This window comes from Trichosurus vulpecula, chromosome 2 (genome assembly GCF_011100635.1).
Source record: "Trichosurus vulpecula isolate mTriVul1 chromosome 2, mTriVul1.pri, whole genome shotgun sequence".
Classification (NCBI taxonomy): domain Eukaryota; kingdom Metazoa; phylum Chordata; class Mammalia; order Diprotodontia; family Phalangeridae; genus Trichosurus; species Trichosurus vulpecula.
In genome coordinates, this window is record NC_050574.1 from 302,848,590 (window position 1) to 302,992,768 (window position 144,179).

At 40.2% G+C, this 144,179-nt stretch overlaps 1 pseudogene; it reads left to right on the forward strand.

Annotated features, from left to right (window-relative positions):
* Positions 1-6,022: 6,022 nt before the first annotated feature.
* Positions 6,023-101,054, forward strand: LOC118837062 (annotated as a pseudogene).
* The last annotated feature ends 43,125 nt before the right edge of the window (positions 101,055-144,179 follow it).

Sequence of the window (144,179 nt, forward strand, 5' to 3'; positions counted from 1 at the left end):
TTGCATCATAGAAAGAAATTAGAAGGTGAAAAGGATCTTTTAAGTCATCTGGGACACCTCCTCACATTTTACATAAAGGGAAACTGAGGAAACCTTCTCCATCCTGTATTGTACTTAGCTGTTTTTGTATCACATTCCACTCTTACTCCAAAATGTAAGTTCTTAAAAGATAGAGACTGTTTTTGTCTTTATATTTCTGGTAACCACCATTATTCATTGCATATAATCTGTGCTTAAGAAATATTGATTTGACTTCTAGGGAGGTTAAGTAACTTGCCCAAGGTCACACAGTGAGAAGAAGTTGATGTAAGAGCCCCAACTAGAATTTCAGTTCAGGGTTTTTCCATTTCCCTCTTTTCAGCCTTCCTACCTCCACCAAATATGAGTTGCTCTGGGCTCCCAATAGCAGAGTCACTAAGAGATTTTTGACTTACTGGTTTGAGAACTTGCCGAGCCCTTTTCAGGGCTGCTCATCCACCTTTGGTGTCTACCTGGCACTCCATTCTCACCTGTGGCTCCAAGAAGCTGTAGCATCACAGAGATCACACAATAGTCACACCCCAGTAAACTGTCCTTGCAAATGGGCTAAACCAAGGTTGAGGGTAGCCAACAGTCCTCAAACTCATCAGGTGAGTTAGAGGGCTTTCTATCCCAACAAGTGAAGACTGTGCCATGGGCGGATGAGAACAATTTATTCCAACAGCCAAGAAGACGGCTGATGCAGGTGCTATGTAGCACAGAGCTTGGTCAGACATCAAAGACATCAAGGTCATCTGCTATATCACAGGCCATTGCCAGTCATCTTGACTTTTGTCTTGCCAGTGGACTTTGATGACTCTGGAAGAGAGAGTGAGGTTGATGACTTTATTCAACTCTTCCTCACTTTAATTCAATTCACACATGAGTCATGACATTTCCCTGTGATGTCACTGGTTCTCTTCGAAAACGAAGAACAAACGACAACCACATTTTAAGAGGATCTAAACGCCAGGCAATGTTTAGCCAAAAGAATGAATTGTTATTGGTAGGCTTTTAAGACTTAGTGAGAAGTTGATAGAAGACATTTGGAGATAAAGATTCTTCCTGATCCTTCTCAAATCATACCTCCAAGCAAAATCAGATCTACCTCCAATTGAAGCTGACCCTACACAGCAATACAAATACATGTAAACTCATTTATATTTGATTCGGGTAGCCTTTATTAAGCACTATGTGCAAATTATTGTGCTACTACGAGATGACAAAGAGTAAAATGACCTGCCCTCAAGGAGCTTATAGTCTAATGAGAGAGATATTGAAGTATACAAGTAACTGTGATGCGAGATAAAATTGATGGGAGTAAAGGTGAGATACAACTGTTTTAGAGACAGAAAATTCTTCCCTAGGGGTATCAGTGAAGGTTTAATAGAAGAGATGGTACCTGGACCAGACTTTGAAGGAAAAGATGGATTTGAACAGGTAGAAATATAGAAGTACATTCCAGGCATGGAAATGTTCTGCAAGATTGCACTAAGATGGAAAAAAACACAGGAGATAAGAAAAATCTAATAATCCAGTGTGACTAGGAATAATGTAGAGTAGGTAAAGGGCGTGACTTATGGAGTACCTTATCTCTACTGAGCCAGAATGTCAAAGGTTATGTGCACATCTTGGCCTAGGCCTCAAAGAAACCTGTGAATATTCACATGCATGCCTTTATTCAATGCACATATATTGAGTGGCTTCTACATGCAAAACATTACTTTAGGCTAGAGGAACTCCAAAAATAAAGAAGCTATAGTCCCTGCCCCCAAAGAGCTCATTTTCGTTTTCTCCTATCTGTAACCAACAAATGGCATTGCTAGCCATTATCTTGGACCTGTTCAAATGGAAAAATGAAATGTGTCCAGGTCGCACGTTCACCCCAACAACTGGTAGTGTGGATTCCCCCCCTCCTCGCCACAGAGAGGGAGCACCAGGGAAGTGTCAAACTCTCCATGGTTCTCAGAAAGTAAGCGATCTACTAATTGCAATCTCAGCCTTTCATATGGGGGCTTCTTGTTGTCGTGGAGCCACTTCAGTCATGTTGCACTCTTCATGACCCTATCTGGAATTTTCTTGGCAAAGATACTGGCGTGATTTATCATTTCCTTCTCCAGCTGATTTTACCGATGAGCAAACTGAGGCAAACAGGGTTAAGTGACTTGCCCAGAGTCACATAGCTAGTAAGTGTCTGAGGCTGGATTTGAACTCAAGTCTTTCTGACTCCAGGCCCAGCACTCTACTATGTCACCTAACTCATTAATTTAAGAGGGTGAGGTTAATATGGATTTACCCAGTGAAAATTAGTTCTTGAGCTTCCCCCCACCCAGACTCCTCCTCTCCCTTGAATTACCTTATTTCACTAAGCCTTTGTCACATGGCTTTGGAATAAAGGAGACCGCCTCACACAAATACATACAAAACATGAGTAACTCTACACAAACATACACACACACACATATTCTATTGAGAGGGTATAATACTGTATATATTTTACACAATAAAATGCTAGCTATATATAGATATATATATAGATATAGATATACAGCAGAGAGAGTATTTTATTGAATATATATACACACACACACATACACACATAGGTTTTATGCTTTGCATTGAATAAATAATAGGGATAAAATAATACATAAAAAAGTCTACTTTGTGGCTACGTACCTCTGGCTGCTACTAGATTCAAATTGTCCCCATCTAATACATAAGCAACATGAATTAATTGGTCGTTTAATTGATTGATTGATTAATAAGCATTTATTAAGAGATTGCTATGTGACCAGCACGGGCTAAGTGCTGGCAATACAGGTAGAAAAAGTGAGACAGTCTCTGCCCTCAAGAGGCTCACACTCTAATTGGACACAAAAACGTCCAGCTCTAGGGTGGATGGAAAGGTCTAGAAGTCCTGTGGTACAGTAGTAGAGCCAACATAAAGTCTCAAAGCTCTAAGAATCTTAGGTCATAGGAGCACAGATTTAGAGCTGGAAGGAACCTTAGAGGCCACAATTCCTTCGTTTTACAGATGAGGAAATCGAGGCATAGAAAAGTTAAGCAACTTGCCCAGAGTCATTAGGTTGCACCAGTAGGTCGGAGGACAGTATTTGAGGGTGTGTGGGGGGGGGTGGGGGTGGGGGATTCTGTCGAGTACAGAGGCAGAGTAGATGGTAAAGCCTGGAGGACTTTAGGACACAGTGCCAGGGCAGATGGTCAAGCCTGGTGGTCCTCCATCTCACTGGAAGGAATAGAGTTGGTAACTATTATCTCCTTCAAGTAGTGTGAGCAATCAAGGAAGCCACTAAGGTCTGGGCAGCTTGGGGCCAGGGAAGGGGGTAAAGAGAAAGCAAACCCCTCCTTCATACCCAGACAGCCTAAGTTCTAGAAGAGAGAATATGTTTATAACTTCCAGACAGTAGGCATTAAAGCGCAGGAAACACGAAACAGGTCATAGCTGATTTCTGATCAATGGTCTTATAGGCCAGTCATTAGATGAAGGACTTAGGGGCTCTGAGTCTTGGCTCCTCACAGAAGGGACACAGCCTTGGGACCTGGTGAAGATGGATAGAAACTAATAAACTTTGAGCAGCCCCTCCCCCTCCCACCTCCCCCTGCCACTCTCACTTCTCCCCCTTCCCCCCCCCCAAAAGCATTGAAGACAGTGACTGGTGAGTAAGCAAGAGCCCCACCAGCGCCCTTCTAATCTTGGGTGGGACAGAGTGAATCACACAGGATGAGCCAGCAAGGATCGGACTGATAAATTGCAAATGTCCTATTATCTCCCCTATCCCAACAGGAAAAAAAACACAAAACCAAAAACCAAAAAAAACCCCCAAAACCCAAAACAACTTGCTGGCCACTTCCACACTTCCTGATTACTGCCAAGGCTACTTCTGAAGGTCTCACCTCCTCACTTTGCCTCCCCCACATCCAGATCTTTTTCCTGCTTCTACATCACCTCTCACGTCTGTTCTCTTCTCTCTGGTCACACAGCCAATGCGTCTAGTTCAAGGCCTCATTATCTCTTGCCTGAACTTTTGTGATGACCTCCTAACTGCTCTCCTTGCTTTAAGTGCTGCCCACTACATAGCTGCCAAAGAGACTTTCCTAAAGTTCAGGTATGATTGTTACTCCCCTACTCGATAACCTTCAGTGTCTCCCTATTGAGTCTAGACTCAAATATTATTTTATCTTTACCTCATTCTTTTTAAATTTCTATTTTGGCATAATTTTTATGATGAATAGAATTATTAGCAGAGTAATGCATGTCTATAATTTATGAATAGTAAATATTTGGGGATCTAAGCTCAAATCTTTTTTTTTTTTTTTTTTTTTTTTACTAATAGAAGTGCATGATTTTAAAAGTTTAGAGGGGGCAGCTATGTGGTGCAGTGGATAGAGCACTGACCCTGGAGGCCAGGGGGAATCTGAGTTCAAATTCAGCCTCAGACACTCGACATTTACTAGCTTTGTGACCCTGGGCAAGTCACTTAACCCCAATTGCCTTCCAAAAAAATTAAGAATAAAAGTAAAAGTTTAGAGACTATTGCTTCACAGTTTTTTTTTTTAAAAAAAGGGCTTCCCTCACAACCCCAGGGAGGAAGGTCATGCAAATAGTATTCCCTTTATTTTACAGATGAAGAAACAGACTGAGAGATCAAACAGTTTGTCCATCATCTGATAACTTAGCTAGTCGGTGACAAAGCTTGGTCTCAAATCCAGGTTTTTTGATTCTAAATTTAATGTCCCAGCCTCTCCGATCTATACACAATAAATCACAAAATGTTACATTTGAAAGTGTCCTCAGAGATTACCCAGTCTACCGACTTTCATTTTACAGATGAGAAAAGATGAGGCCCAAAGACCTGCCCAGGGTCACAGAGCTGGTGAGTAGCAGATATGGAACTAGAACCCAGGGCTTAAATCCGAAGTTTACATTATGCCACACTGCCCCCAAGTGACCAGTGCGGATCTTGACACGACAAACCCAAGAGGTAGACTTTTCTATTAAATGAAGGGGTTGGGATCAATGGTCCCCTCCATCTTTAAATCCAGGGATTATGTAAGACTATGACCTGGACAGGATAGGCCCTTCGCTTCTCCCTTCCAAGATCCTCCATTGTCTTCTCTCTTCACTTTCCATTCCACATAAATCTACACTCCAGTGTGGACCTCCCCAAGGGCGCGCTGAGTGGAGGGTGGCCATTCTTGTAGCCAGGGCCAGCCAATGAAAACCGGGAGAAGCCAGAGGTCATCCCAGCATAGCCTGCCAGCCAATGGGAGCAGCTCAAACGGAGGCCCATCATTCCTTTGGAGAGCCGGGTGGAAGCAGCACCTTTAAATGCAAAGAGTGTCCTTTGCCTTTTTGCTAGCACTCTTTCATCTGTGTGAATAAAAAGGGAGTCCAGCCAGCCTGGTCCTCAGTACCCCCTCCTCTCCCTCCCCTTCCCCTGGCCAAATGAAAGCATGAATAAATTAGGCTATTCTTAGTAGGGAGTGAAAAGAAGCCTTTAAAAAAAATTGTCAGTATCTATTTCCAAAACCCAAACAATAAAGTTATGCTGGCATTTTTTTTTCTTTCTCCAAAAGCAGCAATGGGAATGTGCAGGCCACTTAGTACATGTGAGGATTCTCCTGGGCCTCAGTTGCCCAAAGGGACACAACAGGTTGGAGCCAGGTGATTTCTGCTCTCCACTTGGTTTGAGGTTGGGGTGGGGGTGGGGAGAAGCTCATCTCAAGGACTGGAGAAAACCAGGGAGAGAGAAAATGGGGGGGGGGGAGAGTGGGGGTGGAATGCCAGTGCTTTCTCCTCTCTCTCTCTCTCTCTCTCTCTCTCTCTCTCTCTCTCTCTCTCTCTCTCTCTCTCTCTCCCCCCACCCCTTCTCTCTGTCTCTCTGTCTCTCCCCCCAACCCCTTTGCCCTTCCCCCACAGCTCTCCCTCCTTCACATCCCCCAGCTTCTGGCACAAGACCTATTAACCAGGCTTAGAAATGGCCCAATGCTCGGTGCTGGGAACAGCTGCTCCCGAACTCCCGATCCTAGCGAGCCTCTTAATTCCATTTGGTTTCACAGTTACCGGGGCAGTTCTCCTGCAGGCAGACTTGTGATTAAGGCAAAGAAAAATCTGTTCATTAGCCTCATAAAGACTTCCAGAGACTGTTCAGCCACTAATCAGCTAACTATTAGCAGCACGCTGGATTCTGGGACATTAATATACGGGCCACGGAAGGGCCGTGGCCTCCATATGGGTCAGCGCGGTTGCTCCCGTGTTTCGGAATTATCCCCCATTAGGCACCCAGCCTTTTCTCTAAAGGGAAAGCCCAGAGAGGAGAAGCGACTCCGTGTGACAAAACACACCAGGATACACCAAAACCCCCAAATGTTTATTTCTTTTCTGCCCGCCTTCCCCCTCCACCCCACCAACACCAGCACCACCCCCAAAACTTTTTTTTTTTTTTTTACTACATCAGTACTTTTCAATGGGAGCAGGAGCCTAGGAACGGGGTTGTTTGAGGACAAGGAAATGAGCCACTTGCTGTGATGAATGTTCTTGAAAAGCAATTTATTTTTTCACGGGTAGCTCACTGAGTTTGGGAACAAAGGAGCTTTGGCTGCCTATCAAATATTAACAGAGGCTAACTGTTTTTCTATATTTCTCTTTCCTGAACACGCAGGCTCACACCCATCCATAAGTATGGCAGAACTGACATCTAACTTGAGGGCTCTGATGTTGCCCCCCACTCCCACCCAAGCCCTAACCCCCTAAGGATGAAATGGTAGCTGTTCTCCTGGAGGGTGTCTGGCCCTTGCTCTGCTCCATTCACTCATTTGCTTTCTCACAGCGACTCCACTGCCCAAACACATTTTTCCCCCTCTTCTGGTGGAAGGGTGAAAAAAAGTGGGTTCCCAGACATTCAGGGATTGAGGGTCAATATGTCAAATTCTTGTCTTCCTAATGAAAGCACCAGTGATGAATTCTGCCCTCAGATCCCCAAATCCACCCAGTGAAGAGAGGGGTCCTTCTCCCTTACTGACAGGGACAATCCTTGGAAAATTCGGAAGGAGGTAATGTTTGTCATCTGTCTTCATCTTTCATTTCTTCAACCTTGTTCTCCCTTTTAGGCCAACTCTGTCATGTCACGATCTAAATAGATCTGGCTGCCTAACAATGAAGCATATTCTACTTCCCATATATACTATCCCTGACCAGAAGGTAGGAGATGCCCTGATTTTTGTTTTTTGTTTTCGTCATTTTTCTTTCTTTCTTTTTTTTCAGGCTGTTTGTTAACCCCAATTTTATTTTGATAGGAAAGGTTTTTAGATTTGGGGTGGGGGGAAGGGCTGTTTGGACTATAGATCCCCAGCTCTTTAGCCTCCACTGTCAACTATAAAATGTAAACTGAATTCCCACAAAATTTTCTAACAGTTGAGTTTAGGGTTCTTTATTCACAGAAATTTTAAACTCGACTTCTGCTGACCCAGTTAATTCACTTCCTGATGGCTGCCCCCCCTGGGTGGATAAAAAAAGAGAGAGAGAGAAAGAGACTAGATCAAAGGTAAGTCATAAAAGCAGGCAAAGAAATCAAATCCTCCTAGCTATGGCCAGGTGAGAGATCTCATTCTGAATGCATCTTGAGCACAAGATTGAATGGTGGGGTGGGGAAGGGGAGAGAGATTATCCAGGGCTGATCCTAAGGCAGAACAGTGTCATCTAGTGAAGTGGTCTTTTCTATATCTTTTCTCCCTCTGTTTTATCCCATTTCCACTGCCATCTTTGCCTGCTAACTACCTTCACTTCTACCTTTGGGTACCCAATGAACTCTTGCTATTTTCCTTCTCTCTATCAAAACTTAATTTCAGGAAAAGTTATATTTTTAGTTATTTATGGCTCATTAGAAATATAAGTGACTGAGGTATCTCTCCTAGGGCATCTGAACTCTAATCCTAGCTTCTGGGTGTGGTATGAAAGGCTACATCCCCTGGCTAATGAATTTTGTCATCATTCAGTGATTTGGGGGGATGCAGTGGTACCTTCCCTAGATCTCTGAAATTGGGCAGCACAGTTAGCCACCTGCTGAAAACATTTGTTAAGTATGTATCATGTACAGTGTATTATGATAGGAACTAAAAGGGCATGAAATCAGACATAATTCCCACTCTCAAGGAGCCTGTGATCTAGATTATAGGGGTGGGGAACCTGAGGCCTCAAGGCCACAAGTGGCCTTCTAGGTCCTTGGGTGTGGCTTTTTGACTAAGTCCAAGTTTTACAGAACAAATCCTTTTATTAAGGGGATTTGTTCTGTGAAGTTTGGATTCAGTCAAAGGGCTGCACTTGATGACCTAGAAGGCCACATGAGGCCTTGAGACCGCAGGTTCCCCATTTCTGGAGGAACAGAGAACCAATCTAAATCAAGAGGGAAAATAAAAAGGTAGATAGATAGATAGAGAGATAGATAGATAGACAGACAGATAAGTGAATGAATGAATGAATGAATAAATAGAACCAACAGAAAGGATAATATCAGAGTTACCTGAATCTGAAGAGATTCCATGAATCCTTTTTTTTTTCCCTGAGATTCCATGAATGAGTATCTCTGGGATCAAAAGAGCAGCATAGAATCTCCTGAACTACCATCAGCACAATGGGCTACCTTGGTGATACTGGACTAATCCCCATCACCAGTCATGTCAGAAAAGAATTTTCAGTCTAGATTTGAGTATAAATCCAATGAGATTCTGAAGATGCTCGGTAGGTCCTATGTAGAAGTGTAACTCAGAACACCTTTCACAGACTGATGTATGGATGTTGCCTTGTGGTTTGTTAGCTCAATATGCTGGAGCTTCTGTACTCATGAGGCTTCGGGCTCATGTTTGGCAGCTTGTGTGAGCCAATTATTTTTGTTCTGGTCAATGAACACATACTGTACCGTGAATCTTGTACAGATAACTCAATAATACTCTGGTCACAAAAGAAAACAGCTGAGTGTGGATGTCTCAGAGAACCCCATCCCTGCTATTTGGTGCCCACCTCAAAGGTTATGAACCCCTGACAGCAGATCAGGAACATGCATTGAAAAAACATAGGACAGCTTTATTATTGTGAAGTGCCCACCTAATCTTCTTCACAAAGATTCATTCTTTCCTAAAACCCCCAAGGTGCCCTCAGTAATGTTCCTCTATTCCTCATTCCTTGAATCCAGCCACATATTCTTTGAGGTCATCTCACCTCAAACATATGGAAAACAGGTGTGTTCTTTTTAGTCATTTCATAGTTTAAAATAATATCTGCTTACATTTATATAGCCCTTCACAGTTTCAAAGTATTTCTATATCCACTAGGAGAGGACAGCATGATATAGTAAAGAGAATTTGGGATTTGTAGTCACAGGACCAGAGTTCGTGTCCTAATCCTTCTGCTTATTGCCTTTGTGAACCTGGGCAGGTAATTTAACTTCTATGTGCCTCAGTTTCCTCATTTTTAAAATGAGAATGTTAGACTAGATTGGAGGCATACTGGTAAGTGTATAACAACTGGCTCTGAAAAGATTGTGTGCATGGTGCATTGGATTTGAACTCAGGTTATGCTAACTCTTGGTGCAACCTAGCTGCCCTCAATACCTGTGCATGCTCTGAATTTGGGGCAGTATCTTTTGATTTTACATCATCCTGCATTTCCAGAAGAAGGCCCACCAACCTTGGATTGCTACTCAACAGTTGGGCCACCATTTGCCAGGGCCTGTTATAATGACATGAATTTATAACCTACCCAGCCATATTGTGGTTTCCTCCAGCTCCATTTAATGGTCCATGAGTAGGAGCAGAGAAAGCATATGGCGGGAGTCAGCTAGGTGGCAGGATAGAACACTGGGCCTGAAATGAGGAAAAATCTAAGCTCAAATCCTGCTTTAAAAACTTACTTAAAAACCTTTGTGACCCTGGGCAAGTAATTTAATCTCTGTTTGCCTCACTTTCCTTATTTGTAATTGTAATAGCAGCTACCTCCCAGGGTTTTTGTGAGGGTCAAATGAGATAAGAATTGTAATGTCATTAGCACATTGTAGGTGCTATCTAGATGTTAGCTAGTTAGCTATTATCCAGGGCTAAGGTTTGGCAAGAAAATAATAGAACAAGAGAGCTAGAGATTCTGGAGCAGAGAATAGTGTAGAATTGAAATGAATAAATACAGTTTTGAGATTGGAGAGAGAGGAAGCCAGAGCAGGGGTCATTTCCTGAGAGAGCTCTAAAGGGTAGAGAGATTTAAAGGTCTTGATGAAGTCATGGGATAGGTTTAGGAGGAGTGAAGTATAAGAAGAAGTAGAATGATAAGTGGTAATGATAACATAGAGAATGTCAGAGTTTTTAATTAGGGCAATGAAACACTGATGGGTATTAACACAGTAACTGATGAGGCTGAGACCTAAGCCTTGAGCTGTCTTCTGCCTCTTAGGTCAATGCTCCTTCTCCCACATCCTACTGCCTTTAGCCTTGCTCTGATGTCACCAGTATAATTCAGATTCAGAAATGCAGAACCCAGATTAAAATGCAGGCATGAGCAATGACTGAGGGATGTTCCTCCTGGAGGGGAACCCCATTTATTCTGAAAATTAGGACACTCATTAGGGATAAATGACAAACTTGCAACCCCCAAGGAAAAAAGGAGAAGGATCCAAAAGAGTATGAACCAGAAGCCTGTCCAGGTCTAGAATCAAGGTTTCTTAGAGACAAAACCCAAGAGGCTGAGACAAAAGTATGAAGTAGGACCAGCAGAAGAAATTTTTAATTGGTGAAGTCTGCTGGACCAGTAAGCCACTAGGCATGGCACAAACATAATTCATGCAACTTGGTATGTGCTCTCTGCCCCTGCCCTGGCTCTGATGCCTTAGCATGGTCATAGAGCATGTGCTCTCTCTTCAGCTTGGTTACTGACACTGTGGGCTCAGACAAGTTATTTCACCCTCCTTTTACTAAAGAAGAGACCAGCCTGCTTTGTTTAAAGTCTGTAAAGGGGGTGTGCTTGCTGCTTCGAGGGGACAAGTTATCTTTAACCAGGGGCAATCATAGGCTCCTAGAATTGCAGAGCTGGGAGAGACCTTTTGAGACCCCAGACCTCAAACAGACCACACAGTTTCTGTTTGAATTTCCACCCTGCCTCATCCCCTGCCACATGTACACCAGGAACATAAAGTTTTTGAAAAAGTGGAAAGAATCCTAGATTTCAAGTCAGAAATCCTGGGTTCAAATCCTGCCGTTGCCACTAAATTACCTTGGATAAGTCACTCAATATCACTGTTCTAAGCCTCCATTTCCTTATTTGTAAAATGAAGCAGATCAGGCCTGGGGTTGGGAAGACCTGAGTTCAAATGCTACCTCAGAAACTTATTAGCTGCGTGACCCTGGGCAAGTCAGTCAGCTCTGTTTGTTTCAGTTTCTTCATCTGTAAAATGAGCTGGAGAAGGAAATGGCAAACCATTCTAGTACCTTTGCCAAGAAAACCCCAAATGGGGTCCTGAAGAGTTGGACACTACTTACTGAACAACAACATAAAATGAAGAGAATTGGACTAGATAGTCTCAAGATTAGATCTACGATCCTATGAGCTGAACGCAATGCATTCTCTTACTGGACAACTCGAATGTTTGAGCAGTTATTCCTCGGAGTAAGTCTGATCTATCTCCCTGGAACTTCTACATGTTAATTCTCCTTTTGTCTTCTGGAACCACACCAGGCAAGCCTTATTCCTCTTTCTCATAATGCCCCTTCAGATATTTCAAGACAGAGACCATACTTCCTACTCCTCCGTCTTCCCCCAGCTTAACATCCTTAATTCCTTCTACAGATCTGACATGATTTCCGGACCACCTTACTTTCCCCAGTTTGTATTTACTATTCCTAGATTGAAGAGAGAGACCGTTTGTTGGTAAGGTCAACAGATTCCGGAATGGCTTTCCCATTCTCAGATTCATGATTTTTGGTATCATATATCCTCAGGTCCTCATGGGAAAGCAATATGATATAGTGGATAGAGAGAGAGGAAAGAACAAGCATTTATTAAGTGCTTACTATGTGCCAGGCACTGTACTGATCCTCACAATAACCCTGAGAAGGAGATATACTATTATTATCCCCATATTATAATTGAGGAAACTGAGATAGATATAGGTTAAGTGACTTGCCCAGATTGGATTTATACTCAGGTCTCCATGACTCCAGACCCAGCACTCTTTCCATTATAACTTCTAGCATTGAAGCTAAAAGACCTGGTTTCAAGTTCTACCCCTGACAAATACTGGCTACCTCACCTTGGGCAAAACATTTGACCTTTCAGCATCTTTCTCTAAGACTCAAAGTTGCAAAGGTGACAACCTGCATTCCTAATCTGATAGTTCCATATACCAGTGAAACCATAGATCTCATCCATGGTTAGCTGGTTAGCCTTTTTCCCCCAAAGATCCTATAGAGGCGATGATGTTTTAGATAGTAAAAAGACCAGGAAATCCCTAATCCCTAGTTCATGGTATGACTTGGAGGTAGACCAATCACCAATCATGCAACTCTCTCTCTCTGTCTCTGTCTCCGTCTCTGTCTCCATCTCTGTCTCTGTCTCTGTCTCTCTCTCTCTGTCTCTCTGTCTCTCTGTCTCTCTGTCTCTCTCTCTCTCTCTCTCTCTCTCTGTCTCTCTGTCTCTCTCTCTCTCTGTCTCTGTCTCTGTCTCTCTGTCTCTCTGTCTCTCTCTCTGTCTCTCTCTGTCTCTCTCTGTCTCTCTCTCTCTCTCTCTGTCTCTCTCTCTCTCTGTCTCTATTTCTTCTCCCTCTCCTTTCCAACCTCCCTCCCCCTTTCTTAGAAACTTCATCAGGGGCTTTGCTTTAGTTTTAGAATGTTCTAATAATCTTTTTTAAACAAAGACAGAAAATGGTCAGTTGCTTTGTTTTGTTTTTTTCCCCAGGCAGGGGATTGCCTAGGTTATTTTGTCTCATTTTGTAGATTGTGTAGGTTGTCTGGGGTTGCTTCAGACCTTCTACTTTCCACTGATGGGGAGATAAAGAGTAAACTTCTGCCAAAGGAGAGATATATAGAGTGCTGTCAGATCCTTAGGCCACCACCTTAACTTCTATCTCCCCCAAATTTCACTACTGCAGTTGCTTATATGATCAGAATAAGGGTCATTGGTATTAAGGGTCAAAAACAAATACGAGGAAGCTAGTCACACATAAAGACAGTAAAAGGGTAATTACTGAGAGACTGTATAATTATGTTAAAGATCTCAGTTCAAATTTTGCTACAGACACTTGGCAGTTGCGTGACCATTTGCAAGTCTTTTTATACCTGAGGGTCTCAGTTATAAAATAGGGATCATACTACCTAAATTATCTACTTACAGGGCTGTTAGGAGAACACTTGGCAAGACTTAAGGCATTTTAACATAACCATTAACTATTATTAAATCATTAATAACAATGGTTACTTTCTCCTAAACTTTACCCAGGGACTGCCATTTGACATTAGGTTTTGATGATAAATGAATTTGAACAAATGTTTTCATCTTTCATTTGGTCAATTGTCCCCAGAATGAGAGCCAATGGGGTAAGTCTTCCTAATATATGCTTCTTAAAAACAGAAGCCTGAATAAGACCCTTCTTTAGTCTAATATTCAGGTATCTCAGGGTGCTCATACCAGCTAATATACTTGGTATAGTAAATAGAGTGCGTTGCACTTAGAGTCAGGAAGACAGTTCACATCTTGCTTCTGACATTAGCTGTAAGCATGATCACCTGAGCTCTCAGAGCTTCAGCTCCCTTCCTTATAAATTCCTTATCTGTAAAAATGAGGAGATTGGACTAAAGGGTCTCTGAGATTGCTTCCAGCTCCAGATCTATGATCCTGTGATAAAATAGGGATAATAATTACTGTATGTTGTTGTGAGGCTCAAATGAGGTGATATTTATGTGATCTGAGTCCCACAGCTCATTGGTAGGGGTCTCTCTCCTCATTGGTGGGGATCAATACCTTGTGCCTTCATGAGGAGCAGGGAAGAGTTATCAAGAGTAGAAGAAAGGAGAATGCCAGGCCTTTGAGTCTCCCATTTCTTATGGTTCTAGGGTTGCTTCAGGCTCTATAGTCATTTTGGGTAGCTCTGGTTTCCAACTTTGAGAAAGAAGATGGACAATGTCAATCCATGCATTTGATTCAATTCTCTATATATCTGAGAAATGAGCCTTTATCAGAGATACTCTCTGTGAATTTTTTCCCTTGCTTTCTGCTTTCCTTCTAATTTTGGTTGCATTGATTTTGTTTGTGTAAAACCTTTTTAATTTATTGTAATTGAAATTATTCATTTTACATTTCATAATGCTCTCTATTTTTTGATCCTAAATTCTTCCCTTATCTATAAATCTGGCAAGTAAACTATTCCATACTCCCCTAATTTGCTTATGCTGTTACCCTTTATGCCTAAATCATGTACCCATTTTGACCTTATCTTGTTATACAGTGTAAGATGTTGGTCTATACCTAGTTTCTGCCATACTATTTTCCAGTGTTCCCAGCCGTTTTTGTCAAATAGTGAATTATTGTCCCCAAAGCTTGGTTCTTTGGGTTTATCAAACTCTAGATTACTATGGTCATTTACTACTGTGTCTTATGTACTTAATTGATTCTACTGTTTCACCAGTCTATTCTTAGCCAATACCAAATTGTTTTAATGATTACCCCTTTGTAAAACAGTTTGAAATCTGATAAGACTAGGCTGCCTTCCTTCACAATTTTTTTCATTAATTCCCTTAATATTCTTGACATTTTATTCTTCCAGATGAATTTTGCTATTAGTTTTTCTAGCTCTATAAAATATTTTTTAGTAGTTTGATTGGTATGGTGCTGAATAAACAAATTAACTTAGGTAGAATTTTTATTTTTATTATATTGGCTTGGCCTACCCATGAGCAATTCATATTTTTCCAATTGTTTAGAGCTGACTTTATTTGTATAAAGCGTTTTGTAATTGTGTTCATATAGTTCCTGGGTTTGTCTTGGCAGGTAGACTCCTAAGTGTTTCATATTGTCTATGGTTATTTTAAGTGGAATTTCTTTTTCTATCTCTTGCTGCTGGACTTTGTTGGTAATATAAAGAAATACTGATCATTTATATGGGCTTTTTTTTTACATCTTACAACTTTTCTAAAGCTGTTAATTATTTCAACTAGTTTTTTAGTTGATTTTCTAATTATGCCATCATATCATCTGCAAAGAATAATAGTTTTGTTTTCTCACTGACTATTCTAATTTTTAATTCCTTTTTCTTCTCCTACTGCTATAGCGAGCATTTCTAGTACAATATTGAATAATAGTAGCGATAATGATCTTATTGGCAAGGCTTCTAGCTTATCCCCACTACAGATAATACTTGCTGATGATTTTAGATAATACTTGTCATTTTAAGGCAAGTTCCATTTATTCTTAGTCTCTCTAATGTTTTTTTTGTATTTTGTCAAAGGCTTTTTCTGCTTCTATTGAGATAATCATATGATTTCTGTTGGTTTTGTTATTGATGTGATCAATTATAGTTTTCCTAATACTGAACCTCATATATTGAATTCCTGGTATAAATCCCATCTGGTCATAGTGTATGGTCCTTGTGACATATTGCTGTAACCTCCTTGCTAGCATTTTATATAAAATTTTTGCATCAATATTCACTAGGGAAATTGGTGTATCGTTTTCTTTCTGTTTATGCTCTTCCTGGTTTAGATCTCAGCACCATATTTGTGTTTTGAAAGAAATTTGGTAAAAGGAATTCTTTGCCTATTTTCCCAAGCAGTTTATTTAGCATTGGGATCAACTAAATATTCTTTAAATGTGTGGTAGAATACACTTGTGAATCCACCTGACCGTGGGGATTTTTTGTTATGGAGTTTATTAATAGGTTCTTCAATTTCTTTTTCTAAGATGTTTGATTTCTTTTTATAATTTCTTCTGTTAATATGAGTAATTTATATTTTATAAGTATTTATCCATTTTGCTTAGATTGTCAGATTTATTGGCATATAATTGGGCAAAATAGCTTCTAATAATTGTTTTAATTTCCTATTCCTTGGTGGTAAATTCACCCTTTTCATTTTTGATACTGGTAATTTGGGTTTTTTCTTTCTTTTTTTAATCAGATTAACCAGTGGTTTATCTATTTCATTGTTTCTCCCCCATAAAACCAGCTCCTAGTTTTACTTATTAGTTCAATAGTTTTCTTACTTTCAATTTTATTATTCTCTCCTTTGATATTTAGGATTTCCAATTTGGTGTTTAATTAAGGAGTTTTAATTCATTCTTTATCTAGTTTTTTTTTAGTTGCAGGCCCAAGTCATTGATATGCTCCTTCTCTATTTTATTAATGTAATTGTTTAGAGATATAAATTTTCCCATAAGTACTGTTTTGTCTGCATCCCATAAATTTTGGCATATTGTCTCATTGTAGTTTTGTTTATTTTAAATAACAATTTTTTTTATTTTTACAAGGTGGGGCACCCTCTCATTACATATTTCATGTGCTATAGTTTCTGTGATGACAACTTCTCAGACTGGAGGATCAGTAAAGGAGGTCCTTGCCTTGGCCAACTTGGTCACTGTTCTATCTCTGTTTGGTTTTTTCTTGTGAGGTCATGTCAAAATTATTGTATATGCATCAAAGCCTCATTACTTGGATGATCCTAAAACAAGGATTACAAATTCAGTCCTTTCAGTCACTGAGCAGCAGCTGATGAAAGTCTTTACAAAGGTCAAGAATCAGCTAGAGTGATGGATAGCACAAGGCAATTACTATGTTGAATTTTAATAAGAAAGATATCAATATTTTAAAATTTTAAATAATTAACCTTTCAAATGTTGATTTATGAAAGTTTGAAGCATTTATTCTTCTGAAGTTATTAAAGCTTAAAATTTCACTAAGACTTTTAGGACATCCTCTATGTGTGTATGTGCATTATATGTACATTTTTATATATGCTATATGGAAACATATATATGTCTGTAAGCATGTATGTACACACACATATAGGCATTAAGGTTTGCTAAACTTGACCAAGTGATAAACAGATGAAATATTAAAACAGCACCAGATATGGAACAAAAAGATTTGACTTCAAATCCCAGTCTATGAAACTTTGGGCACAAGTCATATGATATTTCTGGGATCCAGTTTCCTCAAATGTGATAGGAGGAGGTTAGACTATATGATCTCTAAATCATGTGATCTTAAAAGATTTTTCCTCTACTTCTCTTACTTGATTTTCCAAATTCTTTTTGAGCTCTTCCATGGCCTGAGACCAATTCATATTTTTCTTGGAGGCTTTTGATGTAGGATCTTTGACTTTGTTGACTTCTTCTGGCATGTGTTTTGTTCTTCTTTGTCACCAAAAAAAGATTCTATAATCTGAGTCCTTTTATGCTGCTTGCTCATTTTCCCAGCCAATTATTTGACTTTTGAGCTTTTAGTCAGGGTATTACTGCTTCTAGAGTGGAGAGTGCTTTGTCCCAAGCTTCAGGGGTTTTGTGCTGCTGTTTTCAGAGCTACTTCTCTTCTGAGGTGGTATGATGCTCCTCTCCTGGCCTGTGCTCTGGTCAGTGAGTGCAAGCACTGCTTTCTGCCATGTAACTACCAGGAGGACTCCCTCTGCACAGTCACCGCAACCTCTGTCACACCAGCACTCCTCCTCCCCCAAGAACCGCCAACCAGGACCATGACCCAGATCCAAGCAGGGCAAAGCAAGAGAACTCTGCCTCTGTGACAGCAAAGCGCTCCCTGCACTCCCGCTCTGATATGCCACTTGATTCCTCCCACCGGGTGGGCCAGAGGCTCTGGAAGCAGCTGCCAGAGCTTCCTGCTGCTGCCCCCCACCATCCCCAGGGCTTGGCCAGACAATGCACTTCTCTCACCCAGATCCAGCAGTCTTCCCACTGACCTGCTCCATTGTCTTTGGTGTTTGTGGGTTGAAAAGTCTGGTAACTGCCAGAGCTCAGTGATTCAGGGCCCTGAGGCCTGCTCCACCCAGTCTACTCCTGGCCTGGTCTGTCCTGGCAAGGCCCACGCCAGCCTACACTCTGCTCCCAGTATGGTGTGATAGACCCTTGCCAGCGACCATCCAGGCCATCTTGGGCTGGACACTTGTTTCCCTCTGTTATTTTGTGGGTTCTGTAGCTCTAGAATTTGTTTAGAGTCATTTTTTATAGGTGTTTGCAGAGATTTGAGGGAGAGCTTAAGCAAGTCCCTGTTTTTATGCCACTATCTTGGCTCTGACATGACACGGATTTTCTCAGATATCCAAGCTGAAAAACTCTAAAAAGCAACAGAGGCTTAATCTGCAAGCTAATACCCTAAAAGAACCCATGAAGTGGATAATGTATTTCTTACAAGTCTTGGAGGGTAGATTCCTTCAAGAAGGGTTAATGGGTTCCAGAACAGCCAGGAGAAGAAAGTTCTTAGCGTCAGACTCATCTCCCAGGTCACACAGAGACTTGCTGCCTTCTGCAGGAGGCTTTTCTGGACCCATCTCCTCCCTGCCCCACCACACCCAGCCACCACTGCCAGTGTTTTCTCTCTGTTACCTTCTAACAATTCTGTATATTTAATGCATGTACCTATTTACTTGCATTTTATCTCCTCATACAAGAACACAAGCTCCTTGAATGCAAAAATGTTTTTTTTTTCATTTTCCTTTTTATCCCTAGCTCATGGCACAGTGCCTGGACCGTAGTAAGTGCTTAATAAATGCTTGAATGACTAATTGTGAAGACATGCCAGGATGCAGACTGAACTTCAGACAAGTATAAAGTAGGTGAAGGTCATATCACCTCTCAATTCCAAATCTTTCCTTGTTGTTATAAACAGACTTTTACATTCACATTGAAAGTTGCGTGTCATAGTCACAGGTGTCTCTCACAGTTCCCGTCATCCTAATGGAATATTGTTTATTTCCAGATGCCACAATGCAGCCAAACCAGCCTTTTCTCTACTGCTTACTCACTCACTTCAATCCATTCTTCTTCTTTCAATCCATGCCTTTGTACTGACTGTCTCAAGTATCTGTGATTCTCTTCCTCCTTACTGCTGCTTCTTTTCCTTTAAGATATAGCTCTGGGCACAGTAACCTAGTGTTTGATTAATTCAAAGATCCCAAATATTAAGAGAGGACCTCACTATCCAAAAAAAAGCCTGTTGGGAAAATTGGAAAGCAGTATGGTAGAAACTAGGTATTGACTAATATCTCACATCATATACCAAGATAAACTCCAAATGGTATATAACATACATAAAAGGTGACATCATAAACAAAAGAAAGGAGTAAGAAATTACCTTTCATATCTATGGATGGGGAAGAGTTTGTGACCAAACAAGAAACAGAGGGTGACAGAAGGTAAAATAGACAATTCAATGAAAAATTTTGCCCAAACAAAACCACTACAGCTAAAATTAGGAGATGCAGGTAGATGGGGGAAAGTCTCTGTACTAAGTGTCTTTGATAAAGGTCTAATTTCTTAGATATATAGGGAACTAATTTAAATTCGTAAAAATAAAAGCCATTCTCTAGTTAATAAATAGTCAGAGTATATGAACAGGCAGTTTTCAGAGGAAGAAATCTAGTAACCATATGAAAAAAGAATATTCTAAATCGACAATAAAGAAATGCAATTTAAACAGCTCTGCAGTTCCAGCTCACACCTATAAAATAGGCAAAATTGACAAAAATGGAAAATGTCAAATGCTGGAGGAGCTGTGGAAATGCAGTCACATTAATGCACTATTGGTAGAACTATGAAGTGGTCTGGCCATTCTGGAAAATATTTTTGAACTATGTTCCCAAATCTATTAAACTGTGTATATCCTTGACTAGGTCTATACCCTCAAGACATCAAAGAAAGAGGTAAAGGACCCATATGTACAAGTATATTGATAGCAATTATTTTTGTGGTGGCAAAGAATTGGAAACGGAGGGAGTGTCCATTAATTAGAGAACAGCTTAATGAATTATGGTATATTAATATGAGAGAAAGTAATTGTGCTGTAAAAAAGAAAAATGGTATAGGGAATGGTTTCAGGGAATCCAAGAAAGAGTTTTATGAACTTATGCAAAATGAGGTAAACTGAATCAGGAGAAAGATTTGGACAATTGCAATGATATTGTAAAGACAATAAACTTTGAAAGTCTTCAGAACTCTGGTCAACACCAAGGACCAACCACAATTTTAGAGGACTCATTACGAAACATGCAACCCACCCCCAGATAGAGAGGTGATGGGTTCATAGTATAGAATCTGAGACATGGACAATGTTACATTTTGTTCTTCTTGACTATGCGTGCTTGTAATGGGATTTTGTTTTCCTTGCTTTATTGGGGGAGAAAGGAGGAAGGCGGGAGAGAAGACAGAGTTCATTTGAATTTTTAAAAATTTTAATAAAGTTACAACTCAGGCACCATTTTCTGAATGAAACCTTTACTTATTCCCCCCAACTGCTGGTGTCTTCTTGTATTTAACAATGTCTGTATGTATGCATGCATGCATGTATATACACATGTGTGTATATACCTTTATTTACTATACATAGTATGCGTATATGCATACTATGTGTAATTGTCACTCCCATTAGAATATAAACTCATTGTGAGTAAGGGCTCTAACATTCTTTGTACTTATATTCCTATTGTCTAGCACAGTGCTTGTCACCCAGTAATGTTTAATAAATACTTATTTGTTGATTAATTAATTGATGGTAGGAATAGAGTAGGGAGTAAAGCGTAAGTGAGAGAAGAAAGATTGGGGAGAAGGATGTAGAGGGATTTAGGACAGGGAGGTCAAACACCAGAAAAGAAAAAAAATGCATCTAATGTTCCTCAAAATTGTGGAAACACTGTGGGACCTGAGGCTCATCTCCAACCTCTCTTGCATCCTAGTTTTGTGAAAATTCAGGAATTTATAATCAGTTTCCTATGAATGAAGAAGGCGAAGTGTCCTGAATAGCACTTGGGGGTAGCAACCCATACTTAAATTCTAGGCTCCCTCAAAAAATATCATTTTGTCATATATATATGTTTTTGTTACATTATATATAACAGATGTGTTACAAATAAACAGTCCTCAAAAGAAGAATTATAAGCTATTAACCTGCTGTATGAAAGAATGTTCCAAATCACTACAAATAAGACGAATACAAATTAAAACAACCACGAGGTTTCACCTCACACTCAGCAAATTGGCAAAGATAGCAAAATAAGGCAACAGTCCATTTTGGAAGTGTTTTCAAAATGCAAATGCACAAGTGTCTTGTTGGTAGATCTATGAATCGCTACAACCAATCGGAAAAGGAATTTGAAATTAGTCGGATTAAATAGCTACAGTGTCCACAGCCTTTCATCCGGCTATTCTACTGCTAGGCATATATATAGATATAGATATTTACAGCAAGGAAATCTCTGACAAGAAAGGCTCCATATTCAGTAAAATATTTGTAGCAGCCCTTTTTGTGGTAGCAAAGAATTGGAATCAAAGTAGATGTTCATCGATTAGGGATGATTAAGCAAATTTTGGTTTGTGAATGTAATGGAAGAGTAGTGTGCTGTAAGAAGCATGAAAAGATTTGATGAACTGTCGCAAAGTAAGGTAAGCAGAAGCAGGAAGTCGATACATAATTACTACAACAACGTACATGGAAACAACAACCACAAAACAAACAGAACTGGATGTTAAAGAATAATCAAGGACAAACTTGGGACTGAAGAAGAGGGATGAGAAGACATCTCCCCATCACTCCTTTGCAGAAGTCAGGGCTCGCAAGGGTGGTGCATCGCATGTAGCACCAACTTTTACTTTCTCCCACTTTCTTTTTGTTTTGTCATCATTATTGTTATTATCTAGCATTTACATGTCACTTTCAAGTTTACAAAGGGCTTTTACAAATGACAACTTATTTGATCCACACAATAACCTGGGAGATAGGGCTGTTAGCTCCATTTACAGATGAAGAAACTGAAGCAGACAGAGGTTAAGTGACTTGCCCATGGTCACACAGCTAGTAGGTGCCCTGAGGTAGAATTTGAACTCAGGTTTTCCTGATTCCAAGTTCTGTGCTCTACCTAGTATGCCATCTCAATGCCACATTCCTGTAATAAGTGCTCTCTGGGAGGGGGAAGCAAAGAAATACAAGGAGGAAATTATAAAGGACATAAAAACAAAAGATACAATTAAAATTTACTAGGTAAAGGGTACCTTTCTAAATAAATATATCTTTCCTGTTATCTCTTCCTCTTCTAGTACTGATGGAGGAATAGACTTCTCATGTTTTCTACCTAAATTATCAGTTTCCAGTCCCAACTGCCCTCATAGTAACCACTGAATAGCAGAGTCCCATTGGCTCATGTTTCTATTTTCTGATTGGATTTGTGATTTTGTGGGTATAAGGAGCTTCCTAGTGAGAAAACTTTCTTTACCGATGCAAATCTGCAATTGTTTTGCAACCTAGAGACTTAGAGGGTTGCCTTGGTCCCTGCAAGACTAAATCATCATAACCCTAGACCTAGAAAGGACTTTAAACATCTTCTAGTCCAACTCGCTCAAGTCAAGTGACTTGCCCAAATTCATACAGGTCATAAGTATCAATATTTGAACCCAGTTCCCTTGACTAGGAGCCTGTGCTCTTTCCACTGCATCACACTGCCTCTGGGTAGATTCTCATGTCTAATGCTATCCCCAATGGAACCTCATCTCCCTCTCCCTAATCTAGCCTTGGAAGCACATATCTGAAATCCCACCAAAGGTTATCCCAGGTGATGAAGCCCTTGCAGCAGATCTCCTCCCTGGAAGGGTGCACACTTGCACAATAAATACTGCCCTTCCCATAAAGACGGTATGTACTGGAGAAAGATCTTGTTCCCTTTTTGTCCTTATCTCTGAATCCCCTCATACTGTATGTGTTTTGCTTGTGTTCCTGACTTTCTCTGAGGGAGATCTCAGACTTGCATAAGCACTTGACTCACCTCCAAACCTAAGGTTTGTTCCAATGAGTTTGACTTTTCAACCTCTCTATGTCTCCCAGCAAAGATGGACCGTGTTTTTGTACTGTGGAACATGCCAGGAATAGCTTACATACAGTACTTGTGGGAGAGTTCATGAAGAAGAGACCCACAGATCTAGCCAGACATCTGCAAAGGTGCCATTAAGATGATGCACGTCTTTTTTCCATGGCGCCTTGGGCAAGCCATTGAGCTTCATTATTCATTTCTTCTGAAGGAGTATCAGGATGTATGAGGGAGAGTCATGTGTTCCTTTGGCCAGTAAACAAAGAATGGGGCACCACTCACATCTACAAGACCCAGGAATACTGAAATACAATCCCCATGATCTTTTAAAACAAGAGATGGTGGGGTATTTGCAGCCCTGTCTAGTCACATTCTTTAGGTATGCCTTTCAATCTAATGATGTTGTTACATTTTGCTCTCCTGACCCTCTTACATTAAGAAACCTCCCTCCATCTACAGGATCCCCTTCCAATGAACAACAAAATGCAAGGTAGGATAAATGACCAATTAAGACCAGCACCAAGTATGAGGCATCACAGAGTTCACTGTAGCAGAAACAAACAAGAATTCACAGTCCAGGGCCCAGAACTAAGTCAGGACTTTGGATAAAAATAAATAGATATATCAGGGGGTATGATCTTTCTGGGCTTTCTGCCTCTCTATCAGCTCCCCCCTACCCAATCTAGAGAACTCAGGGATGGAATCCTGGAAACAGGACAAGGATACCAAGACAGAAACAACTCTTTCCCTGGTCCAGGCTTAGACAGTCAAGATAGCAATCTAGGTCTAAGGACAGGAAGGCCTCAATAGATAGGAAGAATTCAAAGTACTTTTAAAGTTGTGTGTGGAGACTTCTTGGGGCAAACTAAGGCTTATGTGAATGTGAGTGACTCTACTCTTCTTTTTTTAAATTATTAATATTTATTTAATATTTTTAGTTTTCAGCATTAATTTCCACAAGATTTTGAATTACAAATTTTCTCCCCATTTCTCCCCTCACCCCACTCCAAGATGGCATATATTCTGATTGCTCCATTCTCTAGTCAGCCCCCCCTTCTGTCACCCCACTCCCCTCCATCCCCTTTTCCCTTACTTTCTTATGGGGCAAGATGGATTTCTATGTCTCTTTGCCTGTATATCTTATTTCCCATTTGCATGCAAAACCAACTTTTTGTTTTGAACATCTGCTTTTAAAACTTTGAGTTCCAAATTCTCTCCCCTCTTCCCTCCCCACCCACCCCGCCTAAGAAGGCAAGCAATTCAAGATAGGTCACATGTGTATCATTATGTAAAACCCTTCCACAATATTCATGTTGTGAAAGACTAACTATATTTGCTCCCTCCTATCCAGTCCCCCTTTATTCAATTTTCTCCCTTAACCCTGTCCATTTTTGAAAGTGTTTGCTTTTGATTGCCTCCTCTCCCTATCTGCAGTCCCTTCTATCATCCCCCCTTTTTGTCCCCTTCATCTTTCTTTCTTGTGGGGTAAGATACCCAATTGAGTGTGTATGTTATTCCCTCCTCAAGTCAAATCTGATGAGAGCAAGATTCACTCATTCCTCCTCACCTGCCCCCTCTTCCCTTCCTACAGAACTGCTTTTTCTTGCCACTTTTATGTGAGATAATTTACCCCATTCTATCTCTCCCTTTCTCCCTCTCTCAATATATTCCCCTCTCATCCCTTAATTTTATTTTATTTTTTTAGATATCATCCCTTCATATTCAACTCACCCTGTGCCCTCTGTTTCTCTATATATGTATATTCCCTTCAGCTACCCTAATGCTAAGGTCTCATGAATTACACACATCATCTTTCCATGTAGGAATGTAAACAAAACAGTTCAACTTCAGTAAGTCCCTTATGCTTTCTCTTTCTTGTTTACCTTTTCATGCTTCTCTTGATTCTTGTGTTTGAAAGTCAAATTTTCTATTCAGCTCTTGTATTTTCACTGAGAAAGCTTGAAAGTCCTCCATTTCATTGAAAATACATATTTTGCTTTGGAGCATGATACTCAGTTATGCTGGGTAGGTGATTCTTTGTTTTAATCCTAGCTCCACTGACTTCCAGAATATCATATTCCAAGCCCTTCAATCCCTTAATGTAGAAGCTGCTAGATCTTGTATTATCCTGTTTATGTTTCCACAATACTCAAATTGTTTCTTTCTGGATGCCTGCAGTATTTTCTCCTTGATCTGGGAGCTCTAGAATTTGGTGACAATATTAGGAGTTTTCTTTTGGGGATCTTTTTCAGGAGGCGACTGATGGATTCTTTCAATTTCTATTTTACCCTCTGGCTCTAGAATATCAAGGCAGTTCTCTTTGATAATTTCTTGAAAGATGATGTCTAGGCTCTTTTTTTGATCATAGGTTTCAGGTAGTCCAATAATTTTTAAATTATCTCTCCTGGATCTATTTTCCAGGTCAGTGGTTTTTCCAATGAGATATTTCACACTGTCTTCCATTTTTTCCATTCCTTTGGTTCTGTTTTATAATATCTTGATTTCTCATCAAGTCACTAGCTTCCACTTGCTCCAATATAATTTTTAAGGTAGTATTTTCTTCAGTGGTCTTTTGGAGCTCCTTTTCCGTTTGGCTAATTCTGCCTTTCAAGGCATTCTTCTCCTCATTGGCTTTTTGGAGCTCTTTTGCCATTTGAATTAGTCTATTTTTAAGGTGTTATTTTCTTTAGTATTTTTTTGGGTCATCTTTAGCAAGTCATTGACTTGTTTTTCATGGTTTTCTCGCATCACTCTCATTTCTCTTCCCAATTTTTCCTCTACTTCTCTAACTTGCTTTTCCAAATCCTTTTTGAGCACTTCCATGGCCTGAGACCAATTTGTATTTTTCTTGGAGGCTTTTGTTGTAGGCTCTTTGACTTTTTTGACTTCTTCTGGCTGTATGTTGTGGTCTTCTTTGTCAGCAAAAAAAGACTCCAAAGTGTGAGTCTGAATGTGAGACTATTTTCGCTGCCTGTTCATGTTCCCGGCCAACTACTTGACACTTGACCTTTTTGTCAGTATATGACTGCTTGTAGAGAAGAGAGTACTTTGTGCCAAGCTTGAGGGGCTGTGCTGCTATTTTCAGAGCTACTTCTATACAACAAGCTCTGCCACACCAGCGCTCCTCCTCCCCCAAGAACTGCCAACCAGGATTGTGGCCCAGATCCAGGCAGGGCAAAGCAGGCTTTGCACTCCTGCTCTCATCCACCACTTAATTCCTCCCACCAGGTGGGCCTGGGGCCAGAAGCAACTGTGCTGTAGCTCTGGAAGCAGCCTCAGAGCTGCACCACCTCTGCCACCCCTGCAGTGGTGGCCAAACCATGAACTTCTTTCATTCTGTCCCAGAAGCTTTTCCCACTAACCTTCTCTGTTGTCTTTGGCGTTTGTGGGTTGAGAAGTCTGGTAACTGCCACAGCTCACTGATTCAGGGTGCTACGCTTGTTCCACCCAACTCCTAGTCTGGTTAGTCCTGGCACAGCCCATACTGGGCTCTGCTCTACTCCGCTCCCAGCTCCATGCAATAGACCCTTCCCAGAGACCATCCAGGCTGTCCTGGGCTGAAGCTCTGCTTCTGTTTGCTATTTGGTGGGTTCTTCAGCTCTAGAATTTGTTCAGAACCATTTTTATAGGTGTTTGGAGGGGCCTGCGGGGGAGCTTATGCAAGTCCCTGCATTCCAGACACCATCTTCTGATTCCACTCTTCTGAGAACATGATACCTTCTCCCTCTTGAGAAGATCTTGGTTTGAGAGGGATTAGATCTATCAAGATCCCAGATTTTTCTTGAATGGATGTAAAAAATACAAGATTGGGACAGCAAGTCCACAACTGGTAGACATTGAAGAATTTCATTCTTTCCCTTTTGATAATTTCATCCTTTATCATCCTAAGACACCTTCACCAAGGCAATGAAACACTCGAAAAAGTAGAGCCGCTAGTTCTCACCATTCCCCTCCCCCCTCCCCCACCCATTTAGCTCTTTTCCAGCTTGTGACCAAGGAAAAGTTAAGAGTGCATAGTCTAGAGACATCACTCATGCTGTGTGTCATAGACTCAGATTTAGGCCAAAAGGGACCTTAAAAGCCAAATATCTCATTTAATATTTGAATAAAATAAGACTGAGAGAGGTTAAGTGACTTGCTGAGAGTCAAATACCTTTTAAGTGCCTGAAGCAGGATTTGAATTCAGGTCTTCCTAATTCCAAGCCCAGCTCACTATCTACTGTACCACTTAGGAGACATGGCAGCCTTCTCATCTGGTCATTGCTTGATAACTCTGAGATAACTCTGCCCTCAGCCCCATCATGTCAGAACATACTTAGGCCTAGCAAACTTGAATAAATAAATTAGTGTCATCTCATAAGTATGGGATAGAATAAACATTTTCTTAGATGAAAATTGAATGTAGTGAGGCATAGATAAAAACCAAGTCTAATCATGTTCTCCCCCAAGTAAAAGTTATTCAGTCAAACCTTACTGATTTAGGTCTAAGTTAGTGAGAAGTCTTAGTCATCGAGTGATTTTAAAGAAAGACCGTGTTGTTACTTTCAAAGGCATACATTAAAATGGACTAGTGAAGTGTCAAGGTGGGCAGCGGGGTGGTGGAGCAGATAGAGTGCAGGGCTTGGGGTCAGGAATAACTGACTCAGATCCTTACTAGCTGTGTGACCCTGGACAAGTCACTTACAACCATTTGCCTCAGTTTCCTCATTTGTAAAATGAGCTAGTGAAGAAAATGGCAAACCACTCCAGTATCTTTGAGGTTACAAAGTCAGAAACAGGACAACAACTTTGTATTGATTTCTTTTGTTTTTATATTGCCTGAATTTCCTCCCATACCTTTCCCTTTCTCTTCTTCCAGAAAGCCATCAAATATAGCCATGAATATTTTTAAATGACAAAAAAGAAAGAAAAAAAGGTCAGCAAAACCACTCAATACGCTGAAAATATGTGCTCTATTCCACCCTTATGGATCTCCCACCTCTGTGGAAGAATATTGGGGGAGGGATGTCTTCTCACAGCTTTTCTCTTGGAGCAATGCTCATTCTTCATAATTCTGCAATGTGCACTTTCAGTTGTTTTGTGATTATCCTTTCCATTTATATTATTATAGTTATTGTTTATGTTGTTTTAATGACTCTGCTTCCTTCACTCTGCATCAGTCCGTACAAGTCTTTCCATTCTTCTCTATATTCATCACTACTGGTGATTAATAATTACTATTATTGCTTACCCTAAACATGTGTTTAATAAGCCTTTTCTTCATAACAGCAGTGCAAAAGCAAACTTCAACCTTCCCCTGTTTGAACGATTCCAAATTCTATACTAGCAACATTGGAATGAATGAGATATTACTGTTTCAGCACTACTTAGTCTAAAAATCCATTATAATTGAACCTTTAAATATAGTCTTTCTTCAAGTTATCATGTTGGCCACTGGGCAAAAGCCTGACAGGATGGGCTTTTACAAATTTTCATTTCCAAATATATCATCTAGCACTCGATCTATGACACTCTCTGAAGAACGGGGTGAGGAAAATGTTTTGAAATGTATCAGAAACAGTCCTCATGTCAAGGTTCTATCCTTGGAGGCATCTTAATTGAAGGTTAAGGCTGAAATCTGGTGTCTTTCCCCAGCGAGCACCATTATGATGAGACGTCTCTTCACCTCACCTTTCCTATCTGCAATGCTCCCTCTCACCTGTACACTTCACTCTTGCTGTTCCTGCTATGTTTCAAGTTCTTCTCAAAAGGATGAGGCGATATCAGAACAATCACCACATCAGAGTTGCAGCCTAGGCTATATATGAATAGCCTCATCATCACAGACTCAGCCCACCTCAAACAGAAATACCAAGCATAGCTACAGTGTATAAAAAACCTGGGAGAGAGAAATGTGGACATAAAATCTGCTCCATGGCTGTCTCCCCACTAGTCAGCACATTAATTAGAACGTGTTTAGAGATATGCCCATGTCAAGAAAACTTCCTAGGAAACTCGGATAGCTCAGCTGTGCCTTTCCTAAGCCCTAGAAGTTTATCTGAGTCTGATCCTTACTCCAAAAGCAATGAAATCCACTTAGGAGTATAGTAGCATAGCTAGAGGTTATATACACTCAGTGTCTCATTTCATAGATAAGGAAGCTAAGGCCCAGAAAAGTTAAGTAATTTGCCCAAATTAACACAGTTAGATAAATGGCAGAGCTTGGATTCGAACCCATGGTTTCTGACTCCAAATCCACCACCCTTTCCATTACACTACAATGCTACTAGTCAATCCCAGGGTTTAGGGCCTCCTTAATACTAACACACTCCTAGAGCACAGACTTCTTTCAAAGTGTTTCCCTTTGGACACCTCTCTTTTGTAGTGGTGTTTCCCTGGCTCACGTCCTTTCAGGAGGTGGTTTTGAAAAAAAATTGTTCTCCACTATTTTTCTTCGCAGAAATAGGATTCCTGTTGGTTCTGTAACACCACAGAATAGAAACTGCACGTGGTCTCAGGAACGGCCATCTTCTGTCACCAAGGACATATACTCAGCACATGGGGAGATGAGGCAGTGAGCAGAGGAAGTCTCTCTCTGTAATTAATCACTCCTATCTCCTCTTCTTATAGGGCTTTCTTCATTCTTGCTCAAACCCAATCCTCTTCCTCATGTCCTCTCCTTCTATCCTTGTACCCCCGATCCAAACTGATCAGGGTTTTCCTTTTCTCCCTTGGGAGATAGATACATGGAAGGGATGAAGAAAAGTCTTGTGGCCTAGTTATCCCCTAGCAACCAGTAATAGCCCTTTCTTATTAAATGGCTAGCTAATACCTCCTCTGTCATGGCAACACAGTTATTCACAATATAATTCATCTGGTCCTCCAGTCTCCATAGATATTCTGTAAGCACAGCTCAACTAGACCTCCCACAAAGGGATAACTTACCTCTCTTTTTAATGTTTAAGACATATGTATGTGTATAGATCTTCATATAGGTATATGTATATCCATACATATATGTGATTATATATGTAGGTAGGTATTGTGTATGGCTATATGTATATGTGTATATCTATATAAGATATGTAGAAATAGATATATTTATAAGGATATACATATATGTATATCTGTGTACATATAGCTCCATACATATATATGTGTATATATGTATATATGTATATGTGTATTACCAATAAATCTGAGAGTTTAGGGCCTCATTAATAGATACTTTAGTCTGTAACACATTCCCAGAACACAGACTTCCTAAGTGCTTCATAGCTACCTATGCTTACCTAGATAGATAGATAGAAATGAAGAGAGACAGACAGACAGAGGTAGAGACAGAGAGAGACAGAGACAGAGAGAGACAGAGAGAGAGGGAGAGGGAGAGAGAGAGGGAACCTATTTATCCTTTAGGAACCTGTTTAAATACCGTGTCTTCCATGAGTTCAAACATACCAGGCCAGAGTGATGTCTCCTTCCTAGAAAATTCATCTTTGTCACAGAATCACAAAATCTAAAAGTTAGTGATTATAGTATATATGAATCTCATTTTCGTGTCTGCAGAGAAAGACCCTCAAAATAGACTTTTCATTATATCTAAGACTATAAGTCCATTTCTCTTTCTCAACTGTGTAGTGAACACTTTCCCTAGAATACAATGAAAAGCAGCTTAGCTTCCTCTGGAGGCAAAGCCACTTAAAAAGTACAGAAAAGTAGGTAAGATTTAAAGATAAGTGATGCCAGTTTACCAGGTAGCAATGAAACAGGGAAGGGAGAGGAAGTGGATAAAGGATAAATTCACTGAGTTCCCATAGTGGCAGCAGCCATGGAAACAGCAAAATTCTGTCCTGGCAGATCACTTCTTAAGTGGATCAGTGAGCCACCGGACCCTCCATCCTCTTTTGATTATAATCAGTTCAGGGTATCAGTGCTCTTCAGTTGCTATTGACTATATCTGACCCCTAGCTCCTCTCTTTTCCACAGAGCTCCAGGCACACACACACACACACACACACACACACACACACACACACACACACGCACCCCGCTTTATTCTCATCCTCCAAAGATTCTGACTCCCACAGTCCCGTACTCTGTCCTTCTTGCCAGAAAAAACTTCCAATCAGTACCCTTATCATTAAGGGGATGTATATAAAATTAAAAAAAGTTTAAGTCTCCAAACTGAAGAAGCTGATCTGGGCACCCTCTATTATAGCCAAAACTACATACATGCATCATTAATCTCTCCTTAAAATTCTCCTTTTCCAAGATTTCCAGATGTTCTTTCAGTTCTTCTAAATGTGCCAATGGCTAGTGTGCATCCTGGGGTTCATGGTGTCATGGATTTAGAGCTGGGACAAACCTTAGAACTTCAATAGTCTCATTTTATAGGTGAGGAAAATTAAATCCAGAGAGTTTAATGACTTCTCTAAGGTCACACAGGTAAGAGTAGAAGAGTCAGGATTTGAACACAGGTTTCATGATTCAAAATCCAGTACTCTTTGAACTATATCCCTATTGTCTAGCACACTACCTGGCACACAATACATGCCTACTAAATGCTTATTGATTGATTGATTTGTTAGACTCTATCTACTTAACTACAGTTGTCTCAGATAGCATGAAGGAGGGTCTCCCCAAGGCACGCGCCTCTTTTTCAGTACGCTGTAGCATCTGTCTAGCCACCAGAAAAGAGGACCTACATTTGTCTATCATAAGCATCACACTTCCTTTATTGTTCCTAGAGTTTTAGGAAGTAGTAAAGTGTGTATTAAGATTTCCCATGTTGGGCAAAGTTCTCAAAGACCATGCTACCAAAACATCTTATAAAGAAGCACTTGGAATCTACTGCAATAATCATAGTGAAAAGTGACAACTCGTCTGTAGCCAACCAACCCAGTCAGTGAGATGGGCCATGCTAGTCACAGGCCAAAATTCATAGTTTTACTCTACTAAACTCTGGAAGGCCAGTACTCCTAGGCATTGAATAGTGGGAAAATATCATTGAACCAGCAACCAGAAATATCTGTGTGACTTTGGGCAATACACCAGAACTCAGAATAAACTAAATTTGTTTCCTCACCTATAAAATGGAGATTATGATAATATATGCCTTCATAGAAAAATTATGAGAATCAAGTGCCAAAATAATGGGAGTCATATACCTTTGGAAATTATAAAATTCTATATAAAGTTCAAACCAACTAAAACCATTTTTTTTTTTTTGCAGAAGCTATTACATACAAAGCACTGTGTTCCTAATGATTAGAGCTGTCTAAAAGTGGAATGGACAGCCCCAAGGCTCTCACTACCATCAGAACACTTCATAAGGGGAAGCATTGATTGCTTTCTGCAGGAACGTTAGGGGTCTCAGAAGTAGGAGAGTTGTTCACATGTGACATGTGATGGATATTGTAACTGATCCTAAAATGTAGAGAGGAAAGCAGTGATAGTGTAATCAAAGAGAGGCCAGTAGATGTTATTTTGAGAATGAGGAGTTTTCATTGAGAAATAAGAAGAGACTAATAGACATAGATTATATTCTTTGCATCTCTTTCTTATTTGAATATGGCATTAAAGTGTAATATGTCTGTGTGTGTGGGTGTTCCCATACAGGTTATGTGTGTGTCCGCACAGATTTATATAAATGCTGCCTAAAATAAGACGTTTATAGATATCTCTGGAATCTTACCCACCTCTCTTCAAGAGGGATTTGATGCCTGCCTGGAAGGAAATTGAAGAAAGGTGGTTAAGCTTGTCCATTCTTCTCCCTTAAGAAGGTGGACGCAGGACTAGAATTATATCCATTTGCCCCCCTAAATATCACTAGTCTATGGGAAATTATTCTTTTAAAGATAATATTGTTTTCCTAGTCACTATTCCTTAAAGGAGAAAATAGTCTGCTTGTATCCAAAAGCTTGGTTGTACTTGGTTTCATCCCCCCCAAATGTCAGTTACACAAAATCATTACAAATAATGAATAAGGAGTAAATTCATTATCCAAACAGAGGGCAAATAGAAATCAGAGGATGTATATAGATTAGAATATACCAGAAAATATATAGAGAGAATGAACTCTCCCACTGGAAGAAAGATATCTCAGCTCAATTGAGAAAAAGATTGAAGGGGAAATTTTCCGAAAGTCTCTAGGAAGGCAATCTGAAAATTAGGGATATGTTGATACATGCAGGTGCCTTTACACGTTCACAGCTTCTAAGAGCCTTTTTTCTCTCTCTTCAAATTTCTCCCAAAATAAGAGCTGGAACCACATGTGTCCTCTTTTAAGGAAGGAAGGAAGATGGACTTTCAGAGCCAGAATGGTGGAATGAGGCAGAAACTTTACTGAACTCTCCCAAATTTCCCTCCAAATAGCCTTGGAATAATGCCTCAAAATCAATTTTGGAGCAATGAAGCAGTTTCCCAGGCCAAGACAACTTGGAGAGTAGTTAGATGGCACAGTGGATAGAGTGCAAGGCCTGAAGTCAGAAAGACTAACATTTGTGAATTCAAATTTGACTTCAAATACTTACTATCTGTGCGACCTTGGGCAAGTCACTTAAACCTGTTTTCCTCAGTTCCTTATCTGTAAAATGAGCTGGAGAAGGAAATGGCAGACCACTCCAGTATCTTTGCCATGAAAACCCCAAATGGGGTCATGAAGAGACAGACACAACTGAAAAAAAACAACATGGCCATGAAGGTGAGGGACTTAAAACCCTAATGAGATGTGCATATTTGGACATGACTAATGTAGAAATGTGCTTTGCTAGACCATCAGTACTTATTGTGAGGGGTTTTACTTTACTGTTTTCTTTCTTTTCTTTTTTCTTTCTTTCTTTCCTTCTTTCTTTTTCTTGCTTTTTTCTTCTTTCCTTCTTTCATTCCTTCCTCCCTCCCTTCCTTTCTTTCTTTCTTTCTTTCTTTCTTTCTTTCTTTCTTTCTTTCTTTCTTGTTGGAAATATGTTTTACAGGATTGCACATATATAACCTATATCAGATTGCTTATTGCCTCAGGGAGGGGAAAGGGGAGAGGGAGAGAGAGAGAGAGAATAAGGAACACAATTTTTTTTCCCAAAAATGTTAAAAATTGTTTTTACATGTAATTTGTGTAAAAAATTTTAAGAAAACAAAAGAAGGAAGAGTATCTCTCTTCTCCCAAGTTCTCGTGTCAACTCTATCATTGAGGTATTAGGCATGTTGGACAAGTCTCTTCTTTTGGAACTTCTAGTTTTTCAAATGTAAAATTGGGACTTTAGACTAGAGTTTCTTGTTCTTCTCTTAATGTTTTTTTAAATTAATTTTTACAATCATTTATTATTCCTCCCTCTCACTAACCTCCACCTCCAAGGGAACAACAAAATAAAACCTCTCACAATAAGTACTGATGGTCTAGCAAAACAAATTTCCACATTAGTCATGTCCAAATATGTATATCTCATTTGGGATTTTAAGTCCCTCAACTTCCTGGCAGGAGATGGATGGCATGATTTATCTGCTGTCCTCTGGACTCATGGCTTTATCATTGTATTCATCAGAGTTCTAAAGTGTTTCAAAGTTATTGTTCTCTATAATGTATATATTGTTCTCCTAGTTTTACTCACTTTACTATGCCTGAGATCATAGAGATTTCCCCAATTTCCTCTAAAACTATCTATTTAATCATTTCTTATGGAATAGTAATATTCCATCCCATTTACATATGGCAATTTGTTTAGCCAGTCCCCACTCAGTGGTTGCCCCTTTAGTTCCCTACTCTGGACTACTACAAAAAGAACCACTATAAATATTTTTGTCCAGTTGGCTCCTCTTCTTCTTTCTTTGATCTCCTTGGGTATATAGGCCTAGTAGTAATATCACTAATATCAAAGGGTATGCACAATTTTTGGACATAGTTTTAAATTGATTTCCAGAATACCTGGGTCAATTCACATCAATCAGTAAGCATTTATCAAGCCCTTACTATGTGCCAGACGCTGTGCTAAGTCTAAAGATAAAAAAAGAGGCCAAAGACAGTCTCAGCCCTCAAGGAACTTACAGTTTAATGGGGGAAAGTACATGCAGACAAATATAAACATGGCAAGTTATATACAGGATAAATAGGAAGTAGTTAAAAGAAGGAAAGCCCTGGAACTAGGAGGGGTTAGGCAAGGCTTCCTGTAGGAGGTAGGATTTTATTGGGCACTTAAAAGAAGCCAGAGAGATAATTGGAGCAGAGGCAGAGAGAATGTTGCAGGCTTGGGGAATATCCAAAGACAATGACCAGAGCCAAGAGATGGAGTGTCTTGTATGTGGAACAGCCAGGAGACAAGATTCACTGCATGGAAGAGTATGCATTGACAAATAAGGTGTTAGAACATTGGGAAGTTAAGAGGGGGCTATATTATAAAGGGCTTTGAATGCCAAACAGAGCATTTTGTATTTGTTCCTGAAGGCCATAGGGAGCCACTGGAATTTATTGAGTGGGGGTGGGGTGGAGGTGGGAAGAGGCTTAAGATAATTAGACTTGTGTTTTGGGAAAATCACTTTAGTGGTTGAATGGATTGTAGAAGGAATGGATTGGTGCATATTAATGCACCAATAATGTATCAGTATGCCTGTTTTTTTCTCTTTTAATAGTTATCATTTTCCTTTTCTATCATTTTTGCCAGTATTGTGGGTATGAGGTAGAATTGTTTAAATATTCATTTATTTAATTATTAGTGATTTGGAGCATTTTTTCATATTGTTTTTGGTAGCTTGGATCTCTTCCTTTGAATAGATCAGGATTTCTTAACCTGGGATCTGTAAACTTAAAAAAATTTTTGATCACTATTTCAATATAATTGGTTTTCTTGGTAATCCAAAGTATTTATTTTATGCCTTTAAAAAAAATTATAGCTGTTATAGCTAAACAGAAGAATGGTTTGTAGGTTTTCCTTAGAGAGACAAATTTAGCTTCATCATGCTCTGGGAGGTAACATGAAATATCATTTTATGGGATAATTTATGATTCCAACAGCCCTGTGTCTTTATAATTAGGGCCCAGGGCATATGAACTGTAGGAAGAAGAAGAAGGGGAAGTGGTGCTGTTGCTAATAGCCATGAAGAAGACGCCGGCCTCTCCCAAGCTGAAGCTGCTTATAGGCAGTAGATAAAGAGCAGAGAGGACAAGAGGCCGTGGGGCTGGTTTGTTAAGCCCACCCGTTGTGCTGTGGTAGCAGAACTGTGTGTATTGGCAGGCAGGTGAGCAAAGGAACCAAGTGAGACCTTTTTTATGACAGAGTGTGTCTCTCCAGGTTCAGTGTCCCTGGGTGGCTTTCACCCTATGTGTACATGTGTTTGTCTGGATTCTCCAGTGTCCCTGGGAAGTCTTGTGCATTAGGTTATGATCCAAGCTTCCTGAGAACTCAGGCACAGAGAATCTAAGAATTTGAGCAATGACTATGTCCCAAGATCAGCAACAGCCCCGTCCTGGCCAAGATTTTCTGAGTCCTTTCCCCTTTCTTTTGGGTTTGCTTGTGTCTAAAGTCATCATATCCCTAAAGTCCTAAGCTGACAGGAAGCCAACGCCATTAATGGAGGCTCTCCCCCTGTAACCTAGGAGTCTTGTGGAGGTAATGTGTGCACTGCAGCTAAGGCGGGGCTACCTGGCCCTTCTCACTGCCTCATACAAGTGGCCATGTCAACTCCTTCATTGTCTGCTCCTGCATCAGTGGCGATGTTCCTGGAAGCCACCACGGTTTCCTCACCCATGTTCCAGGGATGGCAGGAGTAGGCACTCAATAGAGCTGGTCTTTGAGGGCAAAATAAATAAACAAAATGTAATATTTATATCTATACACATAAATATATAGACACACACGTATTTGTGTGTGTGTGTGTGTGGGAGAGAGAGAGAGAGAGAGGTGGCACAGTGGATAAAGTGCCAGGTCTGGAGTCAGGAGTACCTGAGTTTAAATCTGACCTCAGACACTTACTGGCTGTATGTCCCTGGGCAAGTCACTTAACCCTATTTGCTTCAGTTTCCTCATCTGTAAAATGAGCTGGAGAAGGAAAAAGCAAACCATTTCAATGTCTTTGTCAGGAAAATGCCAAATGGAGTCAGGAGGAGCCCCACATGATTGAAACAACTGAATAACAACAATACACACACACATACACACAAACACACAAATAAACTTAACATTCACCAAGCACATATACTCAAATACACAAACACGAGCAAAAAATAGTATAAAAAATTTGGGCTTCCATTATTTAGCTAGTTTTTAAAACATCACCACCGATGCAGGAGCAGACAATGAAGGAGTTGTGACAGAGCCACTTGTGAGGAAGAAGTGGAAAGGAGAGAAAATAAAAATTAAATATAAAAATTTCAATAGAAACTTTATATTAAAATATTCTTAGCAACATTGTTCATAGCAGCAAAAACAAAAACAAAGTCTTTCAAGTTTTTTCTTCCCTTATGATTCTGATAAGTAAATTGTTCCCCTGGTTCTGCTCACATCACTGCATCAGTTCATAAAGGTCTTTCCAGTCTCCTGGGAAACTATCCATTTAGTCATTTCTTACAGTGTAATAATATACCATTATAGCCATATTCCACAATTTGTTTAAACATCCCTTAATAGGTGGGGACTCCCTTAGTTCCCAGTTTTGGGCTATTACAAGAAGATCTGCTATATATTTTTTTGGATACATGGGTCTTTTTCTTCTTTCTTTAATTGTGGAGGTGGGACAGAGTGGGAACAGACCACGTAGTGGCATTTCTGGAGCAAGACAATGTGAGGTTAAGTAACTTTGGGAATTAGAATGGATGGACTAGTTCACAGCTTCACCAGCTGGGCTTCAATGTTACTCTTTTCCCATAGTCCCTCCAACACAGGTCATTTTCATTTCTTGTCACATTTGCCCATCTGAGAGGTGTGACGTGGAACCTTAGAGTTGCTTTTATTTGTATCTCCAATTATTAGTGATTTGGAGCATCTTTTCAAATGGTTGCTGATAATTTTCATTTCTTCCTTTGAAAACAGGTGTTCCTATCCTTTGAACGTTTATCTGTTGGGGAATGGCTCTTAATTTGATGAATTTGAATCGGTTTCTTATATATCTTGGAGATGAGATCCTTATCACAGAAATTAGCCTCAAAGATTTTTCCCCATTACCTATTTCTTTTCTAATTTCAACTACATTAGTTTTGTTTGTGCAAAACCTTTTTAAAGGGTATATAATAACCTTTGTATAATATATATGTATATATATATATAATTTCTAATAACCTTTATATAACAAAATTATTCATTTTCAGTTATGTTCTTTTACTTTCAATAATATCCATAAGGCATAGTTTTAGCAGTAAGATCACTGGATCAAAGGGTATATATAGTTTTGTACCTCTTATGGTATAATTCTAGATTCTTTTTTCAGGAAGATGACAACAAATCATAGTTCTTTAAAAGCTAGTCATAAGACTATTCAACCGAGCAAAAATAGTTTTATTTTGGACTGATGCTGGGGCAGAGAAGAAGTGCTGGCCTGGACTGGCACTCACTCTGGACCAGGGGATAGATCAGAAGCTCAAAGTGGGATCTCTGGTTGCCTTGGCTAGACACGTCACAAATTGTACATAATTACCATGCTGGGAATCTTTGATGTAAGAATGGCAGGCAGTTTTGTTCACCTAGCCTGGGGTCAGGCCCATTGGTCCTGAACTCCTAGGAAGGAAAGGCGAGCCCTGAGACTAACCAGAGCCCTCACTCTTTTAGAGTATGACCATCCTAGTTTCACCAGAATGGGTATTTCTCATAAAGGGGCCTCAGTCCCTTGACCCAGTGGCCCCACCATCCAAGAAGTGGTAAGGAGGTATCCGTACTAATCATGTTCAAGGGAGTGTTTACCTGGGACTAGGAGTTTGAACAGACCACTGAGGCAAAAACCTAGACTCCAAGACCTCTAGGAATTTAATTGCCTGAAGTAGGATCATGCCACTTTGGAGGAACACTTTTCTGAGCAAGTCGCAGTAGCTGTAGGGAGGGAAGACTCTAGGAGGGCTGGGGTGGTACGAAAACATTCCTCTGAGGTGGCAGGAAGGAAGTGAACATGGATTGGCAGGGTGGAGTTTTGGCTGTGGCTACTCAGGCCACATAACCTCTGTCCCAATGGGAGGAGTAGGATCTTTGAGCTGCGGGAAGATGTCTGCAGCTGTCAGTGGTCCTGATGATGGCTTCAGCCTCTCAGTCTCTGGATCACAGAGACAGGAGATGAGGGAGGAAGGAGATGTTTGGTTTATAAACTTCATAGCCTAATCAGGCAGAGGTTCCCTTCATACTAAGTGGACTAAGGAAGCGGTGGGGAAACAGAGAAAGAGTAGGGGGAGGGGCAAGGGAGGCAGTATAAATCACAAAGTTTGTTACTTGTTTTATCCTAAGTCTGAGTGAATAATTTTTATTTTGAGCTTCTTAAAAGATTGAGCAATACTTTATCAAGATTTTATTCTTGGTTGATTTTTAGATATGTTTTTTCCTTAAGTAGGCCTTCCTGAGTAGAGATCACTTTAATTTTTGCTAAGCATTTTACATCCCTTATCATATTTGAGCTTTACAACAACCTGGTAAAATAAGTACTATAGACAGTATCCTCATTTTACAGATGAGGAAATTAGGGCTCAGAGAATCTAAATGTCTTGCCTAGAGTCACACTGCTAGCATCAGAAGCGATATTGAAACACACCTTCCTGAGGCTGAATACAACCCTCTAACCATAACTGAAGAAATAGGGAAATCTGGAAAACATGTTTTGGTCTTTTTTCACCTGTCCTGCCAGTCGATCATACTAGTATGTTTTGAGTTGAGTATTGTCATATCTTTCCCACAATGCTTTGCACATAGCGTTTGATAAATATTTGTTGATGTAGAATGAAAACCTGAAGGAAGGAGTGACTTCTCAAAGAAATTTAGCTTTGTAGGGCATGGAACATATAACATCTCAGGAGAACTCTGGGGGGACATAAGGAAAAAATTACAGGATGGCACCCTTTTCATTCCTTTGGGGCTCATGCTACCTCTCAGCTATCCTCCTGAAATGCCCACCTCTCCTCGCTCTTTCTAAATCTCCCCAGGTCAAGACTCACCTCCTTTTCATATACTTTCCAAGCTCTGCCCCAGCTCAGCTCATGCTTTCCCCTGTGCCTGCAGCTCAGCTTTCCACTCATTGATATCTTAGCCATCGTTCCAGACCCCGTTCAAATGAAGACTCCTTTAAGCCTCTCCTCACCCTCCACCGGGAGGAAATTGTTCTTCCTTAGAAGTCACACGACACTTTACACCTTTGTCATATCCCACCCTGTACTAAAATTCTTACATAGCTATAGTTTACTTAAAAAGCAGTATAGCACGATGAGGGCAGCTAGATGGTGCAGTAGATAGAACAAAGGGCTTGGAATCAGGAAGATTCATCTTCATGAGTTCAAATCCAGCTGTGTGACCCTAGGCAAGTCACTTCACTCTGTTTGCCTCCGTTTCCTCATCTGTAAAATGAGCTGGAGAAAGAAACGGCAAACCACTGCAGTATCTTTGCCAAGAAAACCCCAGATGGGGTCACAAAGAGTCGGACATGATTGGAATGACCAAATAACAACAAATAGCATAATGAATAGAGAAGTGTTCTCAGGGCTGCAAAGACCTGGGTTCAAGTTCTGCTTCTGATACGTGATGGCTCTGCGGCCCTGGCTAAGTCAATTAGGTCTCTAATGGACAGAAAATGTTTATAACATAGATACGGGGGTAGAAGTTCCTCAGGGAGAGCTCCTTAAATTTATAAAATTAAGATCAGTCCTCCCCACCCAAAATTAATATACTCAATACATAAGAAGATACATTGGATATAGAGATGGCAAGGACCTTAAAGATTATCTAGAACATCATCCTCGTTTTACAGATGAAGGAATTGTGTATCCCAAAGAGGTTAAAAAAGTGATCTGCCCAAATTCGCACAGAGGCAGCAGAACCCAGACTCAAAACCAAGGCCGTCTGACTTGAAATCGAATGTTCTTCCTTTTAACAACTCTTGAGAGCAGGGACCACGACTTCCTCTGTATCTCCTCCAGCTCCTGACAGCAGCGCTCCTTCCATAATAGGCACTAGATACATGAATGAAGGACCCCATGGAATGTGCTGAGGCAGCTTATGAAGGGGGCGCTGCTCAGGCAGTGACTTGGAATCCAGGATTTCCAGAGGCATCACAAAATTTACAAGCCACAAAGTTTTAATTTAATGCAAGTGATAAATACATGCCCAAATACAATTATTTTTTGGATGGAAACAACAGACTGTGAGAAGGTTATTAAATCAAATAGCCCTAAGGTAGGAAGGGGGCTGGCCCTTGGCAAAAACTGAAGCCTTAGTATCAAAGATTTAGGGTGGGAGATGACCTCAGAGGTGAGCTAGTCCCAGGGGTGTGGTGGAGTCAGCCAACTGTTAAATTTTTACTGTGAACATTTACACCTAGGAAACCCGCAACCCAGGGCTTGATCTGATTTATTGTTTGGTTAGTTGTCTAGAGTCCAGGGGTGGGGAACCTGTGGCCTCTAGGCCACATGTGGCCCTCTAAGTCCTCAAGTGCAGCCTTTTGACTGAATCTGTGAATTCAGGACCACATGAGGACTTAGAGGGCCACATGTGGCCTCAAGGTCGCAGATTCCCCACCCCTGCTCTGGACCTAAGAAAGTGATGGAGAAAATTTTAATAATGCAAATATAAACTTAAACGTGTGCCATAACACATATGTGTCATGTATGTGTATGCATGTATATGCACACTATGTGCACATATATGTACATGTTTATGCATATGTATACATGTATAAGAATACACGTTTATGCATATGTGGGCAGCTAGGTGGCACAGATGGATAGAGCACCAGGCCTGTGGTCGGGAAAACCTGAGTTCAAATGTGGCCTCAGAAATTTACTAGCTGTGTGACCCAGTGGTGGGATTCAAATAAATTAACAACTGCTTCTCCATGGAACTGAGCCAAGGCACCACTGACATGGCGGGCACAGGCCCTGCCCTAGCTAACAACCAGTTCATAGAACTCAACCTAAAATTAGGTACCAGTTCTCCCAAACCAGTGCAAACCGGCTGAATCCCACCACTGGTGTGATCCTGGGCAAGTCACTTATCCCTGTTTGTCTCAGTTTCCTCTTTGGTAAAATGATCAGGAGAAGGAAATGACAAATCAGTCTTGCCCAGAAAACCCCAAATGGGGTCACAAAGAGCTGGACAGGACTGAAAAAGGCTGAATGACAAATATGTATATATGTGTGTGTGCATGTGTATAAATATATGTGTGAATAGATACACTACATATATACTATGTACTGTGTGCATATACACTGTACATAGTATATACGTAGTATGTATGTGTGCGTGTATATATATACATATATGCAGTATATATATATTTATATTTATAATGTGTATATATGTGGGTGTGTGTTCAGGTCTGTTGCTCAGGTGATAAATAGTACAGGTGGTAATTGAATCCATTTCCTGAGTCCAGAGCCAGATAACTTTCCTTGGCTTCATATTACGTTCTCGCAAAACCCGTCTTCTGTACCTCCTCTGCTATCTTTCTCAGTTCTCCTAAGATGCCCAGGGCCCTCCTGATGCCCCCTCTTTAACCATTGTTCTTCCTGTGCCCCTCCACACTTAACTGTTCTGCGTACCACTTCTTCAGGGGCATCCTCCAATAACCTGACAAACTAATTGATGCTGAGGTGTTAATGACTTAAAAAAAATTTTTTTTTCAAATAACAAGCATTTATTTTTTTCTCTCTCCTATCTCTGCCCCACTGAAAAAGAAACAAATTCCCACATTATCCATATTCAAAAAAAGGTGTTAATGACTCTTCATATCTTAAATCTAACTGCTCCTTGCCCTATAGATTTGGGGTTTTTTTTTTGTCTGCCTTGTGAGCACAGTGCTTTCAGGGGGTATACTGGGTCAAGATGTAACTACCTATAGAGAGCTGATTGTTAAATTTTCAGTGTGAGCATTTATACCTTGGAAAGAGGCAAAATAGAAATCGGGGCTTGATTCATTTCTTTGTTGATTGTCTAGACTTAAGAAAGTGATGAAGGAAATGCAGATTAAACTTAAAAGCACATTTTACATACATTTTCCTGAGAGCTGATTGTTAAACATTTCCCAACCCATCCCTCGGCTTTCAATATTTCAAAAAATTGACAATAGTGAGTATTTCAAGCCTTATGACAAGCCAGTGGATAGAGATATTTTTGTGGGCTTGGCTACACTTTGATCCTCACTAGAGTCCCACCATGTAGATGCACAGATGTGCCCCGTATATGGAAGAAGAGCCCCTCCAGGAATGCCTGTCCTGAGTGCTCAAGCCGCCCTAGCATGGCCGCAGTTCAGTCCCACTCCACGGAGCCTGAGAAGTGGCCACCGGATTAGGACCATGGTTCCTCTGGAAACTTGGAATGAAAACCAGAATTCCAGATTCCAGGTGAGACCTCCCTCCTGGGAGCCATGGGCCAGCATACGCTCCTCGTTAAGTGAAACTAACATGATTGTCAAGAACACGGGTTGGGGAAAACGCCCTCTCTAGGGAATTCGGCCCACGGTTCTTTTCCACTTCATTTTTCTCTGGCAGAGAAACAGGTGGTCAGGCCACAGAGGGATCCCTTTGATTGCCGGCCTCCCCCGTTCCTGGAAAAAATATGAGCAATGGGAGGGGGGAAGAAGGAACAGAAGGAAGAGGCAGTGTTTGTAACCTGAGTAAAACCAAAACTTCCACCCAAACACGTTAGCCTGTAAATAGCTTAAGGGCCAAGATCAAGACTGACCTTACACTTGTGATTTGAGGAGCCCTGGAAAAGTCATTCCCCTACAATATTTCCATCACAGCTTGAAATTCCACCATTTGTTATTCATTTCTTTGAGTTAAGCAGTCAGTGAGTTGACAGACATTTATTGAGGCTTATTGTGTGCCAGGAACTGTGTTAAGCATCCGGGACAAAAAGAGAATTAAAAATTCGATTTTTCTCTCAAGGAGATAATGATGAAGACAACATGCAAATAACTATGTACATGCTAGATATATACAGTGTAAATGGGAGATCATCGCAGAGGATAGGTGTTGGCAGTGGAGGGGAATGGGAAAAACTTCTTTTCTAATTTTATTTTTAATTCGTGGAATAAAACAAGCATTTCCATAATGTAGTATAATAAAAAGCGATGATTGCACATGAAACTGCAAATCTACTATGTAGAACTTGCCATTCCTTTTAAATACATAACAAAGTTATCATGTAAATTTCTTTTTTTTCTTCCCCTCACAAGATGGCCACCACTATTAGACACAAATAGGCATATATACATAAAATTATTCTATACATACATCTAAGACTTTTGTTTGTCAGTTCTTTCTCTGGATGCAAATAGCTTCTTTCTTCATTTGTCCTTTATAGTTAATTTGGGTACTGGGTATAATAGTCAAAATAGCTTATTCATTCAAAGTCATCCTTAAAACAATATTGCTGTTACTGTATATAATGTTCTCTTGGTTCTGCTCATTGGGAAAGGCTTCTTGAAGAAAAGGGATGGACTAAATCTTGAAGGAGGCCAGGGAGGCCACGAATGAGGAGGGAAAGTATCCCAGTCATGGGGGACAGCCAGCATAACACTGAAGGGTCAGACATGTTGTATGTGAGGAACCTCAAGCTTAGCCTAGTCATGTTGTAGAGTACACAGAGTACAGTATAAGAAGAAAAATGTACAAAGGGACCAGATTATGAAGACCTTATAATGCCAGACAGAAGATTTTATATTTGATCCTTAAAAGAATAGGAAGCTACTGGAGTTTATTGAATCGGGGGCAGGGGAGGGGGGAGGACATATCAGATCTGTAGTATAAAAATCCCATTGGTAGCTGAATGAAGGACAGATTAAAGTGAGGAGGAGACTTGAGACAGGGAGACTGACTGAAAAGCTATTGTGTGTCCAGGTATGAATTTATGAGGGTCTGTAGTGGTAGTAATGTTAAAGGGGGAAAGGAGACGAGAGAGATGTGAAGGGAAAAATGAGAGGACTTGTCCATAGTTTGGATAGGTGAGGTGAGGGGTCAAAGATGCCACTGAGGCTTTGAGCCTGAGTGACTGGGAGGATAGTGGTGCTCTTGGCAGTAATAGAGAATTTGGGAAGAAGGGAGGGCTTGCGGAAAAGGACATTGAGTTCCCTTTTGGACATGTTAAGTTTGAGATGCCTATGGATGTCTAGTCTGAGATGTCCAAAAGCTGTTTGTGATTTGGGACTGTAGCTCAGGATAGAAACTGGAGTTGAATATATATTCAGATCAAGGAATCATCTGCTTAGAGATGATAATTAAACTCACAGGAACTAAAGACCTGTATAGAGGGAGAAGAGAAGAGGGTCCATTCTCACCTTCCTATAGTATTCTTTCAAAATGTGAATATTTGTGGGAGTAGAATAACATCAAATCTGTGATAATTTAATGTGAATAAATTTTGAAAGTTATTTTTTTCCCACACCTAAAGAGATCCAGCAGCAGGATGGCTTAAAAGAATGTAAAGTCCTTGAAGACAGGCCTTTCACTTTTGATTCTGTATTTTCAGAGACTGCCACATATTAAGTACTTCATAAATGCTTATTGAGGAAATTGAGGGGATATTCATCAATTGAGGAATGACTGAACAAGTTGTATGTGATTGTGATGGAATACTATTGTGCTGTAAAAAATGACAACCAGGATGCTCTCAGAAAAACCTGGGAAGACTTACATGAACTGATGCAAAGTGAAATAAGCAGAACCAGGAGAAGAGTGTACATAGTACCAGCAATATTGTATGATGATCTACTGTGAATAACCTAGTTATTCTAAGCAATACAATGATTGAAGACGATTCTCAAGGACTTATGATGAAGGGTGCTGTCCATCTACAGAGAAAGAACTGGTAAAGCCTGAATGCAGATGGAAAATACTTTTTAAAACATTTTCTTTATTTTTGGGGTTGAGTGGGGGGGAGTTGTCTATGTTTTCTTTTACAGCATGACTTATACGAAAATGTGTTTTACATGACTACGCCTGTATAAACTATGTCAAATTGCTTGCCTTCTTAACGGAAGGGAAGGGGAGGGAGGGAGGGCAGGAGAGAATTTGGAACACAAAATTTGAAAAACCGGATGTTAAAATTGTTTTTACATGTAATCAGGGGGAAATAAAATGGCAAATATTAAAATATTTTAAAAATAAATGCTTATCGATTGAAAGGGGAGCATACAAAGTCTAAGTGCAGACAACGAAGTCAAATTTCAACAACTTCACAATTTTGCTCAGTCCCTACCTATTAAAAGGGATAATTAAATAGCTTGTTTTCAGGTAGTCTCCTGGTGGTTGGTCCCTCAGTTTTAGGTAATAAAAGCTAGCATCTATATAGCAAAGCATTTTACATATATTAATCCATCTGATCCTTACAACAATCCTTTGAGGTAGGTACTATTATTATCCCCATTTTATATATAAAGAAAATGAAATGAAAAAGAGGTTTAGTTATTTACTCAGATTCACATAGCTAGGTAAGTATCCGAGGCAGGATTTGAACTTAGGTCTTCCTGACCTAATCCAGTACTCTAGTCAGTGCACCACCTATGTACTGTACTTGGTAAAGGCTAAGCTGCAAAGGCATATCATACTTGGTCAGGGACCACAATAGGACAGGGCCTTTGAGGGAAGAAAGTCAGGATCAAGAGAAAATATAGCAGGTGATCAGAGTCCCATATCGATGCAGGGTGTCCCTAAAGTCTAGACACATAGGAAAAAACGCATATTTTGAAACAGACCTTAGAGCCCTTAGCTTCTTTTTCTGGGGTATGCTAAAGGAGAAGGTGTACTCAATAAAAATCACAGATGAAAAACACTTGATTGAACATATAAAGAGTGAATGTGCTAAAATTGATGGCAACGTGGAGTTACTGCATCAAGTTCACGTGAATCTTGCAAAACACATCAACCTTTGCATCACAAATGATGGAAATCATATTGAAGAGGTTAGTTGTTAATATTCTAATTAAATAAAATGTTGTTGAAAATTTCATTCATTTCAATTTCTTGAAAATATGCATTTTTGCCTATGTGCCCAGACTTTAGGAACACCCTGCACTCTGAGGGTTCAAGCTCCATTATTGCCTGAAGTTTGATACAAGTCTGCCCACCAAGGGCAGGGAATCGTTATTGTTCCTAAACAGAAGCAAGGAAAGAATCGAAAAGCCAAGAAATTAGATAAAATGAGCAGGAACAACATATTTTCAGCAGTCCAGGCAAGCAAATGTTTACAACTTAAGAGCTAAGGGAAGTTAACATCACCAGCAATCAGAACTCAGAGGTGATCAGGAGCCTATAAAAGGTTTGTATAAACTGAGTTCCCAAAGTGAGTGATTCCACCCCCTGGGGAGCACTGGAACTATGGGAGGGAGGCAGCAGCAGCCTCAGGTGCAATTGTGGGAGCATTGAATAAAAATAAGAGGGCATTGTAAGCATAAGGAAAGAAGAGAAGATAAAGACATTTTGAAAAATTGTTCATATGTGTTTCATCTGTTGTGTAACAGAGTTAAAGTCATAGTGATTACATTATTTTCTAAAGAAACACACAAAATGCAAGTTCTAACAGATCAATGGTCAAGTCTGCCAATAGGTCTTAACAAGCAAGTGTTGGCAGGTGAGCGTGTCGCATGTTATTGGGAAGTCCAGTATGCATTGGCAGGAATATGTGAGTGTACTGACTTGTTTACAATACTATACTATACTATATACTATACTATACTATATATACTATATACTATACTATACTATATACTATACTATACTATATATATGATGCAATATTGTGTCATTGAAATTTCAATGCAGGAACTCAAAGACTAAATACTAAGTTATAGAGGGGTTGCTGTCTGTGTGAGTGGAGGCAATGTCCGTGCTAGGGAAATCACGGGTTGAAATATTGAAGAAACGTAGTTATTTAGTGGTGAGCGGTTTACAAGACATTCCAACAATCACGATCTTATTTGATCTTTCACCCTGAGGAACAATTAGGATAGGTATTATTATTCTTTTTATTACCTCTGTTTTACAGTTTAAGGAAACTGAGACTCAGAGAGGTGAAAGTGATCTGGCCTGAGTTACCCAGTAAATTTACAATAAATTATTAAATTTAAGATGCATCATTTTTTAAGAAAAACATTTTACATTTTTTTGAAATGATGCAAATTTTAAAAAAACCATTAAAGGGCTAAGGAAAATTGATTTCCAGTGGGGTGCTGAGTAATTTTTTTTGAAAAGGGGGATGCAGGCCAAATAAGTTTGGGAACCTCTGGTCTAAAGGGTCTTCCATATGCTTCCTGATGCGAGGCAGACACTTAACACTGGATGTGGGTCACTCTCGGTCACAATACTCATAGACACTGGACAGTAAGTGAGCTGTGCTTTCAGGGGTGACCTGATCCTGGGTCGAGTTCTTTGAACTTAAACCAACTGAGGGCTGCTTTTATCTTCTCCACATCAATATTCACTCCTTGCCAAGATACAACATGACTCATTTGTTCAATGGAAGTTCTACAAAACTGTCATTGGTCAAGATAACTTCCAGCCAGCTTCCTCTAGCATATATAACACTTTCTTCATGTTCTAATGTTTTTTCAAAATCAATGATATCATCCAGATACACCAGCATGTCCAGGTGGTTCATGTCAACAAGTACAGCCTTCATCAGATGTGAAAAAGTAGCAGGTGTTCCCGAGATACCTTGAGATGTATGCTCCAACTGGTAAAATCCTGTCTGGACATTTGAAATTGGTCTTCTTCTTGTCTCTTGCAGCCCTCAGAATTTAATTGCTACTGCATATATTCAAAACAGAACTCCTGGATGGCTAATGAGAGATCCTCCCTCTCTATTGCTCTAAGGGACAGTGCTCTCTCTCTGGTCCTCAGAACAGGTGGTGTTTTTTTTTACAAGTTGATTTTTCTCAGTTTTACACAACTGTTCTTTTAATTTTTTTCCTGACCCTTTCTGTAACTGTTCAGTATTGTATACTGGTGGTATGGGGAGATTCTTGCAGCATACAAATTGGAATTCCAGGTCTCCAAACTAAACTTTATACTGGGACTTCTCCTCTGGTCTGTGAATTTCTGGAATATCTTCACCTTTTCCCCCATTCTCCCCCTGCCCCAAATACCAGGAGTCCTATGCTTGAAGGGGCTACAGGAACAGTAATCATTATGTTAGGGTAAATTCTGCCTAAATCTGTTGAATCTCTGCTTGATTTCATTTAGAATTTCAGCAAGTAGACTTGCTTATTTTCATAGCTGATCCAATAGACATCTCTATTTCTGGACAGGACTCAGTCTAGGCCCCTGAAGGTAGACAGATGTCTATCCTCACTAAAAACACATAGGAGAGTTTCAGCAGCTTCCCTTGAGGACAGATTCCAAGTTTTCAGAGCTGAGGTAGGGAGCTCATCCCTAGAAAGTCACAATCCAAGAAATCCCCTGGCCTAAATCCCTCTTGTTGAACTATAAAGCCCCATCCTTTGAGTCAGCCTTCTGTACAATTTCTTATAATGCCCAGGACACTGTAAGGATTCCCTTCAATGTTCTCCTGTCCGGGATCAATTAGCCCCTTCTCCTCCATTTTGGCAAAGATGCTAAAGAAGTTTTATAAGATCTGGACTCATAAAGTCCAGATAAAGTTTGACCAAAGAAGAGGAGACTGTAGGATGTATCCTTGTGGAAAAATTAGGCACCAGTATCATACTGCGGTGGAATGTCCGCTGAAGTCAGAGGGGCTGCATTCTGCCCCCTGCTTCTTCCATTTACTGAGTAACTCAGGCCAAATCGCTTTCACCTCTCTGAGCCTCAGTTTCCTTAACCATAAAACAGAGGTAATAATAAGAATAATAATATCTATCCTAATTGTTCCTCAGGGTGAAAGATCAAATAAGATCATGATTGTTGGAGTGTCTTGTAAACTGCTCACCACTAAATAACTACATCTCTTCAATATTTCAACCCGTGATTTCCCTAGCATGGACATTGCCTCCACTCACACAGACAGCAACCCCTCTATAACTTAGTATTTAGTCTTTGAGTTGCTGTGACTGAAAAATCCATCTCCTTGTTAGCTGAGCTGGCGAGTCTCTCAGACTGGTCCTCAGATGACAGACATATAATCTGTCACTGGGTCCACACATCATGGGCTCGTAGGATCAAAGATGCCAAGTTGAAAGGAACTTTAGAAATCGTCTAGTCCAGTCTCTTCATTTTAAAGATGACATAATTGAGATTCAGGGAAATGAAGTGATTTGCCCAAGGTCACATAGGTCATAAACATTAGCAGCAGAATTTGAACTCAGGTCCTCTGATTTGAAGGCCAGGGATCTTTCTACTATACCATACTGCCTTTCCCAACCATTTTTCTAGCTTGCTAGAATCTGCCAGAGTCATGTTCCATTGGCATAGCCATTGACAACCCAGGGTCACCTCCATATCATGATGAAGATCAGGAGAAAAACTTTCAAGGAGGCTAAATGTAAGCTATTTTCATTGGGCAAAAATAGAAAAAGACCCCCAAGTATAAGGCAATTCCTGTTTTCAGAACCAAAGCAGGATGCTCTGATAAAGGTTGTTTTTTTTTCCTTTCTGATTTATGAATGGGACAGAATATTTGAAATCAGCTCTACACTAGAAAGTATACAAAGGTGCCCATACATATGGTCTGTCTGGGAACCCTTAATGTAAACTTCTTGAGGGTAGGTCTGTTTTGTTTCTGTCTTTGCTTCTCTAGCACCCGGAATAGGTCCTTCTACATACCTAGTAGGCACTTAAATATTTGCTGAATTGAAATGGGAATACAGTGTGGTAGAATGAAAACAACCCAGGCTCTAGAGACAGAGTTCTGGTTCAAATCCTACCTCTAATGTCCAGTATCTGTGGGACCTCTCTGGACTTCAGTTTTCCCATATATAAAATGAAAGGGTTGAACTAGTTGACCTCAGAACTTCCATCTGCCTTTAGAGTCAAGATCTTATGCCTCAGTTTCTCTGTAACTTCTAGCTACGGGATAAATTTGATTGAAATACATATGTCCAAAATTACAGGAGAGACTTCAATTCGGAAACTTATTGGTCACCATTTTCTTTCAAGATGGAAGACTTAAGAAGAAATTAAACTTAATTTATATCTTGACAGTCATTGTCAGTATTCCAGAGTTGGTCCAAATCAGTTCTCTCTTGCAAAAGTTATCTGGAAGCAAACAGAAGCAAAGAGATGAGGTGTTGAGTTTGTAAATGGAGACCTCTATTTGTTCCATTAATACTCACTGCCATTGAGAGAGGAAGAAAAAAAAAACAGTAGATTCTTAGAGTGAGAAGTCAGTGGGGGAGAGCCCAGAGGCTATGATATGACTAACAAGCAGCTGAAAGTTATAATGGAGCAAGGGAGGAAAAGTGGAGAAGGAATAAAATTGGCTCTGTCCTCTTACCAACTGGAGGCTGTCTAGTCCAGTTTCACACCTGTTTGGGAACAACCCAGTGTCGGAACAAAACCAGTCAGAGTCAGAACAAGCCAGGATTTCACAGGCACAGTGTGCTAGCGAGGGAGGCTAGAAAGTGAGAGCAGAAGTTGGAAAGTTCTCAAGGGACACTGATCGTCAGGAAAATCCGTTTGAGACCACAAAAATTCTACTTGAGCTTTCTTTAAAAGGCAGATATATTAAATGTTCCACTCAGCTAAAATAAGAATAGGAAATATCTATTCAATAAATGCAACCAATTACACACACACACATACTATAGTTCTGCTTTGGCCAGTTAAGCAAGGGAAAAAACAAAAACAAATCAAAATAGATAAATGATAGATAGATGAATAAATTTTAAATAGATGAAGGAAGGAAGGGAGGGAGGGAAAGAGAGAGAGAGAGAGAGCTGTAGTGAATGGAACTCTAGCCTTAAAGCTGGAAAATCTGGGTTCAAGTACTCATATTCGCTTTGGGATCATGGGCAAGTCACTGAACCTTTCAGTGTTCCCAGAGGAAACTTTCTAAGAGAGAGTTTTCCAATATATAAAATAAGGGGGTTGAATGAGATGACCTTCTTGCAGAAGAATTGCTGACACATGTCCATGGAGAGAGTTTCAACGCCAGGAGTTCTTAATGCCAATGACCTCACAGGTTAGGATTCCCCCTCTATCCCACCCCCACAAAAAATGGAAGCCAGGGAATAAGTAGCAATAATTCATTCCTTGATTACTTTTAAACTTTACCAGATTTTTTTTTACATATAATCCTGTGAAATAAGTACTATAAGTATCATTATTTCTGTTTACCAGTGAGGAAGCTAAGGCTCAGAGGGGCTAAGTGACTTGTTATACAGCTCACAAGTAACTGAGATGGGATTTAAACTCAGCTCTTCAGACTCCCAGTGTGGGATGCTTTCCTTTACATTGGACAGATGATGAAAACAAAGCCCAGAGAGGTTAATAATGTCCACAAAGTCACACAGCTAGCTGCTGCTCCAGGATGCAGGGTGAGAAACTGAGTGATAGCCCAACCCCCAAGTCTGTAACCCAATGAAAGCACCCCAAGCTCCCAAGAAGAGATGTTATGAAGCTTGCTCGTCCAATAGGGGAAAAGTCCCACTGAAGCTGTGATTTAGATTTCAGGACCCCTGAGGTGATTCTTAGGCCTGATTCCTTCCCCTGTTGGGGAGCAGGGCAGCTGAATGCACATGTGGTCTTGCTGGTCTTCTGGGAAGGAACATGCAGTACTGGGGCGGTTTCATGCCTCGGGGAATTACTGTTCTTTCTTTCGGGTGCTTGGTGTGTGGCACTATGTAGCCCCAAAGTCAAATAATGTTTTTAATGCTACAGGCAGACGCCACTTTAAGTAAACCCAAGATATGACCATCTAGATTCATACAAGAAAGTCAAAGGGTAGCCTTTGTTTTGCAAAATGACTCCTTGTGAGCCCCCCCCCCCAGGATGTGCAGAATTTACAAACTACAAAAAAATCAACCTCCATACAACTTTTTCCAATCAAGGCTTACATATAATAAAGTATTTGCTTTACACATTTCAAAACATATTCATATCTGTTACTCTATTTGCTATTCACACAAAGAGAGGAAATGTGGCATTATTCCCATTTTACAGGTGAGGTAAAACATCTTGACCAAAGCCACATAGTAGACAAACTGGAACTAAAATGCAGGTGTCACCACTCAGCCTGGGACACTTCTCCTGTATTGCATGAAGTCTCTCTGTACATGCTGCCAGGTGTTTATACCAGTGAGAATCCTGAGGCTCTGGAATTAGCGGTCCTTATCCAAGAGATAGAACACCTGGGATTCTCCGCAGGCACCCCAGGCCCTCATCATTCTTCAGCATGGCCTTGAAGGAGTTCAGAATTATTGGATTATGAAACCACAGGATGTTCAAGCTGTAAAGGACCTAAGAGATCACATAGTCCAACTCCTGAATTTGATAGGAAAGGAACAAGCTCTTAAGAGCGCCTGCTATGTGCCAGGCATTTTGTTAGAGCACTTAACAAACATCTCTTTTGGTCCTCACAAACAACCCTGGGAGGTAGGTGCTATTCTAAGGCAGCCCTATCTGCCTTTAGGTGCTTTAGAAGGATTGTAGATCATTGGCTTTAAAGTTAGAGGAATTCTCAGCGGGGCAGCTAGGTGGCACAGTGGGCAGAGCAGGAGGCCCTGAGTTCAAAACCAGCCTCAGATATTTAACTAGCTGTGTGACCCTGGGCAAGTTACTTAACCCCACTTACCTAGCCAAAAAAAGTTCTCAGAGATCACCCAGGTCAGCCTGCCCCTCTCCCTGTTTTAGAGATGAGGCACCTGAAGCCCAAGGGAGGGAGGTGCCTACTTCAAAGTCCTAGCATTCAAACTTTGATCATAAAATTTAAGAGCCTAGAAGTTACCTAGTTCTACCCACATCTGAGCAAGAATCCCATGGACAAAGTATTTTCTAGCTTCTACACAAAAGCCTCCAGCAAGAAGGCATCCACACACCTGTTTTACTTTTAGATGGCTTTGATTATTTAAAAAAAGATATTGCTTGTATTAAACCTAAATTTGCCTCATTACAAGTTCTACTCATTGCTTCTGCCCTCTGGGGTCAAGCAGCTCAGTTCTAATCCCTCGACCCGTAGGTGCTCATTTACAACACTTAAAGGGAGTTATAACACCCTTTCCACAAATATTGTCTCATTTGACCCTCACATCCGTTCTATGAGGTAGGTACTTATTATGCCCATTTTACAGATGAGGAAACTGAGGCAGAAGTCAAGGAACTCTCCCAGAGCCACATAGGAAGTGTGTGAGGCTGGATTTGAACTCAGGACTTCATGACTCTGAGTCAAATACTCCATCTGCTGTGCCATGTCATTGGCCAAGTTTTGTAATGTCGTATTTGGCCCATCGCTCTGTGACATCAAGATCTTTTTGGATAATGATTCAATCTCCCAATGCAGTTTTGTCATCTGAAAATCTGACAAGCAAACCAATGATTTCATTCAAATAGTTGATTAGAACATTAACTACCACAAGGATAAAGACAGATCAATAGAACACTCCAATAGAGATCTTCCTCCAAGTTGTCATTGACTCGTTAGTGACTGGCCATTCAGGCAGCTCCGCAGTCACTCGACGTACTCCAAATCTCTCCCCCTTTGTCAACAAGGAAAACATGAGAATCTTTGTCAAACACTTTGTTGAAATCTGAGTATAGCATATTGACAGTATTCTCTTATGCAACCAGACTAGTGATGTTTACTCTGCCCAAAAGAGAAATGAGGTTTGTCTAACCAATGCTGGCTTTTAACCACTACTTCCCTTTCTAAATGCTCACAAATTCTCCCTCCAATAATTTATTCTAGAATTTTGCCAGGAATAGAAATCAAGCTCACTGACCTACAGTTTGCAGGCTCTACCCTCTTCCCTTTTTAAAAAAAATCAAGATGACATTTGCCCTTTTCCTGTCCTGAAACTAAAGGAACAGTCCTTTTCTATTCTCTATGATCTTTCAAAGATCACCAACAGGGACTCAGCCAGTTGGGGTCTGTTTTCTAGTACCTTATGATGTAGTCCAGTGGGCCTGATGGTTTGTACTTACATAGGATAGATAGAAAGTCTCATATCATCTCTTAAATCATCTTCAATTTCAGCTCTCTGTTAACCATATTTATTCTCTCTCTATAAAGGATATTACTGACTCCATACCTGAAAGTGATTGCATGTCTCTCTAAAAACTAAATCCTCCAGAATTCTGTATGCATATGGGGAAGGAGATGACATCATCTAGAAAAGTACAAGAGGCAAGGGACAAGAGAAGCAGCATGAACTATTGGATAAAGAATAGGGCTTGGTGTCAGGAAGACCTGAGTTCAAATCCCTCCTCAGACACTAGCTATGTGATCCTGGATGAATCACTTAACCTCTCTTGGACTCAGTTCCTTATCAAAAAAATGAGGAGGACAGATTAGATGGCCTCTAAAGTGCTGATGAGAAAAGAAAGAAGGGGTGGGGATGGGGAGAGTGCATGGTGGTACATGCCTGTAATCCCTGCTACTGGGGAGGCTGAGGCAAGCAGGTCACTTGAGCTCAGGCAGTCTGCACAGCAATGGGCATCAGCCCATTGGGCATTTGCACTGTCTAGTAACGATATGATGAACCCCTGGAGTGAAGGGGCTGTCTAAGGAGGGGTCAACAAGCCCAGATGGGAAACTGAGCATGCCAAAGCTTATGTGCTGATCAGCAGCGGGGTCTGGCCTGTGAATGGTCACTGTACTATCAGCCTGAGTGAGACAGGAAGACCCAGTTTAAAAAAAAAGGAATGAGAGGAAGGGAAGAGCCCCTGGATAAGTGTCTCACCCCACCAGGGATTACAGACTTTGAGACCTTTTCCTTCCCTTCTGCTAATGCCAAACTTTGGGTCATTGATGTAGCCCTGTTGCAATCATTAAGGCTTTTCCCCATATTTGCCTTTGCCAGCCTTTGGACTTTGCTATGGACCAGGACCCTAGCTTGGGTTAATCCCTGCACTTCCACAACACCAACCAGGACTGCTGTGAGCCAAGATGTTCTGGAACAGACCTCCAACAATATGTGCATACGTTATACATATACATGTCCATGTGCATGTGTGCACTGTGTTTCTATATATTCATATGTGTGTAAATGTGTATATGCATGTGTATCCTTCCCAGTCCAAAAGATCATTCTCCTTGGAAGCAAAAAGCTGAAGAATCTACCCTCATGATCCTCTCTATTTTTGATCCTCCTCTATGGAAAATGAGCAAAAGCAAAAACAGAACCAAAGTTCTTTTTATTGTCCTTAGCATTTGGTGGCAGCCTCAGATCATTCTGAAGCTGTGTCCCTGACTATTCTTCCAAGACCGTGATATGCATTTACACTGACCTTTAATTACCTGCCTCTTCTTTCATCTTCAATACACCTCTTTTGAAAATGGTCAATGCACAGCAGCTTTAGTTTCTTTAGGCAGCTATCCATCTTCTTGTAGCTGACAACTTTGTGTATGTATCTTAAGAATTTCATTCTTGAGACCTTCCCATCACCCTTGGGCTGACCCACCCTATATATTCCCAGACGAAGCAAGGCTTAAAGGAAATGAACAGACAATTTATGAAATTGTTGCAAACCACGTGAAAAGAAGCTCAAACATCGTAATAAAAGAGACTTGCCATCAAGGCAAATTTAATATATTTTATCCACTAGAATGGCAAAACAGTTGTCAAAGAAGTCTCAGATTGTGCAAACCCTGGGGAAACAGGCACTCTAATATATTGTTGATGGGCCCGTAGACGTTTAGAAGAGCTGACTTTCGGAGAGCAATATCGCAACAGGCGATGTGTCACAAAAATAATTATATCTTTTAACTAATTGTCCCTTTACCTGAAATTCTTTCCTTGTCTGTGCTGCCCAACTTTCATAGCTCCCTTCAAGTCTCAGCTAAAATCCCCCATGAAATGTATGGGGTGATCAGGGAGGACTAGCACACCTGGTGTGAGGACTTGCTGAGCCCTTTCCAGGACTGCTCATGCTCCTTTGCTGTCCACCTGGGACTCAACTCTCACCTGTGGCTCCAAGAAGCTGTAGAATGCTGAGCAGCCACACCCCAGTAAAATCATCACAGCAGACAGGCTAAACCAGGTTGAGGGTAACCAACAGGCCTCAAACCTGTTGAGTTAAGGGAATGTTTACCCCAAGCATGTGAAGACTTTCCCTGGAGGAAAGGGCAAATGAGAACAATTTGTTCCAGTAGCCATGAAAGTGGCTAAAGCAGGTGCTGTGGAGAGCCTAGAGCTTGGTCAGACATTGAAGACCCCAGGATGCATATGCTAATAGTGCTTAGTAAATACTTACTGATTGACTGATCGATAATTTTGTTTGTTGTTAGAACTCTATCCCAAAATTATCAAAAAAAGGAAAAAAAAAGGATTGTCACAAACAAAAATATCCATAGTTATAATGTTCGTTATAGCAAAAAAAAAATGTCAACCTGTATGCTCTCCAATGGCTGAATAAATTGTCACATTAGCATAATGTATTATTATGCTGCCATTACAGTAAGTATATAACGTATAAGAAACTGTGGAACTCTATGAGGTGTTGCAAAAAGAAATAGAACCAAAGCTGCACACACGGGAACTAACAACTGGCCCTTTTGATTTTTGTTTTCTCTTTTAGTAGAAAAGGAATGAAGGAAGGAAGGAAGGAAGGAAGGAAGGAAGGAAGGAAGGAAGGAAGGAAGGAAAGAAGGAAGGAAGGAGGGAGGGAGGGAGGGAGGAAGGAAATAAGGAAGGAAGGAAGGAAGGAAGGAAGGAAGGAAGGAAGGAAGGAAGGAAGGAAGGAAGGAAGGAAACAACCTGGGGGGCACAAAAAAACTTCCTTTTGCTCATTGTTTCTTTGTTAATACTTTGAGCCTATCTCATTCAAGGCTGGGGAACTTGAATAAGATTGTTGTTTTTGTTATTAACTTTATTTTTAAAATGAAAAGTGATTACAGATGTAGTGATTGCAGAAGCCATAAATATCTATTATTTAGCAATTATTAATAAAACACATGCATATTGATTTTGACATGGCAGTAAGAAATTGTCCCTTTGGCTTCTTCTGAGATTGTTATCTGTGTATTGTACATTCATTTGTTTTTATTCTTTGTTTACATGGTTGTAATAAGAGTGCACATTGTTCTTTTAATTCCGCTCTCATAATTTTCCACCATTTCATACATCTTCCCATATTTCTTTGGATCCTTCATATCTGTCATTTCCAATGGTACAATAATTATTTCATTTTTTAAACCATAATTTGTGCAGCTCTCCTCCAACCTCTGGACACCTGGTTTTTAATCACAAGGCATAAAAACTGAACCTGTGATCTCAGTCACTTAGGGAACTCTTGGATGAGGAGACTTTCCTTACCAATGTAGACTGGCACCTTCTTCTCTGCAAGTCAGAGAAGTTGCCTTATATTCAGAGTTGCATAGAACTCTGGGTTCAATATTGAAACAAAATTAGATCCTCATGAGTCATTCCACAGCTAGTAGAAGGAGATTTACTTACCCTTAGCTAAAAAAGGATACTTAATAAGGATCCCACAGAGATTAAAGCTCCTCTCCCTTTCTTATGGCCAGAGGCTACTCAGAAGCTGTATCAATGAAGGAAGAGTTTTAGTTTTAGCTAAAGCTTGGGCTCATCGGACCACTCAAGCCCCTGGAATAGCTGTGATGGAGGGGTGTTAGGGCAACCTTGATAGTTAGTGGCACTATTACAGGGAGATTCAAGGGTAAATATTTTTATCACAGAATAGAATGTTTGGCACCAGTAGAGGGTAAGAAAGAGAAGGAATGATTAACTGGAGTAAGGTACATTTAATGGGAAGTGACGGGTGGAATCAAGAGCACAAAAAGAACAGTTAACTTTGGCAAGAAGTGTCCTCTCCCCCAGAGGGAAGAAGAGGAGGATGGATGAATACAGAGAAGTTCCCAGGCCTAGAGAAGGGCACATGAGAATGTTCATCTTGGAAAGGCTTCATGATATTCCAAGATGGCCTCATCTGCATGGGGACCCACTTGAATCAATAAAAGAGGTGGGAAAGTAGAATTAATTTTTCCCCAGCCAGATACATAGTACATACCTGCTGAGCCCTTTCCAAAAGAAAGAAACTACATGGAGGTGATCCAGTCCAACCATTATTTTTATTGGCCTCAGTAGCCTAGGATCATGCTTCATGGCTGGGTTACAACCCTTCGTCATTTAATGAAGCAATTACAGACACAGGCATGGGGCCTGCAGGGGTGTCCAAGAATTCCCTGACCCCCTGACTGAATGATTGGGCCCAGCTTGTATCCTAAGAGGCTTAGCTTTGGCTAATGTTGGCCTATGAGAAAGAGGAGGAATAAAAAGGGGGAGGCGGTCAGAAGGAATGACTGGTTTTATGGCTAGAGTGGGTCAGCCACACAAAAACGTACTCTGTCACCATTGGGGTTTGGGCCAATGATTACATCTATGAGGTTCTCAGGGAGAAGCCATGATGAAGGAAAAGGGTGGATCAGTTTGAAAAGATTTAGGGTTGAGCTGATGGCCTCATTATTAATGATACTCATCCCTCACTTATGAAGTTCTTCAAACTTTTCAGAGTGCTTCTACATTTATTATGTCATTAGAGCTTTGCAACAACCCTTTGAAATAAATGGGACAGGTTTGTTTATCATTGTCTGTCAATGGCACTATTATTTCGCCAGACACCGCAGGCTTGAGATCTTAGAGCCATATCTGACTCTTTCCATTCCCTTATTGCCTCCCACAAAAAATCCTCTTTTGTATTATTCCTCGCCTCTCTCTACCTTTATTCCTGTTTCTACTGCCACCATCCTAATCCAGGCCTCAATGATGCCTGCATTTCTTTATGAGCCCTCTAGCTGGTCTCCTTGTGTCCATTCCCTCCTCCTCATCACCCTCCCTCCCCGCCCAATCCATCCAACAGAATGCTTCCAAGTTAATCTTCCCAGAGCTGAGCTTTCAGAGTAGCATTCCCCTGCTCCAGATCCTTCAGAGGCTCCTCATCACCTGACACAACTCCATAGCTTGGCATTTGGTACCCTCTACACTATAATCCAGAGCTTCCCTTTTTAGCTTTATCTTATACTACCCTCCTGGATGAATGCGCTACTCTAACACAACTGGACTGGAATATCGCTATCACTGTCTGAAGTCTGAGGACATGTCCTAAAAGAAGTTGTTTGGTTTCTCCTAAAAAGCACTAGACTATGCTTTTATCTTGAGCTGCTGATTAGTGGTGCCTCTTTTGGGGGAAGAGTAACAAGTACAGCCCTTTAGGTATAGAGAACTGTAAATTCCCTGCATGGGCCACAGAATGAGAGGGACCATTTCTGTGTGTAGCCAGCTATTACGCCTATGGATTGGTCTAAACTCCCTTTGACATGCCCACCCAGGTGATCTAACGGACATCCATCTACTGCATCCCAGCTGCCATCACCTCAACTCAGGTTCTACTATGTCATGGTCATAGGCCACTTGGGCCTAGTGGAGACCTTGTGCTTCTTGACCTAGGATTGCTGGCAGGATACCTGTTAGCAAGTGGAGACTTCAAAGTTGTTTGTCCAAGCCAAGAACCAGACTGGAAAACCTAAAGATTTCCTGAAGCTCTGCAAGCACCCATGAGCTCTTATCAACTTTGATTTTATCACCCACCTTTCATGTCAGCCCTCCAGTGACACCTTGGTAGTCATCAATGCATGCACAAAAAGAGCCCGCTTCTTCCATTGTACCAAAGCTTCTGCGTAAAGCACTGTGATGTAAAGACAAAAGTCATCAGTAAGGTGTATTTTTAAATGACCAGTTCATACAGATTAAGGAGTCTCTATGATGCCCCCAGACTTTTGGATACTCATAAGAGATAGATGATTCTTTCACAATCTCCCCAGTCAGCTAATTTCAGACCAGGATCCTCCATTTAAACCCCAATTTTTGCAGAACATCTCATGTATGTGTCCGATCAAAGTCTGATGTTTTTAGTATTCTAATGCTCATTATGACAAATGAAGAACCAATCACACACTGCTGCAGTCCTCACCATCAAGATTATTGGGTTTCCTCATCTCAGAGACTGCTTAGAGTCACAGCCATCCATAACACCTTAATAAATACTTCCTTCCAGAAGAATAACGACTTCCAACAAGTATTTCCCATTCCCCAGCCTGGCTGTCCCAGACAAAGAATACTTGATGGACTCCAAGTAGCATAGAGCAACCTACAGACTGTCCAATCCATACTTTGTAAGAGGACAATCTCACCTGGAGGAAAAGGATACTCTCATCAGAGCAGACTGGCAAGGAAGGGACAGTTCCAAAGCTAGGATCTCAAAAAGTAGGAAAGAGGTTCTATCACATGACCAGGGATTGAGGGCAACCTGAAGGAAGAAATAGAATGAAAGCCAAGGTCTGAGGAGCACAGTCTGGCTCACAGAAATATGAAGGAAGTAGATAGATAGAATCCAGGAGGCACAGGGTCCAGCTCTGAACATGAATGCCTTACTTTCTGTTTCTTCACCTCCTTTTTTGGTTATAGAAGGTGTCAGATGCCCTAAGCTGTCTATGACTCCAGCATTGAGGCATGGTGAAAAGAGCTCTGGATATGGAACCAAAGACTTGCCCAAAGCAAGTCACTCTCCATTTCCTAGCCTCAGTTTCCACACTAATAAAATGAGGTATCAAATGAGATGGTCTTTGGAGTTTCTTCCAGTCCTAAATCCCATGACAGGATGGAAGTCTTCTTACAGGCAGCTAAGGCTGCCTATGAGAAATAAGCCAACAAGAGAAAAACCTTGAACACTTAAAATGTTTTATTTATTTAGTCAGGATTTATGCCTCTTGCCCTTCCAAAAAGAATCTGAGGCAACTATTGCTTAAATAATGCATAAATCACTATTATGTGCATCAGCTAGAATAGATATTTAAAGTGGATATTCAATTATAGCCAAACTCTGGAATGAAATTATTCACTCACTCCAGGTGTAATAAATCATCTGAGATGTTCTCACCATGACTCTACTTTATAGCTCCTTCCCTGCACTCAGTACGTGAATAACCTCAGAGGTTAGGGATGGGCCCCAAACATCCCCAGCTTCCCTAAATAACCTGTTAGGGAACTGTCACACATGAATTTGTTTAAACCCTTCCTGAAGCTATCTGTATTTTCAGCCTGTACTGTTTCTTGGGGGTAATGAGTTCCATAAGTTTACCGTCAGCTGTCTAAAATAGGACTTCCTTTTCCCTCCATGACACTTTGATGAATCCATGATTTCCTCAAGGTGGGTCCTCCCTCAACCAATGTAAATTGTGACCTCGCCACACCTTCTCATCCTGTGCAATTATCACCCCTGCTATTCCATAAGGCTTCATAAAGGATTTAACCCAAACACTTGAAGCCTTCTTCTGGTTGTTTTCCTAACCGAGGGGCACCAACGTACTACCCAAACTGCCCATTCGTTGTCTTTAATTATTGCCAGATTATTCCAGGTGTCCATCCTAAAACACAGGTTCTTAACCTTTTAGTGCTATAGATTCCTTTGGCAGTCTGGCAAATCCTATGGACCCTTTCTCAGGATACTGTTTTATTTTAAATAAATAAAATAAAACACATAGGAGTATAAAGGAAACTAATGATGGTGAAATAGTTTATATATCTATATATCTATATATATATATATATATACACATAAATTCACACACACATATGTATGCCCAAATATATGTATATGTATACATATGTGTACCTGTGTGTATATTTAAAAGCAAGTTCATAGAACCCTGGTTAAGAACCTCTGTAACTATTTCCTTTAAGCTTTGAGGAATAGGAAGAGAGGAGTTATTATTCTTATTATTTTGAGATTAAGTGAACAAGTCTGTGTCCCCTCTCTTCATCATTTTCATGATAGACTCAGAGACTTCAACTACATCATCTCTCAACTTTGATCTTCCCATCCTAATGAGTTATAATTTTTTAAAAAATCTGTCACAAAGTAGGGCATCCAGCCCTATGACTGGCCCATCACTTTTTTATAGTCATATAGGGCTAGCTTTGACTTTTCGCTTGGCCCCACTCTACCCTTTCTGTCCAAAGCCCCTGACATACTAGGAGTCCAGTGCCTAGTGTCTAGTGTCTAGACACTCATCCCCCCTGGGTACTCATACTCTCTGAGTATCCATGCTATAGTATTCTAGGTACCCATACTTTAGCATATGTCCAAAAATATTTCCTATAATTTGCAGGAGTAGGATGAGGGGCATTATTCTTATTATTATTATCACTGTGCCCACTGGAATGCCTATTCCATAAGCAACAAACTTCCCTTAATCTTAAATCTATTCCTCCCCCATTTCTTCCATCTATTAGCTCTCAATGTAATACAGGTTTCCCCTGATGCCACAGCCTCCCTGGCCACCCTTTCTAATACTGGCTATATCTTCACTTACTCTCCTATCTCACTGGTTAAGGCAGGGGAGTTGGAATACTCCTTGCTCCCCACTGCCACTTTTAGATTCTGCCCCTTCCTCCATCACTCAATAACCTTTCTTCCTTTGAGGTTCACACTTTTCACATACGCCACCCAATCAAAATCCTGTTAGCTGCTGTCTACAAACTCCCATGTCACTTCTCTTTCTTTGTCAATGAGTTCAGTACCTGGCTTACAATTTTTCTCTCCTCTCCAACTCCTACCCTCATACCAACAAACATGCTGATTCTCCCTCATACCATAGCCACTCTGTTCTTCAATCCACTTAACTTCCAATAAACTACTCTTCTATACAACCTCAGCCACACACAGAGATGCTCTTACCCTTGATCTTTCTGTCACCCATAAATGTACCATCTCCATGTTCAAGAACTTTAAAATTCTCTTATCCAACCATAATCTACTGAGTTTTCACCTGTCCCTCTGCCTTCCCTTACCTCTACTCTTCATTTGCCCCATGACCTCCAATCCCTAGACTCCTCAATTCTCTCCCAGGCCATATCCCTTCATGGATCCATGTCCTTCATTCCTACCACATATCAGTTGATGACCAAGTGCCAATGAGTGGGAAGATGAGTCAGCCTAACTGAAGCAACAAGGCACCCTGAGGGAGAGACAGGAAGCAGCAGATGTCAGGTGGGTCCTCAACCACCACTTTCCCTCAGTCTCTAATGGAGATAGCCCAAGATCAAAAGCCCAAGAGTATCAGGAAAAACAATGTTCCACAAACAGCTCCCTGATTCTACCTCCAGGCTGCACCCCTTCTTTCAACCAAGCCATCCTCCAGGGAAGTAACCCTTATGGAAGCATGGCCTGCCATTGGCCTCTGTGGATGCTGCAGCCCTTGCCCCCTTGTTTGCCACAGTTACTGAAATCTTGGAAAAGAAAGTTGTCACCACAAAATTCCTTGATTCTGTCAAATGATTCAATTTCAGAAACGGATATAGTTCTGTCGATGGAAAGGACATTAGTGAAGATACATTACCATCAGTTCTGAAGCTTTCCCTCAGGACCATGGGACACACCATCTGATTTGCAGCTGAAACCTGTTGCCTTCCCCTATTTGAAAGTGAGCTCTGTGAGAACAGGGATTGTCTTAATTTTCTTTTTGTAATTAGCACAATGTAAAGTGCCTTTATGTTGTCCCAGGTACTCAACCCCCTGGGTACTCATGCCCTCCTGGGTATCCATGCTATACTAGTCTATTAGCACAGTAATTGACATACAGTAATAAATGTTTCTTCATTCATTCATCATTCCTCTGTTTCTTTTGTCTCCAGAACTTAGCACAGTGCTATTTGAATGAATGGAAATGATTGAATAGATGGATGAAGAAGCAGCAATGGAAGCTTTGCTTAGTGCCCTGGTTCATACTAAATTGTTCTGTTGGCTTGGACCAAGGTGGCCAACACAGATGAGAACAGCAAAAGAAAGCTGGGAGTCAGGTAGAGATTTGTGTTGGAGGGGGGAAGGCAGGGCAATTGGGGTTAAGTGACTTGCCTAAGGTCACACAGCTAGTAACTGTGTCAAGTGTCTGAGGCCAAATTTGAACTCAGGTCCTCCTGACTCCAGGGCCGGTGCTCTACTCACTGCACCACCTAGCTGCGCCTCTCAGGTAGACATTTTTGCATAGGCAGGTAGGCAGTTGTTGAGAGGATGTGATCTGAGGGAGCAGAGGTCTCACTAAGCATATCACTGATCCCTGAAATATAGCATTAGGGATTTATTCCTTTGGGTTAAGCATTGTCATCTAGGAAATTGTTTATAACACTATCTCCCACCACCACACCTTTGTACTGGCAGTTTCCCATGCCTGGAATATAATCATTCCTTTCTTCCAAACTCTTAGAATCTGTAGTTTCCATCCAAGTTCAGTTCAAGAGCCATCTTCAGAAGCCCTTCCTGATTCCCTTCTTGCCCTGCCACTACCATCTGTTCATGTCTTCTCTGCCAGAGTCACCTTTTTATTTTGCATTTTCTTTTATATACTTACAATGGTATATGTTGAGAGAATATAAGCTCACCAAGGTCACTTTATTTTTGCCTTTGCATACCCATTTCCTAGCATTTTCTAGTGTCTGGAACATAGCCCACATTTAGTAAATGCTAGTTAATTGATTGAAACGAGTTTGGGAAGGGAGCACAATAGGTTCCCAATATGTCAATATGAATAAATTTATCCAATCAAAACCTGAGACAAGCTGGATCTTAGGTGGTAGGAAAAGTACTTACTATTAAAGTGGAAAAGAAAAAAGAAGCTCAGAAAGGAGAAGCAGGCAGAAGTGCTAGATCTATTCATTAGACAACGCTTACTGAGCCCCTCCTCTGTGTAAGGCATTGTTATGGATGGGGTACCAACAGTGGTGTGCTGGTAAATATTTAACAACCAGCTCTGGGGTGGGAGAGATGTACACAGAACACACTTTTAAGTTTAAATCCACATTATTAATGTTTTAAAAGTCTGTAAAATCAACAAAACAATCAATCAAACCCTGAGTTGTAGCATTAGCAGATGTCCAAAGTGTAAATGCTCACACCAAGAATTTAACAACCTACTCTCCAGAACAAGTTTGAGCTGGCTCCAACTCACTCCTGGCTGGACAAACAATTCATAGAATCAAAGGATCTATAAGTGGAAAGAAGTTTAAACATCTAATCCAGACCCTTTATTTGACAGATAACTAAAAGGAAACCCAGAGAGCTTGATTTGCCCAAGGTCGCATGACCAAGTTTAGAACCCAGATCCTTTGATTCCCCATCCCAGAGCTTTGTGTCTGTCTAGAGAAACAATACCATCATAACTGAAAAGCTATGTTATTATTATATTACTTGAGACTGTCTATATTGTTCTATAATATTATATAAGGTTCTATATAATAATTACATAATGCAGTTATGTAATAGAAGTCAGCCTGTGCTAAAACAACAAGGGAGGCACGGAAACAAGAGCTAATGGGAGCTCGGAGAAGGAGGAAAAGGCCTTGGGCTGGAATGACTAGGGAACGGTGACGCTTAAAAGGTTGATAATTTTGTGAATCTAGGGAACTCCTGGCATTTTAACTCCCTCCAACAAAATAGATGGCAACCCAGAGATGGCTTAGTAGAAAAATTCTAAGGAGTTGCCCAAGACATAGAGAGGTTAAGTGGCTTATGTAAGGTCACACAGCTAATAAGTGTCATGGGCAAGATTTGAACCCTCATCTTCTTAACTCCAGGTCTAGTACTCTATCTGCTATACCACGTTGCTTCTATAATAACAACGACAACAGTAACAGTAACAGTAACCCTGTCATTCACACAGAGCACCCTAAAATTCTTAGTGCGGTTTTAAGCTACGAGAGACTTTGGTACATAGTCTATGTACCAAATATCTAAATATCTAAAATGCTAGTACATAGCATTTTAAGATGTAGCAAAGTGATTTAAATACAGTATCCCATTTGATTATTACAATAATGCTGTGTAATTCATGTTTTATGACACCCATTTTACAGATGGAAACATTGAGAGAGAAGTTAAGCCACCTACTCGTGGTTCCACTCCTTGGAATTATTAGAGATGAGATTCAAATTGATGTTTCTTCAGGAAAGTTTTTATGGAAGTAGTGGGACTTCAGCTGGCCTTGAAGACTGGCTCATTTACTGTTTTCTCCCTAGCGTGGTTCAACTCATTTCAATTCATTCCTTTCTATTCATACCACATTGGAGTGCCCAGCAGAGCATGTTAAGCAGCTGTCCAGGACTCAACATGAAATTGTACACAGAAGGACATATTTTGCTATTACTTTTTACAGATACATGTATTTTAAAGCTCAGAAAATTCCACTCTCTGTGGAATGTAAGCATATATGTAATGTCATATGAATTGTCAAAGAAATAGTCAATTCTCAAGGGAACAAGTCCAAGCTAGTGAAAACCGCATAAAAATGTTCCAAATTACTAATAATAAGAGAAATTTAAAATTAAAACAGCTCTGAGGTTCTGCCTCCCACCCATCAGTTTGGCAAAGCTAATAAAAAAATCAATTGTTGGCGGAGCTATGGGAAGACAGCACATTAATTCACTGTTGGTAGAGCTGTGAAGTGGTCCAGTTTTCATTCTGGAAAGCGACTTTGAACTATACCCAAAAAAGTCACTAAACTGTGCATATGCTTTGTCCCAGTGGTATCCACTAACAGGAATATACCCCTAAAATATCAAAGATGGAGGGAAAGGACCCATATGTACAAACATATTTATAGTAGTATTTTCTTGTAGAAAAGAACTGGAAACAAAGTGGTACCTACCAATTGGAGAGTGGCTGAACAAATCTTGGTATCTGAATGTAGTATGTAAAGGAGTATTATTGGGCTGCAGGAAAAAAAATAAGAGAGATGAATGCAGAGAAAGCTGGGGTTACTTAAATGAACTGCAGTGAAATGAAAGGATAAGAATCAGGAACAGAAGTTTAACAATAACAGCGACATTGTAAGGGAAAACAATTTTGAAAGGTTTAAGAACCAGTCTGATCAATGCACTAACCAGTTATGAAGACAAACACCTGATGATCTAGCATGCTTCCTGCTGTTTGGCAGGGAGATGGTAGATGTAGGTGCAGAATGAAATATGTGTTTTCCTGCTCTTTTCTTTCTCTTTTTTTTTGGGGGGGGGAATGAATTGCATCACTGTCACTGCCTCCCTATTCTCCCCACCCCACATGAAAGCCCTATGTTGTGAGAAGTAAGTATACTCAAGCAAAACAAATGCCTAAGCTACTGAGAAGCAGATTCTGGCTTGAAATGAAAAGCTTCCTAATGATTAGAGAGCTCAAACAGTTACCTGTGTGAAGTGCTTTGTAAAGCTTAAAGCACCATCTGCGTTGGCTATCATTATTGGAGGAAGTGGATGACGGAAAAATAAATTTTGAAGGGGGAAGACAGGGAAGGTCTGGTATATGGAACACTGAAAGAAAGGGCACACTTCGGGTGGGATGGCATGGAGGAGGGGATCTGGGCAGCTAGGAAGCAACCTGAGGACACTGAGTGCCTATGACCAGCACCACAAAAGTCAGAAGCGGAATGAAATAGTCTTTGCTTCTCTGTCTGTCTTTGTCACTCTGTCTCTGTTTCTCTCCTCTCTGTTTGTCTGTCTGTCTGTCTCTCTCTCTCTGTGTCCCTATCTCTCTGTCTCTTCTCTCTTCCCTCCTGTCTTTCTCTTCTCTATGTCCCTCTTCATCTCTGTCTCTTCTCTCCTCTGTCTCTCCAAGTGTGTCTCTGACTTCTGTGTCTCTGTGTCTGTGTGTGTGTGTGTGTGTGTTCCTCCCCCCACCCCCACCCTGCTTTCTCTCTCTCCTTTGATACTGGTTCTCCTTATTTTGCTTATGATGGAAGCCAGGGGCTCCACACAGGCCAGTCACCTTTCTAATTGGTACAGAAGCTCTGACCTGCTCCATTTCCAACCTGGGCCAGCTTGTCCTTCCTTAGGCAGCCTGGTGGCTTCCCCCTAGGGGTTGGGGGAGGTGGGGATCACGATATTGATGCCAGACTTAGTGTAGACACCCAACTGACTTTAGTACAACTTCAGCTCAAAACTCCTGAACCCAAGTGATCCACCAGCCTCAACAGCAGACATTATAGGCCACTATGCCCATCTCCTCGCCTCTTAGGTTACACTTATTTTTTCCTCCAAGGTCCATCTCATTTCCCACCTCCTCCTTAAAACCTGCTTAGATCACCTACACTACATGGATCCATAGCTAGATTTTAAGGTTCTTGAGGGCAGGAGCTCTGTCTTTTCCCTCTTCCTTTTCCTCTGCAGCATCTAGATAGTGGCTGGGCACATAATGAATATTCATTGTACAAGTGAGGGGCTCAGTGAGAATCCCGATAATTAACTTGACCTACTTCCCAACGTTGCTATGGGTCAAAATTAAAAACTAGTATTTCTTACAAATAGGTGATAATATGTAGGACCTGAAGTCAGGAAAACCAAGGTACAGATGCTACCTCTGACACTGGCTATGTGATCATGGTAACTCTTTGAACTTTGGTTTCATCCTTTGTAAAATGAGTCATAATTACTGCAGCATCTCTTTACACATTAGTGAGGCTTAAATGAGATGTATGTGAAATGCTCAGCAAACTTCAAGGCATTGCAAAAATGTCAGTTATTAACATTGTCCCCCAGACCTATGATTTCATTAGTATAGGAAATACCTGGCAAGGAGATCAGCCCCTCTTTGCATTTTATAGTCTTAGAGATTTGCCACTGACAAGTTGACTTGCCCAAGGTCATGCAGTCAGTAGAGTCAAAGATGACACTTAAACCCACGGTTTCCTGATTTCCAGGCAAACTCTCAATTGACTATACCTTTCACCATTATCATTATAACTATCATTAGATGTAATAAAAAGAATATTGTATCATCCCCCACATGTGCCATGCTTAATCTCAGCTTCATACCTCCCCCACCCCCGACTAGAAATGCCTGTACATCTTTTCCCTCTTCTCCACCTCCTCATATCCTGCCCATCCTGAAGGCCCAGCCTAAGGCCCACATCTTCCATGCAACTTTTCCTGAGGTACCTGCCCATCAATCCTTCCTTCCTCTGAAATTCCTCAGCACTTAACAATTTGGGCCACCTTTTGGCACTTAGCTGCATTCTTTCTTATGTTGTTCTTTAGGGGTAGAAAAAAAAAAGAAAAAAAATGGGAAAAAAATTTCCATGATAACTTTATTATCTATTTAAAGGTTGTACCTAATAGATTTGCCGTTGCATATGATATCATGTTTTTATTGTATTATGTCATGGAAATGTTTGTTTTATTCTATAAATGTGAAATAAAATAAATTAAAAAAATTTTTTAAGAAATCATGGAATGTTAGAGCTGGAAGGGATCTCAGGGATCATTAATCCAGCAGTTCTCAAACTTTTTGGTCACAGGACCTCTAAACCCAGTGGTATGCTGGCAAAATATTTAATAACTGACGGAAAAAAATGTATTCACAGCACACTTTTAAGTTTAATCTGCATTATTAATATTTTCTATCACTTTCTGAAGATAAATCAAGCCTTGATTTGAACCATATGCCAATTTTTGAAGTGTAAATCCTTGTACCAAAAGTTTAACAATCAGCTTTCCAGAGTCAGTTTGAGCTGGCTCCAGCACATCCCTGCGCGACTCTTAAAGATTGTTTATTTGGGTTATATCTATCAATATTTACCACTTTAGAAATGAAAATGTCTTAGTGTTACATATAAAAATAGTTTTGACCTTGCAGACCCCATTAAAGGGGTCTAGTTCAACCCCTTCGTCTTACCAGTGAGGAAACTGAGGCCTAGAGACCAAGGTCTTGTGACTCTCAAGCCAGTGATCTTTTCATTATATGATGCTGTTCTCTTGGTTTCTGGAGATGCCACAGTTCCAGTCCCAGCTCTGCTTCTAACTGGCTGTGTGACCTTATACAGTCACTTCCTCTGGACTAGATTTCCTATATCTACAACATCTATAAAATGAGAGGGTTGAACTGAATGATCCCAAAGATCCTTTCCATTTCTGACATTGAGACCAGCAATGACCAGGTAAAACCTGATGAAAGTCTCTCCTGCCCTCCAGTGGGCATAGCCTTAAAATGCTGACATTAGCAAGATGCCTTCTTGGAACTAAGATTTTCTACATATGTGTACATAGGCTAGTGATAGCAGAGGCAAGGATGAACCACAGCAGAATTGTGCCATGGACCAATCTACTTTCAGACACCTCTACCTCTACTTTCAGCTTTCCCCTCCCACCTTTTTTTTTATTTCCAGCACCACCTCAGGTCTCTAAACTAACTCCCATTCAGGTATTACACCATTTGCATTTAAATGGGGGATTCTAATAAATGGTAATGAAAAATCTAATGATAATATAATATTGAAGAGGGTGGGGGCCTAAGCACAAGGTTTACATGGGCAGATAGTGAGTGCCCACTTGCAGCATGACAGGGGGTATGTGATAGAGAACCTGGAGGAGAAGGATGGCAGACAGAAGCAGAGTTGGATGTCAGAGCTCCTACTCCAGGCATAGGGCTCCCCCCCCACCCCCCTTACAAAGCATGTGAAAAATATAAGAAATGTTTTTCTTGCAGAAAGAGGTTTAGTGGTTTGACATCTCACAAGACATACAGATACCTTAAGCTCTACCAGACCCAGGTATGTGTATATACTTGAATATATACATATGTATATATGCATACACATAGATAGATAGACAGACAGACAGACAGACAGATAGACAGACGGATAAGTAGACTAGATAGATAGATAGATAGATAGATAGATAGATAGATGTAAAGACAGGACAGATAGATAAATAGACAGATATGTAGATAGATGGATAGAAACAGAGGTAGACAGACAGACAGACAGACAGGCGGACAGGCAGACAGGCAGACAGAACTACAGGCAGTCCGACAGGCAGACAGACAGACAGACAGACAGATAAATAGATAGAAAGGTGGATGGATACTCACATTGCATGGTGAAATTATAGAGCACCCAGAGGAAGCCAACACCACTCAAGGATTTAGTAACCACCAAATTGTATTTTTTATAAAGCAAGGAATAAAATAATATCAATGAAAAGATAGTGATCCAAGTGACTCTGAAGAACCTAGCAATTCCGACTCCAGACCACCAGGGCAGAATCAGTTTCTCTCCCTGAGCTTAACCTTTTCCCCAAGGGGGAAGCAAATAGTCTACCAGCTAAATGGAGACTTGAACTTTCAGTTTGTCCTGCTTTAACAGGCAACTGGGGAGAAACACAAGTTCCTTCTGGTCACTCCACAGTCTCACCAGGCACACTCCATCAGTTCTTGGATGAGGGGTAAAGGGGGCCAGTTTGCTTCTTAGCTTGCATTCATCACTGTCTGCAGCTTGAGGTTTTCTATTTGTAGAGAAAGGGCAGGAAAACTAGCAGCCAGAGAATGGGCACCCTGCTCAACCTTGCCTGCCTTCTTCCCACATGGTGAGGCATAAATAAGGCTGCTCATTCCAGCTTCTGGCTTCTCTCTCCCAGAAGCCTCCAAAATTATGGTTCCAGAAATTTGACTTCCAAAGGAATCACCAACTGGTGAACTCTGGGATAGTATTTGTTTTGATCTCTTGTTTCCATCAGGGTAAGAACCATTGAACCAAGGCTTATAGTAGAACATAAAACATAACAAGAGGAGATCTAGAAGATGTTTGAGGGTAGACAGCCCTCATTGGCCCCTTTCAAACCATACCATGAATGTAAATTTAATACATAGCTTAAAACTGAATGAAGACTTTTGGGACACCCTGTATATGTAATATGAACACAGTAAGGTAACATGGTGCCACTGCAGAGAAGAGCAGGGAGCTTTCACTTGTAAATGGGAGGCAGCATCATGTAATGGAAAAAGAACCCATCAACGAGCCAGGGCTGCGGAGTTCAAGGCCTGGCTTCTCCACTAGTTAGCTGTGAGATCTTAGACAAGTCACTTAATCTCATTGAAGCTCATTTGTCTAAGAAAACCTCACATTACCTAGCTCACAAGGTAGTTCTGATGATTGTTTGTCCTTCCTTTTTGAAGAAGACCAATGACATCACAAGTTACATCTTGACTTGTGCGTGAATTGGATTAAAGCGAGGCATTGGCAAAGTTGTCAGCCTCACTCTCTCTTCCAGAGTCATTGAAGTCCAGTTCCAAGACAAAAGTCAAGAAGACCAGTGATGACCCAGGATGCAGTAGATAACATTGGCGTCTTTGATGTGACCAAGCTCTAACTGCTCCACAGTTTCTGTTTCAGGTACCTTCATGACCATTAGAAATGTTCTCATTTGCCAGTTCGGCAAGGCAAAGTCTTCCCATGCTTGGGGTAGACATCCCCTTAACTCACTGACAAAATTGAGTCCTATCAGTTACCCTTAACCTGGTTTAGCTTGTTTATAAAGACAAGTTGCTGGGGTGTGGCTTCTGCATATGCTACAGCTTCTTGGAGCCACAGGTAAGAGCTGAATGAATCAGATGGACACCAAAAGTGGATGAGCAGCCCTGAAAAGGGTCCAGCAAGCTCTCACACTGGAGGTTCTAGTCCTCCTGAACACCTCGTATGCCCTAGTTCTGATGAAAGTGCTTTATAAACCTTAAAGTCACTTTGCAAACATTTTATAGAAATGCAAATATATAGTAATCACTTAATTCTTATAATAGAAATTAGTACTAAGTAAATTCAATGAATTTGGCATCAGTTTAATCACTAAGCATTTATTACATGCCTACTATATGCCAGATACTGTGTGAGGCTCTGGGGATACCAAAACAAACCTGCCTTTGCCCTCAAGCAGCTTATATTTTAACAGGAGAAGCTATCTATCTGTCTGCCTATCTATCTATCTATCTATCTATCTATCTGTCTATCTCTATCTATCTATCATATGTATATATATAAATAGAAGGTGGGTGTACTGCCCATGTAAGATGTAGGTGTCCATGGGGGTTATCTAAATGAAGCTCATTGGGAGGTATGGTTAGATATCTATGGAATCTTGCCCATTCTTCTCCAAGGCAGACTTTTATTCCTGCCTGGAGGGAAGTAAGAATAAAGGGTCAGGGCTTGCTGATCCATAATATGAAGAGTTGACCCATACAATGCAGACCCATACAAGAAAACCACTGGTCAAGATGAGCAGTCCAAACCACCCATTTCAGGGGCATGTTTCTCCAATCCCAGTCGCTTAACTAGGTCATTCTGTGTTCTCTGTTCTCCCTGGTACATTTGTCCAACTTGTTGACATTGTTCCTGCTTATCTCTGCTATAAATCCCGTGTCTCAGTCAAGAAAGTATTTCCCATACTTCCACAGCATCCTCTACCCCTTAATCATATCTCTCACACATCTTTAGTAAGTACTTCACAAAGAAGTCACTATCTTGACTGCCCAGACTAGATATTCCAGTTAAGACCCTTGGGGGCACTTCCAGATGATGCCTATCTTGGTCCACTGGTCATCTCAGTGTGTGAGTGGTGGGAGGCTAATTAATCAACAAACACTTCAGCCAGTCAATCCATAAGCACATATGAAGCACCTACTGCATGTATGGCACTGTGCTAAGTGCTAGGGATACAGAAAAGCTCCCCTACCTCCACAGAACCCAGTCCCTGCCCTCAAAGAACATAAATCCCAAAGAGGGGACAACATGTAACTAACTAGGTACACGCAACATATATACAAGGTAGAGGGAAGGCATTCTGAGAGGAGATAACATTAGCAGTTGGGAGGACTTTAAAAAGTAAAATTTGAGCTGACTCTTGAAGAGAGCTAGGAGAAATAAGGGTAGAGAATGGAGATGGAAGGTAGAACATCATTTCTGAGGAACTGCAGGTAGGTCAGCATCACTATATCATAGAATGTCTGGAGGGAATTAAAGTGTAACCAGAGTAGAGGGCTTGGGAGGGGCCAGGTGAAGAAGGACTTTAAAGGTTAAACAGAGGAGTTTCTCTGACCCTGAAGGAAGCTGCTGGAGCTCACTGAGCAAGTGTCAACATAGTCAGACCCATACTTAGATGTAAGTATTGGGCATAGCTAAATGAGGATGAGGGCACTGATTCCTTTGGGAGCCTAAGAGGATAACGGAGTGACGGATTATCTGAATTCTTCAACAATACTGGAATCACATTGCAAAAATATCAGTGGCGTTTGGGAGTCAACAGCGCAGATGTTCATATCTGTGAAACGTTCAGCCAGCCATGTACACGTTTTGTTTTGTTTTTAAACGACATCAGCTTGCATGTGTAGAGCATATTGCATTTTCAGAGCTCATTCGTGTCCATTTTCTCATTTGATGTTTACCATAAGGTATTTGTATGGTAGTTTATGAGGCACTTTACATATATTATTTTCACTTATCTAGCCCTTACCCCAGTACCTGGCACTTGGTCGGTAAATGCTTGCTGACTCGACTTATCTCAAATCCCTCCCTTACTAGAACTATGTCTAAAATTTGCACAAGTAGTATCATTTCATTAGATTAAGAGATTTGAATTTCCAGCTCAATGGCAAATGTACAATTCATAATGGTAGTAGCAGAGCGTTTGATGGTTCTTGGCAGAGTGCTATTTCCTTGGGTTAAGTTTCTATACCTCTCTAAATCTTGGCTTACCCATCTGTAAAATGAGGGGATTAAACCAAATACTCTCTGAAGGCTTTACCTTTTCTAGGTAGTCTAAGCCATAATTATCCATTATTACATTATTACTTTGTACCTCTAACGGCACTTAGCATTCCCTTAACAAATGCTTATTAATTGATAGGTTGATGAAACGTTCACAAAAATCTCAGAAAAGACTTCAGAATTAAGAGGAATTCACTGTGTGAAGATGACAGCTTTTTAGGACCTTCAGGAACCCTGATCCCCTAGAATTACCCTACTAAAACTCTAGCGTGGTGCTTGGCACATGTTGGGCACTATGTTAGGGGTGGGGAACCTGTGGCCACAGGGCCACGGATGTCCCTCTAGGTTCTCAAGTGCAGACCCTTTGACTAAATCCAAACTTCACAGAACAAATCCCCTTAGCAAAAGAATTTGTTCTGTAAAACTTGGACTCAGTCAAAAGGCCGCATCCAAGGACCTAGAAGGCCCCATGTGGCCTTGAGACCACAGGCTCCCTACCCCTGCACTATGTAAATGCTTATTCCCTTTCCCTCCTCTAAAAAATGAACTAGTAGGAACAATGAAAAAAAAAAAAACAAAGCAAAAGAAAATGAAGATAATTAGCTATAAATTCCATCCAGTTCAGGACTGTTCAAAAAACTGCTAGAATCCTGCAGAAGCTCTGAGCAGAGGTAAGCCAGGAGAGATGGAAGATAAAGTAAGAAGCAGCCAGATCTTCCAGCAGGTGATAGAGTCAGATGATCCCTAGAGAGAGAGTACGTAATCTTAGCCACAGAACCCAGGATAAAGTAGGGCCTGCCCATACCATTCCAGGAGGACAGGAGCAGATCTCTATCTATGCCCCATCCCAGAATATGAACCTGGGGATATGGGTAAACAGAAGCAAATTCTGAACACAGTGAAATAACACCTTGGACTCAGAGAAACCCTAGAAGAAGAGAGTGTAACCCTACAAGTTCAAATAGAGTCTCAGAGAAAAGATTGTCCTGGCTACAAGGGTTGTAAGAGTAACCCAGAAAAAGGAAAAGATACAAAATGGAATAGTTAGGGAAGAAAGAATAACAAGGAGAATTAAAACCTGAGAAGGGAGCTTAGAAGCCACCAAGTCCAAGGCATAGCTGAGCAGCAATCTTCATCATCACCATTGCCATCACCATCATCATCATAACTAATGTTTATCTTCCCTCACAACCTAACTAATGTGGAGATATGCATAATATGACTGTACATGTATAACCTATATCAGATTGCTTGCCATCTTGGAGAGACAGGAGGGGAGGGAGAAAAAATTTTAGAACTCAAAATCTTATAGAAGTGAATGTTGAAAATTATCTTTACATGTAATCAGAAAAATAAAATGCAATTAAGTGAAAAAAATAAATAAAAATAACTGATATTTAGTGCTTTTAAGTCTTGCAAAGTGCTTACCTACAATGTATTATTTGAGGTCAATGACAACCCTGTGAAGTAAATATTATGGGCATCATGATCCCCACTTAGAGATGAGGCTCCTAGGGATTAATTTACTCACTTAAGACCAATTACCTAGTAAATGGTGGAAATAGGCTTAGAACTCAGGTCCTCCACCAATGCTCATCCAACTGCTGCTTGAAGACCTCCAGCGATAGAAGATTCACTCTCTTCTGAAGCAGACTGTTCCTCTTCCAACAATAATTCCATGTTAAATTATTGGGAAGGTTGTTTTTTCTTTCATTGAGTCAAAGTCTGACACTGAAATTTGCACCCACTGTCCTTTAGGGACAAGCCAAAAAAAATTCATATGAAATCCTTTTAACTATTTGAAAGCAGCTGCCACATCCCTCCCTACTCTTCTTCTTTATGGGATAACTCTTCCCAGTTCTCTCAAATTATCCTAATAAGGTGAATTTTGAAGTCTCTTCACCATTCTGGTCACTGTCATGGAGATACCCTCTAGTTTGTCAACCTCCTTCCTAAAATGTGGGGCCCAGAACCAAACATAATACTCTAGCTGTGGTATAACCAGAGCTGAGGACCATGGAACTGTGTATCTTGTACAGTAATACCCCTCCAACTAGAAAGGATGCTAAGATAGTGTCAGGTTTCTTTTTGGTTTCCATCTCATAATATTAACTCATAGTAAGCTTACAGTAACTATTAACTCTATGTGGTGCAGTAGATAAAGTGTTGGGCCTGGAATCAGGAATACTCATCTTCCTGAGTTCAAATCTGGCCTCAGACCCTAGGCAAGTTATATAACCCTGTTTGCTTCAGTTTCTTCATCTATAAAATGAGCTGGAGAAAGAAATGGCAAAGCACCCCAGTATCTTTGCCACGAAAACCCCAAATGAGGTTATGAAGAGTTGGACATGACTGAGAAACAACTGAACAATACCAACCAACTAAGTTTCCCAGGTCCTTTTCATCATAAACCACCACTCCTATCCCATGCCTGTACAGTTTTTTTTTAACACAGGTGCACAACTTTATATTTATCCTTATTTAATTTTAATTATTTAATTTTCAGCATATTATTCATGCCAAGAATTTTTGGGATGCTAATCCTATTATCCAGCATGTTAGTCAGCTTCACCTGCACCCTTGATAAGCATGTCATTTATGCTTTCACCTGAGTAGCTGATAAAAAAATAAGTCGAATAGTCCAGGGCTAAGGGTGGATCCACTACAGACATCCTTCTAAGCTGACATTGATCCATTAATCAATATTCTTTGACCCCAGTTTCTCAACCAGTTCTGAATGTACTCAACTGTATTATCAAGTGAATCTTCTATCGCTGGAGGTCTTCAAGCAGAAGTTGGTGATGCAAGGAATGGGAGAATGGAAAGTTAATGAAGCACTGAGAATTTCGGGATTAAAATCCCTTTTGACTCTAATAAAATAGAATTACATGAGCCTAAAGGGGTGCTCTCCCAGGCTTGATCTCCTAAACCCCTCTTCTAACTCCCCACCCCATCCCCACCATAGAGGATATTCCTAACCTCTCAGTAGCTATTGCCTGGCCTGCCATGCTGCACAATTGGCGCACAACCTGACAATGCTCATCCTTAGATTTCATGGAGTTTCAAGTCATCGATTATCCACAAAGAGCAACAATTCAAATAACTTCCCTGGAGCTCTGAAGAGGCTTGTGAAATCCTGCGGCTCCATAGGCCCAATTCTTCTGAGGGACATGTGGATTCTGAGCTGAAGAATTTCTCTCCTTGAGCTTGGCTGATTCATCCCTGTGGACAAACCTGACCTCTGGAGTTCAGACGGGTGAAACCAACCTGACTTGGATTGCAGAGTGAGGATGACTGCACGGCAGGAGAAGGAATGACTTGGAAATGCCCAGGGGCACTTCAAAGCCAGCAAAGTTGGGTTGGTACCAACTGTGTCATCAGAGAGGCTAAAAATGGTTTTCTCCCATTTGCTTATCCAAATATTTTACATCCTTCATCATTTGTCTCAAGTCCTGCCATGAAGCAAGCTTTCTCCTACTCTTCTAGTTGTTGCTCAGTTGTTTCAGTTGTGTCTGACTCTTCATGACCCCATTTTGGGTCTTCTAGGTAAAGACTCTGGAGTAGTTTGCCATTTCCTTCTCCAACTTGTTTTACAGATGAAAAAATTGAGGCAAACAGGGTAAGTGACTTGCCCAGAGTCACACAGCTAACAAAGGTCTGAGCCCAGATTTGAACTCAGGAATATGAGTCTTTCTGAGGTCAGTTCAAATGCTCTATCCACGGTACCATCCAGCTGCCCACACCAGTGTTTGTCTTATAGACCCAAAGCATTGAACATGTTAGAGCTAGGAAAACCAAGACCATTTCCTCAAACTCTTAATTTTTACAGATGTGGAAACTGAGGCACAAAGTGACTGATCATAGATAATAGGACTTAAAGTTGGAAGGAACATTGAAGATATAGTCCAAACCCCTCATTTTACAACTGATAAAAACTGAGGCTGAGAGAGTTAGAGTAACCTGCTTAAAATCACACAATATGTTATCAGTGGGACCAAAACTAAAAGTAAAGCATTCTGGATCCCAGTCCATGGCACCACAGGGTCTTCTGTGGCATAGTGGACCTTGAATCAGGAAGACCCGAGTTCAAATTCTGCTTCAGATGCTTTCTGGCTGTGTGACCCTGGGCAATCTCAGCCTCAGTGTCATCATTCTTAAAATAAGGATGATAATAGCACCTACTTCTCAGGATTGAGGATCAAATGAAGTATTTGAAAACCATTAAGCCCCATAGAAATGTTAGTTATTACTATCTGCTATAATACTACCCAGATCTGTGTTAACTCATATAGCTGCATTCTGTGTTGGTTTTGTTTGTCATTTCCTCCAATTAGATTGAAAGCTCATGGAAGGTCCAACAAAAGACTTGTGAAAGAAGATGATATCTGCATCCAGAGAAGGAACTGATAAAATAGAAGTAGGTATACAGTGATATCATACACGCAGACACACACACATATACATATTTGTGTCAGACATCTCTGGGGTGGGGAGGGGGGAGGAGGGAAGAAAAAAAGGAAAAAAAAGAAAGTTACAGGATAACTATCATACGTTTAAAACAAATAGCATAATAGATTTGCAGTTTCATGTTCAATCATCTTTTTCTCTATTCTACTATGTTATGGAAATGCTTATTATATTTCTTAAGTTCAGAATAAAATAAATATTTAAAAAAAACTTATGGAAGGCAGACTGGGCTGGCACTACTTTGGTATAGTACCTAGCACTAGACTATGGACCTAGAAAGCACTTATTGAGTACTTCTTGAATGAATATATGAATGAATGAGTGAATGAACGAACAAACAAACGAGTGGACAACAAGTCATAGATAGCACAATTCAGTAGAAGGAGCATTCAACAAGGAATAAGTCCAGCTAGATTTTAGTTCATCCCTATATTGCTGTGTGGGTTTTGGCAAATCATTTAACCTCTCTGAAACCCTGTTTCCCCATCTGTCTAAGGGACATAATCATTCTTGCTTATCTCACAGAATTACTAAAATGATTAAATGAGATAATGTATATATGTATGAAAGCTCTTGGAAAAGTATAAAGTATTCTATGAATGCAAGGGATTACTATAATAATGACAGTTTGCATTTATACGGCGCCTAAAGGTTTATATAACATTTTCCTCACAGAAGCCCTATGAGGCCGGAAAAGCAAGTTTTAATAACCCCATCTCATGAATTAAGAAACAGAAGCTCAGAGACCTTAAATGACTTACTTAAGGTCACATAGGTGTTAAGTGACATAACAAAGATTTGAACCCAGGCCCTCCAATTCTAAATCTAGTGCTTTATCCACTGCAGATCTACCAGTCAAGGGACTACCATTGTGCTTTCTGAAATATCAGGTCCATCATTAGCAAACTTACTGACATTTGAAAACTTTTCCATCCTCAAAACTTCTCCCTCCATCTTCTGGCTCTCACTGAGACCTCCTGCTAATGCTGCATCCGTGGCCACCCGTTCCAGTATGAGTTATACGTTCACTAATATCCCTTGACTCCCTGGTCATTGTGGGAGAGTTGGACTTCTCCTTCTCCCTATTGTTACTTCCAATCTCTCACTCTACCACTGGCACTAGGTAATCTCTCTTATTTTAATATTCATTTAATTCATAATTTATCACACAATCAAGATTCTAGTAGCTGTTATCCACTGACCTCCAGGATATTCTGTTTCCTTCCTCAATGAGTTCATTGCTTGGCTCACAGTCTATTTCTTTTTTTAAACATTTATTTTTTGACATTTTTGATTTCCAGATTCTCTCCCTACCCCCCAACTCCCTCCCCCATTGAGAAAGCAAGCAATATCACAACCCTTGCTTTCATACTAGGGCACTGCAACATGTATATCAATGTTCTTCAAACACTCTAACTTCATAGTTCTTTAACGTACTCAATTCCAATGACCTACTCCTCCACTCCAGCTCAGCTACACAGAGAGACTATTATATACTGTTAAGGGCTCCATTTCCATGTTTATGAACTCAAAAATTCCTTTATCTGATGTTTTATCATTCCATCTTTCCTTATGCCTTACAACCTCTAAACGTGGTCCTTGTTCCCCAATGACCTCCATTCCCTCAGACCCTCAGCTTTTTCCTAGACCATCACACATGGACTGAGTATGCCATTTTCCCTTCCCGATCTTGGCTCTTTATTGAGTCAGCTTTTCAAAGCACTGCCTCTTTCCCCTTGTCCTATTGCCCATTTGTCCTTAATAACTACAACCTTTGGATTAATCCCACCATGCCCCTTCATTACACTCATTTATGTGCTGCTTAATGGAGCTGGGGAATGATTATGAAATCATGTTTATTGAGTCTACTACAAATTTATGTTACATAATCTCCACTGCATCCTTACTACAGCAAGACAGTCCTTTTAATCTATTCACTATCCTACTCATCACAGAAAGTATTCCAGACCCTTTCATTTCTCCTCAAACCTCATCATGGCACCCTTCTCCCTACCTTCTCAGCTGAGGACTTCACCTTAAACTTCACAATAATAATAATAATAAATACCATTCACTAAGAGTTCCTGCTCACTCCTAGTTCTCCTCTTACCTATCTGACCTCTGACCCCTCTTCTCAGTAGCCTTTGCTGGATCTTCAGCTTGGTCTTACCCATTAACCATTACTTACCCACTAGGTCTTACCCACTAACCCAAGGCTATAGCATGTGCATCTCATCAGCTCCCATGAGTTTGCTTCTCATTCCTATGCAGATGATTCCCAGATCTAAGTATCTAGCCCCAATCTCTCTTCTGAGTTGCAAATTCATACCACAGTTTCTTGAACATCTCAAAACCAATATGTCCAAAACAGAAATCATCATTTTCCCTCTCAAATCTTCCCCTTTCATAGACTTTCTATTATTTATAGAACACCACCATCCTTCTCATCGCCCAGGTTCACAACCGTAGTGCCATCCTCAAGTCTTTATTCTCCATTAATCCACATATAAAATCCCTTGCTAAAGCTTCTCATTTCTCCTTTCATAACATCTCTCTCTCTCTCTCTCTCTCTCTCTCTCTCTCTCTCTCTCTCTCTCCACTCATTCAGGTGCAGGCCCTCATCACTTCATGCCTAAACTATCATGATGGCCTTTTGATTGAGCTCTCTTTATCAAATCTCACCCACTCCAATCCATTCTCCACTCAGTTGCCAAAATGACTTTCCTAAAGCATAGCTCTGACCATGTGTAATGGCAACCACATTGGTATACCCAGGATGGCTGCAAGTACAGGTTCTTTTATCTGCTTTACCAAGGAAAGATAGCTGTTTCAAGGGTCAACAATCTTTCTTTTTTAATCACATAAAATACAAACATAGCAAATACAGAAGAGAAATAAAGACCAACAGACCGGGCTCTACTGCCTGAATCAAAGTTTTACATTCACCACTGAATCAAGAGTCTTTACCTCTGAGCAGTTGCGGGGTTCTGAACATACAGTCACTCAGTCTCGACCAGGGAATCACAACATGTTTCTCATAAGCGAACCCCCAAAGCAAAAGCTCACCTCTCAGAATATATACTCTTTAGGCTCAGTGCCTAATTAGAAATTAACAAAAGGTGTCTAAGCCTTCCTACAAGCAAGAAAGCTTCCATTAATGGGCTCCACATGAGGCCTATCGATGGGTAGGGAAGATCTTACTCCCCATTAACCTTACCCCGTGTCAACTCCCTTCTCAGTAAATGTCCTTGGCTCCCTATTGCCTCCAGAATCAAATATAAAATCCTCTGTTTGACATTTAAAGTTCGCCCCTTCCACCTTCCCTGTCTTCTTATACTTTATTTCCCTTCACATACTCTACCATCCAGCAACATTGATCATGATATTCCTCACTTCTTCAAGACTCAGCTCAAATCCCAACATCTTCAGGACGCCTTTCCTCTTCTATCCTTACCTTCCACTGCTAAAGCGACTTCCCCTCTGAGATTACCTCCCATTTACTCTGCATATATCTTTCATGTATATTTTTTTCAGGTTGTCTCTCCCTTTAGAATTTGAGTTCCTTGACACCAGGGACACTGGTTTTTTTACCCTTCTCTATATCCCTAGTTTTTAGCACAGTGCCTGGCATGTAGTAGACACTTAATAAATTGACTGAGTGACTACATCATTCTGCCATAATGATCTTCATGTAGTATCTTCTTGCTTTGCTAGTCACTGTCCTCTGAACATTCTCTAATTTTTCAACATCCTTCCTTAAATTTGAAGAACTGACTCCATCTACTCCAGATATACTCGACCAGGACAAAGTATTTATATTTTCTAACCTGTTTATATTCAACAATGCTGGATTCAAAGGAGGCAGAGAACAGGAACAAATAGACTATTTTCTTTCAGAGGTATGGGGGCAGTGTGGCAAAGTGCTGGAAAGAGTATTGGCTTTAAAGTCAGAGGACCTTAATTTGAATCCCTGCTTTTCCACTTAATACCTCTATGGCCTTGAGCTCTTAAACCTCTCTGGTCCTCAGTTTCTTCATCAGAAAAACCAGAGGATTAGAGATGATGACTTCTAATGTCCCTTCTACAGGGTGTTCCTAAAGTCTGGGCACATAGGCAAAAATGCATATTTTCAAGAAATGAAATGAATGAAATTTTCAATAACATTTTATTTAATTGGAATATTAACAAATAACATCTTCAATATGATTTCCATCATTTCTGATGCAAAGGTTGATGCACTTTGCAAGATTCACGTGAACTCGATGCAATAACTCCACTTTGCCATCAATTTTAGCGCATTCACTCCTTATGTGTTCAGTCAAGTATGTTGCATCTGTGATTTTCATTTTCATTCACCTTCTCCTTTAGCATACCCCAGAAAAAGAAGTCCCTGAACAACAGTCTTCAGTGAAACGGTTAATGAGATGTTAATGAGATTTCCTATGTGTCCTGACTTTAGGGACATCTGCACATTTAGATTTATGATAAGTGGCTTGGGGTGGTCCACAGGTTCAAAGGCAAGAGAGAAGGAATTGGAGGAGTCAGACACTCAGGTGACAATTTTTTAAAAGAATCGAGCCTCTTGTTCCATATCTTTCATTCCTCTTGAGGCTTCACTCCTTACTCTATAGACTTCTTTAACCATTTGACCCAGCAGCTTTCTCATCCTAAAAGATCACTCCACCCCTATCTATGGTCCCTTCCTCTGATTGGTCAATTTCTCCTGGAACCCCCGTTTCAAGTAAAGTGCCCAAGCCTGCCATATTCACTCCTTCCTTCCTTTCTGGGCTTCATTCCTGATTTTCTAGCCTTCTTTCTCCACCACTCCCCTTAAGGTACCTTCTCCCAACTTGGCCCTCTTTTATGTGTTGAAGTCCTCCATTAGAATGGAAACTCTTTGAGGGCAAGGACTGTCTTTCTTTTTGCTTGTGTTTTTATCCCCAGGTCTTAGCATAGTACCTGGCATATAGTAAGCATTTAATAAATGGGTTTTTTTAACTTATTGACACTCCTGGAATGTATCATAGATTTAGAGCTGGAAGGAACTTTAGAGGTCATCTAGGCCAAACTCTATTCTGCAGATGACGACTCTAAGTCCCAGAGAGAAGTAAAGCATCCTGTCCAAGATCACACTGGTAGTAAGGTTTATTGAACACTTCTTTTGTGTCTACCCTTAGTTCAGTTCTGGCTCCATTGACTCAAATCTGGGTTGATCCAAGCGAAATGAATCCTAAACAGAGCAGCCAGGCCCACAACCACATCAACTTGTTTCCATTGTAAAGGCTCCAGACCTTAGACACAAACTAAGGCTTTCAGTTTGATCATTGGATAACCAAATGTTACATCATGGCGCCATCTGCTGGCTCATTTGCATAGTGCTGTCATAATTCAGGGCAGGTTTTGCATGTAAAAATCAGGGATACATTTGTGCCATTCTATATAAATGTATGTGTTTCCAAACTCACTTACATATTTAAATTGGGTAGTATTCATGAAATTCTCACTGTCCATCAATGAAGGCTTTTCCAAACTCCCCCATCCACCAAACTTCTGTAATCTCCCCCTTACTGGAATTGGATTTATCTCTAGGTGTATTTAATCTCCGTCTCTACCTACCACTCATTTTGCTCTTAACCATCGACCACATGTCATTCGTTATCTTTCTTTGCGTAGTAGAAAGAACACTGGATTGAGAGTCAGTTGCCCGGAGCTCTGTTTTGTCACCTATAAAATGAGAGACTTGTATAGATGACTCCTCAGGTCCCTTGGCAGTCCAAATCCTATGATCCAATGTCTTGTTTCCCGAACTAAACTAACTCCTGTTGAATAGATACCATGACTACTGCTTTTTCTGTTCCCAAGGATCATGTTTACCACTTCTTTGCATTCAATCCAACTCTTAGACATTCATTAAGCACCTGCTTTGTAAAGCGTACTGTATAGTGAAGATAAGGTGAAAAATGACATAGTCTCTGATGAAACCAAGGGTATGTGAAAAAAAAATTACCTATCTTATAGAGCTGTTGTGAGGAATTTACTTTGTAAACGATTGTATAAATGTAGGTTTATTTTATCATTGTATGATTCTGTGATTAATAAAGAGCAAAGACTCTCATCCTGCTCTGAGGATTATTTGCCTCTCAGAAAATCACCTGAGCACTTCCGGGGGCGGAGCCAAGATGGCGGCTGGAAAGCAGGGACTAGCGTGAGCTCCCCACTGAGTCCCTCCAAAAACCTATAAAAAATGGCTCTGAACCAATTCTAGAACTGCAGAACCCACAAAACAGTAGAGGGAACAAGGGCTCCAGCCCAGGACAGCCTGGATGGTCTCTGGGTGAGGTGTATCCCACACGAAGCTGGGAGCTGGGAGCTGGGAGCCGGGAGCTGGGAGCCGGGAGCTGGGAGCTGGGAGCGGAGCAGAGCCCAGTGTGAGCAGCGAGGACGAACCAGACCAGGAGCCGGGTGGAATTTGCCCTACCACCCTGAATCAGTGAGCCGCAACAGTTACCAGACTTCTCAACCCACAAACACCAAAGACAGAGGGGAGGTTAGTGGGAAAAGCTGTGGGAGTGGAAGGAGTCCATGGTTCAGCCACCTCCCCCAGGGCAGCAGAGGTGGGGCAGCTACAGCTGCTGTTGCTTCCGGCCCCAGGCCCACCTGTTGGGAGTAATTAAGTGGCGGATCAGAGCAGGAGTGCACAGCCTGCTGAAGATCTAAGCCCAGTCCGGGTTGGGGGTTCTTGGGGAGGGAGGAGTGCTGGTGTGGCAGAGCTGGTGCATCCCCCCCAAACTTGGAACATAGAACTCTTTAGTCTACAAACAATCATACCCCACTGAAAAACTCAAGGGTCAAGTTAGTTGGTTGGGAATATGGCCAGGCAGGGAAAACACACCCAGATTCAGTCTCAGACTTTGGATTCTTTCTTTGGTGACAAAGAAGACCAAAACATACAGCCTAAAGAAGTCTCCAAAAGCCTCCAAGAAAAACATGAACTGGTCCCAGACCATGGAAGAGCTCAAAAAGGATTTGGAAAAGCAAGTTAGAGAAGTAGAGGAAAAATTGGGAAGAGAAATGAGAGTGATGCGAGAAAACCATGAAAAACAAGTCAATGACTTGCTAAAGGAGACCCAAAAAAATACTGAAAAATACACTGAAGAAAACAACACCTTAAAAAATAGACTAACTCAAATGGCAAAAGAGCTCCAAAAAGCCAATGAGGAGAAGAATGCCTTGAAAGGCAGAATTAGCCAAATGGAAAAGGAGGTCCAACGGACCACTGAAGAAAATACTACCTTAAAAATTAGATTGGAGCAAGTGGAAGCTAGTGACTAGATGAGAAATCAAGATATTATAAAACAGAATCAAAGGAATGAAAAAATGGAAGACAATGTGAAATATCTCATTGGAAAAACCACTGACCTAGAAAATAGATCCAGGAGAGAGATTTTAAAAATTATTGGACTACCTGAAAGCCATGATCAAAAAAAGAGCCTAGATATCATCTTTCAAGAAATTATGAAGGAGAACTGCCCTGATATTCCAGAGCCAGAGGGTAAAATAGAAATTGAAAGAATCCACCAATCGCCTCCTCAAACAGATCCCAAAAAGAAATGTCCTAGGAATATTGTCGCCAAATTCCAGAGCTCCCAGATCAAGGAGAAAATACTACAAGCAGCCAGAAAGAAACAATTTGAGTATTGTGGAAACGCAATCAGAATAACTCAAGATCTAGCAGCTTCTACATTAAGAGATCAAAGGGCTTGGAATACAATATTCCGGAGGTCAATGGAGCTAGGATTAAAACCTAGAATTACCTACCCAGCAAAACTGAGTATCATGCTCCAAGGCAAAATATGGATTTTCAATAAAATAGAGGACTTTCAAGCTTTCTCAGTGAAAAGACTAGAGCTGAATAGAAAATTTGACTTTCAAACACAAGAATCAAGAGAAGCATGAAAAGGTAAACAAGAAAGAGAAATCATAAGGGACTTACTAAGGTTGAACTGTTTTGTTTACATTCCTACATAGAAAGATGATGTGTATGATTCATGAGACCTCAATGTCATAGTAGCTAAAAGGAATATGCATATATATATGTTTATGTATATATATATATAAGTGAATGTGCATGTATGTATATACTGTATGTGTATATATATATATATATATATATATATATATATATATATATATATATATATATATATATATATATAGAGAGATAGATGGAGAGAGAGAGAGAGAGAGAGAGAGGACACAGGGTGAGTTGAAGATGAAGGGAAGATATCTAAAAGAAATAAAATAAAATTAAGGGATGAGAGAGGAATATATTGAGAGAGGGAGATAGGGAGAGATAGAATGGGGTGGATTATCTCACATAAAGGTGGCAAGAGGAAGCAGTTCTGTGGGAGGAGGGAAGAGGGCAGGTGAGGGGGGAATGAATCTTGCTCTCATCAAATTTGGCCGGAGGAGGGAATACTATACATACTCAATTGGGTATCTTACCCCACAGGAAAGAAGAGGGAAGAAGATAAAAAAGGGAGGGATGATGGAGAGGAGGGCAGATGGGGGTGGAGGTAATCAAAAACAAACACTTTGGAAAGGGGACAGGGTCAAGGGAGAAAATTCAGTAAAGGGGCATGGGTTGGGAAGGAGCAAAATATAGTTAGTCTTTCACAACATGAGTATTGTGGAAGGGTTATACATGTGGCCTATGTTGAATTGCTTGACTTCTTAGGAAGGGTGGGTGGGAAGGGAAGAGGGGAGAGAATTTGGAACTCAAAGTTTTAAAAACAGATGTTCAAAAACAAACCAAAAAAAGTTTTTGCATGTAACAAGAAAATAAGATACACAGGCAATGGGGCATAGAAATTTATCTTGCCCTACAAGAAAGGAAGGGAAAAGGGGATGGGAGGGGAGTGGGGTGACAGAAGGGAGGGCAGAAGGGAGCACAGGGTAACCAGAATATACATCATCTTGGAGTGGGGGGAGGACAGAAATGGGGAGAAAATTTGTAATTCAAACTCTTGTGAAAATCAATGCTGAAAACTAAACATGTTAAATAAATAAATTTAAAAAAAAAAAGAAAACCAAAAAAAAAAGAGTACAATCCCTTGACACAGTTTTACCAATGCTGGGTCTATGCCCAGACAGAGCAAATAAAGAAGAATAAAGTTCCTATTGTCCAAAAAAAAAAAAAAAGAAAAGAAAAAGAAAATCACCTGAGGCCAAAGATCTTGATATTCTCTATCCAATTTCAGTGTATCAAAGGAAGGTTTTTTGTGCAGTCCCAAATCCCCAGATAATCTCAGGTTAGAAAATATAAATACAGGTCTTACTGCCCTTTGCCCTGATCAGGCACATCTGGAGAAGATGTAGTCAGTTTTCATTGACTGTAGATAGTCAATCTTCATCCTTCTTCCTCTTCTTTTTCTCCTCCTCCTCCTCCTTCTTTTAATAATATTAATAGTAACAATAATGATGATAACTAAAACTTAGCTAGTGCTTTAAGGTTTACAGAGCACTTTACATTTATTATCTCATTTGATCTTCACCACAACCCTGTGAGATAAGTACCATTACTATCTCCATTATACAGATGAGAAAACTGACCTGTGCTGCAGCCTGCTCAAACTTGTTTAATTTTTGGTGTGAGCATTTGCACCCCCAGAAATTGGCAAACACTACAAATAGGCTTGATTTATTGTTTTGTTTACTGTCTAGACTTGCGAACATGATAGAGAAAACGTTAATAACGCAGATTAAACTTAAAGTCCTTTGTGGTTGTTTTTTATCCCGGCAGCTGAGCCTGAGAGGCTAAGAGACTTGTTTAGGATTAACAGATAGTAAATGTCTCAGGCCTTTCTGCCTCTTAATCAAGCACCAATAGTCTTAGAACTCGAAGGTAGCTCAGAGTTCATTAAGTCCCACATCCTCACTTTATTATTACTTTTTAGAGGGGGAGGGTAATCAGGGTTAAGTGACTTGCCCAGGGTCACACTGCTAGTAAATGTCTGAGACTGGATTTGAACTCAGGTCTTCCTAACTCCAAGCCTGGTGCTCTATCCACTGTGCCACCTAGCTGCCCCGAGCCTCCTCATTTTAAACTGAGCCCCAGAGGAGTTCAGTGATTTTTCCCCGGTCACACAATTAATAAATCACAGAGCCAGGATTTGAAACCAGATCCTCTGGCTCCGGATCCATCACTCTTTCCACTACACGCCGTTAGTCTTCTAGAGTCCAGATGCATCATTGCATCGATCTGTTCTGATATTCTCTCCTCCTTCACCCAACCCCATCGCCCACCTCCCCATGCGGCATCACCAAACTGTCTCTTCCAGGTTCAAGGAGGTCTCCTTCTTCCAATACCCTGGAGATCACTGAATAAGTCTCTGTGTTCCCACTTCTTAGCCCTTACCCAAGTTGAAAGCCTTTCTCCCTCCCCCACCCTTTGCTGTTCCAAACCGTAGTGCCGGGAACATTTTAGTTTACTCACAAGTGGTGGCTGCACCAAATCTTGGGACTTTCTCCAGTTTACAAAGACTTTACCAAGATCTCACGGTAATGATTGAATGGGTTCTAATCAAGGAAACAAAAAAGCAGCAGAACAAGCCATTTTTTTTTAAACAAAGAAGTTTTGTTGATGCCTTTCCTGATCCCCAGACATACCACACCTTCACATACTTCATTAAGCGACTAACATGATTTTCCTAAAGCGGCAGGTACCAATCATGTCCTACACACCCTCCCTTCTCAAGAAACTCCAAGGGCTCCCTATGGCTGCCAGGATCGAATACAAAGTATTTTATTTGGCATTCAAAACCCTTCATAACCTAGCTCCTTCCTACCTTTCCAGTCTTCTTACATTTCTGTCCCTGAAATGGACTTTTCACTCAAGTGGCACTCATCTCCCGGCTGTTCAACAGACAAGACACTACATCTCTTGGGCAATGAACACTTTCTATTGCTGTCCCTGGTGCCTGGAAAGTTGTCCCTCCTTCACTTCAACTATTGACCTTCCCAACTTCCTTCAAGTCCCAACTAAAATCCTACCTTCTGCAGAAAGACTTGTTCCAACCCCTCTTAATTCTAATGCCTTCCCCCTTGAATTATTCCCCATTTATCCTGTGTATAGCTGTATATAGCTTGCTCCATATATATTTGTTTGAATGTTATCTTCTTCCAATAGACTGTAAGCTCCTTGAGGGCAAAGACCCTCTTTTACTTCTTTTGTATCCCTAGCATTTAGCACAGTGTCTGGCGCTTAGTAGGTGTTCAATAAATATTTATTGATTGATACGCCCTCCCTTGTAATGAAAAAAAAAAAAGAGTTCAGTAAAACCAAATGACATAGGGATGGTCTCAGACTGTATTTGCAATTTTCTATACCTCATGAAAGGAGGGAGGGAAATGATCTTACTCTCTTCTAGAAGAAGAAGGTTCTTTCAATCCAATCTCTTCTGTTGTTCTAATCTGTATCATTACAGTTACTCAATTAATCAACAAACATTTATTAAGCTCTTACTATGTGCCAGGAGCTGAGGATACAAAAAAAGGCAAAATCAGTCCTTACTCTCCCCGGGTTTACATTCTATTGGGGACAACAATAACATGCAAACAAGTATTTACATACAGGATCTACAAAATGCAAATGGGAGTTAATTTCAAAGGAAAGGCCTTTTGAAGAAAGCAGGATACTAAGTCATCATCTTATTGTGGTTTTCATTTCATTTGCTGACAGTAGTTATTGTATTCATTGTTTTCATGGTTCTGCTTACTTGACTCTGCAACAGATTATATTTCTCCAAATTTACCATTTCCTGTTGCACACTCGTATTCCTTTACATTCATCTTCCACCCTTTGTTTCACCATTCTTCAATCAGTGAGCATTCACTTTGTCTAAAGTTTGCTCCTGAAACAAGTATTGCTGTGAATATCTTCAAGCCCATTCTTTATGGTCTCATACTATGCTCTAGTTTCAAAGAGCAAATTAAAAGATTATTTTTTTTTAAATTGAGGATTCATAGATTTCTAAATTCCTGCCCTTAGGGAGCAGTTGGGAGCTAACCTCCAAGCAGTAATAACTTAGAGGAAAGCCCCAATCTTAAGTGGCTTGGATCTAAAGGTTAGATTTTCAATTTCTCTATTTTCCAAATTCCCTCGATCAAACTATTATGGCCTTACAGAGAAAAAAAAAGAGATTCCAATTAAATTTAACAAGAATTTAGAGAATGCCTGCTCTGTACTCAGCGCTGCTCTAGCTTTGGTGAGGAATAATGATAATAGTCATAATAACCGACACTTATATAGGCTTTAAAGTTTGCAAAGTGATGTACAGACATTGTCTCATTTTCAGTACACTAAAAAGGATGACATTGTGGCCCTCAGCAAAGCATGAGAATATTTACATTCAAAGTGATTAGAGAAGAGCCCGGGACTCGTGGTCTGGGGGGTGCTGCTATTCTCAGGAACTTTAAGAGTTAGACTCCTTCTCACAAAGAAAAACCTGCAAGCAAAGCCAATGGAGCAAGCAGCCACATCTGACAGAATATATGCCGTGTGTCACATGTACAGTCCCTGCTAGTACCAAGTGGAAGAAGATGTGTTTCCTTATCAGTTCTCTGTGATAGAGATTTTTCATGACAGTTGATCGGAATTTGGCTGCATTTTATTCTCTTCTTGAAGAAAATACATTAGTAAGTCCTGGATTGGGAACCTGGAGTCCTGGGTTCTTTGACAAGCTCTGTCACTGTCAGTGAGGGCTTCATCCTCTGTCAGCTTCCTCTATAAAGTGAGGAGGGTTAGATCACATTAGCTTCTTTAAAAATCTTTTAATTTTCATTTTCTTAATTAACAACAATCTTTCCCCCACCCTTACACCATTATTTTTTTGAGGGGGGGAAGGCAGGGCAATTGGGGTTAAATGACTTGCCCAAGGTCACACAGCTAGTAAGTGTGTCAAGTGTCTGAGGCTGGATTTGAACTCAGGTCCTCCTGACTCCAGGGCTGATACTCTACTCACGGCACCACCTAGCTGCCCCCCATCACTTCATTATTAAAGAGAAAAGAGAGAGAAAGAAAGCCCTTGTAACAATTATGCATAGTCAAGCAAAAACAAATTCCTGCTTTGGCTACATCCAAAAAATGTTTTGTTTTGCATTAAATTAGTTTTAAGGTCCCTTCCAGCTCCATGATTCCATGACATCTAAGGTTATACTTTTGTTTCAAATTCTGTACCTAAATTTTGTATTCTCCCATCTCTGCTTTCCCTCCCTCTCCTCCACTGCCTCCTCCCACTTTGCACAATTCAGTTCCAAACAGGTAGGCCAGCCCTTGCCCCTGTTTCACTTTCTGAAATTGTCTTTCTGGCAAAATTTAATTTGGGATTTAAAAACCTGATGTAATGGAAATATCTCTGTACTTGGAATCAAGGGACCTGGGTTTGGAATCTGGCTCTTGTTTACTAACTGTGGGTTACTAATTTTACCTCTCTGAGCCTCAGTTTCTTCATTTAAAAAAATGAATGCTCTACCTTGCCTCACAGAACTGTTGAGACAAAAGCCCTCTGTAACCTGCGAGAGTTAAAGAAATATGATCTATTACTAATGTAAATGTTTCCCTATACACTTCAATATATTTCCTATTTAAAAAATTATTTCTCTTTTCCATCTTTTGGCTTTTACTTCTTGGTCTTCTTTAGACATTCTTACCCTTCCCCCCACCCCAGTTCTATCCCCAGTGGTCTTATCTACCTCTTCATATTCCTCCCCAAGGAATCGCAATCAGGATTCCTTCTTCTAATTCATTGATTAGCTGGGGAATCAGCCTTTGCCATTAGTAACGGCACAAGATTTAATCTCTTGACTTATCTTGCATTTTTATTCCCTTTAGTTAAGGTAGGTCCTGGTACTGTCTGTTCTTTGTTCCTATCCCATTTGGAAATACCACCTAAGTTTATATTCAATTTAATTCAGCACTTACTAAATATCTACAAAGTATAAGGTACTATTCCAGGGGTGGGAAACCTGTGTCTTTGAGGCCACATGTGGCCTTCTAGGTCCTTCAGTGTAGCCTTTGGACTGAGTCCAAGTTTTACAGAACAAATCCTTTTATTAAGGGGATTTGCTCTGTGAAGTTTGGATTCAGTGAAAGGGCTGCATTCGAGGACCTAGAGGGCCACATGTGCCCTCCAGGCTGCAGGTTCCCCACCCCTGTTCTATGCTAAAAGCACAGGATACAAAGATTTTGTCTTATTCGCCCTAATGGATCCAAGTCCTTGCTCTGACACTTATTAGTTGTATGACCTTATCCAAATGACTTCTCTCTTTCCTCATCTTTGAGGATCTAAAGTGAGGATTCTTATCCTTTCTTGTGTCATAAACTCCTTTGACAATCTGGTAAAACCTAATGACCCCTTCTTACAAAATAAATAGGGTTATGGAGACCTAGTATATTGAAATACAGTTATCAATTTTTTTCAAACAAGTTTATGGCCCCCAGGTTAAGAACTCCTAGACTAATTGACCTCTGAGGTTTGTTCCAGCTCCAAAATCTTGGGATTTTGTAAGGGACCTATGTCCAGGCAAAACCCATGTATCTCTGGACTCTATTTCCCACAAGGCTTCAAGTCAGGCAGCTTCTGAAGGGGGAAATGATTCTCATTGTAAGCAGGAAATGTGCCCTCACGGACCTTCTTGCCTAGTAAAGGTAATAATGCCAAATGAAGTTTTTATATGGAAAATACGACAGAATATATAATATACGTGATAAAATGGCACAGGTCCAGAATCACAGACTCAGAGCTAGAAGGAACCTCCGAAGTCATTGTTTTACTACCCCACTTTACAGATAAGGAGACTAAGACCCAGAAAGGCTAAATCCACAGGGTCACACAGTATCAAGGGCTAAGGGGATAAAGAAGGAAACAAGTATTTAGCAAGAGCCTACTATGTTCCAGGCACTGTGCTAAGTGCTTTACAAACATTATCCAAGGCAAAATCTGAACCCAGGTCTTCCTGGGAATAATAAGTATCTAGGGTTAGCAAGAGCCTACTATGTGCCAGGCACTGTGCTAAATGATTTACAAATATCATCTCACTTGATTTGAGGTAAAATTTGAATCCGGGTCATTCTGGTTCCAAGTCCAGTACTCCACCATAAGCTCAGTCCTCTTGGGAGACCTAGTTACTATCTGAGGACAAAAGGGTGAATTTCTCCATCAAAGGCTGAGCTCAAGGATTTGTCCTTTACCTCAAATCTTTCCTTTATCCATAATGTTCTTTCTGAATCTTTGATTCTACTAAACCTCTCTAGCTGCATTTACATCACAATAGCCACCTAACAGGTTTTTCTTCCTCCACTCCCTGCCCTCTCCAGTCCATCTTTCATACCATACTAGCAGACTCATCTTTATGTCAATCCTCTGCTCAAAAAAAATCTTCAATTGGTCTGTATTGCATCCCAAGTAAAGTTCCAACTCTGAACACATCCTTAACTCTCCTGATTCCTTGCCTTAGCCCAGTCTACTAGACTATGAGCTCTATGAGGACAAAATCATTTTACATAAACTTGTATCTAATACTTATATATCTCTCAATATCAAGCACAGTGCTCTACATACAGTAGATGTTTAATACATGCATGCTGGGTAGATGAATTAGTAAATAAATTTACATTTCCAGATATATCATTCTGTTCCCAACTCTCTTCTCCCTTTGGGCTCACAGGGGAATTGCTACCATAGAACTGCAGCAAGCCACAGAGCCCTGGGCAAGTTGCTCAAGCTAAGGCAAGACTGGAAATTCAGCTGAACCTGGAAAAGTAGCTGGTGGTCAAGGCTGATCCAAACCTGGGAATTAAACAAGCGCTCCTGACTAGAAGTACATCAGCCTGAGCAGGAAAGGGAGTCAAGAGCTCACGTATTCAGTATCCTGTTTTGTCTTTGTCTTGGTCTGCCAACAGTCCTGTTTCTAATGGTCTTGCTAAGGTCCAGATCTCAAGAGTGTTCATCTTCAAAAAAAAGTCAGGATGATAGGTATGATTTCTTTGGGAAGGAGAGGAGGATTATTTCTTTACATTCAGACACAGATACAACATTAGGGATTTTAATATATTGTAGAGATTATTCAAAATGCAAAATGATGCACAGGTTTCATTGGTTCACAAATACAAATGAACTTATTGCCCTTCACCTGCTCCACTTGCTTTTTCTTCTGTAGAGATCTGTAGACTTCTGCAGCCATCTGATCCTTTCCTTCTAGTCACAGGATCCAAATTTAAATAGAATTCCAGTCTTTGAACTGAGCATTAAGGTTTAAGGCTCAAAGATCTTAAAGGTCAATTAGTCCACACACCCCCCCCACACACACACCTCCCACCAATCTTACAAATAAGGATACCAAGGACTAAGAGGTAAAGTAATTTGTTCAAGGTCACACAGGTAACAAATACCAAGCCTAGAATTTGAACCCAAGGATTGTGACCCCAAATCTAGTGCTTTTTATATGACATCATTCTTTTTTCACTGCCATTGAATTCTCTATCATTTTGCTGTCCATCCCCCAAAACAGGGGTGGGGAACCTGTTGTCTAGAGGCTACATGTGGCCCTCTAGGTCTTCAAGTGCAGCCCTTTGACTGAATCCAAACTTCACAGAACAAATCCTCTTTATAAAAAGATTTGTTCTGTAAAACTTGGACTTGGTCAAAAGGCTGCACCCAAGGACCTATAAGGCTACATGTGGTCTTAAGGCCACAGGTTCTCCACCCCTGCCCCAAAAGATTTCCAGCTGATGGAAGTGAATGTATAGTGCTACAGAGAGTCAGATGCTTGAATCTAATCATAATTCAAACCCAGAGACAATTTTTGGATTTGTTTCTAGTATAATCCCTAGTATCAGCCTCCATTCTTAAGAAATAATGTTTTTCTGAAATCTCTTTTGTCATCTGTTACAATATGCTTTATTTTGGTGGGGCCTCTCCCTGAGCTCCTCGTAATGCTTTCTTTCTTAACCTATTGGCTGATTCTGACCTTTGGGAATTTTCAAGGTGTCCTCTCAAGCAATACAGTTCAGGAAATCCTGTGTTGATTGGATCAGACTCCCAATCCCATCTGGTTCATCCCTGCTAGTCACAGCCCTTAGCAAGTAAGGGACCTCACTGATATTTGTAACTGCCTATTGGACTTAAACTGATCATGACCAAAACTAAATTTATACCTTTTCTCCACAAACCTTCTCTGATTCTAACTTTCCTACTCCTAATAAGGGTAACACTATGCTACTAGTGCTACCTAGGTGGCATCTTCTACTATTCACTCTTTCACCCTCTCTCTACCCCTATCCAATCTATTCCTAAATCCTATCAATTTTACCTTTGCAACATTCTCAAATAAACCCTCTTCTCTCCTCTGAGACTGCATAACAGCAACCACACTGGCACACCCAGGATGGCTGTTAGCACAGGTTCTTAAATCTGCTTTTCTAGGAAAGAATGCACAAAAAGGGGTTAACAATCCTTCTTTTAATTACATTCACTAGTTCAGGGGAAAAGTCAACACCCTGAATATCAAAGAAATTACCAAATAGAGAAAACACAAGCAGAGAAATTAGCATGAAGACCAACAGACCGGGCTCTGACTGTTTGAACCAAAGCAATATTGATATACACTTTAGATACACACTGGATCGAGAGAGCCTTTGCATCTGAGCAGTCGTGGGGTCCAAACATACGGCTACTCAGAGTTTTGACCATGGAATCACAATTAGAAAAAAGAAAAAAAATCAAACTGGGAGGGGAAGACCCTCAGGGTTGCTAGTCAAAAGAGAAACAGTTACCACTGACATTCACTCTGAGCTAGGAGGGCCCAAAACATGGCCTTTAAGTGGAGCTTGCGCAGGGATCTATTGTGGTGCAATCTATGAGCTTCAGAGTGAAATGGCTCTCTTCTGATTTTGCTCTAATATATTTCTTCCATAGTTGTATTTTTGTGTTCTTTGTATTTTTTTCAAAATCTAATGCTTTGTTAATGTTCTCCACAACCTGCTCTAATCAATTTTCTTAGCTTTTTGTATTTTTAAGCGCTCTAATTTCTATTTTAACACTTCCCTTCAATTGCTTTTTTAGTTTTTAAACCACTCTGAAGTTTCTTCTATTTATTCCATTCTTTCTTATGTGGGTTCTACTTATTGGTGATGTAGTATTATTATTCCTTCCTTAATGGAACTCTCTCTTCAATTTGTCTTAGTCCATTGCACTAATTCCTTTTACTAAGACTTCTCTACTTTTCTTACTGCTGTTCCTGTTCTTGTTCTCCTTCTCATTGCCATTCCCCTTGTTCTTGTTAACCTCTTTCTCCTCCTCCTTCATTTGGATGATTTCCTGCCATTCTGAGATGATGAAGGGGAGTTAAGTGTCAGTTCAGCCATTCAGCTATTTTGCTGGAATTCTAGCCCTAACTCTTACCAAATGAATGGCCCAAAGTCCTTTTCCAACTAGGATCCTGTCTTTGATGAAATTTGTGTTTTCTAAATATAGCAGCATAACCATTCAGGAGATGACTTGAGCCCTCAGGCATCTGACAGGTCTTATCGCCCCAAACACCTCCACACTCCTCCCTCCAAACCCCCTCACGTACTTCCTTAGTTATGAGGCATTAATATCAACACCAAAGACTAGGGATGGTGAGAGTCTGGCGTACAGACTATGTGTATTTGATAAAAGTTACAAATACATTCTCAGTTTTATTGACTCTAATTGAAAAGTAGCACTTTGATCCAAGAACCACTGTTTTCACTTAATCTAAATCCTTAGAAATTTTTATTAATTAATGACACACATCCAGTTGCCTTCCTCTACTCACCCATTCACCCATTTCTGGCATAATATAGATTACTACTTTCCCTCCTTCCCAACTGATCCATTTTCTAAAGCTCCCTTCCATCCCTTGCTCAAGTCCCTTCCAATGTCTTGAAGTCTTCCCTGATATCCCAACTTCCATTTTTCTCTCCCTTCTCTGAAATCTTATAGATTTTGCCTGTAGCAACGTAGCACTTAGTAGCATTTGATTATTAACATATACCAGGAAGACTTAGAGGTCATCTAATTTAACTTCCTCATTTTACAGATGAGAAAAATCCAGTCCAAAGAGTAATTTACCCAAATTCATATATATATTTAGAAAGTGACAAAGTGACAATTCAAACTTTCTCCTATATCTTGTGTTGTTTTGTAATCATTCTGTATGTATAAGTTTTCCATTAGATTTTAAGTTCTTATCACCTCAGCACCTAGCACAGTTCTAGTTAAGGGCGAGGGACCTGTGCCCTCAAGTCCACACATGGCCCTCTAGGTCCTCAAGTGCAGCCTTTTCACTGAATCCAAACTTCACAGAACAAATCCCCATAATAAAAGGATTTGTTCTATAAAACTTGGACTTGGTCAAAAGGCCACAGGCAAGGACCTAGAAGGCCACATGTGGCCTCAAGGCTGCATGTTCCCCACCCCTGTCACAGCAGACACTTGGGAAATATTTTTTGATTAGTTGATTGACAAGGGTCATATATAACAATCTAACTATCTGAAAATCACCATGCTCTCTGTGAGTTCTTAGATTGGGTCTCCCCAAAGACAGAGAAAAAATTAATTTAGAATTTTAAAGCAACAATATTTACTAGAATGCCATAGGATTTCTGGAAGAGACCTTTAAAATCATTGAATCTTTTCAGCCGTTCTCTCAAGCTCAGAGTCAGGGTCTACTGCTGCAATAGCATCCCTGAAACAAGATGGTGAAGGTCAGAATCAAAGGATTGGGCTGCACTGTGTGCCTGGCGACTCTTGTGGAGTAGACATTGTGGTCATCAGCTACCCCTTCATTGACTACAACTATACGGTTTATATGTTTCAATATGATTCCACCCATGGCAAGTTCAAGGACATTGTCAAGACTGAGAATGGAGAGCTGGTGATCAGTGGAAAAACCATTACCATCTTCTAAGAGCCAGATCCTACCAGTATTAAATGAAAAGATGCTGGAGCCAAGTATATTGTAGAATCAACTTGTGTTTTTACCACCATGGAAAAGGCCAGGGCTCATGTGAAAGGTGGAGCCATGGAAGTCATTATCTCTGCCCGTTCTGCTGATGCCCTAATGTTTGTGATGGGAGTAAATCAGGAGAAATAGAACAATTCCTTAAGACCATCAGTAACACCTCCTTCATTACTAACTGCTTGGCCCCTTTGGCCAAGGTCATTCAAAATACTCATGACCACAGTTTATGCCATTACTGCTACCAAGAAGACTATAGGTTGCCCCTCTGGCAGGCTGTGGCATGATGGGCGTGGTGCTGCCCAAAATATCATTCCTGCTTCCACTGATCCTACTAAAGCTGTAGGCAAGGTCCTACCTGAGCTCAATGGGAAGCTCTCTTCCATGTTCCTACTCCCAGTATATCTGGATCTGACCTGCCACATAGAGAAATCTGTTGAATATGATACAATCAAGAAAGTGGTGAAGTAAGTATCAGAGGGCCCCTTGAGAGGTATCTTGTACTACACAGAGGATCAGGTTGTAAACTATGACTTTAACAGTGACATCCACTCTTCTGTCTTTGATGCTAGCGCTGGTATTGCCCTCAATGACCATTTTGTTAAGCTCATTTCCTGTTATGACAATGAGTACGGTCATAGCAACTGTGTAGTAGACCTCATGGTCTACATGTCCTTCAAGGATTAAAGCAGAAAGCCGTAGATCTTCATTCCCAACCAAAAAAGGAGTCCCAAACCTATGTTCCTGTACTGGGAATCCCGTGCCCCATTCACATCCTTGCCCTAAAGCACCCCTGTGGTAGGGAGGAGATACACAGAGTTCTCTATTTCATACCATCAATAAAGTCACCATATTCAGTGCAAAAATCGAATAAAATTATCTAATCCAACCACCTCATTTTGCAGATGAAAAAGTTGGCATTCAGAAAGGAGAAGAACCTTAACTAAGATCATACAGGGAGCAAGTTGCAGAACTCATATTTGAACTAAAATCTTCTGGTTCCAGTTCCAAGGCTCCTTCTATTATATTACATTGCCTCTGGAAAACCTTTTTTTTATTAATTAAGAAATAGCTTGTTGGAGAAAAAAAAATTAAGGAAAACTCTAACAATCATTTCAGAACAATTGAAATAAATATAAAATTACATCAATTTACAAGAAAGGGTAAGACAATTTTACTACCACAATTGTTTTTGAACACTCTCCTTTTATCCAGCCCCTGGTGTTTCTATCTGCTATGCCTTACATGTATATTCAATTCTTTCTTGCATACCAATTGTGATAGTACTTGTGAGTTTTCATTCTTAACTCTGTAGTCTATCATTGGTAGAAGGCAGGAAGAATCTCCTGGGTTGGGTTCTTGGAAGCTAACTGAACTTGTTAGAACCAGTCCTGCTGTGTCAGCTGTATTTGTGGATAAGTAAAGACATCCACTCATTACTTTAGAACTGGTGCTTTAGAGGAAATACCTGAGGTCAGTAATTTATTTTTTTCAGGGTTATAAAAGCAGATTTGTTCTTTGAAATTATGATGTACTTGAAAAGTACTCAAAAGAGCCAACACGCGAAGGTTTTTTTAAACCTCTGGCTGCACAGATTTATCCTTAATTGCATAGAGCACATGATTCCATTCAACTTTTAATATTCTATAGTATTTAATATTTTAATGACTAAAGTTAGGTTTATTCTTATTTTAAAAACTTTAGGGCAGTCAATAATTTAATTCATGAATACCTAGATTTTTATTCACTTAATAGCATTACCTATGACACTTTCAAGTACCAATTTATACATGTTTCTAATTGGTTTTGCTTAGGAAACAAAAAAAAATAAGCAAACTCCCAACATAATATATGTATTGTGGCATTTGCATGTGAATGAGATAATGATATGAACCATTTTGTTTAACAAATTGCTAAAGCTCAGTGACAGAAGATGCACACCTATAAGGATGAGTGTACAACAAAAGGTGATTTGAACTCATCTTTTCTCCAACATGATTTTCCTTCATAAAAATAATAATTGAGTTATCCTTTTAATAGTTGATAGATAAAAGATTAATTCAGCTTCATACCTTGTAAAACCCATAATAAAACCTCAGTACTAGAGAAAGTCTTAATTTCCAGTATGGAAGTAGGCCAGTTTCTTCATAAGTATTTATACATCTTTAGTTCTTCAGTGTATCTGTGATGGTATCAATATGGCTATGACTTCCATCAACCTGGGTAACAATACATTCATGTCTTCGTACTCTATGTGATTCTTTACTTTGTTTATGTATATGTCCTCTATAGAGGATCCAGCCAGTACTCTAGGGGCCTCTTTCTAGATATTTTTACATTCAGTGTAAGATAGTCGAAATCCAGTGTTTCCAGGTCAATGAAAAAATACTGCAAGCAGACAGGAAGAAGATGTTCAAATGTCAAGAAACCATAGTCAAGATCACACAAGATTTGCAAGCTACAACAATAAAGTAACAGAAAGCATGAGATACAATATTCCTAAAAGTAAAAGCTTTAAGTGTACAATCAAGAATAACTTACCCTGAAAAGCTGAGTATAATCCCACGGGGGAAGAAAATAGATCTTTAATGAAATACAGAACTTCCAAGTATTACAGAAGAAAAGACTGAAGCTGAGTAGAAACTTTGAAATATAAACACAGGGGTCAAGAGAAAGATAAAAAAAAACACAAGCAAGCAATCAGAAGAGACTATACAAGGGTGAAGTATTTGTGTTTTAGTAGGAGGAGAAGATAAAAGCTTCTCCTCAGAACCTCAATCTCATCAGAAGTCAGAGAGGGAGGTAGATAGGACTGAGGGACTAGGAATAATTTTACTATGTTTTCATGATCTTAAGAAGAAAGGAAACCTTTCTTCTGGTGGGGTTGGGAAGGGAACTTATTTCAGGTAAACAAAATGAATAAATAAAAGAATATACAAACAAGAAGGAGTCAGAGGGAGTGTCACTTGAACCTCACTTTCATTGGAACCAGTCACAAGCAGGTAGATCACACACACACACACACACACACACACACACACACACACACACATTTTGGAGTAGAAATATATTTAACTCAACATAGAAAGAGAAGGGAATGGAGAGAGTTAAGAGAGGAAATAAGAGGGAGGGTAAGGTCAGGGACGGATTGGTCATAAGTACAAAAAAAACTCTTCTAACCTCAAAGGGTGGGTTATGAAGAAAATTTTTAAAGGGAAAAATGAATAAGAACTTGTGATTATGGGCTGGTAGAGAAGAAGGGAAGAAAGCTAGGGCAATAGAAGCATATTGAATAAAAGCATAGAGCATTAAGGATGCACACACTCTTCTCTCACTGCCCTCTTTTTCTTTGGGGAAAGCATACCAGATCTCAAACTATATTCATTTGGAAGAATAAAAGATCAAAGATCTTTAGAGAAATAATGGGGGAAAAGTGGAAAGTCCTTCACAAATGTAAAAAAAGAGAAGAAAAGTAATTGTTCAATTAATGAACAGATCTCAATGAACAAGATCTCAAACTATACTATAAAGCAATAGTCATCAAGCAATTTGGTATCGGTTAAAAAAAATGAGTAGAAGAGATTAAGTTCACAAAAACAGAAGCAAATTAATCTAGTAACCTAATGTTTGATTAGCCCAAAGATACCATCTATGGAGTAAGTACATACTATCTGACAAAAACTGCTGGGAAAACTAGAAAGTGTTTTAATATAGATTAGATTGAGAACAACAGTTCACATGTTATATCTAGATAAGCTCGAAATGGACATATAAAAAGGCCACATCATAAAAAAATAGTAGGAACAAGAGATGAATTACTTTTTAGATCTAAGGATAGAAGAAGAGTTCATAATTAAACAAGAGATAAAAACAAGATCACAGAAGATAAAATGGATAATTTTTGGTTATAATTTAAACATTTTTGAAAAAACAATACAGATACAATTAGAAATGAACAAGTTAACTAAGAAAAATCTTTATAACAAGTTTCTCTGATAAAGGTTTCATTTACAAGGAATTCATATAAAATTTATTAATAAGGAATTAATTTAAGATTATATGAATAAAAGCCACTTTCCAATTGGCAAATGGTAAAAGGATATGGACAAGCAGATTTCAAAGAAAGAAATCAAAGCTATCACTAGGCCCATGAAAATAAAAACATTTCAAATAAATAATAATTATAGAAATACAAATTAATGCAACTCTAAGATTCCACCACATAGACATCAAATTGGCAAAGCTGACCAAAAAGCAAAATGACAAATGGTAGAGGAGCTGTGGGAAAGTATTTGCATTCATGCAATTGCTGGTGAAGTTAACTGGTCCAATATTTGGAAACCAATTTTGAACTATGCCAAAAAGTTGCTTTGACCCAGCAACATCAAGACAAGGTGAATACCCTTGAAAAGTCAAAGAAAGAAGAAAAAGACTCATATGTATAAAAAATATTCACAGCAGTTCTTTTTGTAGTGGCAAAGAACTGGAAACCAATCAGTTCTTCAAATGACCAAACAATAGAATGTAATACTAATATACTGTTAGAAATAACAAAAGGGACCATTTCAGAGAAGCCTAAGAAGACTTGTATGAACTGATACAGAGTGAAGCAAGCAAAAGCAGGAGAAAATTTTATACAATAATAATATTATAAAAACAAACAACTTGAAAAGATTTAAGAACTCTGATGAACACAATTCCAGAGAACCAATGATAATGCATCCTACCCACCTTTAGACAAAGAAGTAGTATACTCATGACATATGATTAGATACACTTTTGGACAGGCCCAATATGTTTTGCTTGACTATGCACATCTATTTCACAATTTTACTTTTTCTTTTTTTTTTGTACATTTGTGAGGGACTTTCTCCCCCTTATTTTTCTAAAGATTTTTGATCTTTTATTCTTCCAAATGAATTTTGCTATTATTTTTTCTACATCCATCAAATAGTCCTTTGGTATTTTGATAGGTGTGACACTGAATAAGTACATAAATTTAGGATTGTCAAGCTTTTAATATTTTATTGGCCCACCCATGAGCAAATAATAGTCTTCCAATTTCCATAAAGAATATTTTGTAGTTGTATTCATATAATTCCTAGGTGTCTTGGTTAAATAAATGCATGTTAATTGAAAAAAAAGTTAAAGAAGATTACACTTACTCTTCTTTATTCCAGAAAACAGAAAGAAGACTACTGACTGGAAGTTGTGGAACAGAAGCTTTTGACTAAACATCAGGAAAACGTTCCTAACAGTAATTATAACAACAATTAAACAGGCTGCCTTGTACCATAATACATTTCCTGCCACTGAAGCGGTTCAAGGAGGAAATGAATGATCACATATCTAGTATATTAGAGAAGGATGTCATGCATCATAGAAGGAGTGGAACTAGGTAATAAATAAATTCTCAGCAAAAAAGTTGTCAAAGACAGGGAATAAGAAATATTTACTATTGTTCATACTTATATAGCATTCTATGCTTTACAGGGGGTGGTTAGGCAGAGCAATGAATAGAGCACTGGGCTGGGAATCAGGAAGATTCATCTTCCTGAGTTCAAATCTGGCCTCAGACACTTACTAGCTGTGTCACCCTGGGCAAATAATTTAATCCTGCTTCCCTCAGCTTCTCATCATAAAAATGAGGTGGAGAAGAAATGACAAACCACTCCAGTATCTTAGCCAAGAAAACCCCAAACAATAGCAAGCTTTACAAACTGATTTTCTTTACAATATCCCTATTAAATAGGTAGTAAAGATTTTATTACACCCGTTTTATAAATGAGGATACTGAGTCACAAACATATTAAGTGACTTTCCAGTGATGAGGTGTTTGTTCTTGGACCCTAATTCTAACAGCCTCAGCTTGGATGCCTGTGCCTGAACCCCAATTCCAAAACACATTGAGTTTTCAAAACATATTCTGTCCCAGGCAGTCCCTCTCTAGCTAAAGGGCAGCATGCCCCAACTTATCTCTGCTTCTTCCTTAGTAAGCAGCTATGCCTAATTATAGATTGATTTCCGGGTGCTGATAATTGACTGCACACTGAGTCATAACCATATTTACTATTTATTGATCTTTCTAACATATATCCTGGTATAGTATTTTGTCCAACAAGACACTAGATGAGAAACTATACAGAGGTTCCCCTTTAGTCTCAACCCATAGTGAACTTAGTGATGTTTTGCTGTAAAAATCACACCCCTAGTAACCCCACTGTGGGCTATTTCCTAGAGAACTCTGGGTAATACTCCTGCACAGTAGATACTAAATGTGCATGTTCTTTTAAGAACTAACCGCTCCTTAACCATGCCTTAACCACTCCCTAATCCCACCTCCAAACACCTAACTGACATGTTTCTCCCCCTTTAGGTCCCTAAAACCTTTTATAAAAACTCCCCCTGCACACCTCTATGGTTGCAGTTTCCCTAAGAACCCTTGTCCACCATAAAGTGTGAAAATAAACTTTTGCAAACTTGTCTTAAAGATTGCTTGGTGAGGGAGTGCGGAGCCAAGATGGTGGCAGGAAAGCAGGGACTTGCCTAAAGCTCTCCCCCAGGACCCTCCAAACACCTATAAAAATGACTCTGAACAAAGCCTAGAACTTCAGAATCCACGAAATAGTGGAGGGAAGCAGGGCTCCAGCCCAAGACAGACTGGATGGTCGCTAGGTAAGGTCTATCACAACATGTGGGAGCAGAGCAGAGCACAGTTCAGCATGGGCCGTGCCTGGACCAACCAGACTGGGAGCTGGGTGGAATAGACTGTAACACCCTAAATCAGTGAGCTGTGGCAGTTACCAGACTTCTCAACCCATAAACACCAAAGACAACAGAGAAGGTTAGTGGGAAAAACTGCGAGGAATAAGAGAAAGGAGTTTGCCCATTGACCACTGACCTGAGGGTGACAGAGGTGGTGCAACTCTGTGGGTGCTTACAGAGCTACAGCATCAGTTGCTTCCAGCCCCAGGCCCACCTTGTGGGAGGAATTAAGCTGCAGATCAGAGCAGGAGTGCAGAGCCTGCTTAGATTTGAAGTGAGGTCTGGGTTGGTGGTTCTTGGGGGAGGAGGAGTGCTGGTGTGGCAGAGCCTAGTGTGTAGAAATAGCTCTGAAAACAACAGCGCAGCCCCTCAAGCTTGGGACAAAGTACTCTCTACTCTACAAGCAGTCATACCAACACGAAAAGATCAAGGGTCAAGTAGTTGGCTGGGAACATGAACAGGCAGTGAAAACAGTCTCGATTCTGAGTCAGACTTTGGAATCTTTCTTTGGTAACAAAGAAGATCAAAACATACAGCCAGAAGAAGTCAACAAAGTCAAAGAGCCTACATCAAAAGCCTCCAAAAAAAACATGAACTGGTCTCAGGCCACGGAAGTGCTCAAAAAGGATTTGGGGGGCAGCTAGGTGGTGCAGTGAGTAGAGCACCAGCCCTGGAGTCAGGAAGACCTGAGTTCAAATCCGGCCTCAGACACTTGACACACTTACTAGCTGTGTGACCTTGGACAAGTCACTTAAGCACAATTGCCCTGCCTTCCCCCCTCCAAAAAAAAACAAACAAAAAAGGATTTGGAAAAGCAAGTTAGAGAAGTACAGGAAAAGTTGGGAAGAGAAATGAGAGAGATGTGAGAAAACCATGAAAAACAAGTCAATGACTTGCTAAAGCAGACCCAAAAAATACTGAAGAAAATAATACCTTAAAAACAGACTAACTCAAAGGGCAAAAGAGCTCCAAAAAGCCAATGAGGAGAAAAATGCCTTGAAAGGCAGAATTAGCCAAATGCAAAAGGAGGTCCAACGGACCACTGAAGAAAATACTACCTTAAAAATTAGATTGGAGCAAGTGGAAGCTAGTGACTTTATGAGAAATCAAGATATTATAAAACAGAACCAAAGGAATGAAAAAATGGAAGACAATGTGAAATACCTCCTTGGAAAAACCGCTGACATGGAGAATAGATCCAGGAGAGATAATTTAAAAATTATTGGACTACCTGAAAGCCATGATCAAAAAAAGAACCTAGATAGCATCGTTCAAGAAATTATCAAGAACTGCCCTGATATTCTAGAGCCAGAGGGTAAAATAGAAATTGAAAGAATCCACCGATTGCCTCCTGAAAAAGATCCCAAAAAGAAAACTCCTAGGAATATTGTTGCCAAATTCCAGAGCTCCCAGATGAAGGAGAAAATACTTCAAGCAGCCAGAAAGAAACAATTTGAGTATTGTGGAAACACAATCAAGATAATACAAGATCTAGCAACTTCTTTTTTTTTTATTTTTTATTTAATATATTTAGTTTTCAGCATTGATTTTCACAAGAGTTTGAATTACAAATTTTCTCCCCATTTCTACCCTCCCCCCCACTCCAAGATGGCATATATTCTGGTTGCCCTGTTCCCCATTCAGCCCTCCCTTCTGTCACCCCACTCCCCTACCATCCCCTTTTCCCTTTCTTTCTTGTAGGGCAAGATAAATTTCTACGCCCCATTGCCTGTGTATCTTATTTTCTAGTTGCATGCAAAAACTTTTTTTTTTGTTTTTGAACATCTGTTTTTAAAACTTTGAGTTCCAAATTCTCTCCCCTCTTCCCTTCCCACCCACCCTCCCTAAGAAGTCAAGCAATTCAACATAGGCCACATACGTATCATTATGTATAACCCTTCCACAATACTCATGTTGTGAAAGACTCACTATATTTTGCTCCTTCCTAACCTATCCCCCTTTATTGAATTTTCTCCCTTGACCCTGTCCCCTTTCCAAAGTGTTTGTTTTTGATTACCTCCACCCCATCTGCCCTCCCTTTTATCATTCCCCCCTTTTTTATCTTCTTCTTCCTCCTTTTTTCCTGTGGGGTAAGTTACCCAATTGAGTATGTATGGTATTACCTCCTCAGGTCAAATCTGGTGAGAGCACAATTCACTCATTCCCCCTCACCTGACTTCTCTTCCCTTCCTACAGAACTGCTTTTTCTTGCCACTTCCATGCCAGATAATTTACCCCATTTTCTCCCTATCTCTCTCTCTCAATATATTCCTCTCTTGTCCCTTAATTTTATTTTATTTCTTTTAGATATCTTCCCTTCATCTTCAACTCACCCTGTGCCCGCTCTCTCTCTCTCTCTCTCTCTGTATATATATATATATATATATATATATATATATATATATATATATATATATACACACACACATACATATATACATACATACACACTCACATATACATATATATATATACATAAACATATATTATATATATATATATATATATATGCATATTCCCTTCAGCTACCTTAATACTGAGGTCTCATTAATCATACACATCATCTTTCTATGTAGGAATGTAAACAAAACAGTTCAACCTTAGTAAGTCCCTTGCAATTTCTTTTTCTTGTTCTTTTTCTTGATTATCTTTTCATGCTTCTCTTGATTCTTGTGTTTGAAAGTCAAATTTTCTATTCAGCTCTGGTCTTTTCACTGAGAAAGCTTGAAAGTCCTCTATTTTATTGAAAATCCATATTTTGCCTTGGAGCATGATACTCAGTTTTGCTGGGTAGGTGATTCTTGGTTTTAATCCTAGCTCCATTGACCTCCGGAATATCGTATTCCAAGCCCTTCGATCTCTTAATGTAGAAGCTGCTAGATCTTGGATTATTCTGATTATGTTTCCACAATACTCAAATTGTTTCTTTCTGGCTGCTTGCAGTATTTTCTCCTTGATCTGGGAGCTCTGCAATTTGGCAACAATATATTCCTAGGAGATTTGTTTTTGGGATCTCTTTGAGGAGGTGATTGTTGGATTCGTTCAATTTCTATTTTGCCCTGTGGCTCTAGAATATCAGGGCAGTTCTTGATAATTTCTTGAAAGATGATATCTAGGCTCTTTTTTTGATCATGGCTTTCAGGTAGTCCAATAATTTTTAAATTATCTCTCCTGGATCTATTTTCCAGGTCAGTGGTTTTTCCAATGAGATATTTCACATTGTCTTCCATTTTTTCATTCCTTTGGTTCTGTTTTATAATATCTTGATTTCTCATAAAGTCACTAGCTTCCACTTGCTCCAATCTAATTTTTAAGGTAGTATTTTCTTCAGTGGTCCGTTGGACCTCCTTTTGCATTTGGCTAATTCTGCCTTTCAAGGCATTCTTCTCCTCATTGGCTTTTTGGAGCTCTTTTGCCATTTGAGTTAGTCTATTTTTTAAGGTGTTGTTTTCTTCAGTGTATTTTTCAGCATTTTTGGGGGCTCTGCTTTAGCAAGTCATTGACTTGTTTTTCATGGTTTTCTCCCATCCTTCTCATTTCTCTTCCCAATTTTTCCTCTACTTCTCTAACTTGCTTTTCCAAATCCTTTTTGAATTCTTCCATGGCCCGAGACCAGTTCATGTTTTTCTTGGAGGCTTTTGTTGTAGGCTCTTTGACTTTGTTCACTTCTTCTGGCTGTACATTTTGGTCTTCTTTTTCACCAAAGTAAGATTCCAAAGTCTGAGACTGAATCTGGGTGCGTTTTCGCTGCCTGGCCATATTCCCAACCAACTAACTTGACCCTTGAGTTTTTCAGCGGGGTATGACTGCTTGTAGACTAAAGAGTTCTATGTTCCACGCTTGGGGGATGTGCCAGCTCTGCCACACCAGCACTCCTCCTTCCCCAAGAACCCCCAACCCAGACTGGACTTAGATCTTCAGCAGTCTATGCACTCCTGCTCTGATCTGCCACTTAATTCCTCCCACCAGGTGGGCCTGGGGCCAGAAGCAACTGCAGCTGTAGTTCTGTAGCTGCCCCACCTCCACTGCCCCCGGTGGGGGGTGGGGGTGGTAGCCAAACCACGAACTCCTTCCACTCCCGAAGCTTTTCCCACTAACCTTCTCTGTTGTCTTTGGTGTTTGTGGGCTGAGAAGTCTGGTAACTGCTGCAACTAACTGATTCAGGGCACTAGGGTATGCTCCACCTGGCTCCTTGTCTGGTTGGTCCACACCAGCCATGCTGGGCTCTACTCTGCTCTCCTCCCAGCTCCGTGGGGGATAGACCTCACCCAGAGACCATCCAGGCTGTTCTGGGCTGCATACCTGCTTCCCTCTGCTATTTTGTGGGTTCTGCAGTTCTAGAATTGGTTCAGAGCCATTTTTTGTAGGTTTTTGGAGGGACTCGACAGGGAGCTCACGCTAGTCCCTGCTTTTCAGCAGCCATCTTGGCTCTGCCCCCCTAGCAGCTTCTACATTAAGGGATTGAAGGGCTTGGAATATGATGTTCCAGAGGTCAATGGAGCTAGGATTAAAACCAAGAATCACCTACTCAGCAAAACTGAGTATAAAGCTCCAAAGCAAAATATAGACTTTCAATAAAATAGAGGACTTTCAAGCTTTCTCAATGAAAAGACCAGAGCTGAATAGAAAATTTGACTTTCAAGCACAAGAATCAAGAGAAGCATGAAAAGGTAAACAAGAAAGAGAAATCATAAGGGACTCACTAAAGATGAACTGTTTTGTTTACATTCCTACATGGAAAGATAATGTATATAATTCATGAGACCTCAGTATTAGGGTAGCTGAAGGGAATATATATATATATGTATATATATACATATATATATATATGTATGTATATAGACAGAGGGCACAGGGTGAGTTGAATATGAAGGGATGATAAATAAAAAAATCAAATTAAAGGATGAGAGAGGAATATATTGAGAGAGGGAGAAAGGGAGAGATAGAATGGGGTAAATTATCTCTCATGAAAGTGGCAAGAAAAAGCAGTTTGTTGGAAGGGAAGAGGGGGCAGATGAGGAATAATGAGTGAATCTTGCTCCCATCGGATTTGACCTGAGCAGGGAATACCATACACACTCAACTGGGTATCTTACCCCACAGGTAAGAAGGAGGAAGGAGATTAAAAAAGGGGGGATGATAGAAGGGAGGGCAGACAGGGGGAGGAGATAATCAAAAGCAAACACTTTAAAAATGGGACAGGGTCAAGGGAGAAAAGTGAATAAAGGGGGTAGGATAGGAAGGAGCAAAATATAGTTAGTCTTTCAAAACATGAGTATTGTGGAATGGTTTTGCATAATGATACGCATGTGGCCTATGTTGAATTGCTTGCCTTCTTAGGGAGGGTGGATGGGGAGGGAAGAGGGGAGAGAATTTGGAACTCGAAGTTTTAAAAGCAGATGTTCAAAAAAAAAGTTTTTCCATGCAACTAGGAAATAAGATATACAGGCACTGGGGCATAAAATCTGTTTTGCCCTACAAGAAAGTAAGGAAAAAGGGGATTGGGGGGGAGTGGGGTGACAAAAGGGAGGGTTGACTAAGAAATGAGGTAATCAGAATATGTGCCATCTTGGAGTGGGGGGGAGGGTATAAATGGGGAGAAAATTTGTAATTCAAGCTCTTGTGGAAATCAATGCTGAAAACTAAAAATATTAAATAAATAAATAATAATTAAAAAAAAAAAGATTGCTTGAGTCTGCGAATTCAGTCCAGGTGACCTTGCCCTGGGAACTTTGGTTTGGGATCCCTGAATCCCTGGGTTTTTCCCCCAACATCAATAGTCATAAAGATAAAAATGTAAAAACATGGGATTTGAACTAAGAATTTCTGTTTCCAAGTCCAATGTTCTTTCAGTTACACTAATTCAAGATTCATGGAGTAATCTGGAACATGGATAATGAAGCTTGAGTTATCAAGAATGGGTTGAAAATGTCAGTATGACACACTTAAATTTAATGTGTATGATTAACATTTTTTCCATCACTTTCTTAATCGTAGACAGCCAGCAAAATCAAGACCTGATTTGTAGCAAATATTTCCAAAGAATAAGCAATGGGCTCTGATGGGAAGGTACAAGCTGGCTTGCGCATAACTCTGTCTGTAACATTAAACAATTGATCACCCAGAACATAAAATCTATGAGTTGGTTTGGATGAACCGTATCAAACTGTGCTTCTGTTTAGTGCTCCCGATGACCAGTGATGTAGGTCTGTGAAGAAGTCAACCCAGGCTATTGAGTCAATCTTTTATTCTGGCAGGAAGCTTTTATCTACTGAAAGCCAACTCCTTCAAGACAAGCATTGAACTCTCGGTCTGATCCTCTTTCCCACTAACTGTTGGACTACACTAGGTGGTGCAGTGGGTAGAGCACTGGACCTGGAGTCAGGAAGACATCTTCCTGGGTTCAAATCTGGGCTCAGACACTTCATAGCGGTGTGACCCTGGGCAAGGTACTTAACCCCATTTGCCTCAGTTTCTCACCTGTAAAATGAGCCAGTGAAGGAAACGGCAAACCACACCACACAAACGAGTGAACAGCAACAATCTTTATAGTAGCTCCTTTTTCATTATGATTGACGTGTAAAGTAATACCACAGAAACGATACCACAGAATCTATAAGCATTCTGACTAGATACTGAAAACCTAGATTCAAATGCCAGCTCTTCTACCAATGTGGTCTTAAGTATGACACTTTTCTGGACTTGGTTTCCCCGTCGGTTAAATGAGAGGCTTGAACTAGAGGTTTCTAAGGTTGCCCCCAGTTCTAAATCCTATGATACCGTGATTTTTAGGATTCTCTGTGTGTGTGTGTGTGTGTGTGTGTGTGTGTGTGTGTGTGTATTTTGCGAAGGAAGTGAGGGGGGCTGTAAAAGGAGAGGAAAGTTTGGGAAGGATATACTATTTGAATTTATGCGGGGCACTCTGAATTTTCCTGCAAGATATCTACTAGACTGTGTGATGGCTCCAGTTTTATCCACCACAAGGTGGCAGGATAGATTTAGGAATTGAAATGTTCAATGGTCTCTAAATTGGCAACTTTACACAAACAAGAACTGAAGCAAAGTCAATTTTACCAGGATTCTTGGAGAAGCAATCTCAAGCATTACGTTTAAGGGAACTTTTTAAGTTTCTGCAGCATGTTAGTGTTTTGTTTTTTGCTTTTTCCCATAATCAGAAAATGCCTAGCTTTATCCCACAGATTATACAGTGTAGAAGAAACAGTATTTGTTACTTATGATAACAAAAAGTAGGCAACACAATGTGTCCAAAGATTATGCAATGTCTGAACAAATTATGGCATGAGAGTTATGGAATACTGCTGTGTTACTATACATTCTTTACTAAGAATTGCAAACACGAAGAATTCAGAGAAATTTGGGGATTCTTTTATGAAATAATGCACAGTGAAGCAAATAGAACCTGAAGGACACATACACACACACACACACACACACACACACACACACACACACACACACACACACCTCATGAATGTAATAATGTAAGTAAATTCGACAGGAAAAGAAGAAAATTTCTTCCCAATTACAATAGATTATGTTAGTACCATGATAACAAAGTTAAAGTACATCCATGTCTTCTGCTAACAATTTTGTCAGTTCCACACGTCACTACTAATCACCCTCCACCAATGTACTTTGTAAATATACACTTATTTACTATATTTAAGTGCCTTCTATGTGCTAAGCATAGTATCCAGTAATTGGAGGGTGGGATGAGGTACAAAGACAAAAATGAAAATGACTCTGTCCTCAAATAGTTTAAATTTGATTAACATGGGAATAACAGGTGTATATATATATATATATATATATGTATATATATATATATACAAATACAGTCAAAGTAAATACAAAATAATTTCAGAGAGGGAAATACTTGGTGTTTGGCATGCTGTAGAAGAGATGGGAGGCAGCCAGATGATACAGGGGAATAAGGCACCAGCCTTAGAGTTAAGAAGACCTGAGTTCAAATCTGGCCTTAGACACTCATGAGTTGTGTGACCCCGGGCAAGTCTCTTAATCTCTGCTTGCCTAATTCACTGGAGAAGGAAAGGGCAAAACTCTGCAGTATCTTTGCCAAGAAAATCCCAAATGGGGTCACAAAGAGTCAGACATGACTGAATAACTGAAAAACAACCAAAGGGATTCATGCTTATGGCAGAGTTCGGCTAAATGCCTTCAGAAGTCCCTTGAAACCCTACGAATAACCGATCATAAGAACACAGATTTGTTAAGAGGTTAGTGTGAGTGTTTATTGGGAAGGTATCTGTTAGGTCAAAAGAAAATGTATCCGTAAATAAAAATTTAAATAGAGACAAGTTTATTTAAACACGCACACACAATTATGAGTTAAGAGACCTTGGATACTACAGCCCTGTCTTTGTCACCAAGTAGCTGTATGACCTTGAGTAAGTCATTTCATACCTATCAAAACCTCAGTTGCTTTATCTATAAAACAAGGACGGTAGAAGCTAGACAATAGCAGATGATCTCTGAGGTCGCTTCTAGTTATGTTTCTATGATTTAGTATTAAAAATGGTTCATACCCTGGGAGCCACTACATCCTACTCCTCTCTAGGCCTCAGGATCTACAAGTAGTCTGGGGACCTTTCCATAGAAAACTGGCCAAAACTGCAGCAGGACTGAGGTTGGCTGTAAGGAAGAAATACCAACAATGTTAATAATGGCGATACAATGGCATCCCACGAATACATCGCTAGTCTTTCTTTCCCATAAGTATAACGTGTTGCTTTTGAAGAGCAAATATAAGACGTGTGTTTTGGAGGAGTCATTTTTGTTTTGTCTTTCAAAGTGCTCTAATATGTTTATTTTATCAGCATCTCACTCCTAAAAGGGTATATCCATGATTCTCATCACATTACAGAACAGAAAATTGAGAGACAAAGAAGTTACATGGGTTGCTCAAAGTCAAGTTGGTTAGTCTTACTAGTGCCTGAAAAGGGACAGGAATCTAATAAAAAATTCATGTTTAGGGGCAGCTAAGTAGTGCACCGGTGCAGTGAGCAGAGCACTGGCCTTGGAGTCAGGAGGACCTGAGTTCAAATGCGGCCTCAGACACTTGACACACTTACTAGCTGTGTGACCTTGGGCAAGTCACTTAACCCCAATTGCCCTGCCTTCCCCCCTGCAAAAAAAAGTCATGTTTATTCAGTACAGCTCTGGGAGGTAGGCAACATAAGAATTGTTAACACTTCTCCCTCGCTCCCCCCCCCCCCCCACCATCTTACAGATGAAGAAACTAAAGTTCAGAAAGAAAAAAAATTACTTGTCTGTAGTCACACAAGGGACAGAATTAGAACTTGAACCTATGTTTCTTAGCTCTATATCCTGTTGGCTCCAGTCCCTTAGACTCCTGTCTCTCCTGCAGCATGCTGCTCTCTTGAGCTGGAGAATCTGGGTTCAATATCTGATTCTGCCACCTTAATATCTATTAAGCAAGTCACTTAACATCTCTGGGCCTCAGTTTCCACATTTGTAAAATGAAAGGAGTTGTGCTATATGAATCCCTTACAGATCTAAATCTATTCCACTCTTCCTATGGTACATAGTACTGGGAAACACTTCTGAAGAAGGCCAGAGTCTCTGCATTTACTGGTAGTATGTTTTTGTTTGTGTGTTTTTTTGTTTTTACTTTTTGCAGGGGGGAAGGCAGGGCAATCAGGGTTAAGTGACTTGCCCAGGATCACACAGCTAGTAAGGGTGTCTAAGTCTGGATTTGAACTCAGGTCCTCCTGACTCCAGAGCTGGTGCTCTACTCACTGTGCCACCCAGCTGCCCCTGTTTGTGTGTTTTAATTGAACTATATAGTTATGAGTCTCAGACAGTTTGGTTGCATTTCTCTGGAAGTATGAGGCAGGCCTTAATTATTTTTAGCTTTACAATTCCATCATAGTGTGACTTGGGAGACTCATTCTGTCATTCTAAAGTGGGCAGGTCTCTTGGACTTACAGACAGCTCAGAGAGGTGCCTTACCTAGGGAGCTAGCCTTGATTCAGAGACAAAAGACACATTGTTGAGGTCTGATTCTCCTGATAACTCTCTGTCCTGTGACACCGTCCTGACACACGTCATGTCAGACATGACGCTCAGTCTCTGTCCTTCTGGGCAGGACTGGCCCTGGGCAGATGCTCTCCCAGCTGTTACAGAACATCCACAGACTAGTCTTTGCATACAGATAGCTTCCTTTTTGCTCCTGATCTCTCAGTGGGACAGAGCAATAGCCCCGAATGTGGTCATGTAGGTGGCAGACAGAGCTCCTGCTAGACAGTCAAAGCATGGGCTTCAAGTAACCGGCGAATGTATTCAACTCTGCATTATTTCAGCAGTTAACTGAATGAATTTTTCAGATGTTTTGCTTCTTTTCATTTTTTTTCTCTAGCTTCAGGTCTTGTTACAAGAATGTATCAGTTAATGGAGATATCTCGGACCAGAACTGTTGAGTATGTGTTCATGCTCTTCCCTGGAAATCCTGTCCATTTTCTCTCAATCTCTGCTCATTGGAGCCTTAGAGATCCAGTTCAAAGTTCTCCTCCCACATGAAGTCTTCCCAGATTAGGCCTTCCCACATTTCTGCTCCTTCCCCTGGGGGTGTTAATCCCTTATTCTGAGTTTCCCCAGCCCTTAAATAGTTTGTACATTAGAACTATAAATGACTTTAGAAATAATCTCATTTTGCAGGTGACAAAAAGAACGGAAGGCACCCTCCCAAGGTCTTCCTGACTGAAACAGATTTCAAATCCAAAATCCCTAATTCTTAGTCTCTTTTCCATTATGCCACACTCTTTCTTGCTATTGCTATGCCTGGTCTAACCAGATCTAATTAGTATGTGCATATCAAGCAAGATGGTAGACCCACCATTCTGCGCACTGAGAACACTTGGATTCAAATGCTCGGTCTGCTACAATGTGCAGAGCATGGACCATGGATGGAGAGTGATTGTTGTGCTGAAGGGAATAAATATTATCAAGAATCTGTGGCAAGAAATAGACTAGAGAGGAACATTATTGTGTGGAGTAAATGTTTTGCTAAGACGTAACTAAATGTCACGTGTAGACTTACGAATGCATTTTGCCTTATTCTAAAACTACTCATTAGTTTGTATTTTCATTTAAAAGTACGCCCCATCCCTATTTGGGTTCTTTATGTTAATAAATTGATCTGTTTGGGGCATTTTTGAATAGTGTTGGTGTAATATGAAGCTTTGGAAAGCCCACTGTTGCAGGAGTTGAAGGATACGGGTTTGAATCTGGTTCTGCTACTTCTATACTGCGTGACCTTGAAAAGGCGCTTCATTTCTCCAGGTCTTGGTTTCTTTTTCTTCCTTCCTTCCTTTTTGTTTTTTGGTAATTTAAAAAAATTTTAAACTTAATTACAAAATAAGAAAAGAAAAAAAGAAACTTAAATACAAAATAAGAAAAGAAATAAAACTTTGCCATGGGCACAGCAGAACATAAGAGAGGATTCAAAATATAAAGCAATAAATTTCCACTTCAAGAAAGCCTATATAACAAATACTACATATTGTGTTCAGACCTGTCCATCTTTTCTTTACTTCCTAGTAGGTTTTATTTTCTCTGCTGTGCACTTTTTACCTTATCCCAAGGAGGCTACAATTAAGCAAGGAGATATACATACACATACATATGCATACACACATATGTGTATATGTGTGTACATATATATGTATACATACACACAAAACATATATACATATATATAGGCATACATATTTTACATACACATACATATACATATCTGCATTCATATACATAAACACTCATATACATTCATATGCATCTAAGTAAGACCATGCTTTGTGGTCTGTTTCTCTGAAGGTGGATAACATCTACCTTCATAAGTTCAAGTCTTTCCATATTTTTCTAAATCTACCAACTCATCATTTCCTACACCACAGCAATATTCCAACTTTTCACTGTCAAGTTATTTTAAATAGTCTAACACAATATTGATTAATATGGCAGACATAGAGTGGATTCCCTATGTTTCTCTTGATTAAATCTGTTTTAGCTGTAACTTTGTCTGAGATCACGATTACTATCCCTGCTTTTTCCCTAATAAATTCTACTCCTGGTCTTTTATGTTTGTGTGTATCTCTTATTTTGGGGGTTTTTTGTTTCTTTATCTGTGTTATGAAGGAGTTACATTAGTTGACCTCCAAGTCTTTTCTAGCTCTAAATCTACGATCCTGTTCTTTCAAATGGACCTGGGGTAATGTTTTAAGGCAGCCGTTAGGTGGCAGCATTGACTTATGATCCAACTAGAAAGTGCTCTTCCCCTTCTTCTTCTTACTTCCTTTACAATCCCTCTCCATTACCCAGTTCTCTTCCATTTTCTAGTGACCCAATTCAATTGTTTTGACTTGTACAAATAAGAACAGATGCTTGTTCTCTAGTTTTTCCAATAAAGTTGTCAAACTTTCATTCATTTCACCTTCTTGGGGCAATTTCTCATTTGCTGCCCTCTCTGGACTCCATTCGACCATCATCACCCTCTCCCCCCCACTCCCTACACACCAGTAAAAGCTCATCACCAGGAAATTCATCATCATGGAGATTGCATTAGCTTTGGGATGCACACCTCATCAGAACCCTCAGTAGCCTCTGCCCCTCTGATTGGAGGGCTAGAAGGGGCAAAAAATTTCCAAAGTCTCCATAAAAGAGGGCTGAGAAGCCCAGCCAACTCTCCATTTCCCATCAGTTGCACTCTTTGGAGTCCACTGCACCATCACCAAGCCCCCATGCCAGGTATGTTCTCCCAACATCCTCCTCCATTCCCTCCCTTTTAAAAAGCTTCCCTTCATGTACTGTCTTCCCCAATTAGATTGTAAACTCCCTGAGGCCAAGAAATACTTTTTAAAATTGTATCCCCAGTGCTTAGTACAATGCATGGAACATAATAGGTGTTTAATAAATGTTAATTATAGTGAATTGTATTAAAGGATTAAGTCTTCTAAGAATATGCAAACCAAAAGGAAACTTAGAGGTCAACTGGTCCATACCCCTTGGTTTACAAGTGAGGAAACTGAGGACCATAATGAAATGGTTTGCCAAAGATCACACTACTCCACCTCCTGGAGAACCTCTCCATCAGTCCCCTTCTCTGTGCTCATGAGGTGACTGCCTTTGCTCACATCCTCAGCACCTTTCACCTGGACTGCTATACCAGCCTCCTAATTGGTAGCCCTGCTTTTAGTCTCTCACTTCTCCAATCCACCCTTTATGCCACTCCCCAACTAATCTTCTTAGGGCGTAGGTCCGAGGGTATTTAACAACCAGCTTTCCGGCGGGGGGGGGGGGGGGGGGGGGGCGGGGGAGGGGAATGTATGCATAATACATTTTTAAGTTTGATCTCCCTTATAAAAAATTTCACTATCGCTTTCTTAAGTCTTCACAATCAACAAAACAATAATTTAAGCCCTGGTTTAGAGCATTTACCAGTTTCTGAGGTATAAATACTCATGCTGAAAATTTTAAAATCAACTCTTGGATTACTATATAAGCTGGTTCCAGAATCCCTTTCATGGGTCTTATTATGTCACTATGCTCAAAATTTTTCAGTAATTCTCTGTTGCCTCAGGAATAAAATACAGCTCTTCAGCTAAAATGGCCATCTTAAGTTGTTCTCTGAACTCTGAAATCCATCTCACTTCTCTGTATCTCAGCTTGGGTGGTCTTCCATGACAGAAATATCCTTCCTTCTCACTTCCTATCAAAACCTTCACCTTCTTTCAAGGCTCAGTTCAAATGCTACCTTCTATGTGAAATATTCCTGCATTCCCTCACTTAGCTGTACTCTCTTCTTCCTCAAATTGCTTTGCGTTTACTTAAAATGCATTTACTTTGCATTTACTTAGTGCTCCTGTCCACACATCCAGTAAAATGTAAGCTCCTCAAGGACCAGGACCATTTCCTTTTTGTCTCTGCATCCCCAGAGGCTTGCATGCAGTAAGCAATCCATACATGTTTATCGAATTGAATTACTTGAAAATTATAACCTCTTTTCCCTAACCCCAGGCCTCCCATTTCCCATTCAGTCCCTTTCTTAGCCCCCTCATAGAGGGGACAAGGAAGGAATGGGAAGGGAAACAGAGAACCTGAGTTGTAGGAAAGGATAACTACAAATGTGGTTACGATAGGTCATTTCTCCCATAAGGACCAAGACTGACAAAAATATGCACTCAAGATGACAACACTCGATTTCTAACTGTCCTTCACAAAGTTTCTCTGCAATGGGACCTCACTGGCTCTTTTGTTCCTCACTTATATAGTAATATTGTGCACTGAACAGGTATTCAGGTTAAGCTTTGGTTCAAATCCCAGCTTTGCTACTTATTGGCCATGTGAATCATGCCATCTCTCTAAGCTTTAGTTTCCTTATCAGTAAAATTAGGGAATTGGAGTAGATGATTTCTTTTTTTAATTTTACTTTTAATTTATGAAACAAAACAAGCATTTCTATAACATAGTATAATAAAAAGATGATTGCACAAAAAACAGCAAATCTATTGTGTACAACTTGCTATTCCTTTAAAATCTATAATAAAGTTATCACATTAATTTCTTTATTTCCTTTTTTTTCTTCCCCCGCCCCACCCCATCCTAGAGATGGCTACCATTACACATAGTTACATAGATATAAAATTATTCTATCCGTACTTCTATTTATCAGTTCTTTATCTTGGTGCAGGTAGCATCTTTCTTCATATGTCCTTTATCATTAATTTGGGTGTTTATAATAGTCAAAATAACTTATTACCTCAAAGTCATTCTTAAAACAATATTGCTGTTACTGTACACAATGTTCTCTTGGTTCTGCTTAATTTAATATGGCTAAGCAAGTTGTGGTATATGATTGTGATAAAATACTACTGTGCTATAAAAAACTATAAGCTCTGATCTTAGAAAAACATGGAAAGACTTGCACAAAATAATGAAAAGCTGATGATTTCTAAAGCACCTTCTTTTACTCCTTAATCTTCATTTTCTTTTCCCTTTTTTGCCACTTCTTCTGTCTTTCAAGCTGTTTCTCTCTCTCCTCCTCCCTTCCTACTTCCCTGTTTTCTTTTCTTTCATTCTCTCTACCTACCACTGAGAAAAAATGGATTCAAAACAGCCCACAGGTAAACTCCCTCTCCTGAAATGCACTCCCTTCTCACTTTGGCCTGTTAGTTCATGTGGCTCAGTTCATACACTTTCTCTTTCACATAACTTTCCTTTATTCCACCTACCCCAGATTGTTAAGATTCTCTCTCCCCTCAAATTCCTTTGTGCTATACTTATATCAGTAATGATTTCATAGAACATGTGCTCTGGTCCTTGGGAATGGACGGACCCATTGGCCTCACTTTGCTGAGGTGATGCAGCTACTCCTGATTTATCTTCATGTGTCCTCACAACTGGTGGGTTGTATGAAAGATTACTGACCATGAAGTCAAAAGGAATATCCCTCTTCATCTTTCTCTTTTTACTCATCTCTTAGCACAAAACTGGCACCAGTTTTTCTGACAAGTAGAGGAAATTCATCAGACAGCAAGACTTCTCCCACAATGTAATCAAGTTATACACCCAGTGAGACCCAGATTTATCCTGAGGATGGCCTGAACCCAAAGAGAGAGAGCTTTTTCCCATACTCTCTGAATTGTTATGCTGAGTAGAACTCTGGGGAGAACCTTTACAACAAAACTTAGCTTTGGCTCACGTTGAAGGTCTCCATAAGAAAAGGTTCTCAGACTAAAAAATGTACTATTCAGATATAGGATAGTTATATTTCATCACCATAAAAATGCCTAAAATACAAACGATTCATAAGTGTACATTAACAGATTCTTAAAACAAAATAACCCATCACACTTATACTTTCCCTGAAGTAAATATGTTTGTTTGACTGCTGAACAGATATTTCACCTTAGATCTATGTTGTCTAAGTAACTCACAAAAACCAGATCTTCTGACCAGCCCAGTATGGCTCTGTGTTACCTTCAGGTTCAGAATTGTCCTGTCAGTGGTCATCTTATCCTCTGAAAAATGATGAAGTTACAAGAAATACCTCCCACTCATCAGTCAGCACTAATTAAGGAATTCTCGACTTCCTGAACTCAAGAGTTAGCCACAAAGTCCTGGAATATCAATTTCTCATGACTTCTCCTGTGACTAAAACAAAAAACTGAAGAGACAGTGAGGGATCTAAGATCCATTTTCAGGGTCACCTAGGCAAACAGGCATTCTCTCTGCCATGTGCCCAAGTGGAAACCACCATTGTTGGGGGAGAGAGGGTAATTTCCTCCTTCCCTTGCTGGAAATTCAAGGGAGAACTGGTGCTGTATCTGTTCCAAGAGAGAGTGGCCTGAAAGAGAGGCTAGAGATTTTCTGCAATTCTTATAGGAAGGATATTCCTCTTGAAGGATATTCCTTTGATACAATGCCTGCCCCGCCCCCATTCCCAAGTCTGCTGTTTGTGAATTTAGCCATGGCTTTATGAAAGTCATTTGCATTTTCCACCTGATTCCCAGTGGACTAGGAGAGTGTGGTGAGTTGATTCCTGTAGTGTGATACAGGATTTCATAGGACTCTAAGGACCCTTAAAAATGATCTGGGACAACCCCCTCACTTCATATGAGGAAACAGAATAGAAGTTAAACAACTTGGCCAAGGTTATGCAAATAAGTAGTAAGAAGGAACTCAACCAGGATTGAACCCAGGTCTCCAGACTGCTTCCACTGTAGCACATTGGCTTTTTCTTATTTGTCCTAAAACCACCTCTTACTAATTTGTAGGAAAATAAAACATCACTGAGGATGCTGGTTCTATTTTGCCAGAATGATGACAAATGTGACTTTCTCTTCATTCTCCTCATCTGGCCTCTGGTTTCATGGTTTTCCAGTTCCCTATTCCAAAAAAATTTTCTCAGAGACACATGTTCCTACCCAAACTCCATCTGATTCTTTCTCAGGCTCCCTGCAAACCCTTGAATAAACAGAAAGAAGGTGAAGAAATAAATAAGCCCAAAGCAATCAACAGAGCATATACAAAACTAATTATTTGCAAGTGCGGCATGTGAATCTACATTTCTCTCCTAAAGAAACCTTCTACCACACACCCAATCTCCAACCCCAGCCTAAACCCCGATACACTACCATTTTCCAGACCTGGTGTGAAGTTTTAGGAATATGGAGACAAATGATTGTTGATCCTTCTGCCTTTGCCGGAAGTTCCTCACATCACTCTTTAGACAACCCAAATTCCAGAAACATGTTTGGCTAGAAAGAGTGGGTTAGGATATGGATGGTGAGGATTTGCTGTGGAATGATTCTCATCACTCGATTTCCCTCTCCCCAAACCTAGACTAGTCCCCAACTCCAAAGTGACAGTCTTTAATGGATCCAACTCACCACCTCTCTATGGTTCCCACCCCAGCTATGAGCAAAGCTAAGTATATTAATCCCCAAAACAAGCAGAGAAAGGCCTTGGATTGAGGAGAAAAGTGGAAATTTTTACAGTCATTGAGCACTGAGGCAATATGGAAGGCAAGGGAAAGAAAGGGGAGAAATAAATGAGGAGCTTGGATCTCTGGCTGCTCAGAATAAACCAGCAAAAGAACAGAAAACATGCAGCAGCCTTCCCCCAAATGCAGGCGAGCTCTTTAGATGACTGCTGGTGCCCAAGTAGTCCATTATTTACTTATTTTAAACTAGTCACCAATGACATGATTCAAGTCCCATTTGCTCTTCCTCTGTATTTAAACCTGACTTATAAATGGATTCTGAGATTGGATAAGCCTACAAGCATTTTTCTCTCCTTCTTCACTCAGCTCCCCCACCTCAACCCAACCCTGTGGAAGAAGAAGTCAGAGAGTGAAATAAAGGAGACATTCTGAGAATGATACCAAATTGAACCACTAAGGAAGATTATGGAATTCCTCTTTCCTGAAACATTCATTGCTGTGCAGCTATTTTTTCAGGCATATCCAATTCTTTGTGACCCCATGTGGGGTTTTCTTGGCAAAGATACTGGAGAGGTTTGCCATTTCTTTCTCCAGTTCATTTTACAGATGAGGAAACTGAGGCAAACAGGGTTACAGGACTTGCTAAGGGTCATGTAGCTAGTAAGTGGATGAGGCCAGATTTGAACTCAGGCAGATGAGGCTTCCTGACTCCAGACTTGGCACTCTATCCACTGTGCCACCTAGCTGCTCCCAGCAAGGTGAAACATTCACTAAGCTATTATTTGAAGAACATCAGTAGAATCCCACTGTATGCAATAAATATATCCCTAAAATGGTGGTTGGTAAATTCAAATTACAATAAATCAAATCATCATCTCCCATGGGCAATTATTCCAGATATGTACTTTTCACTTTTGATTAATGTTTAGTAGGTAGGAAGTCTTAACAGTACTTTCTCCTCCTTCTTGCTACATGAAGAGTGGCTCCTGGGGATATAAAAGAATGACAGCATAGGCTACTGCTGAAAGACCAACACATCAGAGTTGAGCCAATGTCATTGTCAGTGATTTTGAAAGCTTATAGAAAAACAAGAAAGGTAGCATAAGTTTGGAGAAAGTCAAGTTTCCAAAAAGAGAGGAGAATGGAATTAGAAAACAGTAGTCTGGTAAGTTTGCTTTTGATTCCTGGCAAAATTCTAAAGCATATTATCAAACGGATGGTTTGTAAATATCTAACACACACACACACACACACACACACACACACACACACACACACAAAATATATGCAAAGAGCCAGCATAGGTTCATCAAGAACAGGTCATGCCAAACTAATCATGTTGCCTTTTTTTTGACTAGGTTACTTAACTGAAAAATTAGGAAAATATTATACATATAGTTTAACTAAGATTTTATCAAAGCTTTTGATAAAGTTTCTCATGAAAAGAAGTGCAGACCTGGAGTTGGCAAACTAGAGCTCTCAGGCAAACTCTGGCCCACCATCTGTGTATGATACATGAACAAAACTATTCTCAGTTTGTCGTTGTTTGGCTGTTCAGTCTTGAATGACTCTTTGTGAGCCCATGGACCATAGGGTTTTCTTGGCAAAGATATCAGAGTGGGTTGCCATTTCCTTCTCCAGTGGACCCAGCAATCAGAAGTTAAGTGACTTGCCCAGAGTCACACAGCTAGGAAGTATCTGAGGCTGCATATGAACTCAGATCTTCCTGGCTCCAATACTCTATTGACTGAGTCACAGCTGCCTTCTTAGCTTAAGGACTATATGAAAACAAGCAATGAGCTAGATTTGGCTTGAGGCCTGAGGTTTGCTGATCCCTGGACTAGACGATAGGTGGGTTCATAACAGAGTGAATGATAGGACCCAAGGAATAATCATTAATGGTTTGATGTCAACTTAAAAGGCCTCCAGTGGAGCCCACTAGAGAACTCCATTTTGTTATTGTTTTTTAGTTGTGTCTGACTCTCTATGACCCCGTTTGGGGTTTTCTTGACCAAGATACTGGAGTAGTTTGCCATTTCCTTCTCCAGCTCATTTTATAGATGAGGAAGCTGAGGCAAACAGGGTAAGGTGACTTGTCCTGGGTCGCACAGCTAGTAAGTATCTGGGGCCAGATTTGAACTTAGGTCTTCCAGCTTTCAGGCCCAGCACTCTATCCACTGTGCTACCTAGCTGCCCCAGAGCTATGTTTGACCTTATGCTATTGAACATTTTTATTAATGACTTGGATGAAGATAAAGATGGCATGCTTATCAAATTTGCAAATGCTACCAAGCTGGGAAGGAGAAGTAGTGTATTACATGACAGAGTCAATGTTCAAAAGGATCTTGACAGGCTAGAACATTGGACTGAATCAAATAAGATAAAATTTAATTGGGATAAATGTAAGTTTTCCACTTGGGTAGAAAGCTAAAGGAGGCAAATTTCAGTTCAACATAAGGGGATTCTTTTTAACAATTAGAGCTGTCTGAAAATAACATGGGATGCTTTGGTGAGCATAGTGAGTTCCCCATCACTGGAGGTTACCAAGGAGAAGCTCAGTGACTACTTGTTCAAGTGTACACAGGATTAATGAGTTGGATGGGGGGGCGGATATAAGATGACCTCTGAGGTCACTTAGAACTCAGCCAATGACTTTGTGATTCTTTGTCAAGTAGTTAATTATTTAGCACCTAGGTGATCTGCCTACTTAAGGGAGTCTTTGGTGATTTCCTTCAAAAAGCAGAGAATCAATAAAAACATATCAAAATAATAAAAGTCAAGCATGATTTGAAATAAAAGATATGAGAGGACACTCCCAATGCACTCCTTCCTAAAGGTGGAAGGTCTATAGTTGTTACACATTGCACATGTTTTCAGACTTTTTCAATGCATTGATCAATTGTGCTCATTTTTTTCCTTTCTTTTTTTCTTTTTGTCTTTAAAAATTATTATTTATTATATGGGATGTCTCTCAGGGAGGGGGAGAGATATTGGGGAAAACCAAGAGAATGTAAAAAAAAACAAAAAAAAATTAATAAAAAAATTTAAAGCAGCAAAGAATTATTTTGTAAAGCAAAAAAAAAAAAATCCCACCATAAATTTTAGATAGCGAGAGGGTTGCAAGGGACTTTAGAGATTGTCTTATCTAATCCCTTTCTTTTATAGATGAGGAAACTGGGGCCTCAAAAGTTTAAGTGATTAGCCCAAGATGAGAAGTAGTAAGTGGCAGAGCTGAGACTCTGTCCTAGATCCTCCGGCTCCAAAGCCAAGGTTTTTTCCACTATCCCAAGCTCCAGCTCAGTTCTTCCAGCTAGGTAGAAGTGGCCAGAGCTTACACTCAACTGGCATTAATTATAGCAGACATTTTCAAAGCACCTTAAAGTTTACAACTTAAAGTGTTGTAGGTATGTCATCTCACTGCAACCCCCAACCTTGTGAGGAGTAATTACTGTAAGTGCTTTCCCTTTTTCAGAGATAAGGAACCTGAGACTCAGAGAGGTTTCCTGACTTGCCCCTGGCCACAGCATTAGTAAGTGTCTAAATCAGGATTCAAAAGTAGATATCTCCTGACTTCTAGACCAGTGCTATTTGCTTTTCGTCTAACATTATCATAGATAGATAGCACAGGACATATAGATAAATAGACCAATATCTAGATAGACGGATAGAGATAGAGGTTGACAGACAGGTAGATAGATAGATAGATAGATAGATAGATAGATATAAAGACAGGACAGATAGATAAATAGACAGGTAGACAGAGAGAGAGAAATAGAGGTAGACAGACAGACAGATAGATAGATAGATAGATAGAGGTAGACAGACAGACAAATAGATACAGGTAGACAGTCAGAGAGATAGATAGGTAGATAAATACAATAAATACAGGTAGATAGATAGATAGACAGAGGTAGCCAGACAGACAGGTAGGTAGATATTTTGTGCATGTACAGTGTGTAATAACCACCATTTACATAGTACTTTAAGATTTGCCAAGCATTTTACAAATCCAATCTCATTTGTTCCTCACAATCACCCTGGGAGGTAGGTGCTACTATTATTATCATCTTACAGGTAAAGAAATTGAGGCTGAAAGAGGTTAAGCGATTTGCCCAGAGTCACACAGCTGGCAAAATGTTTAAGGTAGGATTTGAATTCAGGTTTTCCTAAGTCTAGCACAAGCAGCTATGTCACCTAGCTTCCATCCATACATAGTTATTTGTTTGTTGTCTCCTCCATTAGAACATGGGGTCTTTAGTGGTAGAGATGGTGTTTTTGCTATTCTTTGTATCGCCAGAATTTAGTATAGTGCCTGGCACAAAGTAAGCACTTAGTAAATGCTTTGTTTTTGTTTTTTGGTTAAACCACACATCCTCTTGCGAACCCAGGGCTTCCTACATGTCACAAGAAGGCATTGAGTAGCATTTTAGAGGAGAAAAAATACAAAAGGCAATAAAAATATTTCCAATTTCTTTGAAACCTTTTCTTGACCTAGCTCAGAATGTCCAACAGACTCTCATTTGCAGGGGTAGCTGGTCTCCCTCGAGGACTTCATCACAATTCTGATTTTAGGAAGAAGTCCATTACTGCTCTGATGCCTGAATTTTTTATTTACGCTCAATTCACCAGAAAATTTTAAACAATTACTGTGTGCAAGGTACTATGCTAAGTCCTAGAAAAACAAAGTCAAAAATATTGAAATAATCCTTGCCCTCGGGGAACTTACTGTCTAGGGCAGGAGTGGGGAACCTGAGGCCTCGAGGCCATATGTGGCCCTCTAGGTCCTCAAGGGTGTTTGCTGGATTCGAAGATCTGGTGAATATCAGGCCACTGGACCCAGATGGCTCTAGAGGAGAAAGTGAGGCTGGTGACCTTGCATAGCCCTCCCTCACTCAAATCAAAGTCAAGTGCAAGTCATGTCATCATTTCCCTGATGTCACGGTCCTCTTCAAGAAAGAAGTACAAACGCAAACTGTGAGTATCTTCTCCCTCTCCCTCTCCCTCTCCCTCTCCCTCTCCTTTTCTCTCCTCTGCCCAAAAGAAGGTACATTTCCATGGCTGAAGGCTCCCTCCCTAACTCCAGATTTACTGGCTAGATTTCTTTCTAAAACACCAAGCCTTAAACCCAATTCACTCTGGAGCTCATAGATTGGACAATAGGTCCCTACCCTCCTAGCACAGAGTGAATGTAAATACTAAATAGTAACTGTTTCTCTTTTGGCCAGGAACCCTGAGGGTCTTCCCTTCTCAGTTTGATTTTTTTTTTGAGTTTTGATTAAAGGGGCCATCCCTTGATTAACTTCTTAAAGAAACCTGAATGGGCATTACCTCACTCAAAGTGAGAATCTGAAAAGACCTTAGCCTGAAAGAGCCAGAATCTCCCAATGCATCCTGGGCCATCTCCAGTTGTCCTGATGAATATCAGGCCATTGGATCCAGATGGCTCTGGAGGAGAAAGTGAGGCTGGTGACCTTGCACAGCCCTCCCTCACTCAAATCGAAGTCAACCACAAGTCATGTGATCATCTCCCTGATGTCATGGTCCTCTTGGAGAACGAAGGATAAATACAACAACAGGGGATAGGGAGGGAAAGTACAACATGGACACAGACAAATAAGTATAAAATATATTCAAAGTTGTACACAAAGTCATTTTAAGAGAGAAAGAGTGATAACATTGGGGCAGGGAAGGAGAGATCAGGAGAAGTTTTGTGTAGGAGATGGCATCTGAGCTGGATTTGGACGCCCGCTGAGGATAAAGATGGAAGATGGGCGTCTTTGACAGGAAACAATTAAGAGTCTATTACAGGGTTTAATGAAATAAAACTGGAAAGGAAGGTGAAATCCAAACTGAGGTGGGCTTCGACTGACAGGCTGAAGATTTTGTATTTTATCCTGGAGTCAATAGGGAACCACCGAAGACTATAATTTGAAATATTTTTAAAAAATCTATATTCTTATGTAAAGCCTTATATTAAGTGATGCAAAAGGAGTCAGTAGAAACCAAACTGTCTGCACATTGACACATATATGTAGGTAATGGAACACATATACATATGCATGCATCCACACAGAAATAGGCTTACATATATTAAAGAAGGTGAGTAAATAGATAAACTAAAAAGGTGATAAAGGTCAAAAAACTATTTCAGGAAATTGTTTTTTTGTTAACTTATTTGGTTCAGCTTTGTTTAAATGCATGGTAAAGAATATGAATAATTCAGAGAAACACGGGATTATTTGTATGAATTGATATAGGACAAACCAGGAGAAAAATATGCACGGCTATTATAACGTGAACAATAGTTCATAGTTAGCATTTATAAAAAGCCTTAAGGTTGGCAAAGCACTGTACATGTTATTTTCTATGATCCTCATAGGAACCTTGCGAGGTAGGTACTATAAATACCCCCATTTTACAGATGAGGGAACTGAGGCAAACAGAGTTAGGGTGTCTTGCCCAGGGTCACTCTGCTAGTAAGTATCTGAGGCAGGTTTTGAAGTCAGATCTTGTTGACGCCGAGTCCCACACTCTTACCTACTGCACTGCCTAGCTGTCCAACACTGAAGTGAAGCCAAATGTCGAGTAATCATCATGACCAATCTCAGCCGAAGAGAAGAGATGAAGAAATACCTCCCTCCTTTCAGTGGAGAGGTGAGGGATTATGGGTGAAGAATTTTGCATAAAATGTCAGCCATAATGTTGGATGTTACTGTTTAAATATGTTTCTTTGCTACAAGGGAGGCATCGGGCGGGGGAAATGTATCCAGAAATAATTATGATCTAAAAATGAAAGTCATCAATAAAGTTTATTTTTTTAAAAATGAAAGAGAGAAAGAAAATCTATAGTACAATATATTAAGAATTTATATCTGTATTTTCTTCTTATTTTGCATGTTTATTTGATTATTTGTTTAGTTGATAGTTATTAAGTTCATAATAAAACAGGCTTTAAATCTGTATTGTGGCAGAGGCCAGAGAGGACATTCAATTATACTGGACATTTTATGGCTTCTATTCTAATTGATGGGATCAAGAGGACACTTCTCTTTCCTCTTTCCTTCATGGAGAATGAAAGGCGATGGTCTCCCGTTTACTTATGTTTGACTGCCAGGATGCTGAGTTCTGCAAGGTCCTGGATATTGCCAATCTGCTCTTAGGCAAGATGTTATCATAATCTAGCCACGTATTGCATGGTTTGCTTTGCATCATTGAGTGTTGCATTGTGTGTACTTAGCCTTCTATGACCAAATGTTCTGAAGGCACCATGGATACAATTCCAGTGGAACTGATTACCTTGCATTATCCTTTATCTTTCACTTTTCTCTTTGTTCTACAACCAAAAGATGCTGAGAACAAGAAGGCTACCATGGTGCCATGGAAAGGGGGTTGGCTCTGGAATCATAGACCTGTGTTCAAATCCCCCCTCTGATGATTATTACCTATGTGACCTTGGACAAGTCCTTTTTGGTCTAAGTTTCCTTGTCTGTAAAATTTGGGGGTTAGTCTGGATGATATCTCAAGTCTTTTCAAGCTCTACCTCTCAAATCCTATGACCATGCCCTGTCCAACCTCTTGCCTTCCTCTCTGCTGCACCAGAACAGAGACCATGCCATGGAAGGACTTAATGTTTCAGCACTGGAACTCCTGCCCTGGGGCTCTACCTGGTGAATGCCTTCCATGGTTATTGTTATTGTTTGGTCTTTTTTTCAGGCGTGTGCAACCTCTTTTGGAGTTTTCTTGCCAAAAATACTGGAGTGGGTTGCCACTTCCTTCTCCAGCTCATTTTATAGATGAGGAAACTGAGACAAACAGATTTAAGTGACTTGCCTAGAGTCACGCAGCTAGTAAGTGTCTGAGGTCAGATTTGAACTCAGGTCTTCCTGACTGCAGGACTGCATCCACTGCATCACCTAGCTGCCTGGAATGCTTTTAATAGCCATGGAAAGAAGGAAAGAAAAGGAAGGAAAGAAGCAAGGAAAAGAACAAGGGAAAGAAGGAAGGAAGGAGAAAAAAGAGGGAGGGAGGGTGGGAGGAAAAAAGGAAAGAAGAAGCCTTATGTCACATAAGCACACTCAAACATATTCCCAAATTGGCCCTGTCCACAAATGTGCTTTGTATTCTGCATATTAGTTCATCATATCTCCATTAAGAAGTAGGAAGCATTCTTCTTTATTGGTCCTCCAGTATCTAGCCATGCTTCACTTTACACCCAGTCTTATCTTGCTCGGCCCCACATGCTTATTCTCTCTCATCCCACCCCCAACTCCTTCTAGGTCTAGACCCATAATAAAATCAATATTGCCCTTGTTATAGGAAAGGATGCATCAGTTTACCCATCCATAACTCCATTCCTCATTTTTGTGACTTTCTAAACCAAAATACCTCTCTTAAGCCACCACTCCCCTGTATGTGTATTTTCCTTTTGTTAAAGTATAAATACCATGAGGATAAAGATTGAGTCTATATTATATTTTTATCTTCCCCATCTCCATTCCCCCCCCCCCCCACTTAGCACAGTGATTGGCATATAGTAAATACTTAAATAAATGCTTTTTCATTCATTCATTCATTCAGGGATTGGAAAATAAAAGAACAGAGAATCCAAAAGTAGGAAGGATACTAGACAAAGTATTTTTTTATATTCTCCTGCCTCAAGGAAAAAGTACATTCAAAACATTAAGAAATGATAGCTCTCATCTTTTTACTTCATCACTTTAAGGGCCAAAATACTCTCTAGCAAAGGAGATCCGTGGTCTTCAAGAGGTGCCATGGCCAAGAAAATTCCCACTCCTGAGGTCAGCTTTATGATGAAACTTGCTAAACTTAGCAAGGCTTGTCTACAGATGACAGAAGTAGAGTGCATAACCAGAACTATACTTGAAGTCTTTCTAGGTTAATAGAATCCATAAAAACTTGAGCTGTGCTAGTATAATCTTCAAAAACCCTGGGCAAACTCCATACCACCTTGGAGCAATGGAGAACTTTAAATTAAAAAAAGATTTAAAATTTTACATTGGAGAATGTATAGCCACATTAATAAAACACCTATTGAAACATACACTATAGGCATACTTATATGTTTACATACTTTTATAAAAATACACATATTTACATTTTTTTCAACTATTGAGCATTTTTTTCTCCTTCCCACCTTTGTCCACCCACTATGGAAAGAAGGAAAGGAAATGAAGGAAAGAAGCAAGGAAAAGAACAAGAAAAAGAAGGAAGGACAGAGGAAAGAGAGGGAGGGAGGCTGGAAGAAAAGAAGTCAAACATATTCCCAAATCAGCCATGTCCATAAATGTGTTTTGTATTCTGCAGATTAGCTCATAATATCCCCATTTAGAGGTAGGAAGCATTCTTCTTTATCAATGCTCCAGAATCATGACCATAATGCTTTCATAAGCATATTTGCCTCAATCAGCATATATAATTATCCCATAGTCCTAATGTTAAGGAAATCATCTCTCTCATTGTTTAGCTATGTGATTTTGTCTAATTAAGAGGTGCTAGGTTTGATTATTCAGTCAGTGGGGTATTAAAGTCCCCTTGTTTTTCTTCATTCTCTCTCTCCTGTGCCTATCCTGTGCTATTTCTTTTTTCTGCTCATTGGCAATTCTACCCAAGGGTGGGCAGGGGAACTGGAAGGGGGAAAAATTCACTTCCACCAATTTTGTTTCTTGGTAACAAGGGAGGAACACTGGCCAGGAAAACCTCCAAGCCCCCAAAAGTTTTCATCTAAGCTTCATCCCCCAACCTCAGAGATTCTTAATCTTGAGTTCATGAACTTTTAAAATAATATTTTGATAACTGTATTTCAATATAATTGACTTCCTTTGCAATCACATGTATTTTATTTTATGTGACTAAAATGTTATTTTGAGAATGGGTCCAAGGCTTCACCAAATTGCCAAAGGGGTTAATGACAAAAAAAAACATAAGGAATCTTTGATCTGGCTTAAGGTCAACCTGGTAGATTTCAGACCTTTCTCCCCACCCCCCATTCCACAGAAAGGCACACACTTGAAGATGTTAGTAGTCTTTTCCTGCTTATGAATTAAATGAAATAGAGAGGTCCTACTTTTATACAGAAGAGCCTGAGTCCACTGGGCATCTCAAGCATGAGGGGAGGAGATATCACTGAAGTTCAGAATAAAGAGGCAAAAGAGAAGAAGACATAGTTCTCCAACTTTATAATGCTACCAGAGCTAATGCTGAAGAGCATAAATTGAACTTATTAATAAAATTGAGATCTAGGAGTTATCTGGGGTATCATTTCTCAGCAAAAACCCTCTCTCTTCATTTCTGGGATTGTCAACCTTAGAATTAAGAATTCAGTGTTGTATGGAAAGGACATTGGTTAGATTATCTCTCACTTGTTTCACTTTGCTTCTAAGTCTCCTAAGTCTCCTTCACACCTACTTATTCTCTTATCTCCAATTCATAGTAAATGGGATTCATAATTTTTGTCATGTTATTTTTCCAGGAAATACGTGTGATAACATAAATAACACAATCCAAGAAGTGCCCAAGCAATAATGAAATTCCCACACCCTAAATCTGTTGAGGGCCAAGATTTTTCTTAGTACTGGCCAATATAGCGTCCAATAGACTGAACCCTGCTATATAAACCAAGAATTTTGTCTGAAGAGATTTAGTGGACTAAGTATGTGAACTATTGTGGATTTCTTGTAGAAATTAACAGGTCATTAGATATACATAAAAATAGGTACCATATGATGAATTTATAATTCTTAAAAATAATACTTAAAAATATGAAGTACATACCTATTTCTGAATGGCAGATGGTAAGGATATATCCCCTCTACTCAGCTGATCTTTCCTTAGCATGAGGCCACATGAACTTCTCAACTACTAGCAGAAAGAGAGAAAGACTTCTGGTCACTTCTCTTCCTTCCAGAAAATCAGTATATTCATTTCTGTCCATGAAGAGAATGTAAAGAGTCATTATGATTTTTACTGCTCTATCCTATAAGGAAAAAAAAGGACCAAAGGACCATTCTCCCATCTACAAGGTAGAGAAAGGAATAAGTAGAGGAAATCCCAGAAGTCTGTGTCTGAAAACCCTGTCTACTACTTCTGGTGCAAGAAGATCATCTTTTTACTGGTTGTATTCCTTTCTGCTAGGATCAAGTCTAGGAGTGAGGAACCTGTGGCCTTGAGGCCACATGTGGAACCTCTAGGTCCTCAAGTATGGCCCTGAATCCAAGTTAAAGGGCTGCACTTGAGGACCCAGAGGGGCACATGTGGCCTCAAGGTCACAGATTCCCCATCCCTGATTCTAGTCCTCCTCAGTTCTGCCTTCTTGAGAATTTTAGGCAAACAGGTTGTATGCATCTCATTACTGATGAATAGGGCATGGATGAGTGGAGTATAGATGAATGGAAAGAGACTGAGAAACAATGATGATCGAACCATGAGACATCACCTTCTCCCAGGACAGGATCAGATCCTCTCATTCTGAATCTACCTTGGGTTGAATACAACACCATGCCTTCTATGTCATCTATGGGTATAAGAACCCATTTTTAGGGAGAAAGAACATAAATTTTCTGGGCATCTGAGGCAAGAAAGGAGGGAGAACATCACTGGGGTCCAGAATGGTGAGGCAATGAGTTCTACAAAATCATAGTTTTCCCCGAGCCAACTGTGAGTAGGAAGGAGTTAAACATAGTAAAACTTGTATCTAAGAGTTACCTGTGGAGGTGATCTCTCAAAGCTAACCCATCCTTCCATTCCAGGGATCTACAATCAATCAATCAACAAGCATTTAGTAAGCACTTATTATGTGACAAGCATTCTTCCAGGCACTAGGGATATAGAAACAGAAGGAAACAGTCTCTGTTCTCGAGTTTACATTCTACCTCCAATCCTGGAATCAAAGGGTTAATGTCATATGGAAAAGACTCATAATAAATGGTTTTTTTAATTGAATGCAGTTCTGTTAAGAAGGAACAATATCATCGACCTCTTGGCTTTGCCTAAGGCAAGGCCAGCTAAGAGTCCCACTGGCATGCCAACAATGAATGACAGATGGTATGTTGCACTTGGGTGGAAAACAGAATTCACCAGAAAGGCACCTGGGCATGCATCATTCTTTTTCCTTCATCATGAAAGAAACATCAAGCCAAGAAGCTCCAATTTTTAGAAAAGCACTTAATGCCAGCCCTAGCTCCCATCTCCGGCACTTATACCCTTTCATCAACCATATTTAGTTATCCGTTGCATGATATATTAGAATTGAAAGCACTAAGGGGGAACCAGAGGCAGAAGAAAAATATTTAATGTGCACCCACAAATAATACCAAAGTGTCCACTTTCTGAAAATACAGAAATGTCATTCGCTGATACCAAAACAGATTGTCATAAAAAGAACTCCTGAAATGACCTGAAAACCGAATCACTATTTCCTATGTCACAGGTTAGTGAGAAATTACTTCTTTACAGCCTAACAATTCAAGGAATAATGACCTAACATTGCTCCACTGTGAATTGGGTCCAAGAGATATATTTTTGCAGGTAACAGCAAATAAGAGCCAGCCCGGCACAGTTGAGAAATGTATAAATCTCCCAGAACCCTGGAGAATTCACACACTTTGACACAGCAATCTATAAGCACTATATCCAGGCTGAAATATCTGAGATCAGATTGGAAATGTTACTCATTGCCCAGGCTTAGACTTAGATGGGGCCAGAGGGGCTCAGTGTGACCACAAAAGCAGGATGTTTCCAGGTTTCTTCTGTCATTCTTCTGCCACGGATAGAAATTTGGTAGCTGGAAGGCACCATGAGTTCACTTCCTTCAACCTCCCCATTTGTAGAAGAGAATTCTGAGTCCTAGAGAAAACAAATAAGGTGCCCAAAGTCATATCGCTCGTTAGTGATAGGGTCTCTGCCATCATTCCTCCTTTCCTTCTTGGTGAATGAGATTATTCTGGTTCCTTAAAAGCAGGGAAAGAGGTGGCATCTTATTTGACTGGTAGTCTCTGACAGGCCCCAAAGAAGAGATGCTGGGGACTAATTAACCAATAATCAAACACTTGATGAATCTTTAATACATGTCAAGCACTAAATTAAAAGATGTGGGAGGATACAAAAAGTATATGGCGTCACACTCTCCCTTCAATAAACCTACAGTCTAGTTGGAAAGACATGATATATTTGCTCATAAATGAGTGTATACAATATATTGTATCTATACACGTGTTATATACATGTATGTATATTTGCATACATGTATATACATGCATATGTGCACATATACATATATACACACATATACATGCACACATAATACTAGTAATGGAGTTCAGAAAAGAAAGAAATCACTGTTGTCTGGGAAGATCAGGGAAAGCTTCATGGTAGAGGCTGGATTCAAGAAGGTCCTTGAGAAATGAGAAGGATTCAGAGAGGCTAAAATATGGGGGTGATTGTCACTCTGTGACTCTTTCTTGGTAAGAAATAAGCCCCTGGGCCAAAAGGACAAAAGATATGTTATGTGTGTCCAACCCAGTTTTGTAAAGAAATGGCAAAAAATCTGTCAGTCTTCGCAGCATATACACACTAATACATACATGTATACATGCATGTGTATGCATATATGTTGGTTATAACATATATTGATTTGTATAGACATGTGTATATTGTATAAAATGTGTTGTTTCTATATACATATGTGTGTATATTATGTGCATGTGTTACTCAACATTGGAGCTGGAGGCGGAGGGGGAATGGGTCAGGGGGATACCACTTGGTTTCTACTTTCTTTTATTGTTTCTGAATAACCAAAGACTGTTCAAGAATGTCCTTCCCACTTTATCTCCCTCCCTGCAACCCAGAACTGCATATGACCAATGGAGTTGCCAATCAGCACCAGCACCTAGTGCCAGCAAAGGGTCCTCTGTTATCTCTGACCACTTCCTGACCCCTTACTGTCTCTGGGCTGAGGGCACTCAAAGCTTCTATTGTTGCCACGGTCCTGGCTGCCTCCATGGCCCATCACTGATGCTGCTGCCTCAGACCTGCCCCAACTTCAGGGCCACAGACCTCTCCTGCTGACCTCTCAAGTTGTCTTAGGCTTGAAAAAAGCCTCACCCTGTCCTTTGGTTGGCTCTGTCGCTCCAAATTTTTATTTGAAGAGTAATTTTAAAGTTGTCTAGAGGGGAATACTGGAAAAAATTTGGCTGGATTGCTGCCTCTACTCCGCCATCTTGCCTCCACTCTCCATCTCTATTTACACAGCCACTACCTTAATTGAAGCCATCATCATTTCTTCTTACCTAAGTTATTGTGGTGGTCTCCCTTCTTCAAGTATCTCTCTGTTCCAGTCCTCCATATTGATGACAGAGTGGTTTTCCACAAGCAGAAATTTCCTACTGTATAAATTCTAATGGTGCCTTATTCCTCTAGCGTCAAATAGAGGGTGTCCCAAAAGTCTTAGTGCAGTCTTAAGGTATTGAGGCTTAAGATGGCGCCAAAATTTTTGGGATACCCTATATAAACCATTCCGTTTAGCTTGTGAAAGCCCTTCACAGCTTGGCCCCAACCTGTTTTTCCAGTCTCTGCGTATTACTCCCCTTTCTACATATTTCAATCCAGTTAATGACCTCCTCTCTGCTTCTTACTCTGTCTTCCATTTCTGCCCCTCTGCCCTGACCTTTACCTCTACCTTGGAGGATCCCAAATCCCTCACTTCAAGTTACAGCTGAATACCACCTTCCATTGAGAGCCTTTCCTATTTCCTCCAACTGCTGCCCCCCTTTTCCCAAGTACCTTTAATTTGCATTTATTGTCTTGTGTTTATTTTGTACATATTCACATAAGTCCTTGTTGTCTCTACTGTTATGATGCTCTTTGAGAGAGTAGGGGTGTTTATATTCTTTATACTTGTATCCCCATTGGCAAACACAGGACCTTGCACATAGTAAGCACTTGATACCTATTTGGTGAATGTTTGACCTTCAGCTTTTTCTTTTCTCTCCTTCCTTTCTCTGCCACTTTTCCTTCTTGTCATTTCTCTACTTCTTAATTGATTTGTCTTTAATGAACACCTATTATGTGCACACTAATTTGCTAGAGGTTGTAGAGGATATTAGAGTAATATAGGTCATTAACTCTGCCCTTAGGATACAAATAATACCAAAGAGTGATAGTGATGCAAAATTCACATATTTGAAACTGTTACTGCCATTTCTGGGGGATGCTACTTGCACAGCATCTCTCGTATCCATCCCTTTCTTTCCACTCACATAGCTGCCATCCCAACTCAGGCTCTTGTCATTCCCTCACCTAAACTATTGCAATTAGTCTCTCTGCCTCAATTCTCTCTTCACTTCAATCTATCCCCCACACAGCTTCCAAAGTGGAAAGCACATTCCCAGAGCTCATTACTCTCTTGCTCAAAATCCGAGGGCTTCTTGCTACTTTGAGGATAAAATAAAAATCCCTCTTTGGGGCACTTAAAACTCTTCACAACCTGGCTCTGACCTACCTTTACAGCTTTATTGTAGCTCACTCCCCTTCACACAATATATGTAGTTTGACTAAACAGTCTTCTTGTTTCTCATGTGAAATTCCATCTCCCATCTCTGGGCTTTTGCATTTCTGGAATGGACTCCTCTCTCACCGCCACCTCTTAGAAACCGTATTTTCCTTCAAAATTCAGCTCACATGTTGTTGCTTTTGTTCATTTGTTTCAGTCATGACCATTTTTTCATGATCCCATTTGGGGTATTCTTGGCAAAGATACTGGAGTGGTTTGCCATTTCCCTCTCATTTTATAGATGAGGAAACAACCAACAGGGTTAAGTGACTTACCCACGGTCACATAGGCATAGCTAGTAAGTGGCTGAGGCTGGGAATTTGAACTCGTCTTCCTGACTACAGGCCTGGAGCTTTAGCCATTGGGCCACCTAGCTGTACCTGAACTCAAATATCACTGCTTATGAGAAGCCATCCCTGATATCTCCTATGCTCCCTCTCCCCAAATTAACTTATATTCATTTTGTTTGTATTTTGTATGTATTTATAGGCCTATTTTGTCTCTTCCAACAGAATCTAAGTTCTTTAGGGCAGAGGCTATTTAATTTTTGTCTTTGTATCCCCAGGGCCTAGGACAGTGCCTGCTACATGGTAGGCACTTAAAAATGATTATTGATTGATTATTAGATAACATTCAAATGCTAAACCTAGTTCTACAGGAATTCAGAGGAGCGAAAGACCCATGTGTGCTAAAGGAGTCCCTTTTCTTCTTCCTCATCTACTTCCATCCCTTGTTTTAACTTTCTTTTCCTCTCTCCTTTCTTCTCTCCTTTTTCCTTTTCATACCTTCCTTAATTCTCCCCCATCTCTCTGTCTCTCCCTTTCTCTCTTCCTGTCTTTCTTTCTGTCTGTCTGTCTCTCTCTCTGTCTGTCTGTCTCTATGTCTGTCTGTCTGTCTCTCTGTGTCTGTCTGTCTGTCTCTCCTCTTGTACAACAGAAATTTTGTTGCTGATAGGAATAAATAAAAAAGGATAGCAATATTGAACAAAGGAATGAGGGCGTAAGTTTCCAGCTCTGCCAGCAACACTTGGCCCCCTAAGTTTTCTCTCAAGTTTGCATTCAAACTCTTTCAGGAAATCTAGATCTGTCAAAGTGAGGGCAGGTTGTAGCAAACAAGCCATTCAGAGAGAGTTCGGTGTCAATATGCCTAGATAAGAGCATGAGACCCCTACACAGTGATGATACCCATGATTGTTGTGTTGTCATTACAAAGGCTGAAAAGAACCTTATCACCTTAGCTCCACACAGGTCCTTTGAAATCCAGCTAAGTGTACATGTGCATGTGCGTGTGTGCGCCTGCTTGGAGGAACCACCTGATTTGCTGAACCAAGAAACCACCCCATGCGGCCAGAGTTCATAAGCCCACATCCATAGGAATCTAGGAGATCATGGATTTCCCCTAATCACTCCTGTTACACCCCAAACCAGGGATATGGTAGGAGCTAAACGGAATTTCAAACCATAATGTAAGTAACATTTCAAACCTTGAGCAACAGCAGGAAAGGAAGAACAAAAAATAGCAACTAGTAACTAATGGCTTCTCAAACTAGCTGGCTAGGTGTGAATGGAAAGTGTTTGAATCATGAATGAGCTAACAGTGATCCTTAGAGCTATCGAACTACAATGAACCAACACTCTCTCTTTGGAAAGAGGTCACGCAATAAATAAAAACCAGCAGATGGCAGCAGAGAGTAATAGCAGCAAGAAGGATATCCAGCAGAAAGCAAGCGGGTCAACAGATAAGACCAGAAGAAAAGAGCAAGAGCAGAAAGAAGAGACCAGGAGAAGATCCCAGCTCAGTGGAGAAATCGGAGGACGTCTGCGGCTCCACATATTCAGAGCTCTGAAATGCTCTGGATGTTGTTTCTTATGAGGGAGTTGGTGAAGACATGGGATCTTCCGTCACGTGTTTGCTACATGCATGCCACTCTATGCATCTTCCCTCGCCATCATTTTCCCATCTATGTATCATCTCTCTCACAAATGGTGTGATCATCATCATAGAATTAACCCCTTGGCTTTTTTTTGGTGGTGGTGGTGGGGGGGGGGAAATCTTAGCTTCTCAGCCACCCTCAGTTTGTCTGAGAAAGGGAGGAGTTATGCAATAATAGCTTGAAGGGATAGTAGTGAAAATTTTTTTAAGAATGGGGAGCCTTAGGAATGTTTGAAGACAGTAGGGAGGGAAGCTGCATATGGGGAAAGATGAGAGAAAGAGAGAGATACAAAGAGACACACAGAGAGAGAGAGAGAGAGAGAGAGAGAGAGAGAGAGAGAGAGAGAGAGGCAGTCAGACAGACAGAGACAGAGATGAATGAGGGGAAAATCTACTGGAGAAGATGGGATGAGATCAAGGCAAGGAATAGGACCATCTCATTACCGAGGATTTGGGAGGAGAGAGTGGGAGGTGATATCAAAGTGCTTTCAGCTGAAAAGAAGAAGAGAAGAAGAAACTCATGGTGAATGGCCTCAGTTTTATCATTAATGTAACCTTAAAACTGCTCAGGATTCCTTGGTTTAAAACATTATTTTCATTATGGTTCATGTTTCTTTTCCCTTTATGAACTGATGCAGAGTGAAGTGACTAGAAAGAGGGCATTTATAGGGCTCACAGACCTGAAGTAATGTCAGGCTAAGATACTTTTCTTTCTTCTCATTGTTCCTTCAAAGGAATGCAAGTCAACATCACTTTGCACATATTCACTTAGTTCCCTTTAGGAAAATAGAACCATAACAGAGCTGAAGGTGGTCTGAGATAACATTTAATAAAATTAATTTATTTCATAGATAAGGAAACTAAGGCCCAGAGAAGTTAAGTGACTTACCCAAGGCCACACAGGTAGAAGTTTAATAAATAATGGCAGTGATTCTCTTTACATCTCTATATGTTTTATATTTGTACATATTTAAACTTGTATTTGGCAAGAGACATTCTATTAAAAAATAAACCCCATTAAAAATCTCTGAAGAGAATTTTTGAGATCAGTCCTCAGACAGATTACCCTTTTTCTTTGTCCATCAGTAAGTCAGCTAGTATTTATTAAGGAAGACTGATGACAGATTTTCTTTGGGCTAGCTTTCAAAGGAAGTAAATACATTTATTGCCTAAAAGTCATGGATCGTCTATATATTGCCCAGGGTTTCTTTGCTGAGCCACCATCAGTGATATAAGAAAGTTTATGAAGAACAGGAGAGGGGACATAAAACTGGAGATAAACAAATGTCCCAATTTAAAAAAAAGCAAAAAACAAAGAGTTGACCCTGAAAACTATATACCAATGATCTCTGCACTCATTCCTCATTCTTAAACCTATTGTTAAAAAGAATGGTTTGTGAACATTTGGAAGGGAAGCAAGAAGTAGGTAATCATTAAGAGCCAGGGTGGCTTCATCAAGAACAGGCTGACCTCATTTCCTTTTTTGATAGGGATAGTAGATTGGTAGATCAAAGGAATACCATAGATATAATAGACTAGGATTTAGAAAAGCATTTGACAAAGTCCTTCCTGCTATCTTTGGGGGAGGGAAGTGGAATGGATAGATTTAAGCTAGATAATAGTTCAGTGGATTTAGAACTGGTTAATGACCTGAAGAATAGTCAATAGTGGATTGAGTAAACCTAGAGAGAGGTCACTAGCAGAATATTTCAGGGATCTGTTCTCATCATCATGGTGATTTGATATTTTTATCGATGACTTAGATGAAAGCATTGATAACTTGGCTATCAAATTTTTGTAGATTACACAAAGTTGGAAGGGATCACTAGCATGGTTGATGACAGACTCAAAATCCAAAAAGATTTTGTCAGTCTGTGATATTGGGCCAAATCTAATAAGATAAGATTTAATGGAGATAAATTTACACTTATGTGGTAAGAGAAATATCTACTAATACTGGAAGGCTCCTACCACATGAGTTAGGTTTCCCCTACCTCAAAAGGCAAAGAAACTGTCTTTAAGACTTAATTTGCTCCAGGGACTAAGG